The following is a 115624-nucleotide window of genomic DNA, read 5'->3' on the forward strand; positions in this document are numbered from 1 at the left end:
GTGCCTCTGTAGGACCACGGCACTGGTGTGTGCACACTCCTGACTACAAAGGCTCCTGCTCTGGTGGCTGATGGAGTTCTAGCACGACTTTTGCTGCTGTTGCTGCCCTGTGACCTGGGCTGGGCTCTGGTGCTGTGCTGGGCCCTGCAGGGCGAGTGAGCAGCTCCAGCCCAGAGGTTCCCAGCTGAGCCTGTCCTCCAGCAGCAGCAGCACAAGCCAGGCTTTCTGCACTGCTGTTTCCAGGGATTAACCGCAAAAGGTTTCTGCACAAAGGGCCCCCAGGCTCCTCTTTCAGTCAGCCTCCAGAGCCTCACGTTTTTAGCCAAAAAAGGAAATGACCCAGCTGCACGTAGCACTGGAACATCTGGATTTTATCCCTGTCATGAATGGGTCATGGCTGTACATGGCCCAGTGCCTGATTTACAGGAGGGGGAGGGTGATGTCATGCACAAACATCCCCTGAGACTCTGGAGTGTGGGTCTGAAACAGTCATGGAAATTTTATTAAGCACCAGAGGCAGTGTGAGGGGGGTCAGGCCGGGGCTGGTGAGGTGGGAGTGGGGAAGCTGCTGTGGAAATGAGGCAGCACTGCAGGGGTAGAAAGAGACCCTGGCATTGACCAAATCTGCCCAAGCTGTGCCCTCCTGCACCACTGTAAATCAGGGACAGCGTTTGCAGCCCCAATGGGCAGAGTCAGGTTGAAGCCACTGCCTGGGGAGTCCTGTGCAGGGCCAGGAGCTGGACTTAGATGATCCTCATGGGTCCCTTCCAGTTCAGGATATTCTGTGATTCTATGCATTTCAGCTCCCAGCGCCTGAAATGAAATGGCATCTCTTGGGCCAGCTCCCTCCCACCTCCTCCCGTGTGCACTGCCATCTGTAGGGTGAGAAGGAAGGGCTGGTCTTGTCCCACCTCGATCCTCCTGATGCCAGCAGCCCAAAATAAGGAGGCCGTGTGGCTGAATGGGACATTGCTGGATTTCAACTCCTTCCCTTTCCAGAGATGAAGTTTCATGCAGAGAGAAATGGAAGAACACTAAGTTCAGAATGTTATCTCTGTTTTTATTTTTAGACAGGCATTCATCAAGAAAAGTGATGTACTTTGGGACAGCCTATAATGCAAGGGAGTAATTAAAGACAATATTCTTATCTGCAGCATCATCCTCTCCTCAGTGAAGAATCATCTTTGTGTGCCATTAAGACTTTTTTTTTCTTGCTTTTGGCTTAGGGCAATTTCTTGTGCATGGCAGAAAAATACGAATAATTAATTCATATACAGTGAGTTAAAATGTAATTACAGCTTTCATTTGGCAGTGTGGGGGCAAGGCACGGGTGTGATCCGTCCTTGGATTTAGGGTGGATCTGAAGCAGGCAGTTGAAAGCCAAGTGGAGTGCCGCAGCCGGGGTGTCTGTGGGAGGACGTGCACCGCCATCGTGTCGCTGAGAGCAAAGCCTGCGCCGCCGGGCACGGGGGCAGCGGCCCCGGGGAGCTGCGGCCCCCGTGCTCGGCCGGGCTGGGCACCCCCTGGAGGCCGCCAGGGCCTGGCCCCAAATCCAAACCGGCACCTCGGGCCACTCCGGGCCACCAAACACCGCGCTCGGACACGAGCCTGGGCCCGGGCACTGAGCTCGGGCTCGGCCCCGCTCTCGAGTTCGGCCCCGCTCTCGATCCCGCTCTCGGGCTCGGCCCCGCCGCGGCGCCGCTGAGGGGCACGGCCGGGCCGCAGCCGCTGAGGGGCACGGCCGGGCCGCAGCCGCTGAGGGGCACGGCCGGGCCGCGGCGCCGCTGAGGGGCACGGCGGGCCGCAGCCGCTGAGGGGCACGGCCGGGCCGCAGCCGCTGAGGGGCACGGCCGGGCCGCGGCGCCGCTGAGGGGCACGGCCGGGCCGCGGCGCCGCTGAGGGGCACGGCCGGGCCGCGGCGCCGCTGAGGGGCACGGCCGGGCCGCGGCGCCGCTGAGGGGCACGGCCGGGCCGCAGCCGCTGAGGGGCACGGCCGGGCCGCAGCCGCCTCCTGCCGGCCGCCCCGGAGCGCCGCGCAGCGCCCCGGAACCGGAACCTTCCCGCACACACGGCCGGGCCTTGCCGGGTCTTCCGGCGGTAGTGGGAGTCGTGCGCGGGATGGAGACGATCCTGGAGCAGCAGCGGCGGTACCATGAGGAGCGGGAGCGGCTCATGGACGTGATGGTGAAGGAGATGCTCACCAAGAAGTCCACGGTACGCCCGGGGCCTTGGGGAGTGCGGGAGGCCGCGTCCCGGGCCCGCGCTCACTGCCTCGGCTCTCCCCGCAGCTCCGCGACCAGATCAACTCGGACCATCGCACCCGGGCCATGCAGGACGTGAGTGCTCCGGGGCCGGGGAGGGAGCGGGCTGGGGCCGGGCCGGGCTGCCCGGAGCGAGCGGGGCCCGTCCCGGTAACGGGCTCTGCGGCGCTCGGGCCTCTCCTTTGTTCCGCAGAGGTACATGGAGGTGAGCGGCAACCTGCGCGACCTGTACGACGACAAGGACGGGTGAGTGTGCCCGGGGCCCTCGTATGGCCTGAGCGTGCCCCGAGGTTTGAATGTAAATATCTAAAGAATAACACGCGAATCGAGATGCTGTGACTAAATGCAGGGCAGGAGCCGAGTGCACCCGGGAAGCGGCCGTGTTGGATGGACACGTTTTGTTATGTTGTGTTATGTTATGTCGTGGGGAGGCTCTGGCTGCTCTGGGGGTTTGTCTGGATGTGCGGAGGATGTGGCTCCGAGCCTGGTGGGCTGGGAGGTCCCCTGTGACTCGGAGGTTTGCAGTCAGACACTGCAGCATAGACCGGGACTAAGGTTGTGTCAGTGTCACACTTGTTCTCCCTTCCCTTCCCTTCCCTTCCCTTCCCTTCCCTTCCCTTCCCTTCCCTTCCCTTCCCTTCCCTTCCCTTCCCTTCCCTTCCCTTCCCTTCCCTTCTCTCTGTTGCTGCCCATGAACTCGTAGCCTACGTAAGGAAGAACTAAGTGCCATTTCCGGGCCAAATGAATTTGCGGAGTTTTACAACAGACTGAAGCAAATTAAGGAATTTCACCGGAAGCACCCAAATGAGGTGAGTACTTCCATAGGAACAGGTGAGGTGTGCTCAGTTGGGTCCCATCCCTAAAGGAAACAGAGCTTTTGTTTCCCCGGTTTTATTGCATTAAATACAAGTACTGAGGACACGCAGCACAGCTGCTGAGGGTCAGGCAGCATGTGAGGGAGCAGTGCAGACACTCACCCTGTTCCCTGCTACAACAGGGATGTTCAGCTGAGCTGGGGTCTCACCTTTCTTGTGTTGGCTAAAACCACGCTTTTGCCTTTGTGGAAGGTGACAAAGCTCTGAATCTCTTTTCTGTTTGCAGTTTCATTATTTGCCACCTTGTGTCATTTTGTATTAATTATTCTGTGACAGGAGCAGAAGTAAATCACTGTGTGGCTTTTATCTGCCCATAGATCTGTGTTCCTATGTCAGTGGAGTTTGAGGAGCTGCTGAAGGCCAGAGACAACCCGAGTGAAGAAGCTCAGAGTAAGTTTGTAGTTTGCTCCAGCTTTGGCATTATTTAATAGGTTGTTTGATCTGGTTTTAATGTTTCAGGGCCTGACCTCCCTTTTACTAAATGAATTCTGAAAATTCTCCTGTCATCTAAATGCTCCTGAACTGCAGTCCTTGGAATGTTTGCCAGTGAGGATGCATTCCTGAGGAATGTTCTGGTGCTTGCACAGAGCAGCAGTTGGGGCTGCTCAAGGAGTGTCAGAGCATCACAGCACCTTCCTTAAGTATAAATGAGGCTTCTAGGAAAAGGCTAATTCTTTTCCAGTTCAAAACCAGTTATATAATAAGTAGGGAATATTAAGCTCATAATAAAACTTTTCATGATTTTTCCTACAGATCTGGTGGAGTTCACAGATGAGGAAGGGTACGGACGATACTTGGATTTGCATGATTGTTACCTCAAATACATTAACCTGAAATCATCAGAGGTGAATGGCTGCAGTGTGTGGGCCCAGGGATCTCCAGGCCCTGCACAGGCTGGGGCTTCTCTTTTCTGGGAACTGGATGTCAATTTGGCTGTGTATGAACTCTGACTCAAACTTTCTGTTCTTAGAAATTGGATTATATCACTTACTTATCCACATTTGACCAACTCTTTGATATTCCCAAGGAGAGAAAAAACGCTGAATATAAGAGGTGAGCCTGTCTGCCTGCCTGCTCTCTTTATGGCATTTGGTGAGAAGGAATTTGCTTCTGAAGTCTTCAGCTGCAGAGATTATAATTAACAGCCAAACTTATCTCACATAAATTGGCTCCCTGAGCTCAGTCATGTGTCTGAGCCCCAAGCAAACTTGCAATGCAGCAGAGATTCAGCTCAGAGGATGAGCATTAATGTAGCCTTGGAACTACCGTGTGAAGAAAATCCTGTGTGGAAAACTCACCTGACCGTGGTCACGTCCCTGTGCAGCATGGGAGGGAAGTGACTGTCCAAGGATGTGGTTAGAGAGTGATAATGAATTACCTGTGCTTATGATTCCCCTGCCAGGTATCTTGAAATGCTCCTTGAGTACCTGCAGGATTACACGGATCGAGTGAAACCGTTACTGGACCAGAATGAACTTTTTGGGAAAATTCAGACGGAGTTTGAGAAGAAGTGGGAGAACGGCACATTCCCGGGCTGGCCGGTGAGCAGCCTGAGCCTGGGTGATGCTCCTGTGTTTGTGAGGGGGTTGTGTGGGTCACCTGGGGGTGACCATGGCAGTGAGGGCTGCAGCTCTGTGTCACCACGGTGCAGGGTGACACTGACCTGAATTTAAAACCCAGCATAACTGATTTAAAACGAGCATTGTTTCAGGTTGGCTTATTTTGTATCTTTACTATTGCACTGTTTTCAGTTTAGTAAGAGGATTTTTCTCTGTGAAATGAACTGTTTTTCTTGAAGTTAAAATATTCTGTGGCCAGAAGTGTTGTAGTATGTCATGCAGCTCTTGCATGTGGTTTTTTTTTTGGCAGAAAGAGACCAGCAGTGCCCTCACCCATGCTGGTGCCCACCTGGACCTCTCGGCCTTCTCCTCCTGGGAGGTATGTTCCCAGTGCTCTGCACTTACTGCCACATTTTGAGCAGGTGGAAGTTCAGTCATTTGGGGCTTTTGTGTAATTTTAGTGCTCTGGTTTTGTCCCTGGCTCTGTGCTTTCTGGGAAAAACTTTGATGGTGCTGATAATTTCATTTCTCCCATTGGGGGATGTAACTTGGAAGACCTGGTTAGATTTGTCACATTCCTCATTTTCCCAGGAGGAGGGGTACAGTGTTGACAGTCCTTTCTTGAATACTGTTCATCAGAGTTTTTTTTTCATTAATAAGCTAAAGTGGACTTTATCCACATTGTATGTGTTGAACAGCTTGTCTCTTACAGTGATTTGTTTAATTGAACAGGAATTGGCCTCCCTGGGGCTGGACAGGTTAAAATCAGCTTTGCTGGCTCTGGGGCTGAAGTGTGGCGGGTAAGGTGCAGTCTTTGTAGAGTTCCTTTCAGTTTCTGAGGTGTTCCTGTATCACATTTCTTTCTGGGATACTTGTGTGGTTATCTCTGTTGTACTAGAATCACCTTAATGATGTTTGAAAGATAAAACATTAAGAGCCAAGCAGTGAGATCTGCTGCTGTAAACTGGTCCTGTATGGGAGTCTCTGGTACAGCAGACTTTGACTTGAGGAGTGGGGACAAAGATAAAAGGAATCTCATGGTTTCTTAAAAGCTACATTTAGAATTTTATTGCATGAATTCACATAGTTCTCAGGAATAGTAAAACTGCAGTCAAGACTAATCCCTTCCCTGCCTCTGCAGGACTCTGGAGGAACGTGCTCAGAGGCTTTTTAGCACTAAAGGCAAATCCCTGGAAGCTCTTGATCCTTCCTTGTTTGCTAAGAATCCAAAGACAAAAGGAAGCAAAAGGTGAGTTCTTAGAGGCCATTCTGAGGCTGGCAATGTTCTGTCCTCTTGGATGAGGAGTATTCTATAGTCACCACTCTTGTGTAGCTAGGACAGAGATCCTGGAGTATTAGAAGCGTTTCATGTTGGACCAAAAAGTGCTGAACCAAACAGAAGGTATCAGAGCTGGGCATGTGCATTTTTTAATGAAGATTCCTCCTCTGTTTCAGAGACACTGAGAGAAATAAAGATCTTGCATTCCTGGAAGCTCAGATATATGAGTACGTGGAAGTTCTTGGGGTAAGAATTTTGTTTTTAAGCTTTTTATTTCAGAGCTGTCAAACAGTGACTGGAATGTTGTACTCATCTTTATGTAGTGCTTTTATAAACAGCATCACATAAGTGTGCTGCACCACATTGTTTTGTGCAAAAGTCACACAGTATTGCAAACCTTTACTTGATCTGCCTTGCCCCTTGCCTTCAGTTTTGGGGGATTGTTTTCAGGAGGATGGCTGCTGCTTATTGAAAGTGGTAGTAGGTGATACAAGGTTTCATTCTTTGCAAGGAGGAAATGTCAGGGTACTAAAAACTGAAATTATATGGCTGAGTAAGGTGGGAGTTCTCTGCTTCACACTGGTCTTCTGTTTTCTCCCTCTACACTGAGGAAATTTTTTGCTACAAGAGTTTGCCTTGACATTTTTGCTGTCATGGTGTGTGGACAATCCCTTCCTTTCTCTCACTCCAGGAACAAAGACACCTCACCCACGAGAATGTGCAGCGTAAGCAGGCACGGACAGGGGAGGAGAGAGAGGAGGAGGAGGAAGAGCAGATCAGTGAGAGCGAGAGTGAAGATGAAGAAAATGAAATCATTTATAACCCCAAAAATCTGCCTCTTGGTTGGGATGGGAAGGTAACCCAGACTATCAGGCCTCGAGAAGTGGGAGAGGTCACTGACTCCATGCTGCTTCTCTCTTTGAGTTTCTTTGCCACACAGCCTAATTTCATGTCTCCTTGCCTGCAGCCCATCCCTTACTGGTTGTATAAACTCCATGGTTTGAACATCAACTACAACTGTGAGATTTGTGGTAACTACACCTACCGAGGGCCCAAGGCGTTCCAGCGGCACTTTGCAGTAAGTGGCATTCACTGCAGGAACAGCCCTACTGCATTCATTCAGCACCTCTGCCATGTGGGCCTGAGCTTGTGCTGCAGGGCCATGCAGCAGGACCCAGAGATCGTTTTAGCATACAGAGATCTCTGTTGCTCATGCTGTACCATCCCTGCCCATTTGAACACCCATTCCCATGCTCAGGTCTGATGGGTGCAGTGTGGCTGTTGATGGCTGCTGGTGTTACTGTCTGCAGGACAAGAAAATAATGTTTTTGTAGAGGCCTGTGTATTTTGTACCCTGTTCAGATGTCACTTGTCTTTTGTGCTCCTTGTGGAGGATGCGGTGTTCCCTCTCACACTGATCTCATCTCTCCCCCAGGAGTGGAGACATGCCCACGGAATGCGGTGCCTGGGCATTCCCAACACAGCACACTTTGCCAATGTCACACAGATTGAGGATGCAGTCTCGTGTAAGTAGTGATGGCACAACAGGGAGCATGTGAAAGAGCACCACCTTTTCTGAAGGAGTGGCTTTGGACCTTGGTCTCGTGTCCCATCCTGAACAATCCATATAAAGACTTGTTTGCTGCAGTTCAGTGCCTTTCAGTAACCACACAATGAAATGATAACTTTGTAATGGATGTTAGATCCATTCCTGGACTGCTAAAGTGACCCTGTTTTAATGGAGAGGGGGAAAAAAGCTCATGTGTATATTTTACTGGATTAAAAGACAGTATCTCGAGGAAAGTGGCATAGATCCTGTTTGGCTTTGTGTTTGCAGTGTGGGCAAAGCTGAAACAGCAGAAGGCTTCAGAGAGGTGGCAGCCTGATACAGAGGTGAGCAGTAAGAGGCATTCAGTGTCTCCACTCCTGTGTCGATGGGAACCCCTTGCTCCTGGGTGTGAGCAGTGTCCTCACTTACACTGGTGCCTTTTCCTAAACTTCTGTTCCAAAGCCATTTTTCAGCAGTGTGCAGGGCAAGAGTGGGAAGTAAAATCTCCCAGGACCTGCTGGCAGATCCACTGCCTGCCTTCCTGGCAGAGGTTCTGGCTGGGTGCTCATGTTCAGTGGCTGCTCTTGGAGCTAACATTTGAGTGTTGTTTCTAAACTGTTGGTTCTGTTCCAGGAGGAATATGAGGATTCCAGTGGGAACGTGGTGAATAAAAAGACTTATGAAGACCTGAAGCGCCAAGGGCTGCTGTAGCTGTCCCCAGATGAAGGATCTCACAATTGCAGAGAGTGGATCTGGCAGCAGCTCTGACTTCTTCATTGTCTGGATTTTGTATGTGCATGGATATAGATTTCAAGAATACTTTATAGAGTCACTTTCTAGTAAGCCCCTTAGACTTGTGACATTGTTTTATATTAAAAAATACCTTGAAAAATAAAGTCATTGTAATTTAGGAAGTGCCAAGAGCCTTGTCTTCTTTTGTATGGTGTAAGAGTTTTGATTACAGTGTGTTTAAAATACTTTTCACACAGCTGTCAGAAACCATTCCTTCTCTCATTTCCACTCTGCTGGAAATGTTTATGGTGAGGGTTTTTTATCCTCTGAAGCACATGGACACTGACAGGTACTGGTCTTGTTTCTAGATCTGGGTGTGAACTTGTGGTTTTCTTCACAAAATGAGCTCACCTGACTTACAGAACTGTTTTTACCTTGGGTCTGTCTCCCTAGGGAGTTTTGGCCATTGTTTTTTTCAGGGAATTACCAAATGAGCTCCAGGTTCAGCTCTGGGGTGATTTCTGTGGCACTGCTGTTGGCTTGAATGACCTGGTAGGTGGTTCATGTGCAGATCCTTCTGAGGTGCAGGAGGATGGAAATGGGAACACTTGCTGTGTTTAGAGGTGCCTGGTGTGGCACCAGGAGCACCCTTGGCACCTGGACAGCTCAGAGGTCTGTACCTACCCCATGGATTCATGATACCTCAAGAATTGCAGGTCCGTTGTGCAGAGGCCACTCACATCACACATGGCAGTGGCAGTTGTGCCCCCCAGTCCCCTGAGTGCACTGGTGGTTTGTGTGATGTGTCCATCCTCACATGCCCTTTCTCCATTGCTGCTCAGGACCGTTTGTGTCTCTGCTGCTGTGGAGCCGCTTGTGACGCTTCCCCGGGGCTTGGCTGGCAGGGGTGGGGCTGGGCTGTGGGGCAGGTGCCACAGCAGCTGCTCAGAGGAGCTCCTGCAGTCACTCCCGCAGTGCTGGCAGTGACTGCAGGAGCGCTGGGGCTTCAGGGATAGGCAGACAGGTGAGTCAGTGCTGTGGGCTCTTACCCTGCCTGGGGGGGAAGGTTGTTCTGGGATGAGGCCATGTCAGGCAGATGTTGGTTCCTTGCCTGCCCTGGGGCTGGACTGGCACTGGGCTCAGTAAGGATGTCCAGAGCTGTTCTGGGTGCTGGCTGGGCTGGTTGGCAGGGTGAGGTGCCAGCTGGCTCCGTCTTTACAGTCACTGAGGGAACAGCCTTGGAGGTCTCTGAATGAGCTTCAGCCCCTCCAGGTCCTGGGGGAATGGTGACTCAGCCTAAATCATAAAACAGGAGGGGAGCATTACCATTCTCCTTGGAGAATTTGGCTTTGGAGCCTGTTTGGAGTCACATCTCCACCATTTCCTTAGTAAAACAGGTAAACATTTGGAATGCAAATAGAGGATGGAGAGCCAGATCACATCTTCATTTGCAGCAGCAGCAGCAGCATGGTGGCACTTTTCACTGTGTCACCCTGGCTCCTGCTCGTGGCAGGGCTGTGCTGTCTCTGGGCTCCAGGGAGGGTTGTTGCCACACCAACAGCACACACAGCTCCCCAGGGCTCCTGCTCCCCATCAGCAGCCGCAGCAGCCTCGGTGCATTTGGGGAGTCTCTCAGGAGGGGCTGACAGGTTGTCCTGGGGCTGAGCACTGGAGTAGAGCACAGAGCTGCACAGGGGTGTCCACCCTTGGGGGAGCAGCTCTGACAGTCCCTCCTTCTGCCAGGTCTGGCTGCAGCTGCTGGTGGATGAGGATGGCTGGACACTGGTGGCTCGTCCCCCCAACTCGAGGTAACGGGGCTCTGGTGCAGCACAGAGAGCAGTGTCTGTCTGTCTGTCTGTCTGTCTGTCTGTCTGTCTGACCCCATCCTACATCCATCTCTGCTCCAGCTGTTGGGGGCTGTGCCAGAGGCCTCCCTGGGGTGAGGGGTGGCTGCTGGTCACCGGGGGCTTTGGGAAGGTGGAGGAGTGTCCCTGCTTACCTGTTTCAAGGATGAGATGCCTGTGCTGCTGGAGGCTCTCTGGGCTGTGGGTAAAGCAGACAGCAGGTGTGGTGCTCTCAGCCATTCCCACTCCATTCCAGGCTTGCTGCTCTGCATCTTGGCTCTTCAACTCTGTCTTCAGGACTCTCTTGCCACAGCAGGTGAGTTCTGTATCCAAAAGGGAAATCTGGAGGCCTGTGGGGAGAGGGGCAAAGGCAGTGTGGTGCACCGGGAACTTTGTGTCTGTCCTCTCCAGGCTGTGCTCTGTAGGACAGAGCTGCAGAACACGTGAGGAACCTTTCCTCATGGTGTGGCCCCCATAAAAACCTGTTTTTCCCAGGCAATATGGCTGGAAGTGGGAGGGAGAGGCCGCTGCTGTGCTGGGCTGTTGGCTCTGCCCTGATCTGGGTGCCCAAATGGTGGCTGCAAGTGGACCCTGTTGGACACATCCTGTCACTGACTGCCATTTCACCTCCCAGCCACAGTGTGACAGATGCTTCCCACAGGTCCCTCTGGACTGTGCCATGGCTCAGGAAGGGACACAGAGCTCACTGAGCAAGTTTTTCCTTGGTGTTTTCTTCACCAAGCAGGAGCTTTTTGTTTTTCAGTGCACAACACAGCTGCCAGTACCACGGTGACGGCCACCAAGAACACCTCAGCAGCCACCAAGAACACCTTGGTAGGGGTGGTGACCACCAAGAAAGCCTCATTGGTGGCTGTGACCACCAAGAACACTTCAGTGGTCACGCAGAATGCTGCAGTGGTGGCGGTCACCAAGAACACCTCGGTGATAGCCATGGCCACCAAGAACACCTCAGCGGCCACCAAGAACACCTCAGTGATGGCCATGGCCACTAAGAACATCTCAGTGGCCACCAATAACACCTCAGTGTTAGTCAAGGCCACCAAGAATGCATTGGCAGCTACCAAGAACACCCCGGTGATGGCCATGACCACCAAGAATGCCTCAGCAGCCACCAAGAATGGCTTGGTGGTGGTGGCATCTACCAAGGAAGCCTCGGCAGCCACCAAGAACACCTCAGAGGTGATGGTCACCAACAATGCCTCTCTGGTGGCCACCAACACCTCTGTGAAGGGAGCAGAAGAGACAATGGTAAGGCAAGGAATGGAAAGAGGGTCATTGCTGGGCTGTGGCAGCCCTAGGGACAGTGTGACTTGCCCAGCCGGCCACTCACAAGATCCAAGAATGCCATGGGAACATCTCCTGTGGTGGAAGGGAGCACAGTGGGTGGCCAGATGAGGCTGTGGTTGGGTCAGCTAGGAGGCTTTGCTGCAAGGTGACACCCTGGTGTCTCTGCAGCAAACGTGCCAGAGCTTCCAGTGCTCCGGAGAGAGGTGTTACCAGGACGCAGCCCATACCAACAGAACAACCACCTGCCATAATGAGACCTACTGCGAGGTATGGAGATGCAAGGGGGCTCCAACAGGGGAAGCCTTCTCTTTTTCTCAGGAACCCACAGTGCTCTAACAAGTCTGTGTCCATCTCCCTTTCCAATCTGACAGTCCCTCAGTTATTTTTGCTCCTTTATGACAGCACCTCTTCACACTCCTTTTATCCTTTGCCCGTTGCAGCTTTATCGTTTCTCCAGCACAAACTACACAGCCAGGTGCAGCGGTGGGTGCAGCGTGGAGCCGTGCAGCACCAACAGCAGTGTGAGCAGGCAGCAGTGTGCCCTGGAGTGCTGTGCTGGCCCTCTCTGCCTGCAGCTCAACGCCAGCGCCTATGGTATCGCCCAGCTTCGTTCTGCGGTAGAGATGGGAGATGGGTGGGGAGAATCGTGGAGGGGCTGTGGCTGCACCTCTGCTGCTCTGTCCTTGGAGCTGGGCGAGGGGCAGGGTGGCAGCTCTGACTGCTGTGTGAGCAGTGCTGGTGAATCTGGCCCTGTGTGGCTGTGGAGGATCCCGTGTGGGCTGTGGCCAGCCTCACAGGGCTCCTCGTGTGTCTGCAGGTGACCTGCCACCCACCACCACCAGCACTGTGCCACTGACAACCACCACCACCACCACCACCCCCCGGCCTCCCCCCCAGAACGTAGGTACTGCAGGAGCATCCGTGGGTTCTGGGATGGATGAGCTCCCACCTGAGCACGGGACAGGGAAAAGTCCCTCCTCCACTTCCCTTATGGGGTAAAAAGCTGACTCTAGAAGGGCAACAAGTCCTGAAGGAGCACTGGAAATCCATACTGAGCCCCATCCAGTGGGCCTTATCCCTGTTCCTCAGGCCTGTTCCCCAGAGCAGTGCTTGCATCAGCTCACACAGTTCCACCTGACCATGGGATGAGCCTTCCTGCAGCTGCACGGAGGGTGCAGGACCCACCAGGCTCTGCAGCCCTTTCCTGAGTCTAGTGGAGGGGAAGGTGCTTGTCTTTGCAGAGCCCTCTTAAGAGGAAGGAAAAAGAGGCTTGAAACTTGCTTGCTCTGCTGGTCTTTCAGTAGTTTCTTGCAGTTTCAGAATACTCCTTTATCTCTGGATCTAAAAAGCCTGAGAGCACAAATGCCAGCAGAGCAGAGGGGGGTGGAGAGGAGCCCTCGGGACTGAAGGGCTGTCTGAAATGCAGTTTTTGTCCAATGAGTCTGATGGACAGATGGTGTCTCCCCGGTCCTTTCTCTCACAGGGCAAAGTGTGTGCAGCATTTTCCTGTCATGGGGACGAGTGTTTCAAAGACAAGAAGACCTTCACTAGGTGCATTTTGGGGCAGGACTTCTGTGAGGTATGGCCTGGGGCTGCAGAGCATTGTGTTCCTGTAATGCCAATACTAAAGGCTCGGCATGACCCTCAGGCTAATGTCTCTCTCCTTCCAGATGAAGAAGATGGGCTTGAATTACATGGCAGGATGTAGCAAAGCCTGCAAGGCTGCCAAACCAGTCTGTGCTGGTGGGATGAAGGCTGCCTGCTACCTGGAGTGCTGCCCAGCCACCCCAAAAGCCAGCTGTCTGAGACTGGATGGCAAAGTTCACGTCAATAGTGCTGGGCAGGTGACACTGGCCCCGATCCTGGAGATCATGGCATGTGGGGTGGTCCTTCTCCTGAATTACTGGGTCTCCACTTCCCTCTGGGGTTAGATGATCAGGTGGCTTCACAGCCTCTCCTGTAGCATCAGTAGGATCCCGCCGCTCTCTGACTTCAGCCAAGGTTGCTAGCAAATGCCCTCTGTGCTGTCTCTGTCCCTCCAACAGCACGTCTGGGGCCCTTTGCATCTGCTCATGGGCAGCTGCCCACCCTTGGGGGTCACTCTGCTTGCCCTACACAGGACCCTGCTGTTGATCCTAAAGCCCCCTTAAGCTGCACTCTGAATCCCACACCATCCCAGGATGGGTGAGTCCTGGCATGTCAATAAATTTTAAGTACTTGAAAACAAGATTCCCCTGTTTCCCAGAGGAAACACATTTAATCTGTGCACTTAGAAATCTACATCAAGGGATTTTACTGTACTCTGCCCAAACCCTGTAGATCTGAGAGACCTACAAGCTATTTGTGGATCCTGGGAGTGGTGCACTCTTGGCCTCTGGGCTGCTGGAATGGGGGACCTCAGGAGTTGGAACAAGAGGGTATTAGGGCTCCTTAAAACCCAGAAAATTCTGCATTGACTGAGGCACAGGGGCTGCTCTAATCAATGACCTGCTTGTGGCACCGTCTCCCTGCACCCCCTCTGACCTGTTAGTTCCAAAGTGCTCTGGCAGTGAAATGTTTCTTGCCTGTGTACTAACATAGTAACTTTATGTTTCATCTCCCAGTCTTAGGCAGGGAAGTGGGATTAATCCAAAAGCATGTCACATTTCAGATGATTCTGTTTCACATCTGTGGTTCTCTGCTGCTACAGGCAGAGTCCAGAGGTGAGCACACAGAGCATGGAGCTGGCCAGGCACAATTACCTGCAGTCCATGCACTGCCACTCACACATGCCCGGAGCTGTTCCCTGCCTCCACTGTCCTCTGCTGCCATCGGCTCCTTAGAGAAAAGACCACAAAATATTAAAACCTTTGTGTCAGCCCCCTTTGGTGCTGGTGCTTTGAGTGTGGCTGAACACAGTGTGACCTGTGGGAGGACGAGAGAGCTGGGCTGGGTAGATTTGAGCCCTTGGATCCTCGAGTACTTTCCCAGCAAGAAGGTGGAGCTGGGCCTCATGGAGCACTGCCAGCCCTGACGGGGTGGATGTGGGGCTGCATGAAAAACACATCATTCTACCCCAGCCGGCCCTTGCCACGCTGCAGTGCCTGTTCTGCTACAGCCAAACCGCAGCTCAGCCTTTGGGGGGTGTGTTTACTTCGTCTCAGGCCAGTGTCAGTGTATTCATGTCAAGGGTTCTTCTGTCTCAAGAACACAGCTCAGCAGCACAATTCTTGTAAGGTTTGGTGCTTAGAGTAGCGTTTTCAGACTGTTCCCTTGCCCTGTGCACCTTGTTGGTGAGCAGAGAGGAACTGGGAAGTGTTTCAGAGCTGTCCCTGACCGAGGGGACACTCGAGTTTTCCCTGTCTTTCGACCTACATCTCGTATATCTGTGCAAGTAGCTGATTTAGCCCAAACCCCGTCTCTACAGTGCAGAAGGCTCTGGTGATATTTTACAGCATTCAGTCCCACACTTCGCATTAATTTATTTGAAGAATAGCCCGGCTCCTGCGTTGGGTCATCTTGAAATTCAACCAAGAAATAATTCAAGGCGCTGCTGAAAATAAGAGCATCTCGCGATTTTCCATGGAAATGATCCTTTCCCACATCTGCCGACCCGAGAGGTTCCCCCTCTCAGTCTCCCCTTCCTTCCGGGAGGGGCCAGCCGGGGGCGCGGGGCTCTGGCAGGGCCGGGCCGGGCCGTGCCTCCCCCGTCCTTCTCATCCCTGCGTGCATCATCGGCTGGGCCGTGCCGAGCCGCAGCGCTCCCACCGCCGCTTCCCGGAGCAGCCCCGTTATTTCCGGCGGCTCCCGGAGCGGGGCCATAACGGAGCGGCCCCGGTGGGGGGAGCCGCGCTGAGAGCTCCCGGGAGAGCTCCGGGTCCCGGGCAGCGGGGCGGAGATGGACCAGTCTGTCGCCATCCAGGAGAGCCTAGCGGCGGGGGCGACCTGCCGGATCGTATCCTTTGATCGGTGTCGCTGTGCCGCCGCGTTCCCAGCTCCGGGCTGTCCCCGTGGCTCCCGGCTCCGGGCTGTCCCCGTCATTCCCAGCTCCGGGCTGTCCCCGTGGCTCCCAGCTCCGGGCTGTCCCCGTCATTCCCAGCTCCGGGCTGTCCCCGTCATTCCCAGCTCCGGGCTGTCCCCGTGGCTCCCGGCTCCGGGCTGTCCCCGTCACTCCCGGCTCCGGGCTGTCCCCGTGGCTCCCGGCTCCGAGCTGTCCCCGTGGCTCCCAGCTCCGGGCTGTCCCCGTGGCTCCCAGCTCCGGGTGTCCCCGTCATTCCCAGCTCCGGGCTGTCCCCGTCATTCCCAGCTCCGGGCTGTCCCCGTGGCTCCCAGCTCCGGGCTGTCCCCGTCACTCCCAGCTCCGGGCTGTCCCCGTGGCTCCCAGCTCCGGGCTGTCCCCGTGGCTCCCAGCTCCGGGTGTCCCCGTCATTCCCAGCTCCGGGCTGTCCCCGTCATTCCCAGCTCCGGGCTGTCCCCGTGGCTCCCAGCTCCGGGCTGTCCCCGTGGCTCCCAGCTCCGGGCTGTCCCCGTGGCTCCCGGCTCCGGGCTGTCCCCGTCATTCCCGGCTCCGGGCTGTCCCCGTCACTCCCAGCTCCGGGCTGTCCCCGTCACTCCCAGCTCCGGGATGTCCCCGTCATTCCCGGCTCCGGGCTGTCCCCGTGGCTCCCGGCTCCGGGCTGTCCCCGTGGCTCCCAGCTCCGGGATGTCCCCGTCACTCCCAGCTCCGGGCTGTCCCCGTCATTCCCAGCTCCGGGTGTCCCCGTCATTCCCAGCTCCGGGCTGTCCCCGTCACTCCCGGCTGCGGGATGTCCCCGTCCCCTGCGGTTTGTTCCCGCTGCTCCCTCCCGCCGATCCCCACACTGATCCTGTCCCCTGTCCCCTCCTTGTGGCGCTCCTTGACGGCGGCTGCAGGCGGTGCAGGGCCTCCTGCCGTCGGGGGACACTGTGGAGAGCCGGCTGCTGGGCCTGGTGGAGAGCCGCGGGCAGCACGCGTGGGTACCGGACCGCGCCTCGGGGCGGGCGGGGAGAGCCCGAGAGAACTCTGCGGGTGCCCCACGGGCCTCCACAGCCACCCGGGAACCCCCTCCCACGGCAAGGGCTTTCCCCCGGGGTGCCGTAGGGCCGTGGTGTTACGGGTGGTCCGTGAGCAGCCCCAGGCCCGTGAGCTGCTCTGCTCTGGCAGTGCTGCCAACGCGTTCTTTAGGTGATGGGGCGAGCACGTGGGTGGGCACTCGCTTGAGGAGTTACTTTGGGATTTGCACGAGGTGCTGCTGGCTGGGATGGGGTCTGTGTGCCAGAACTGAGGAGCTGCCTTCGTGTCTGCTCTGTGCTTGCAGGATCTATGTGTACACTCACCGGCGGATGGCCATCACAGCGGAGGACGTCTGGCTGGAGAGAGTCATCCCCATCACAGATGGGTTTGCAGTGGAAGAAGGTACTGACACACTGTGGTGGCTCAGTGGCCAGTTCCAAAGAACGGGATGAAGGGGTTTGGAGTCCATATTCTGCTCTTCTGCTTCCTGAAATTTGCAATCTATTCTGCCTTCACATTTTTTCAACTGTTTGTTATTCTTGGTGAAACTTGTGCATCACATGGCATCTCTGGCGGGGCCATGTGAGGAGCAAAGTACCCATGTCCCACCAGGCCCCAGCCACTGCCCCTGCCCAGCAGCTTTGTTCTGCCTGCCTCTGTTCCTGCAGGGAATGTTTGGAGGATGGAGAGGTTGCCGAGCTCACTAATCTCAAAATATCAGTGTGATCTGCAAATGCATTGCTTAACTTTCAGCTGAACTTTGTCTTACCTTTGCAGTTGTGCTCGACAGTGACCTTCACGTCATTGGTGAGTTCTGAGGTTGCTTCGGTGCTTGCATTAGAGATGCTCTGGGCCCTGGGCCAGCTGCACGCAGTGGGGCAGGACTGGGGGGTTCTTTGTCCCGGGGGAGCTGGCTGGGGAGGGGTTGTGCCCTGCGGCTCCTGGGGAAGTTGTCATGCTGCTGTCCATTGTTAGCTGCTGCTAATGAGCATCGCCAGCCCCACTCAAGCGAGGGAACTAATTTTCTGTATGTTTTTAAACTGCTACTGGAAGATTAATTATTGTCCCTAACCAGAATAATTTTTTTTTTTATAAAAGATGATTTTTATATCTTAAGCGGCATTCTCATGTAAAATTTTGGAAAGAAACATGGCAAGAAGGCATGGGGAGATGTCGCCAAAGGCTGCGTGCATGTGTACACCCGCCTCTGTAGAGCGGAGAAACGCTCAGTTTGTGACGGCTTGTCAGCACAACCCACAGGAGCTCTTTCTTAGCTCTTTCTCCCGATGTCCTCAGGCTCGGACGTGACCGTCCAGATCAGCTCAGCAGGCGATCGACTGACAGTGCAGCTGCCCTTCGGCTCCCACACGCGCACGTTCCTGCAGGAGGTCGGCAGGTGCAGCCCAGGTAGGAGCTCCACGGTGCGGATGTGGCGGTGCCTTCGGCTCCGGCGCTGCGTCTGTCCCGCCTTGGCGTCTCCTGCCCGAGCTCGCTCGGCGCTGTGGCGGGTCGCGATTCCCCACCGCAGGCAGCTCGGCAGCGACCGTCCGCGTTCCGGGGGGCAGAGGCGGCTGCTCCGTGCCGCAGGCGGCGGCGGCTCCGCGGGCCCGAGGCCGGCCGGGCGCGGGTGCGGCTCCCGGGGGCGGGCCGGGGCGGGCCGGGGCGGGCGCTGGGGCCGGCCCGGGGCCGGGGTGGCCGTGGCGCCGAGCTGCGGCGATGTCCCGCCGAGGTGAGCGCGGGGACCCGCCGGGGTGGGCGGGGGGGCCGCGCTGCCCGGCCGGAGCCCGTCCGGGGAGGCTCGGCCGGGGCAGGGCTGAGCGGCCGCCCGGAGCCCCGCGGCTCGGCCGGGGCCGGGAGGCGGAGGGGCAGCTCCGTCGCGGCTTCCGCTGCTCCCGCGGCGCTCCGGGGCCGCTCCGGGGCGGGCGGCGGGCGCGGAGCCGCTGCCGGGCTCTGCTCGCCGCCGCTCCGGTGCCGCTGCCCGTCCCGAGTGGCCGGGTCGGCTCCGCCGGGCGGGCCGCGCTCTCCCGGTGCCTCCTCCGCTGGCTCCGCCGCTGCCGGTGCTCGGTGGCGTTCCCCGCTTGGCAGAGTGCAGAAGTGTGAGAAGATTCAGAGCTAAAGCGTTTCCTGGAAGTCAGTGTGGGGTTCAAAACCCGACTGTTGGCATTTTGCTGTATCCTTTAGGCCGGATATCGTGCTCTCGTTGCATGAAGCCTAATTTAATTCTCCCCATTGGACGCTAAGCATGAATCCTGTTTTATCCGGGAGATATGATACATTTTCCTGCTGTGCTACAATGTCACTGCACATTTTTAACATTGATGCCTTTATTACTGCTTGAATCTCATTTAACTGGAAATCCTGTGCAATTGAGATCTCCTGTAATCTCTGCATGTTGCTCTGTATTTCTGTGCTCAGTTCAATTATCAGACGGGGTCATTATTCCACTTCACAGTGCTACCATATAGATCCCTCTGACTACAGAAATCTGTGGCTAGACATAAATTTAGCTAAAGGAAACAGCCCTTTGCCAAAGCTAATCTCTTTCTTAGGAGAATCCTACCTAAAACTGATTTCTGCCCATGAGGTTAGAATGCAGGGAGTGATGGATAACTCTGATCTGTGGATCAGGTAGTAGTTGTGCCAGCAACAGGCTCACACGTCTTTCCATTCTGCAATAACGCCTTCTGCATACTGCTGAGTGGTATGGGCCCATGTTGCTAATAAAGCCTGGAAATCTGCTTTCTTCTTGGCACAAAAGTAACCATTGTCCATTGAGGCGAAGGTTCAGTTTGGTTCCCATCACTCACTCTCAAGGGATGTTGCATGGTTGTTATTGGGAGACCTTGCAGAGATCCAAGGAGTAGTAATTAAGTTCTCAATGGAGAAACTGCTGTGTCCCAGGTCCCTAGGCCCACACTTCCCATTGCATCTCTGTGTGCTCCTGGTCAATTCTGCTTCATTTGAGCTGTGTGATCTGCAGTGTGTTTGCAGTCATGTGCTCTTCTGCGTCCAAGCTCTGATAAATCCTCTTACACTGTCTATTCTCAGAAGGCTCTTGGGCAGAGGAGGTTTTCCAGGCTGAGAATCTGGCCACTTCTTGCTATCTGGTTTGTATCCTGAGGGCCTGGGTGAAGCACTGCAAGTTCTATTTCTGTTTTGTGCTCTTGTTCTGCAGAATGTTCTGTGACAGCAATAACATCTTAATTTTTTCTGGGTTGTGTTCACTGGAGGAGAAGCTCAGCTGAATGCCTAGAACCCAACAGTCTTAATATTTCTACATCATCATCATTAGATTTGTGAGCTAAGGAGCATGATTTTAAAATTTCTGGTTTTGCGTCTTAAACACAGAAACCTCTCCCAGAATCCTCTTTTTTAACTGTTATTTTGCAACTTGTAGGAGCAGAATATTGTAAATGAAACAAAATGCTGAAAGACTGGTCAAATTTTGCTAAGGTAGTGTGATGTGTTTAGTGTCAGTCCCGTGGTTAGTTTGATTTGTAGCAGCCCTATTAGTGTTTTAGGAATGTGCAGCTTGCATTGAGGCAGATGTTTCTGCTGAGGTTCAGTGGGTCTGTGAGTCTTTATGGCCCTCCAGGTGCCTTGCTGGGTATTTGCAGATAGGTAGAAACCCTTTAAATGGTACTGTGGGGTTTGTTTGTTTTCCCCTTCCCCCCCACCCCCCCTTCTTTGTACTTCCTGTCTTGCTTCAGAAAGGAAAAATCTGCTATTAACATAAGTGTTTCAGATTCCTGGGGTAAAGCCCTGGATTTTGTGCTGCTAAGTCCTGCTTCAGCTTAGCTGTAAAGGACAGCCAGCAGCAGGTGCTCCCACAGAGGACAGAGTTCTGCTGCTCTCTGTGGCTCCTGTCGTTTCTTCTTCTGCAGGGGAAGCTGCAGCATCACAGAACAGCTGGGTCAGAGTAAGCTGAATCTGTCAGATAGCTGAAAGAGAGACTGTGGGGTACTTTGTTTTTCCACACAAATCTAAATTATTTTCTGCCCACAGATTTTTGCCAGTGTTTACATAAGCATGTTGATAAATTGAAGAACACTTTGTGTTTAAAATGAAACTTTCTGTTGTTGGTTTGTTGTTTTTCTTTTTTCCAGAAGCGGTTGGCTCTGAAGGGGTCAAACAAAATGGAAAAAAAGCTGCAGTCAGTCAGAGCTGTAGCCATGACAGCACTGATAGAAGCATTCCCAGGTCAGTGCACGCAGGTGGGGGGGTCTAGAGCAGAAGCTGGCAATTTTTTGAGATGAGAATCTGGAGGTTCTAATTAAGAGAAAACAAAGTACAGCATAAGCATGCTGTCAAAACATTAGCAGAAATTTCATCCCACTCCCTCAGAGACAATCCTTCCAGTCCCCTGTTTGGGCATATTTTGGCTGTTTAGCGGGACAAGACTTGCTAACATTGTTTATTTTGAATTCAGAGAGTTTTGGCTTAGAGCCACTGTGTCTCTCATAGATACTCTCTGAAAATGTTGCAGTTTCATTTTCCAGTTCCCAGGACTTTGTGGACTCTGATGCAAAGCATTCCGAGTCTGTCCGTGTGCTGTCCTTGGCACTGGTATGCAGGTTGCTGACCGTAAATTTATACCATCCAATTGCTGGTGGGAATTCCAAGCTGTGGCATTGTTCCTTTGCAAAAGGAGTCTGCAGAGCCAGGAGACACAAAGTAAAGCCACCTTTACCTCCACCCACTGTGGGCAGAGCTGGAAGATTTCCACCAGAAGGTTTTATAAACAAACACAGTTCTTCATTCTCTGGCTGAGGTCAGAAGGGCTGAGCAGAGGCAGAGGGAGATGAGATTTCCCTCTCCTTGCTCCAGTAAGCAGGGAAGATGTACAGGTTTTTGTCATTTTCCAGGTGTGAGTAAGGCCTGCTCTGCATCAACAGGCTGCACCAGGATGGTGAAAACCATTTGCTATTTTAGTTACTTAAACTGGTTTTATCTGGAGATCTCAACCCTGCTAAGAAATGCTCTTTTCAGTCTTCTTGGCTTATCCCAAATGTTACCTGACTTTAGTGAACAGACAGAAAAATGCGAATTAAGGCCTCGGTGGCAGAAATATCCTAGTTAGGGTGTGGGGATAGCCTGGGCTTCATCTGCGGTTTTGCTTTCATTTGCAGGCAAAACAAACTCAAGCCTGAAATAAGAACTGAACAGGTTCGGGCCTCTCGTGTCATGGCTTCGAACAAGGCCGCAATCTTATCAGAACCAAAGTTTGGACTCAGAGATACTATTGTTAAATCTCAGCTTGTACAAAGGGAGGACTCCTACACACACATCCAGAACTACAGGTAATGATCACTCCTGAGAAGAACTTTCTGTTATGGGTTGTAACTTGGCACGGGTTGTCAGAATAACTCATCTATTATTTCATCCCTCGTCCCCACAAACAGCAAATTCTATAGAAAAGTATGATCCATACTTTCCAGAACAATTTTCTTTCCATGTTTAGGCACAAGCAAAGCAGAATTTTCATTCATGTCTCTAACAAGACTTACCTCATGGTTCTTGTGGAGGAAATGGCCTTTCTGAAATCACTTTTTTCTGTGCTTATTTTAGACAGTGTCTGGAAATGCACCAGCTCTGTGCACTCCAGTCCTCTCCCTCTCCATTTCTGTCCACTGCTTATCCATATAGTTGTTCCAATAAGCTCATAAGAAAGAGCTTGAGTAAAATATATAATTAGAACCAAAACTGTTTGAAACAGTTTTATGTGTCTCATTCTGTGAACTTATCATTTCAACCTGCTACTGCACAGCAACAGCCTTATTTTTGTTTTATAACACTTTGTATCTGTCCTTCCGTAAAAATGTGTCTGTAAAGGTGCAGCTGTAGTTAAATCATTTTAGGGATTTAAACTTTGTTTTCCCGGGCAACATGTCAGTTGTATGGACCATTATTTCCCTGGTTAATAGCAGTGCTATTTCCTGGGCTCTGCAGCTGGCAGCTCAGGGATTCTGTCACTGTCTTTGCAGGGTTTTTGTCGGGACATACAACGTGAACGGTCAGTCTCCCACAGAGAGCCTCCAGCCTTGGCTGAGGTGTGATGCTGAGCCTCCAGACATTTACTGCGTGGGGTGAGTGCCTGTCCCTGCCCATCCTCACAAACCTGGGCTGTGCTGGCAGATCTGTCACCGGAGGAGTTCAGCCAGGACACCACAGGAATGTTGGCACTGGTGCAGTGCATTGCACAGCTCCAGGGTGGGTGTGTCCACAGCCGGTAAGGGTTGTTGGTCTGGTAGGGTTTGGCCTCTCAGTCTGACAAAATCCTTAATGCCATTTGATATAATAATGACAGTAATTTAGCTTTACATTTAACATACATCTATGAACACTGAATTTGAGTTTTCAGTTATAAATTTCAGCTATTAATTTCAGTTATTAATTTAATGAGTATTAGCTGATTTAGTTCTTTCCCAGAGAGGGGGCTGGACAGTTATAAACAAGTGCATGGGTTCCTTCCTCTAACACAGTTTCCAGGAGCTCGATCTGACTAAAGAAGCCTTCTTTTTCAATGACACACCGAAGGAAGAAGAATGGTTTAAAGCTGTAACTGATAGTCTTCACCCAGATGCCAAATATGCAAAGGTAAATGTGGCTTTTGAGGAGGTTTGAGTGTGGAATCATTTTCCACTTGGCTCTTTTCCCTTTGCTTTCTCTTGTTCTCAATAGCTGTGTCTTCAGAAGCTGTGCAGGTTCTGTAGGCAGTGTGCTGAGGCAGGGGCAGGATGGAAACAGAGCCAGGCTTCCCCATTTAAAGGGAGCTCCTGCTGTCTTGGGGAAGGAGAATAGGAAGTTTTGTACCTTCTTCCCTGTCTGCCTACAATGTATGGTGGAATTAATTATGACGGCATTTTGGTAGGAATACTGCTTATGTTTTAGTTCTTGCTCCATAGGTCTGCTTCTTCTCTTTTCTCTGTTGTTGAAGGGAATCTCCTTTCATGAGCTTGTGTCTGTGCTGTAGCTCTTGCTTTGGGCTTCAGCTTCCTTTACTGATGTTGCTCCCAGCTTCTTCCTGGGCTGTGCTGCTGGGGGCCTGTGCACTGTGAGTCCTGCTGGTGCACTGAATGATCCTGAAACTTTCTTTTTGGTGACTCATATTATAGATGGATGTGCCTTCTCTCAGCAAACCTCCTCCATTACAGCATTGAATGGACCAGGGTCTGTTTTTCAGGTGAAACTTGTGCGCCTCGTGGGGATCATGCTCCTGTTGTATGTGAAGGCAGAACTTGCTTTGAACATCTCTGAGGTGGAAGTTGAGACTGTGGGAACTGGAATCATGGGGAGGATGGTAAGAATGGCAACCATGCATGAGAAGGGGTGAGATTTGGAAGAGCTACCCTCCTTGGATGCAATGGTTATTCCTCCAGCTAAGGGCTGTGGCTGCCTCTAGAAGCAGATAGTCCTGTCCCCGTGCCAGCTCAGGGCACAGCAAGAGGGAACTGCCAGGTGCTCACCAATGTTCAAAGCAGAAATCATTAATTAGGATGTTTTTTCTCTGGAATGAAACAATCTGTCTCAAAGTCTTCTGGCTTGTCCACTGCTAGTAACTCATCTGCAGTGTAGAAGCTTCTGACCAATGTCTTTGCCTTTCTCTTTCAGGGTAACAAAGGTGGTGTTGCCATCAGGTTTAAATTCCACAACACCAGCATGTGCATTGTGAATTCTCACCTCGCAGCTCACACGGAGGAATACGAGCGGAGGAACCAGGACTTCAAAGACATCTGCTCTCGGATGCAGTTCTGCCAGTCGGATCCAAATTTGCCCCCTCTCACTATTGGCAAACACGAGTACGCTTCCCATCTGGCTGTGGGAATCATGGCATGTGCAAAGGAGAGCTCTGTGGATGTGCTGGGGGGTGAGGAGGGGGGCTCAGCGGCATAAACGTCAGCTGAGGGGCCAGAAAAGCTTTCCCTGGTTTGCACAGGGCTCATCCACACTGTTCTGTCACTTTGTGCTCTCCCAAGCCTTGTTTTATTCTCAAGCCTGGAGTGTGGATGGGGCAGGAATAAGCACTGAGTTCCCCAGCTGTGGAATAGAAACAGCACTAGCCATTAAGGGACAGTGACAAGCATGCAGAACAGTGATTAATAATGGCAAAAATTGTAAAGGTAGCTGCTCTTTTAAGTTTTCACTGTTGTTATTCTTGATGAGAGCAGCTCATCAGAGGGGTTGTGATGGGGAGAGTCCAGAGCTGCAGAATGGAGCTGCTGTCCATGGCTGGCTGCGCTCTGGGCAGCTCCAGGCCTCTGCACATTGTGGTGTTCTCTTTCAGTGTGATCCTATGGTTGGGGGACCTCAACTATCGTTTGGAGGAACTGGATGTGGCAAAAGTGAAGCAGCTTGTAGAGGAGAAAGCATTTCTAGAGCTTTGCCAGTATGACCAGGTACTGATGTCTCACCTACCTGCATGTGGTGCTGAGGGTGCTGGGTACAAACCACACGACTCCTTGACCTTTTCTGTGCTCAATGTCTCCCTCTTACTCCACATGGAAATTGTGCTTGGGATTATCCAAAATTAAAGTTTTCATCTTTTCTTCTTTTGTAGCTGAAGAGACAAATGAAGGCAAATGCAGCCTTTGAAGGCTTCACAGAAGGAGAGATCTCTTTCCAGCCAACATACAAGTATGATACTGGCTGTGATGACTGGGACACAAGGTACAGTGATTGTCTCAGATGTAATGCTACAAATGGTTGATGGAAATAAAAACAAGGCTAAAAAATATTGCAGATCTAATGTCTGTAAATAGGAACAGTTCTGAGATTATTTCTGCTTCTCTCCCTTCTCTCCAAAATTCGTCTCCTGTTTACATCTATTTGCATTGTTTTTCTTCCACAGCTATTTGTCAGATACTCCTGCTATTTTCTTCCCCAGTAATAATCCTATCAGGTTTCCTCTTAGAGGTGTACAAAGTTAATGAATCCTTTTAGCTAGTTTAATTCTTTTTTGTCTGGTTCATTGTTTTTTTTCCCCAAGCAAAATTTTTAGGATCTCATTTTTGCTGATCTCTCCTGTACCTACTCAGGTGAGACCAGCCAGGGTTGACATGGAGTCAACTATGCTGTTCTTCAAAAGCCTGCAAGAACCATCCTTCTTGTAATGCTCTATACACAGAGCAACTCCTCTAGTCTTAGCAAACCAGGAATTTCAGCTGCAAGTGCAGAAATTAAATCTGTGCAGCTGCCAGTGAAAACAATAAATGCAAACTTTAAATGTAGAGCCTGACTTTTTATTTTTATGGCTCTCATAGTCAAAAATACCTGAGAATTGCTTTGGATGTTAATTGTTTCTTGCACCTTTGAAGAACCAGGAAGTAAAGCATGAGCCACAGATACCTTATAGTAGACACTCAAACATTTCATATCTATGCAAAGAAACTGTTAAAATTACCACTTTGATAGACAGTGAGCTCCAGGCCATGGCAGGAAACCCTGATCTCTGGGTGAGCGATGTTCTGCACTGTGTTGTTACTGCATCTGCAGTGTGCCTGGAAATGGTGATTTTCCCCTCTGTTTTAGTGAGAAGTGTCGCGTTCCAGCGTGGTGTGATCGGATACTCTGGAAAGGACAGAACATTGCCCAGCTGAGCTATCGCAGCCACATGGCTCTGAAGCTCAGTGACCACAAGCCAGTGAGCTCTGTGTTTGATATTGGGGTAGGTATGTCAGTGCTGGATGAAGTAACTCTGCTGACCTCATCCCCTGGGTGCTGATTTCTCTTTCCTGCTTTTGTGGCATCCAGAGAACAATGGTTTGAAAGGTGGGCTGGTCAGATATGGAGATTGGATTGTTGATCATAGTAGGCAAGGGCTGTGTAAATGATACTGCAGTTAACCTGAGTATCTGTCGGTGTTCTTTTGCATAGTGTGCTGTCAAACTTCTTATTTTTTTCTGAGGGGAAAAAAAATGGTTGATCTAGTACTGACTGACTTTTGTTATTTATGGCAAGGTCTTTTACTGTTGGATCATGAGAAGACCTTGGAGATGAGTAATCCAAGCAGCTCTGCCCATTCCCTGTGTTGTATACTCTAGTGTGCTGCTAAAATCAAATTCCTTCCCATGTTTCCAGCTGTGTTCCAGCTGTCCTGCAGAGGCACAGTCAATGCTAGCTGGTCCAGTGTGTGTCTTTTTCAGGTGAAGGTTGTGAATGAAGAGCTCTATCGAAAAGCCTTTGAGGAAATAGTCCGCTCCCTGGATAAGCTGGAGAATGCCAACATTCCCTCGGTCACCCTGTCCCGCAGAGAGGTAGGGCATGGTCATGTGCCAGCATTCCCTGAAGGAACTGAGCAGCCCTAGACCCCAGCAGTAGAAGATTCATCCTAGACCCTTGGGTCTGGTTCCAAAAAGTAGAGTATTTTGACTTCCAGCTGCTCTCTGTTTACAAGCCCTAGGAATCTCTGTTCCTATTTAGATGCTGGTGATTTCCATTCACAGTCCAAGGCTGAAACACAGGGTGTGTCATTCCCTGAGGTGGGAGGAGAGAAAGTAAAACGGTGGTTTGTGACCCTTGATCTGATTTGTGCTTTCAAACATAAAATGTAAAATTGCAAGGATCTGGAGAAGGTCACAAACCAGCATTTGCTTTGTGTGTTGGGACTATAAAGATAAGCCCAGGGGACATTTGAGGCTACAGCTATCTCATTCTTAATTTTATTGTAGTTATTTGAGGGCAGCATTTGTTTTAAAGGGCCCCCGACACAAAGGATTTTGACATTCAGAGTAAGCAAGTGTGATCCTGTGCAATCCTGGAAGAGATGGGAGTGGGAGCAAGAGGTTAATCTAGTTGTCTTGCAGCTTAATAATTAAACCATAGGACAGGAATTGCTGCTCAGCAAGGTGGAATTGGCTGATGATGTTGACTGTCATTTGTTTCTAGATCTGTTTTGAGGACGTTAAATACATGCAGCTGCAGGTAGAGAGGTTTACAATCCGCAATGGCCAAGTGCCCTGCCAGTTCGAATTTATCAGCAAACCAGATGAGGAAACCTACTGCAAGGAGTGGCTGACTGCTAATCCCAGTAAGGGCTTCTTGCTCTCAGGTGAGCTCCTCCTTGTTTGTCTCATATTAATGAGCTGATATTGTCCCCTTCTTGCTTAGCTCCCTCTACACTTCTGAGAGTGCTGTGCCTGTTTGCAGGCTTAATGCTGGTTGTAACTGAGTCTGGGTTTTTTATCATCTTCTGGCAGATGCTGAGATCACAGTTGAGCTGGAGGTGTTTGTTAATAAATCAACAGCTACTCGCTTAAACTCTGGAGAGGAAAAACTTGAAGATATCTTAGTCTTGCATCTTGTCAGAGGGAAGGATTATTTTCTATCCGTAACAGGCAACTATTTGCCAAGTTGCTTTGGGTCTCCCATCCATACACTGTGTTACATGAGGGAACCAATCCAGGACATGTCAGCAGAATCCATTCGGAGACTTGTGAGTTAAAGACAAGATTCCCTTCCAAACACACAAGAGCATTAAAACTAGATGCTAAGGCCTGTCTGTTTTTATTAAGAAGTCTCAATTCTCAGGTATAGCCCTTGTGAAGTATTTTTGCTGAGCTGAATAAGAACTACCTTTTGTTTGTCTCCCTCCTGCCCACACTGCCGTCCCTCAGACCTTGATGCCAGTAGACATGAGTGATGACTCTGCCCAAGCTGAAAAGCCCATGGACATCCCAAAAGAGCTGTGGATGATGGTGGATCACTTGAATCGCAACGCTTCCCAGCAGGTTGGCACTGGAAATACAAAATGAGATGTTTGCATTAGGTTAAGTTTTGAAGAAGATACTGGTAATGGCAATCACCACAAGCTGGTGTTTGGCCAAAGGCCATGGGAGATAAGTGGTCCTGATACCCCAGGTTGTACTGTTTGGTGCTAGTGACCCTGTCTACATGTTCAGGCATCAGCAAGTGCCCTCCACACTGCTCTTACTGCAGTGCCACAGCCTTCCTAGAGCTGTTTGTGCTGATATTTGGGTGATAACCACCAATTTGGAGAGACTTTCCAGGCAGATTATAAGGACATTGTTCCATTTACCCAAAGTTCTTCTATTTTCCTTGGACTGATAAAGGGTTGTCTTTGCAGGAGGACCTGTTTCAGCAGCCAGGCCTCAGATCTGAATTTGAGCAAATCCGAGATTGTTTGGACAAGGGAATGTATGATACTTTCCGTATCCTTTTAGACTGATGCCCGGGAAGGCTCACTATGCCAGAGTGCCAAAACTGGAAGAGGTTTTTATGCTGCTGTCTCTCCTCCTGGTGTAACTGAGCTCTGCATTTCCTCGTGGCTCTGTGTCTTCCTCTGCTGAGTCCTGGTGATGCCAATGAATTAAACAAGTGCCCAAATGCTACCAGCAGCAGCTTGTGTGGAGACCAGGGGATTAACCCAAAGCTGCGAGCTGTAGGCAGAGTTCTGGGACAGCTAACCAAAAGTTCATTCAGAAATAGGACTGTTCCTTAACCATGTTTGGATCAGTGGGCAGCAACCACTCAGTGGCAGAGGCACTGCTGCTTTTCCTGGAGAGTCTGCCCGAGCCTGTCATCTGCTGCAGGTTCTACAGCTCCTGTCTGGAGAGTGCCAGCAACTACGGGCTGAGCTGCCAGGTACTGCTGGATTCCCTGAGGGACCAGCTCTGATTCCAGAGGTGGGGAGGCAAACTGCTCTCTGGTACACCACTCACCAGGTTTTGCTCTCAGTAACTTAATCCTCTGTTAATGGAAATGATCTGGAGCTGGTGCTTCTGGGTTATAAAGAGCTGTTGGCACTTGCAGACAGGGGGATTTTGCGGGTGGATGCAGCTGGAAGGCATTGCTGTGTCTGCAATATAAATGTTGGTGTTTTTCCCTCCTCAGATTATCTCCAATCTACCAGTGTGCCACAAAAATGTGTTTAAATGTCTGATGGCATTTCTACGAGAGCTACTGAAGAATTCAGGGAAAAACCATTTGGATGTGAATATTCTTGGTAAGGCAAGCAAAATAACCCTCTGTTCAGAGAAGCTGCACGGTTAGGGCAACAAAACACTTCATACCTGAGTGCAGTCATGGCTTGTACTGCTTTGAACCTTTTATTGTAAGTGAATATTCCATAGAAGAGCAGGAGATGTGGGGATCACCAGCTTTATCCTGTCCCATTCCCAAGCCGGGCACTCTTCCCTGGGGCTGGTGGCATGGCCCTCGGTGTTGTGCTCTCACTGTATGTCTGTGTGGCTTTTCCCTGCAGCCAGCGTGTTTGGTGGCTTGTTGCTCCGACCTCCTCCTGGACATCCCACGCCTGACATAGCTGAGAAGAGGAAAGCTCAGCAATTTATCCACCAGTTCCTCGTCAGAGAAGATGGTTTACCATGAATATCAGATGCAGTTAATCTGACTTTTAGACATTGAATTAATGTAAAAATATTTTTTGTACATTATACCGGCGCTTTTTTTTTGATATCACAGTATTTTATACAATCTGTTGCTTCTGAAGCCAGAGCTCAGGCAATTTCACACCTGATTATGCTGTAAAGTCCGTAAAGTTTCCCAATTAGCTGTATGTAGGCAAGTTAAAAGAGAGCTGATATTTACACTGTATTTTATTTAACTTGTTAAAACAACGAGAGTTTTTAAGTCCCTGCTATTTAAATAAAAAGATCTTTCCGCGGCCTGTGCCCGGTGTCGCTGAGGGCCGTGAGGCGCGCGCGGCCGCGCGGGGGCGCTGTGCTCCGGCCGCCCTGCCCGTCCCGTCAGCCCCCGCGGCGGGCGCGGCGCTCCCGGCGTGCCCCGCGCGGCCGGAAGCGGAAGCGGGGTCGCGGCGATCATGGTGCCTGTGGGGCGGGGAAGGAGCCGCCGCCGGCACCCGGTGAGCGGGCGGGGGGGAACGGGACAGGGGAAGGGAGGAAAGACGGGCCGAGCCGCCGCGGCGCGGCTCGCGCAGGCACCCGTAGTGGCTCTTCGCGGGACCGGGCCGGGTGGGGGTAGCGCCGCGCTCGGGGCGGGACCGCGGCGCTCGGCCCGCCGCCACCGGCCCTGGGGCTGTGTCTGCGAGCGGAACGGGGCCCGGGCCGGCCGAACCGCCTGACCCCCCGCCCGTCCTTGTGTTGCAGATGAGCCGGAGCTCCCGGTAGCGCGGTGAGAGGCGCGGAGCCATGGGCGAGAACAGTCCCGAGGACAACGCCATCTACTATGAAGGGGAGGAAGACGACTTAGCCCAAGATGAAAATATGACGAAGTTTGCTGACAAAAATGGGCTGGTGTCCTCCTCGTCCGGGACGGTGTATGACAGGACAACTGTGCTCATAGAGCAGGACCACAGTGTGCTGGAAGATGAGGAGGATGAAGGACAGTGTGGTGATCACTTGCCTTTTTTACCCGAGGGTCACGAAGAAGGATTTCATTTATTAGCAGATCATGAAGGGATGTCACAGGGTTATGTGCAACATATTATTTCTCCAGATCAGATTCATCTAACAATAAATCCTGGTTCAACTCCCATGCCAAGAAACATCGAAGGAGCAACACTCACTTTGCAGTCTGAGTGCCCAGAAACCAAGCGTAAAGAAGTGAGTAGCTAAACGTGATTCTGGGTTTCGTGCACCTTAAAGGCTTTGAAAATGGGCTTTCCCAAGGCTGTTTTTCAGGAGAGGGGCAGGAGTTCTGTTCGTTTTTGAGGGGTTTTGTATAATGGAGTGAATTGCCCTCCACTAAATTTGCTCTCATTGTCACCCCCAGCTTTGCAGTGATCTGGGGAGATCCCAGCAGAGCTGCCAGCGCCATCCCTCTTCCCTGTGACACCACCTGCTGCCCTAGGAACCTGCCAGAAGGCACTTTGTCACACTGGTTGGCAGGAGGGTGTGGCACTGACACGTTTGTGTCAGTGTTGTGTGCAATTTTAGTGATCTTCAGGTTTTCTTGTGGTTAGTCATTACTCTGTGAGTTCAGAAGTAGCTGAAACGACCTGAGCTGTTACTCTGGGACTGGCCACATTCTCAAGAAAAGCACATTCAGGTCACAGTTAAGAGCCAGGCCATTGCTGGGAGCTGGAGTACCAAATGTGAGATGCCATATTTTAAATTATTTCTAGTTTTACTGTGTCACAGGGAGACTGTGACAAGAAGAGGGAAGCTTCAAACTGCCATCTGATGTGTTTTGAAAGCACAGGTCAGCCTGCATGGTTAAAATGGAGTTTACTCTTAATTTTGTTTCCCTAATGAATTCCATCTCGATGCATAGTGGGGAGGGCTTGTCCTGGCACTCTTCTTTTTGGGTGCAAGATCAGAGGGAAGTTGACTGGAACACCAGCTCAGGGACAGTTTAGCGCTCCTTTTTTTGGCCTGCCTGAGTTATGTGAGGGGTGAGGAGTCCAGGTGGCAGTGGCAGTCCTGGCTGTGACACTGAGTCCTGGCCATCAGCACAGAGCTGTCACCATCGTGGCTTAGTGCTGGGGAAGTGGGGCTGGGGGGGGTCAGCTCTGCAGCTGGGGAACTTTCTGGACTGAGGTGTGTTCAGTGAGCCTGTTTGAGTCTCCTTCTGTCAGTTACTCAAGGTAGCAGCTGCTGCAGCCCGGAGCTGCTCAAGTATTTCACTTTCTCTTTATGGGGCCCTGAGCTGCTCCCAGATCAGGGGGTAGAAGCTAAACAGGGTCAATGGCTGCATGTGCAATTAAACTGACTTAATTTTTTCACTCTTGCATTTTAGAGAAAGCTTGTAAGGCATGGAATTTCCTAGTCAAATGCTTTATGTGAATTTATTTTACGTTTCTGGAATTAATTTCCCAGAACAGAGAGCAGTGATACCATAATGTGAAAGCAGTGGCACTGAGCCCTGAGCACGTGTGAAAGGCCTTTTTTCCTGCAGTTTCAAAGGTCTTATAAGTTGTCTGGAGGTAAGGAAAGGAAACCTCTAAAGCTCCCAAGTGTCTGGGTCATCTCTGAAAATCAGCAGCTCTATTCTTTGGTACTTCAAAAATGCCCACAACATTTTTAACACTTGGGATAATTGTTTTAGATTTTCAGGTCAGCCTTAGACATTTAGGAAGGTAAAAAGGGGGTTTTACACTTTAGTTACCTTTGGCTTTTCTTTATTTTGTTATACATCTCTCACTGTAATTGTGTTGGTAAGAACAAACATGATTACAGTTTTGTATTTCAAATTCAGTTATTCTCTGTTCAGCGATGACACAGAAAATGTAGCCATTTAGGGGGAATATGGCAAGCTCAGGAAGAGTTAAAGGCAAACAGAGCAGTTACTGTAGACTTTGAACCAGGGTGTGAGGCTCTGCTTCCTCCAGCCCTGTTGGCTATTGCACAACGAGTTCCCATCTCTGAGGTAAGTGCTGGATCACGTCTCTTCCAGTGTCCCCTGGTAGAGGCAGCAGCTCACTGTCCCTGGCCAAAAGCCACAGCCTTTGGCCTCAAAGTCCCTGGGCCCTGTCCTGCCTGTCCAGGGCTTGGCCTCTGCTGCCTTGTTTGTTTCCTGTTGTGCTTGGGTGCTGTCGCAGCCTGGAGCTCTTGCTGCTGTCTCTGTGAAGCTTTCAATCCAGTCTCCGATGATTTTGTGTGTATAAGCAGTGTGCAGTGTGTTAATGTGCTAATGTGAAAGATTTAAATACTGTGGTGCTTCACAGAAAGGTTGATTTTGCTCAGAATGTGGTGGTGATATTGCTGCTGCCTGTGGTGTGCTCTAAAGGTTTTGTGAAATAAAGATTTGGCCTTTGAGGGAGGGGGAGCTCTGCAAGACCATTGTCAGAGTTCAGGCCATTGAACTGATGTTGCTGCTGCCACCTTCCCTTACACACTGGCAGTGACAGCTGGGAACCAAACAGCTTAATCTGTAATTAGTACTGTCCTTTTTCTTCTAGACCTAAATGAAAACACCTAGAAAGCTTAACAGAATCCTCTCTTGATTTTCAGGTAGTTCCTGCCTGTGTCAGATCCCTTGTGTACCATGGGAAGTACTGTGGGGAATGTTCTATAAAGTGTTCATTTCCAGCTGCCTTAAAACCGTAACAGGGAGCATGTACTTCAGCACTGATACACAAATTGTACTGGATCTGGTGATCCTGAGGAAGGATGATGTGCCCTCCTCAAGTAATAAAATTTGTGTTCTGATGTTGGTGTGTTACTGCTCTGTGCTCACGTGTTGTGGCTGCCTCAGCACAACCAGACTTCCTAACTGCATTGTTACCATGCTGCAGTTCTTGGGCATTTAGTGGTGACTTCTGCCTGATGTGAGCTGTAAGCTAAGGGCAAATTGCTTAGGGTGAAATTACTGTTTCCTTCTCTGAGAATGCTGAGCGACTAGTTGAGAATGTGAATTCCTTGCTTCCCCTGGCAGGTGAGAGCTCAGCCATGCCCGGGAAAGCTGGGCTCCAGCTGCTTCACAGAGGCTGGGGAACACTAAATCTTTCCCCTTCCTCCTCCCACAGCTTTCTATATTGAGCATGACATCACATGGTCTGGGATATTCCTGGATCTGTCCTGGCTGCATCCCTTCCCCACTCCCTGTGTACCCCCAGCCCCTAGCTGGCAGGGTGGGATGAGAAGCACTAAGAACAAGCCATCTCTATACCATCAGCTCTGTGTCGAGCACAAATCCAGAATATGCTCCATACAAGTGAAGAAAATGAACTCTATCACAGCCAAACCCAGCAGTTATGGTATTTCTGTGCTCCGTGTAAAGGTCTCTTGTGTTTCTCACAGGAGGGTTTAACATTCTCCAAATACAAAGGTGTTATTGAGGTAAGGTGAGGGTGAATGCCAACCTGTTGTGGGAGCAACAAGAGACCATGGATTGAGATACACAAAAGATCACTCAGCTTTATAAAATTTTCTTAAAGGAGTCTTGCTGGCAGTTTTGTCCCCTACAAAACAGGTCGGAAGTAATCAAGAAGCTACTTCTCTTTTGTTATGGAGAATGTGATTTATAGCTGGCGGGACTTGCCAAGTTCTCTCCTGGGTTCCTCAGTCACCTTTAGGTGTTGAGGTTTCTGAACTTTAACAGTCAAATGAAAGCCATCAGTCTGGTAGTTAATGGTGGAAGATAACTTTATTCAGGCAGATCGGGGCTGCATTCCTTCTGCTTCACAAGAGAGGATGAGATTTCATTAGGTGTTACCACTTGCTCACTGTAAGATTCTAAACGATCCCTTGTGCCTGTTGCAGAAGTGGGGAAGGTACCAAATCTAGTTCCATGTGAAATTGTCCTAGGGATCTCCATAGCTTACTGAGAAATCTGTGACACCTGTATCTGAGTGTCCTTGTGACCTGATGTGATCCATTCCCCTTCAGGCACCGACTGTTCCAGTAGCCACAGAAGGAAAGAACAAGGCTCAATGAAGGCTGTTTTGGGATAAAGTGAAGTAATGAATGGACTGGTGGTTAGACCATGGGAGATGTTAAAGACTGTTATGCTCAGGCTCAGTGCCAACTGAATTTGATGGGAATTCAGCCCCCAGGGCAGTGGGTTTGAGATTGTGACAGTGCATTTTCCTTTGTCTCCCTGTCTCTGCTGGAAGCATCAGACCAAAATGCAGGTGCTGCACTTGCAGGTGGTGGGCAGATTTGATGGCTCCTCAATGTTCTTTCCAACTGTTCTATCAGATTTTTAGCTAGGAAAATTTTGGATTATGTTTTTCCTTTTCCTCCTTCTGTTAGATTCCTTTTCTGCAAGGCCAGCTGCTTTCCCATGTGCCACTCCTTCCTCACAGAGCACAGCAGAAATGTTGTTGTCAGAGAACAAAGCAGCAGTAAATTTTTGGTGGGGGCATTGGGATCCAAATCTGTTGCATTTTCTTTGATGTCTGACTGCATCAAAGGACTACATCCATGTCTGCATTCCAGAAATTATTAAAAATGATTAAGCATGTAGCATTTTGTCCTTCAGGTTAAGCGCTACCAGTGCACCTTTGAGGGCTGTCCCCGCACCTACAGCACCGCTGGCAACCTGCGCACGCACCAGAAAACCCACCGGGGAGAGTACACCTTCGTCTGCAACCAGGAGGGCTGTGGCAAGGCCTTCCTCACCTCCTACAGCCTCAAAATCCACGTCAGGGTGCACACCAAGGAGAAACCGTTTGAGTGCGACGTGCAGGGCTGTGAGAAAGCATTCAACACACTGTACAGGTGAGAGGGGGTTCAACACTGTGTACAGGTGAGAGGGGGTTCAGCACTGTACAGGTGAGAGGGGGTTCAGCACTGTACAGGTGAGAGGGGGTTCAGCACTGTACAGGTGAGAAGGAGTTCAGCACTGTACAGGTGAGAGGGGGTTCAGCACTGTACAGGTGAGAGGGAGTTCAGCACTGTGTACAGGTGAGAGGGGGTTCAGCACTGTACAGGTGAGAAGGAGTTCAGCACTGTACAGGTGAGAGGGGGTTCAGCACTGTACAGGTGAGAGTAGGTCAGCACTGTGTACAGGTGAGAGGGGGTTCAGCACTGTACAGGTGAGAGGGGGTTCAGCACTGTACAGGTGAGAGGGAGTTCAGAACTGTACAGGTGAGAGGGGGTTCAGCACTGTACAGGTGAGAGGGGGTTCAGCACTGTGTACAGGTGAGAGGGGGTTCAGCACTGTACAGGTGAGAAGGAGTTCAGCACTGTACAGGTGAGAGGGGGTTCAGCACTGTACAGGTGAGAGGGGGTTCAGCACTGTACAGGTGAGAGAAGGTTCAGAACTGTACAGGTGAGAAGGAGTTCAGCACTGTACAGGTGAGAAGGAGTTCAGCACTGTGTACAGGTGAGCAGGGGTTCAGCACTGTGTACAGGTGAGAAGGTATTCAACAATACAGGTGGAAGGTTCTGGCAAGTTTTCTTGTAGTTATGGCTACTGATGCTCTGCAAGTTGCATCTACTTTTTGTTTGTGTTTGAATGCAATTGTTCTGCTTCTCCCATGTACAGGTATGAATATAAACCCCTCAAGTGTGGCAATATTGTCCAAAGGGTAGGATGACAGAACTGTGGTGACTTCTTAATAATCCAATAGCTTTGGAGGTGGTGCATGAACACAAGCGTCTCTCAGATTTATTGGATGACTTTGGAACTGATAGCAGTCACTTCCATGAGCTCTTTGCCTTCTGCTTAGGATATGTTAAGCCTTTGATCCTGTCCTGCACATTTGAAAGAATGGCTTGCTTGCCTCAGGCCATAGCTGTCTTATCCTACCAGTCCTAAGAGGGTTTTTTTTGACATGTTTTTTAGGTTGAAAGCACATCAAAGGCTTCACACAGGGAAAACATTTAACTGTGAATCAGAAGGGTGCAGCAAATACTTCACAACGCACAGTGACCTGAGGAAGCACATTCGAACACACACAGGAGAAAAGCCATTTCGGTGAGTAGCTGGATGGCACTTCTGGCTTCTGTTGCTCAGGCAATGAGGCACCTGTGCCAAAAAGCAGCTGTTACTGCTCTCAATGGAATGGTGTTCTCCTGAGAAATAAGTGAAGGTGGCAGGCTGGCACTGGAGCATGTTTGTTCTCCAGCTCCCACAGCTGCCTTCAACAGTGGGTGCAGTGATTGTCCTAAAAGACTAGAATAGTTAAGGTAGTTTTTTAAACATAAACCTATGCCATGATGAGCATCTTTTAAAGCACGTTGCTGTTCTCTGTGGGGATGCAATGTATATTCCATGAAGGAGACCCCCCAAATACTGCATTCATGCTTGGGTTTTAAAGTCCTACTCAGAGCCCTGCTATAATGTGTGTAGCATGTACAGCAGGTGCTGGGAGATACCTGGTTGCTGACAGAGCTTAGATTTGGGCCTGTTTTTTAGAGTCCTGGGACTATAGCAAAGTATGATTTAAGGCTGTAGTTAATGCATTGAAGGGAGCTGATGCTGACTCCCCTGTGATGCCTCATTCAGGTGTGAGCATGATGGCTGTGGGAAGGCTTTTGCTGCAAGCCACCACCTCAAAACACACGTTAGAACACATACTGGTAAGTTCTGGGTTTTGGTTTTTTTTTAATTTTCTTTAATTGAGCTTATTCAGTTTATACTAATTCTCAGAATCCTAATATGAATTAATGGTTACATATAACATAGGAGTGACACTGAGCTGAGTGGCTCAGGTGACATGTGTGAGGGAGGGGATGGCATCCAGAGAGACCTTTGCAGGCTGGAGGAGTGTGCCCATGTGAACCTCACGAGTTAAAAAAGGCCAAATGCAAACTCCTGCACCTGAGTCAGGCCAATTCAGATTTTCAGTTATGCTTGACAGGTCTTGAATTCTATTAATATGTTTTCACAAATGTATCAGTAATGATGCATAACAATTAAATACTGTGTTGTGTGTCAGTTCCCATGGTGAAATGGAAGCACTCACCTGCAGGACTCCCAGGAATACTGAATGTGTAAAGGAGCAGTAAACATCTTGTTTGTATGAAATACTGCTCTCCCAGATGCTTTATAAGTGTGTGTCTGATATGATGTTTTTAAGTCTGTTAAACGTGTTCTGTGATGCCTCTAGGGGAGAAACCCTTCTTCTGTCCCAGTAATGGTTGTGAGAAGACTTTCAGTACCCAGTACAGTCTCAAGAGTCACATGAAAGGTCATGAGAAGGGCCATACCTATAATGCACTTCCCAATAACAATGTGTCTGAGGTTAGTAGCACTTTTGCTTAATGTTTTTGTGTTAGGTGGGTATAAACCGTACCTTGGAGAAGAAATCATTTGGTCTGCAGCTTGTTCCTAAGGTGTAACATTTAAGACTGGAATTTTCAAAGAGAGTTTTAAGTGCTCCCTTTGCCACATGTGCATGTGGGCAGTTGTATCCATCAGGCTGCTTTCCAACTGTGCTTCAGTTGGAATCAATACTGTGGGGTAAACATGTCAAGTAAAAGAGATACTAACTAAAAATACTCACTGGATTAATTTTTTTATTTTCTAAAAGTTGATTTGTTCCTCTGCTAATTTAGAATTCTGGGTTATATGACTTTTTGGAAGTACTTTGACAGGGATGTTAACAATCCTTGATAGCTGCTAAATATCCTTTGCTTAAAAGTCTTTCTCCTTTGATTTTAAAACTGAGACCTGGGTCCCATATAAGCAGAGTATGGACTCTCAGAAGTAATTTAAAACATTTCTGACATAATTACTTTAATATAATTCAGATTGTTTTTCTTTTTCACAGGATACAAGTCACTCACTTTGTCTGAGTGATTTAAGCCTCATATCAACAGATTCAGAATTGCGGGAGAACTCTAATCAAGTGAGTTATTCTCATTTGAGTTTTGATTTTGTCCTCCAAAATGTGCAGTACTTAGTTTAGTTTAGTGCTGTATGGAGCTCTGCATCTGATTTTACCATAACAGTATTCTTGCTTCTTGATAAGTGTTGACTGAGCTTAGGTTTTGCATAGAGGAAAATGAGATGCCGAGGAGACTGTGTTGTTCTCTGTGCTGTGGTGTGGGAGGAGGGTGCAGCTCTTGTGTATATTCTGCTCCTTGAGCAGTGTGGGTGACTAGAATTGCATAATCCAGGATACAATCTAAATGGAGCTATTTTTTTCTGCTCCAGAAAAGGTTCTGCAAGCAGCCAATTAATGTCTGTTTCTGATGGAGTACTGCAAGAAATAAGGGTTAAACAAAGTGCCGAGGAATATATTTTACTTTTGAAGAAGTTACTTATTTTTGTAGGGGTTTGCTCATTATATCAGTAAATTTGATTACAGGTAATAAAACCTAGGTGTAAATTTACAGCATGTAAGATTTATATATGTTGCCTTTCCTGAGAGTGGCTGGTTCATTGGCAGAATGTTTCTGACATGCACATGGGATTTGTGGAGACCTGAGATACTGCATTGTGTAATGTCTTCCTCTTTGTTTTCTATTTGTCAGACACAGGGACAGGACCTCAGCACAATCTCACCAGCAAGCATCTTTGAGTCTATGTTTCAGAGCCCAGACCACACTGCAAATCAGGATGACTCTCGGCAGACAGGTACCAGTTGTATCTGCACTGCTGTTAAAGAGAACTTTTTGACAGCTCTGCATGCATGTACTGAATTCAGCATTTCAGACTGAAGCTTAATGCCCAGCTCTATGAAGCAAAAAGAACTTCAGTGTTGAAATTCACTTGTGTTGGGATGCATGGTGTACACAGATGGTGTGACACTCGGTGACAGGGGAGGTGACCCAGAACATGTCTTGCACTTCTGGCACTGGAGCTCTCAAGCACTTGACGTCATCCTGTTTTCAAGGTTCCCTCTTGAAGTTGCTACACAACCTGGCTGATAAAAGGCTTATTAGTGAGAGCTGATGAGCCTGATCAGGCTCAGTGTAGGCCCAAAAGTACCAACTTCCTGAATTTGCAACTACTTTTAGATTTCAGTGTCTAGGATTGTTTCTGAGCACTAGTGTGAAGTTAGGAACGTGGTAATGCTTTACTTGGAAAAAATCCATCAGCTAGCTGATAAGTTCATTAAAAAAGCATGTCATTCAGATGTAACGAGGAGGGATGTATTTATACTTTTTCTGTTTCTCTTTCAGCAGCGTCCTTGATTGAAAGGTTTAACGGTGACTCAGAGTCAGCCGCTGCGGTCCCGCCCCCAGCAGGAGACGCAGCCTCGTTGTCCCTCCCGCTGGTCCTGCAGCTCGGCCTCCCTGAGCCCGCACAGGCAGCGCTGCAAGCCTCGGCAGCACCCTCTGCTCCCTCCTCCATAGCAGCCAGCTCACAGCCAGCTGCGTTTGCGAATCCTGCAACTGTTTTACAATCCCCAGAAGTGCCTGTTCCTCACAGCACACCGTTTGCAGCCAGTCACCAAGACTTCCTGCAGCGCACCCAGCCTCCGCCACAGCCCATGGTACAGGGACTGTCAGTGGTTGCTGGGGCTCCTGCCCCTACAGCCCCGAGTGCCACTGAGCCCCTGCCAGCTGTAGTTCAGACTGTGCCTGTTGGTGCAAACCCTGTTTTGACCAGTAACCCCACTATAACCATTACTCCTTCTCCAAGCACCGCCATTCTGCAGTCCAGTATTGTCATGGGAGAGCAGAACTTACAATGGATCTTAAATGGTGCCACTGGTTCCTCACAAAGCCAAGAACAAATGGTCAGTACATCCATCAGGGCTTTGGAACAGCTTCAACCATTCCTACCAGAGCCTTTACTTTTGAAAAGGGAGAGGGTCAAACCTGTAAGATAAACCCTAGGATGCAGTGTATAATGCTTGTCATGTTAATGTGTATACATGTCACCAATGCAACCCCTAGAATAGACAGAGAAATAAGTAGAGCACAGAAAAACCCATGGTTCAGAAAGGTCTTGTTTTCCTCTTTCTCCTCGTGGTGGACTTCTTCCAGCAGGTATCAGTGTGTTTATCCAGGACATGGCACCACCAGGCCTGAGGATATACATGGGCCTTAATGTATTACTTTTAATGCATAGAAGCACAAAAGGCTCTGTAAAGGTTGTGTTTAGGCATTTTGTAATCTCTGTCTCTGCCTAATTTTGATTGACAATGAAAAGAGTTTTTCTGAAAAGTGTTTGTGGTTTTCCAGTAAATCTGGATAGCTGAGACTTCAAGAGTTTTCTCTCTGACAATATCAGTGCCACTTTGGGCTCTCACCTGTAGGTGGACATGAGTGAGTGGCTGCAAGTACAGGCAGTGGGAACACACAGAGCAGTGTTTAAGAATTCAGTCATTAAATTCTCAAAACCCTAAAGCTGAGTTTGCCAGCAAATAATGGGGGGGGATGTTATGCCCAGTCTTTAGGACCACTGAAACAAGACTTGGAGCCCAGTTTTCCTGTGTGTCTCTTTGGAATATGTATATAGCTGTTTAGAATTTGAACAACAGAAATTTGATTTGAGTCAATTAACATTTTTTTCTTGTTTTTTTTTTTTCTTTAAAGCCACAAGTTCCAAAAGTAGAAAAGGTGTTTTTTACCACTGCATTACCAGTAGCTGGTAACACAGGTAAGCGTGACACTGAGCTAATTTATAACAAAGCTGATTTCTCTCTCCCTGCTGTGAAATTTTGTAGTTCCATTGTGTTTTGTCTTTGTTTCACCTTCAGGAAACCCCGTTCAGCAGATTGGTCTCAGCGTTCCTGTTATTATCATAAAGCAGGAGGAGGCCTGCCAGTGCCAGTGTGCCTGCCGAGACTCTGCCAAGGACAAAGCCACCTCCACCGTTAAGAAGGAATGTTCCTCACCAGATTCAAAAGCTTTGGAGCAGCCAGCTTCCCAGCTGCAGCCTAAGACCTTTCCTTCCTCCTCTGCTCCTCCTTCTTGTGGGCAGAGCAGTCAGATAGTTAACCCTTCAGACTCCCAGACTGAAACGTTAAGTGCCATGGATGTATCGGACTTCCTGTCCCTCCAAAGCCCTGAAACCCCATCTAATATAATTCCAATTGAAGCACTACTGCAGGGTGAGGAAGAAATTGGTATGAATAGCAACTTCTCTAAGTGAAGATGTTCCAGATTTTCCTTTGCACCTGGAGGGTAAAACCCTTCTCCTTAGAAGCAGAAACTGAAGGATCGATTCCTATTCCTTCCTCTTTGGAAGTTTTGTGGCTTATTTCTGCTTCACGGATGTCATCTTAGTCACGTCCCAGGTACATCCACCTTTGAGATTCTATCTAAAAAAAAAGAAAAGGTAAAAAAAAAGAAATAGCTAAGTTATATATGAACTGTTTTGGCTGCACTGTCTGTCACTTTTGCTTGTCATATGTGAACACAGAAGTTAAGGTTACTCGTGTGCAAAAAGATTTCTAAAAGGAAAAGGGGGGTTACTTTGTCTCCAGTTGCACATCACTTAGGTTTGGGATTAAGGTACTGGCAGCAAGTGGGTCTTTGTTACAACTTCTTGGGTTTCTAATTTTCTCCTGTCTCTCTTGTCTCTACTAACCATGCACTAAAAGGGAGCCCAGGAAAGGAGGCTGTGGGGGGAGGAAATGGCATAGCTGGGGGAGAGGATTTATCTGCAGTGTGATTTGAATGTGATTGTCACATACCTGATGAGGAGCTGGTGCCTGGTTTTGCTCTTACTAAAGCCTCCAGGAGCTTTGGGGAAGTTTATTTCATCGGGGCACAAGTATCTTGTGCCCCTAAGAGATCTGTTCATTTAATTCCACTAGGACTCAAGTGTGTTGCAGACACTGTGTCACAACATGGAAGCACAGTCGGAGCCGCTGCTGGCTCTGGCTCCTGAGTCTGTTTTCTTGGCCTCTCCGAAGGGTAGAGTGAGTCCCAGGTGTGCTCAGGTTGGTGCCTGCTGCTCTTTTGATTTCTTAGGCTCTGTTCAGCAACAAATCATCATCCTAACCCTGGGGCAGTTGAATCAGGAGCACAGTGCCTTTGCTGGTTACTCTCATCTTTTGTGAAGAACAACCCTTAAGAAAATTTTGAGAGAGATTCAACATAAATTCAGTTTCAGTTCAGTGAGTCTGTTCTTCAGTTGTCCATACATGCTTCTTTTTTTTTCCAGTGAGCTATATAATTTCTGCCTGACTCTGCCTCCAGCCTACTGCAATGCCAGCTTTTTGTGCACGGGGCTATTTCTTGACTAAAAGAAGTTACACAACAGAATAGTTTTTCATATCAAACTGAGAGTCTATATTCTAACCTACTCAGGGTAAATCAAATCCAAACCCCCTTCCACCAAAAAGCCTGTAATGTTGCAATAAATGCAGTCTCATTCTAAATGGTTTATTTATGCTGCATTATTTTAAAATATGTAATTTTATAGTTTTAATCCATCTTTCTGGCTTTGGCTGTCAGTCTTCTTGTGTTAAAAGAAAAGAATATTAAATAGTCTTTATTCAGTTTACAGTGTTGTCATTAGTGAGATACAAAGATAATGACTGTAAGCCAATTAGTGGGGAGTGTCCCTGCACTCAATTTAGGAATGCAAACTGTAGTGGATAGAGATCTTTCACTCTTTGTGTTTGATCAGAGCTGCTCTCTGTACCTCCAGGGAGGGGAGAACCCTGTGAATGCTGCCTGGTGATCAGCAGGTGTTCAACCCTCCTGTGACATGCCCAGTGTGGCCTGACCCATGCTGGGACTGCCTTCAGCAGCCTCTTGTGCTGTTCCCCTGGGAATGCACTGCCCAGCTTGGGTGGAAAGGGACTGAAGGGAGCTGGCCTTCCCCTCCTGGACAGCTTGTTTCTGGTGAGGTGAGAAGGGAAAGCGCCGTGTCCGTGAGGGCAGACACGTGTGCCTGGGGCGCGCTGTGTGCCTGCACCAGGGCACAGAGCTCGGTGTTGGCAGTTGCAGGGATGAGCTCCAGGGCATCACACATCATGCTGCTGGTGTTTCCTCTGGGGGTGTGGCAGGACTGTTGCAGTGGGGCTACGAGTCCTGCAGCGACAAGGTTTGGCATCCACAAAAGGGGTTAACAAAGCATTTCTTGTTTTGTTCCTGTAATGGCAATCCTTGGAGGGCAGCGAGGTGGTGGCCCCTGTACTTTTCCCCTACAGCTTCATTTTGTGCTGCAGTTGGGTTGCATGGAAGCAAGAACTGCTTTGAACACAAAAAACCCAAAAAATTCCCAAGCCTGCATGGTTGGGACTGTCCTTGCAGAGGAGTCTCCTGCCAGCTACTCTGCACAGAGCTCCACTTAGGGAAGGGGGAGAGTGCTGCCTGGCGGTGCCTCTGGTGCCTATCACTGTGGCCTCAGGTATTTCCTTTGGCCAAGTGCAGCTGTGGTGTTTGAGGGTGAGTGGGTGTGGATGTGTGCCTGTGGGAGACTGCTGATGCAGGAGTGTGAAGATTCCCCTGGAGTTGTGGGGATTACCTCTGATGAGGGACAGGGGTCCCAGAAGTGGCCTGCACTGTGACAGCTGGGCAATTTAGCAACTGCTTCTGAGCCTTTGCAGCCTTCAGGGAGGATTTTTTTTACTTTTATTACTTATGAGTTAGTCAACCTAAAACATGCTTCTGGTTGGACCAGAGAGCATCTTCAGAAACTCTTCTGTGACTGAAATGAGTAGAAGAAACTACCAAAGTCTTTGAACTAGGAAGCTCAATGTGGAGCTGCAGTGATGGGCAGCAGTGCCCAGGGTCAATCTCTGCTGTTTCTCTTCACAGCTTCTGGGTTTTTTTGTTGTGTTCCAGGAAAAGCACTATGTCCTGCTGATTCTTTGGTGCATTGTGTTTGCCATTGCCCTCTTATATGTGCATTAGGCAGGCTGCAATTCAGGTGGAACTGGTTAAGAGCTTGTAGTGAGGCAGGAACATGTGATTCTGTGAGCACAGGAACTGTGCATCCACTGCGTTTTACAGGTGTGTGCTTTTGTTGTTTGCTGTCCATCTGCTTTCCAGAGTGTTTGTGCTGCGTGTATCTGAGATGTTTTCTCATTTGCATCATCCCCAGTACTGTGTGATCAGACTGTGCTCCAGGGCAGTCTGTGCCATGCTGGGGTGGGAGGAGATCCAAGGGCAGCTGCAGCAAAGCCCTGAGATTCTGCAAGGCCAGAGATTTTTCCTGTCCTCTCCTTTTCTGCCCCAGCATTTAGCATATTCACTATTACATGGTTAATGAAAGGGAGAGTTTCTGCCCTTATAGATGAGACATTGGATTCCCAGAAAAGGGTTGATGTACTGGAGCTTCTGGGAACAGTGTGCCTGCCTCTACAAAGCCTGCATGAACCCCTTTAATTATCACAGAGCAAAACTGCACTGCTCTAGGTCTCCTGTTTTGTGATAGTGGGGGTTTCCTTGGTCACTCATAGTTTCTAGATGGGTGCAGAAGCTTAAATATGTAGAGGGGGTCAAGTTACTGACTTTGGTAGCTTTGGTCACCAAGCAAGGAGCCAAGTGAGCAGACTTGGCGTGCAGCTAAAGGTTGGAGAAATTGCTTTTTGTGCTTGTAGGTGGGGGTTGGGGGGGTGGGGTGGAAAATCAGCACTGATTGAATGCTGGTACTGAATTAAATGGAATAAAGTACGAATTGGACACTTGTGTAATGCTGCGTGTGCCCAGGAAGACAAGTTCGCAGAACCTCATACTGGTATCTAAAATGCACTTTAGGTTCTTTTATCTTTAACCCAATTGCTGCAATTTCTTTTGTATATACTTTCACAAAGTTTATTTTTGCTCTGAGTAAAAGTTAACAGGGGTGTGCAAAGATGAGCACTTAACTTGGTGCAATACCTGTAGCTAAAGATCCTTGTCCCGTGTGGTCTGTGTGTGTCTGTCTGACAGAACAAGTGTGGTGGGTGCTGTGCTGCCCTTCCCCCGTGCCCCAGACAAATTATGCATCATTAGCAAACGTCCAATCTATGCAAATAACCCTCTGAGAGCACTGTGCTTCAGCAGCCTTTTCTCTCTTGCTTTCTGGGGGCTGCTTGTCGCTCCTGTTGGACCTGCTGTGTCCCTTGATGTGTGTCCTTCTTCCCCTGTCCTCATCCTGTCACCCACGTGGGAACACAAGTGACAAGCTGCTTTCAAACAGGCATGTTGCACCTTTGAGATTTGTTTTCAAGATGGTTTCTAATGTCCTGTTACTGCCTTATTTCTTGGGGGTGGCATGGCCGTAGCCATCCACAAGGTTGTCCTTGATGTGCATCAACGCTGTGAACTGTTTACAGCACTCCTACTCTGAGATAGGCTGGGCTCAGAGCTGGAGCCAGCCTTGGCATGGAGCTGCAGGGGCAGCTGAGCCCAGGGTAGCTGTCCTTGGAGGGGACTGGAGATGAGCAGCTGTTGCTGGGTTGTTCCTGAGGTGAGGCAGCCGGGGCAGTGGGACAGAGCAGGCGAGCTCTGGTGTCAGGTCCTCGCTTCCACCGCTGGCCGGGAGACACCGGGCAAGACACAGAACCTCGTGCTGCCTCGGATCCTCCCCGCAGAACGAGGACGGGGTGTTGGCTGTGAAATGATTTGAGATCTGTGCGTGAAAAGTTCTTGGCAGGAGTTAGCTGAGCTAGCTGGGCAGAGCTGTTGGAGTCAGTTTGGACTGTAAGGCAAAAAAAGAAGAGCACGTCTTTAATAAACCCTCTGAATTTCTGACTGCAGAGTTTTTAATTGTATACTATTTTTTTCCGTAACATATTTTGGAAGCAATGTCAAGTTTTTATAAATGTTACCTGTAGTCGATTCTCATGGACAGGGCTGAACTTTTAACTTTTTTGTGTCTTGTCTTGATACCTATCACATGTTCTAGAAGTTGGATTCTGTGTCTGCACTGAGAAATGCAAATTAAACTGGATATTTATGTAGTAGTGTACATAGTCTAAGTGTGTGTTTTTGGGACTAGGTGAAACCCCACACCATGCTGCAGTGGTGTGCAAGCTGGCCAAAATTTGGTTCGTTATGCAGCGTACACTTTCTCAAATAAATGCAGTTTCTACTTTTTCTTAAAAAAAGATTTTTTTCACATGACCTTTTCCAGCAGACTGGAGGGTGTGTTTGCAGTGCTGTAGTTGCAGTCGCTGGTGTTCCTGGTTTGTGACTCTTGTCCTCCCGCTGCTCGGGCTGACCCTGCTCTGTTCTGCCTCACCCAGCCCAAACCCCAGCCTGGCTCCACACCGGGGGCAGCTCCAGCTGAGCTGTTGGGGCTGGGGGCTGCACTGCCTGGGGCTTTGGAGACAGCTGAACTAAACCCCAGTTTCTCAAGAATGTGTGTATGGTAATAAAGGAATTTATTTAACTCTGAAACATGGGAACAAATGTGCTTACATTGAGCAATGTGAAGATGTTAGTTACAGGTACAGTACTTCCAAAGGAAGAGCATCTCCAAAACCCAAAAGAGTAAATATGAATTTGTATTTTTTGAAGAATGTGAAATAATGGTGTTTGCTTAATTGCTCATTTTGTATGAAGTTAATATTGTACTTTGAAATATCTGCAAAGAAGTGGAAATTTACCTTTTTGGAATTGAAAGCAATATTAATACTAATGGAATCCTAATTAAATGCTTATTTAAACATTGTGTTATAATAGTTTTTCCTGAGAGTGTTCTGTGGGAGAGGAGAGGGCAGGATGCTCACAATCTCCTTAGGAAGAGGAATTCCAACCCTGAAAAAGGCAGCGTTTGCCTTTTCACCCTTCTCCTTGTCCCAGCACTGGCCCAACTTGGCCACTCTGGTGCCTGAGGTGCGGGTGAGAGTTGGAAGGCAGAGCTGGAGGATCTCGTATGGCAGAGCTCCATCCCTGGCGGCAGCTGCTGCTGCCCGGCTGCTGCTCTCGGCCCCGGGATCGCGGCTGTGCAGCCTCTCCAGCGCCCATGGCAGAGCAGCCGGGGAACACACGGGGGCTGGGGAGATACGGACCGAGCGCGTCTCGCTTTATTGTGAAGTCAATTTAATGCGATAAGGCACGAGCGCGGCGAGACCGAGCGAGCTCCAAGGCCACGGCGGGGGAGCCCGGCGGGCCCCGCTCCCCGTGTTCCCCCGGAGCCCCAAAGCCCTCGCTCCGATCCGCGGCTCCGATCCCCTCCCCCGGGGCTCCTCAGGGCCCCGCGCCGCCCGCCGGGCCGGGGCTCAGCGCCGCCCGCAGCGCCACCATCGCCGCCTTCAGCTCCTCACAGGCGGCGATGCGGGACCGCAGCTGCCGCTGCCGGAGCTCCAGCAGCTCCCGCAGCCTCCGCGGGTCCTCCGGAACCTGTGGGGAGACGGCGGGGACAGCGGTCACGGCCGGCACCGGGGGCACCCCCGGAGGCCCCGATGTCCCTGCACCCTCCCGTTCCCCCGTGCCCTGTCCGTTCCCCCCGATGCCCCTCCCGTTCCCCCGTGCCCTGTCCGTTCCCCCCGATGCCCCTCCCGTTCCCCCGTGCCCTCTCCGCACCCGCCGCTCTCCCGCCGGCTCCGTCCGGCCCACGCGCGGCTCCTGCGCGCCCCCGGTCGCCATGGCAACGGCGTCGGCGGCCCGGCCCCGGATGTTGCGTCACTTCTCCGCGCCGGAAGTGGCGCCGCATGGCGCGGGCGGCGCGGGTGCTGGCGCTGGCGCGGGCGGCGGAGGGAGCGGCGGGCCCGGGCCCGGGGCTGGGCCGCGGCCGCCTGGTGCTGCTGCCGCCCGGCAGCGGGGCCCGGCCCGGCCCTCCATGTGCGCGCGGGGAGCCAGCGGAGAGGGGGTGCTGGGCCGGCGGCGGGAGCGCCCCGGTCGAGCTGGGCTGGGCCGCACCGGAGGTTGGAGGCCCCGGCCGGTGGCGGCAGGAGCCGGGCCGCCCCGCTGACGCTTGGTGTGGCGCAGGCTGGAGGGAGGCGGTGGCGGCCGCGGCCGGCGCTCTGCAAGCGGGCGGGTTGGTGGCGGTGCCCACGGACACGGTGTACGGCGTGGCCTGCCTGGCCCAGGACTCGGCCGCCGTGCGCAGCATCTACAGCCTGAAGGGGCGGAACGGCGCCAAGCCGCTCGCCATCTGCCTCGGGGACGTGGAGAGGCTCTACAGGTGCGCGCGGATCCCGGCGGGAGCGGCTCCTCCCCCGGCGGACGCGGAGCCCCACGGAAGGGCCGGGTGGGCCGTGCCGGAGCTGCCCGAGGTCCCGTGGCCCCGGCGACACCGTGTGCACCCCCTGATCCAGCTGTCTCCGGCCCTGCAGGTACTGCCACGTCAATGTTCCCGACGAGCTGCTGCGGGACTTGCTCCCGGGACCGGTGACCCTGGTCTTACAGCGATCAGAAGAGCTGAATAAAGACTTGAATCCGTTCACATCGGTAGGTCATGGCTACAGGATTGATCTCAGGGCTTCAAGGGCAGGGGCTGCTGTAACATTTGTCCTTACCTGTCCCCAGAAGTGGTCCCTGTGTTGTCCTGCTCCCTGTGACTGACCTGGACATGGCATAAACCAGCGTTAGGGCTTAAGGCTTGTGTTATTGCTGGTTCAGCAGATGTAGATCTGACAGCTCTTTCAGAGCTTTAGACAACACAAGATTAAAACCAATTCCTGTGTGTAAAGCCCTCCTTTCCTTCCCTGCAGCTGGTTGGTGTTCGCATTCCAAACCACCCCTTCATGAGGGACCTGGCTCGCGCCTGCTCGGGACCGCTGGCTTTGACAAGCGCCAACATCAGCTCCCAGGGCAGCACCCTGACTGTGCTGGTGAGGTTCTTCCATCCCTCAGGGATGTCACTTTGGCAGAGCCCCAGGCTCTCTCAGTTGAGCTCAGCTTTAGCAATAAACCAAGGGCTGCTCTGCTGATATATTTTTACTTTATTTAAATGATGCTCACAAGCGGCTGTCAGGACTGTTACCAACAACTCTCTTGCAGGAATTCCAGGATTTGTGGCCTCAGTTGTCCTTGGTCATTGATGGAGGTCCCATAGGAGACATCCAGAGCCCAGAGTGTCGCTTGGGATCAACTGTGGTTGACTTATCTGTGTCAGGGAAATTCTCCATCATCCGGCCTGGCTGGTGAGTGTAGCTGGGGCTTTTCCTTTGCTTTAAATGAAACAAAGCTTTTGGGTAGGGGTGGCTCATGTATTACTTTGCTTTGTTTTGCTCTGCTTCGCTTCCCACAGCACTTCCACCTTCCCATTAATGTTGACCTCATTATGAGCACTCGCAGAAATCCTCAGGAGCTCTCAGATTCCCCTTTCTCACAGCTTCTGTGTGAAGCTGTAGTGTCTGGAGTTCATGCTGTCCTTGGCTCTAAGTGCAATCCTGTGTCTCACTGATTGCTCTTCCCCAGAAAACGCAGTTTTAATGCTCCAAACCCTTTGTTCTGATGGCTCTGTTTCTCCCTGCAGTGCACTGATGCCCACAGTTGAAATCCTGAAGGAGAAGTATGGCTTGGTACCAGAACCTTCCTAATGCTTGGGACTGGGAGCTGTTGGAGCTGGGCACTGTGTGCCTGTGCACTCAGGAGTGGGTGATCATGGCCTTGTTTAATAAGGTCGATGGGTTATGTCAAGGTAAATAAAAAAAGATTTAAAAAAGAAAGACTGGAAAACCCTTTCTGACCTCTCTGTGCTGCTGTACTGTTCCCAAATGTCTGTTCTGTTATCCTGATCAGGCTTTGTGATTATGAAAGTTAAACTGTTGTCAGGATGGTGTGGGGAAGGCCCTGTGTGCCTCACCCACTTCTGGGTGCTCATCCTGTGCCATCTGCACTGGAAGGAAAGTGGACATGGAGTAGAGGGACTTTGAGGGTGTTACAGCTGTGCTGCTCTCCAGCTGCTCTTTGTTCTAAATGTGATCAAAGCCTCTTACTAAGCTGAAAGAGCCCATGCTTCTGAAAATTCAGTATTCAGATAACCCAGGCTAGAGCTGCTCAGAGCAACCTGCTTCCTCCTAATGCAGAGAATGAAATAAGCTTTTGGTGTGATGATCTTCCTTCATTTAAATGTAGAATTCAGCCTGCACTGGCAGGGTTTTTCCCAATGTCTTGAGGGAGCTGTTTTCTGTTGTTACTGCTCACAAGCAGCTGTCTCAGGCACTGCTGATGGATTGCACTGCACACACAGCTGACCCCAGAGTCATTGCCTGCCTGGAGCTGCTGCTATAAAATTCCCAAAGCACCAGGCTGGGTGAGTTACTGTCATTTGCAGAGTGGGTGTGTGATCTCTGCTCTTGCCTTTCTCAGTCAGGTATCCTGGGGGATGGAGGGGCTGAGGGAAATCAGAGCGGTCCCTTCCCTTTGCCTGCACAGGACCCCTTGTCCTGCCTGCCTGTCCCCAGTGCTGGCAGGAACTGCTCTGAGCAGAGGCTCTGCTGTATTAGAGGGGGCAGAGTGGGACACTGGGGGTCCCCTTGCAATGAAACCATTAATTTGTATTGATGCTGCTGCTACTGCCCTGGTTCTGTTTCCCGATACAATGAAAACTAGACTCAGGCTAATTAAGCTGGAAACACAAAATTGCAATTTGCAGCTGATTAAGTCTTTCAAACAATATTTATGTGATTCTCCTCATCCCCCAGCTCACAGCAGAGCCAGAACTGGTGCCCCATACCTGTGGGTGTCAGGGCTGTTTGGGGCCTCACTGTAACCTCCCAGTACAGGGAGCAATTTCCCTGCTGGATTTGCACAGTGAGCAGCCCCTGCCTCTCTCCTCAGCTCATCAGCTATTCATCGATCCTTGCTGGGCTTCTCCAGTGCTCATCTGTCACTCACACCTGCCATCCACTTTCCAAACATTTCCTGTTTTCCCAGTGATGTATTTCCCTGCTCAGACAAGCTGATCTTGCACCATGGTGCAGCAGGTGCAGCTGTGGCCCTGCCCTGTGCTGGCAGAGGCACGTGGCTGTGCCCTGAACCAGTGGAGCAGCTGAGCCATGGTCACTGATTGAGCCGTGCCCCTGAGGGGCCTCCAGGAGCTGCTTCCCTGGCTGTGGGAGCTCTGCTGCAGCAGCTCTTCCTCCTCCTTCCCTTGGGGCCTCTGAAACATGCAGGTGGAGCAGGTGGGGGCTCCTTTCCTGCATCTGCGTGGGGAGTGATGTCCCCCAGGTGAGGCACAGCCCTAAGGAGGAGCTGCCTTGCCTGAATGGGGCTGGCTCTGGAGTGCCCAGAGTCTCATCTTGGCCACAACCTGGAGTGGCATTTGTGAACAGCCCAGGTGGGCAGAAAACTGGAGAAATGTGTCACCATCTCAGCTGGTGCCTCTGCTCATGGCTCATTCCCTGCTGGCAGCATTCAGTGTCCCTGCAAGTGACAGATTTGTACCAGCAGCACCAAGAGGATGAGCCATGCATCAGGCAGGGGTGCAAGGGTAGTGCAGAGACTGCAGGCACTATAAATTCCCTGTTCCTCTGGCTCCTGGCTGGCTGTGGGGCACTGTGCTGTCAGCATGATGTGCTTGGCACCAGCTGAGGTGACAGGGCTGTGTATCAGTGTCAGGGCGCTGTCAGCGCCTCTGGGATGCAGCACGGAGCAAAGCCGGGATTTGCTGCTTGTTCAGGTGTCCTTGGTGCCTCCCAAAGCGGGACCCTGCTGCTCCACCGAGTGACTGCAGAGTCCTGTGAGCAGGGATGGGACCTGCAGGGAGCCACCAGGACATGGTGACCTGTCTGCTGGGACATGGTGAAAATACACCCCCAGCCCAGTGGGATCAGACACAGCTTCTGCTGGGGAGGTGCCCCTGGAAATATGGGAGGCAGGTGTTCTAATTACGATTTTAAATTTATTATCTAAATATATATAAAATTATTATTCCTTATAATATATATTTATTTATTTATATAATTATTATTGATTATAAAGAGTCCCTGAGCAGGGAGAGTTTTTCCTCCATCACTGCAACCAGAGATCTGTGATGCTGCTGCTCCATAAACACCTTCATAAACCTACTCACAGACCAGGGTGACCCTTGTGTTTGCAGCCCTTGTGGAAACCACTTTGGCATGAGCCCTCAGAGCAGGAGATGTGTGGTTTGCATTTTAATCAGCACTTGCCCTGCAAACAAAAATGCATCTGTAGAACCTCACCAGCAGAGCCAATTCAAACTTGTGGAGCAATGGTTCAACTGAGCAACACCAGGCCAGGCTGCCTGGGTCAGGGTTGGTTTTGGAGGTGAAGCTGCTTGGTGTCTGACCCTTTCCAGCTGTGTTGGAGCTGTTGGGAATGCTGCTGGCTGAGGCTTCTGAGAGCCCTAAGCAGGGAGAAGTTTTCCTCCATCACTGCAACTAGAGATCTGTGATGCTGCTGCTACTGCCCTGGTTCTGCTTCCTGACACAGTGAAAACCAGACTCAGGCTAATTAAGCTGGAAACACAAAATTGCAATTTGCAGCTCATTAAGTCTTTCAAACAATATTTCTCTTAATCTTCTTCTGATTTATTTTCTTGTAATGCCTTGAGTACAAGGTAGTGCACTGCTTGGGGAGATGCTTCCAGATGAAGCCCAGCCTGCCCTGCCAGATGCTGGGAGCTCAGAGTGAGGGTTTTTCACAGGATCCTGATTTAAGGAATTAGTCTGTAGAAGTGTAGATGATATAGACAGAAGGGACCTTGAGGTCATCTAGAGAATCTGTTTCCTCAGACAGCATTCCCTCTTCCAGGTCACCCCAGGTACATTTGTCAGATTTGCTCTCAGCTCCCTTTTCTGGAGGATTTTCTGTCTGGCTGCTCTTCTTCCCAGTTCCTTAAAAAAATATTTATTTGTGCTGGAATTTTTCAGGGGCTTACATGTAACATAGTCTGTGTTCATCCACCTCTTGTCCATGTTTTCCCTTTTTCAGAATGTTGTGGTTTATCCACCCTGGTGTTGAGACCCCGGGGATGGCTGCAGGGAGTCCCTGGGGAGGAGGCTCTGAGGTGGGGAAGTGCTGGGGTGCCATGGGGTGTTACCACTGCAGGAGCCAGGAGCAATCCCTGCCTGCAGGGAGGAAAAGGTCAAGGGCTTTTCGCCGTGGATTTGTTAAATTAACTATTAATTTAATTTTGATTAAATTAGAACTTTTTCTGGTTTTTTTTTCTTACCAGTAAACGATTCTCTGCATAATTAATGCTGGCTGAGACTGCTGATTCACTTGCTGCTGTGGGCCAGAGCATTCCATTGCAGCCCAAGATGTGCTGGATTCCGGGGTCATTCCTGTAGGAAAGCCATGCATAGCCCTGGGAAGGAGCACTTTGGTCCCCAGGAAAGGGAAAGCACAGGATCAGACCCCCCTTGCAATGAAACCATTCATTTTTATTGATAAGCCCACTCTCCCTGGGCTCTGGGGTGAGGCTCCACATTAACTCTGCCCACAGGGGCTGGGAGTGGCCTGGCTGCAGCTCTGTCAGGTGCAAGTTGTCCTCAGCCACAGCTTGATTGGATGAGATTTCTGGGGAACAAGGAGCTCCCAAGCTTGTGGCAATTACCTGCCCAATGTGGGCAGAGGGGAATTTTCAGGTTTTGCTCCTTGTATCCAGTTGTATCCTCTAAACACCCTTCAAACACTGACAGGCTTCCCCAGGTATGGAGAGAGCCCTCCCTGCCTCCAGGTGTCTGAAAGTAAAAGAAATGGTGAGTTCACAGGGATTTGGGGTTTTATTAAAACCTGCAGTGAGGGAGACAGTTGGTTTCATTATTCGGAACATGTCTGGCCAAAATCCTCTGCTGGTTACCAGACAGCTGCTGTCCTCTGCTGTGTGCCTGCAGCTGTGGTGAGAGGAGTGCTGGGGCAGGGACAGAGATGGGACAGGGATGGAGATGGGACAGGGATCTGTGGTGGGGCAGGGACAGAGATGGGACAGGGATCTGTGGTGGGGCAGGGACAGAGATGGGACAGGGATCTGTGGTGGGGCAGGGATGGAGATGGGACAGGGATCTGTGGTGGGGCAGGGATGGAGATGGGACAGGGATCTGTGGTGGGGCAGGGATGGAGATGGGACAGGGATCTGTGGTGGGGCAGGGATGGAGATGGGACAGGGATCTGTGGTGGGACAGGGATGGAGGTGGGACAGGGATCAGAGGTGGGGCAGGGATGGATGGAGGGTCAGGGACAGTGGTGGGACAGGGATCAGTGGTGGGACAGGGATCTGTAGTGGGACAGGGATTGCTGGCAGGGCAGGAACCACCACACCTGGCTGATGTGGGAGCCCCAGAACTGGCAGAGGGAGCGGCCAGTGGGGCTCAGCCGTGGCTGAGGATGGCTGGGATTGCAGTGAAACTAAACTCAGCATCCAGGATGTTCCTGAGAGACACCATCAAGGTGCTGCTTGTGTTGGGACCAGGCTGGTCCTGCAGCCAGTTGGGAATGCTGGTGGGATGAGCACCCAGTGCAGAGACCATGTTTGCTCTACTTGTGCCCTCCGTGGTTAACTCTGCAAATAACTTCTTGGCAATGACTCCAATTAGGGCAGGACATCTCCCTGTAATCTCGATCCCTGTTGTGCTGTCAGACTCAATTCAAATTTAATTTGCTAAAGGTGTATATCAGGCAGCTTTTTTCCTTAAAACAAAACAGAGGGGAAGATATCGTTGATGGAAAAAATAATACAAGTTCATATTCTTCTTACCTTAAGGAAGGAAAAGAGATGCCAGAAAACATGGTTAAATTTACATTTTAATGGGAAATGTTCTGACTGCCTGCTCTGAGAAACACAAATTGCTTTCTGGATGGGACCCTCACTTATCCCAAAGTGCAGGGAATTAAATCCAGCAGCCTCTGATGAGATAAAAGGGATATCTGGAGCCACAATCCCCACTACCAGCCAGTGGCAAGGACAAGCCAGGTGCTGGTGCTGAGGCCAGGCTGTTGTGCCTGTGAGACCAGGCACAGGCCAGGTGGCTGCTGTGACTAAGGGCCCTGGCTCCTGGCTCAGCAGCTGGAGGGGTCATGCCAGGGAGCTGAGGGCTGTTTGCTGTGTGTTTTAAACCCTGGCTGACTGTGGCCCTGCCCCTGCTGGTGTACCCCAGCCCATTTTGGGAATGCTGACAGAGGGAGGGCTGGCTCAGAGGGGTCTGTCCTCATTTCTGTGAGGTGGGCTCTCAGCAGCAGAACTGCGCTGGCACAAGCACCACTTCAGCCATTCCTGCTGGCAGCTGCAGTGGGAGCCCGTGCCCAAGGCAGCTGTGCCCTGTGGGGTGTCTCTGTCCTCTCGTCTGCTCCTCATCAGAACATCAGAACAGCTCAAGCTTGCAGGCAGGCTTCAGCAATCTCTCTGTGGTGTCTCAGACCCCCGTGCAGTCTGAGCCGTGCCCAGGAGAAGCTGCTGTTAATTTCTCTGCATCTTAAAGCATCTTTGAAGATGAAAGAACGGCACAGTGCTGCATAGTCTTATCTCTGGCAGGGCCTGTCACCTGCAGACATCTCTGGCATCTTCATGAGCATGGCAAAGATTCGTCCCTGCTGGGACTGAGTTCCTGGAGTGTGTCCCCACCCCATATGGTGCTTTTCCAGCTGTCAGAGCAGTTGTGTGCAGTGGATGGGATGTAAATTCAGTGTCATATGGCAAAGGCATCACTCAGACAAGGAGACAAGATGCTTATTGGGGATGCTTCCAATCCAATAAAATAAGCAAAATCATCCCTGTTAGAGGCTCAATCAGAGCAGATGTGCTGGCACCCACAAGGCTGCTTCCCTGGGGGAAACAGTACCACTGTCTGGAAACCAAGGCAGTGATAAATCAGAGGTGACACTCAGTAATTTGTAACTGCCTTGTGCACAACACTGCTGCTCCTCTGGGCCAGTCCTGGGCATCTGCCTGGGATCACAACGATTCCGATCTTGACTATCATAATGGGTTTGTCATGGGGTAGGTAATGACAAAAGGAGAACGCAGATGTGGAGCTGCTGGAAGCAGAGCAGAGCATGAACACGGAGGGGGTTTTCTGCTGTGGGAAGAGCAGTCCCCAGCTGCTGGGTCTGCAGGGCTGCTCAGAGGTCCTGGTGTGCTGGGACAGAGAGAGGTGCTTTCTCAGGCTTGCAGATTGCAGGCTCAGTCCTGCCACTCTCCATTGGTGGCAGCAGGGCCGATGCTGTGGTGGCAGCAGGACTGATGCTGTGGGTGCTGTGGTGGCAGCAGGACTGATGCTGTGGGTGCTGTGGTGGCAGCAGGGCTGATGCTGTGGTGGCAGCAGGACTGATGCTGTGGGTGCTGTGGTGGCAGCAGGACTGATGCTGTGGGTGCTGTGGTGGCAGCAGGACTGATGCTGTGGGTGCTGTGGTGGCAGCAGGACTGATGCTGTGGTAGCAGTGGCAGGAGAAGCACAGAGGGCTCACAGATATTCTGGTAGAGAGATGGAGCAGCTTAAGGCAAGTGCTGGGGATTTGGGTTTCACTGTGATGTGCTGAGCTCCTGCCTCGAAGTGGAGCCAAGTTAGAAGGTGTTGGGAGCTGTGGGTTGGAACTGCATATGGGGCTGTGGTGGAAGAGAGGCTGTTGGGCCCTCCAAAAGCATCAGTGGGCACCTTGTTGGTCCAAATGACAGCTCTCAGTGCTTCTCCTTGGGCAGGCAGTCCTGCACTGTTCTCCCAGGCAGCAGGAGATACTGATGCACTGAAATACACCGAAATACTGGGACCTCTCCTGCCACGCTGGTGTGAATGGCCAGTGGTGCTCATGGGGTTGACTCAGGAGCCAAACCAGCACTGAAGAGAATTCTGAGGGCTCCCTGCAATGATCCAGGCCAGACCCAGAAGCAGGTGCCTGAGTTTAACCAGGAAGTTTGTGTCACAAGGACTCCGTGGGTTTGGCTGGAGTGAATGTTATTTCCCCCCTAAAAATCACAGGGAGACAAAACACCTGCTAAAAACAAAACTTCCCATGATACTTCAATTGTGAAGCAAAATTTATGTTTTTATTTTGGAAATCAATGGCAATTCACAAATTATTCTCCTGTGCTGCTACAGGTGATTCATCAGCACAGGTCTCTGCCTGACAGGAGCCATTACGGGTTTTGTTTGATTGTTTGTTCCATATTAGTGGTTTGTTCAGCTGCTCTCCAGGTCGGTATGGTAATGACAAATTACAGACTCATGGGCTTTTTTACCAAACAGTTTTAGAAAATGCAGCTGGATGACATCATCACAGTGCCACTGAGCATACCAGTAGCAACACCTGGGATGAAGCAGGGTTGAGGAGGCCATGTCCCCATGCAGGTGGGCACCAGGTGAGTCTGGTGTGGGGCAGCAGGCTGGAGCTCCAGAGATGTGGCTCAGACACACTGCTGCCCTTGTGGGCCTTCATCTTCTCCAGATTGTTTATCCTTGTGCCCACTGACAGTCTGGAGGGACCAGAACATTCCAGGATCACTGAGGCCTCCCTTACTCTGTCCTGCCTGTTGCCTGCTGTGCTGGGATCCTGGCTGTGCTGGGATCACCTCGCTGGTGATTCTTTAAGTGACCTCAGAACAATCCTTCATGACACCTGAAGGTGTCACATGAAGGAGGTCCTGGGTGGTGGTGGGATGCACTGAGTGCTCTTGTGTGGCAATTTTGAGGGATGGAGCAGCAGTTCACAGCCTGTGGGGACACAATGGGGGTCCCAAGCTGGGGTGGGTGTCCCTCAGGAAGGGGCTCTGATGCTGGATCCATCCCAGACCTGCTGGGCTCTGCAGGTGTGGGGCTCTTTGCCAGCACCAGGCCTGTGCTATTATGGGCAAATTACCTGCAGAATGCTTTTTTAATCTTGAGAGAAATAACTTGATTAGTAATTATTGGTGCAGAACACTTTGGGAGTCTCTGCAGAGGGTGAGGACAGGCTGTTTCACTGGAGCTGCCTGTCAGTTTTGTCACCTAATTATAAGACTGTTCCGTGCCAAGACTCTGGACAGACAGAGGAAAAAATCCTCAGTGTAATTGTATTGGTCATATTTTATAGCCACTAATTACTTGCTTTGCAATTAGCATTTCTCTGGCTGGCTGGGGAGCTGTCACAGCCCTGGCTGTGACACAAAGCTCCTGTGGCACAGCTTCCTGGGGCTGGCAGGGAAGGGGATCAGGCCCCACAGCACGGGAGGGAAAGGGGAGCTGGCCATCACCAGGGTGCAGGTGAGGGATATGATGATGTCTAAATCTGGGACAAGATGCTGGGTCTGACCTTGATGGCTCCACCTGAGCTCAAATTCTCACATGAACTTCAGCTGCATCCATAAATTCTTCATTCATCATTATTAAAGATATGTCAGCATTCAAACTCTGGTTTATAGCTGGAAATCTACATTGTTTTTTTGTCTCTGATACAGTAAATAATCTTGTCCAAAGCCCATCAGACAGTTTTCTACTTATTAGGAATTAATGACTCATAGAACAGAGGCAGAACAGGCTGTTGGTGTGAATGAAGGGAAGGCTGTGGCTATTGGGGTTTCCCTCCTGAGGAATTAAGAAGGATCCCCAATAAGCAGGTCATTGGGTCAGTCCACCTCCAGGCAGTCTCCTCTTACATCTTACAATACATATGTTAAGTCTCTGGTTCTCTCTGCACTGGCAAATCCTCAAAATCCTTCACCTCCAGGAAAGACCATTTGCAGCTTTCGGCATGCAAAAACTTCAGTTCATCATTTTAATTCAGCCCAGTGCCAAAAGTTCAGTAATTTATTGTGCCTTTTGCAAGGTTTTTCTCTAAGTCTCTGTCTGGCTGATGTTTATTTGGGAAGCTTTAGGGATTTTGCATTTGTGTGAGTGTCTCAGAGTTGTTATAATATGGTGAGAGAACTTGTCTGGTCGGAAACCACCCTGGGCTGATGTGCTGTGCAGAAACTTTTTCATAAATACATCAAATCCTAAACTGAAACTCTTCTAACAACTAAATTAAATGGAATCAAAGATAAATCAGCAGTTAAGTGCATTTGAGGTGCTACTGGTGGACTTGGAATGGTGCAGGACCTGCAGCCTGGCATGTCCTCCTGGGGCTCAGAGAAGGAACAGCTCTAAGAGGGGTTGTACTGAATCATTTGTGCATTTGTTGCTTCCTTTTGGCTTTGCAGAGGAATTTTTGCATCCCAGTGCCTGATTTGTAGGACCTTTGCTCACTCACTGGGACCAGCTTGTATTTTGGTTAAAGCATTACAGTGTGATAGAACGTGTTACGTTATCTTTAAGAAGCAACTGTACTTCATAATATGAATTAATTAACACCTTACACTTAAACCAAGTAGCTAATTACAGACTTTTAGCTTAACAGAGTGTGGGAAGGGATAATCTAAATTGTAATTATTGAGTCAAGCAGAATGTAATGTGCATCCAGGGCTCACCTGGGACATCTCAGTCAATACTCAATTACTTCACTGCTCTCTGAAGTCTGCATGGCACCTGAAGGCTCATGCTTCCCTCCAGTGACATCATGAGTACTGTGATGGTCCACAGAACAGTCTCACCAGGCTGCTGTGCTGTGCCTGCCCTGCCCACCTTGGCCCAGCCACAGCCTGTGGAACGTGCTGGTGGCCCAGCTCTGCCCAGCTCCTTCCTGTGGCCTCTGCACAGTACTGGGCTCCAGCTTTGGACCTCGCTGCTTCCCAGCCCGCAGAACTCGTTGAGGTTTCTGCCGTGGCTCTATTCTGCAGGAAGGCAGAAGTATAAGGTGGTGTGGATCTGTGCTGCTGGCAGTCTCCAGTCCTGTGCAGCTGTGCCCTGCTGAGACCCCGTGCTCCTCCAGCACGCCTGGATTGAGCATCATTCCTGGCATTGCACAGCCCTTAGAGTAACACAGAGGGGAAATTCATTTAGCAAGGCTTAAGGTCGGATTCTGAGAGTTAACAGTTGCGAGGTCAGGAACAGAGAGTTACAGGAGGAAAAAAACACAGACCACAGCCCTAGAGGGAGTGCAGGGGTCAGGCTGCTTCCTCAGCTCTGGTCATGGTGCTACAGGGCTCCACGTGGCCCATGTTAGTTATGTCTGTGCCAGTAAAAACAGAGGCAATGCTCCTTATGCCTTCCTATCAGATGGGAATGGATGGGAAACCATCGCAGACTGACTGGCACATTCCCTTCTGGAGATGTAAACCTTTCTGCAGGCAGGGAGTAACCCTGGGGAGCTGTCAGCACTGCCCACAGCCATCCTGGCACTGCAACAATGGCCTGACAGCTGATGTGAGCTTAATAACTGGATGTGAATGTACTGACTGCCAGGCACTGGGACTTGCTGGCTGGGGAACTGGAACTTGACACAAAGCCAGAGGTGTCTGGCTGGAAAATTCTGGCTTGTTTGGGAAAGGTCACTGTGATGCTTCAACACTTGAGCTAGCTGGATGATGAACAGCTCCAAAAAGCCAGCAGTAAATGGGAAGTGGGATAAAATGTCCCACAGGTTTCTTAGCAGGTGATCCAGACAGGCCAGCTCTGAGAGGATTGATCTGAACTGCACCTGTGGCAGGCAGAGATGAGACAAGCTGGCCGAAACAAAACACAGTGAGCTGAGCTGAGAGTGAGGATGGCAGCTCAAGGGCCTTCAGGCTTCCTGTGGCGAGGGCTCAGTCCTGTTCCCTGGCACAGCCATGGCTGAGAGAGGTGCTGGGAGGGATTGTGGCAGGAGAGACCATCTGCTGATGTGGTGGGGACAGGTCCTGCTGGCTCCCAGCCCTGCAGCACAAGGTAGCACTGCCTCCTCCCTTCAAAGGCAAAATGCTAATTTCTGTCTGAGCAAGAAGAGTTACAAATTGTACATCAGCTCCTTTGTGTGTGCTCCATGCAGCACCTCTGCAAAGGGCTTGAACAGGGATGAAAAACCCCTGTTAAGAAGAGAGGCTGCTTAAGTGCCTGAGTGTGGTGCTGGCTGGCAGCTGTTCCAGGCCTGTGGTATCTCAAAGCCTGGGGGGGGCATCAAGGGTCCCCAGCCATCTGCAAGGGAAGAGCTTCTTTAGAATTACTAACAGTGGCATCCTGTGTCCTCTTTGGTCCAAGCTGATGTTTGCTGAAGGATACTGGAAGAATTAGTAGGGTTATTTCTCTTTAATCCTGTCCCAAGTGACAGCAAAATCAAACTAACAGGCAGGAGATCAAGGGCTGTTGTTTTAGGCAAGAACCCAGCGGTGTTAATGAAGGGTTTTATCATTATGGGGGCTGTTTGATTTAGAGAATAAAACAACCCAAGGTAACAAAGCTGGATGAATTGAAATCTTAACAGCATGAAAAGGTATTATAGCCCCACAGATTCTTCAAGGAACTTGTCCCACTTGTCCTCCTTGAGACAGTGGCACTGCCAGCCCGTCCTGTCCTTCCCTCTGGGGCTGCTCAGCACTTGATTGCTGGATTTACCCTTTCTAGGAAAGGCGTTTTAGGGGCAAGCAGATGGTGGCTTTTGGCAGGGATGCAGCATTGTGTGGCTGCTGGGGGGCTCAAAGAGCCAGGATACCATTTCTCACTGTTTGTGGTTTGACTTTTATTTGATGAGTCAAGGGATATAAATAAATGGGCTGTGTTTGCAAGGGTGATGCTTCTGCATCTCTGATTGGCATGAGCAAGGGCTGGGGTGGGGGGGACAGTGGGTAGGAATGTTTCTGAGAATCTTCTCCAGTCTTTGCTCTCCTTTCCTGGCAATATCAGCAAGCACTCCAGCACCGCTGCTCCCTAATCTAATCAGACCCAGGGAAACAGGATTTGCCGCAGTGTCTGACCACTTAGATACCCACCAGCAGAGTAAATACCAGACATGTTCTGTGAGAATGGCCAAAAGCTATTCCAGCCCCTTTCAATGCAGAGACAAGATCTCTGGAACTTGGACCTCTCCCTGCTTTGGGCTGCTGCTCCAAATTCCACCACTGCTGGCCTTTAGCAAGACGCTGCAGGTGGGTTCATCAATACAGAGGAGGAGCGGTACATGGGGAACTCAGACCAGGGGGTGTGCAGCCCCTTCCTTCTCATGAGCATTTATGGGTATCTTCCAAAGTGTTTTCCTTTATGATTCTTGATTAGTAGATGAAAGGCCATTTCTTCTTTTAATGGAGTCTCTGATGTTAATGGTCTCCCTCCAATCAGATTAAGGTGTTTTGGCCTATTTTACTCTAATGGAGGATGATTGAGAAATATCTGGTTCACAGCTGGCTCCTTGCACTCTCATTGTGCTGTGCTGCTGCCACTGAGACACTGCCAGGAAATAAAAAATAAAGGCTGGAGGAGTTCACCCCCTCCCTTCACAGGGGCTTCAGCACTCCCTGGTACCAGCCCCTTTTGGGCTCTGGGCACATCCTGGGACCATCCCAAGAAGCACACAGAGAGTAGGGGGAAGGCTGTGCTGGGGCTGTGCTCATCCCACTGAGCTCCTGGGGCAGCTGGACCTGCAGTGACTGCCCTCCCCTCATGCAGTGGGAGCTGTCCTGCCCTCCCTGCCTGGTCCTGCCCTCCCTGCCAGCCTCTGCCATGTGCTGTGAACAAGGGCAAAGCAAAGTGCTGGAGTCTGCTGGGTAATCAGAGCTATTAGATGCACTGGTGTGTGCAAGAGGGTGTGAAATGCAGATGGCTGGAGGACTCTGGGGAGCAGGAGAGAACAAGTGGGGACGTGCCCATGTCTCTGCTGAGGCCAGGATGAAGCACTGGCTGTGGTTGCTGGTCTGGGGGTCCTGGTGTCCCTGACCCTACTCAGCCATGGGCATCTCTGACTTGCACAGAGCAACTCCCCAGGTTGGTCTCATTGTATTAACAAAGCACCACTTCTGCATTTTAAGTGTGTGCTCCTTGATATTGCCCTGCCTCTAAATGATCCTGGAAATGCATTGTCTACTTAACTACTTTTTAATTAAAAGTCAGGAATATTAGAAAAGAGAAATCAATTCTTGTCACAATTAAGACTTGGTTTGAACAATTGCAGCATGTTTCAGTGAAGGATCCTCTCTGGGCTTATTGATCTGTATTGTCATAATGTCTAGGTTATTGCCATGGCTCAGACAGTCTTAAATGAATATTTCACCTGAATTATGTATGTTATCTGGCAGGCAGAGGAGGCTGCCTGCTGCCACTCAGAGCCTGCAGGGCCCCCACACCTCCTGAATGAGGCCTGGGCTGGGATGAGCACCTTGTGTCCTTCAGTGTCAGGCTCCTCTGTGAGCCTGGTGATTGTGCTAAGGGCCTGGCTACTGGTTGGGCAAGTCAGGTAGTCTCAGGGTTTGCAGCCCCAGGAAATGTCTCAAAGCTTGGAGGCAGCCACAGGGCAGCCAGTGGCACCAACTGAGCAGGAACTGGCAACAGGCAGTGCCCAGGGAGGGTCCAGCACCCGGCACAGTGCTGCATCTCCCTGCTAACGGAGCTGGAGCAGAAGGGCAACTGAGCACAGGGACTGAGCCTTCCCCACAGGTGGCTGTGGAAGTCTCTGTCTTCCTCTCCTTCTCCCTTTCCCTCTCTTTGTCTTCCTCCCTCTCCCTCTGCAGAGAGGGGCTGGTGGGAGGTCTCCAGTGCTCTCCACTGTGAAAGTGACAGGAGAGTAGGAGGCTGATTAATCAGAATCTAATATGATGAAGGACCTTCTTAAAGGTAGAAGATGTCCCAGTTATAGTTTATCTGCCCTTTAAAAGTTCTTGAAAACTAGGGGGTCTTGGAGGAAAGAAAATTGATTTCTCATGGTTCCTCTTGTACCTTGGGGCAGAAAGTAAATTCAAAGGGGCCCTGCCATGAAAGGTCAGAGTCTGCTGCTGTGGCTGATAATGAGATCTCTCAGAGATAAATCAAAACACCTGGACTTCACCACGGAGCAGCTGCTTGGGTTTAACCCAAGATTTGGACTCAGGAAGAACAGAGGGCACATACTAAACCCTGCCTGCTGTGGAAGCAGAGGTGGCAGCAGCAACAATGCTGTAGCCCCTGCTATGTTGGTGCCAGAGCTGTTCTTTCCTGCCTGTGCCTGGCACAACCAGCACCTGCCCACAGTTTGTGCAGAGCCTCTGGCCCCCACCAATGTACTATTCACATCATCACTGCTCCCTTTCCTGCAGTGGCACATCAGCAGCAGCTCCCACAGCTCTATTCCCTTCTCCCTGTGCTCCCCCCAGTCCTGTGAGCCACATCCTCCAAACTTGGGGGCTGGGGAAAGAAAATCCTGAAGGCCTTGACAACACTCCTTGTTAACCAATAGCTGTGGCTTCCAGGGCTGCAGCCCACTAGATCCCATTTACTTGGTGATAAGTAGGATTCACATAATAACTTCTGGCTCATATTAATGCTTTTAATCTGCAGACCTCAGAAAGAGATGAGCCAGAGAAAACTAGGAGAGAGATGCTCAGAAAAAAAGAAAAGAAGCAGAGAAAAGTGAGTAGGATGAACTCTTTACCTCTCTATCCCATTAGCATGTTCGCCATGGATTGCAAAATCCTGTTAGGCACAGGCAGCCTGCAGATCTCGAGGCAGTGCAGAGCCTGTGGTATTAGTGGTGGCTTTGGCTCTGCAGCGGTGCCAGGGCTCTCCTCGAATGCTGGCTGCCCTCAGGGTTTCGGGGAGGGCTCCAGCATAGCCCGCCCCTGGCTCTAAGTGCCTCCACTGGGACTCCCCAGCTCCTGTATTTGTTGCTCTTCATTTTGGGTTCAGTGACCCTCAGGCTCGGTGTCCGTGCCTTTGCTGTGTGACTAATTGGAGAAGTGTCTAATCCTCTTCTCCACCCATGTCACTGTTATGCAGCCTGTGATTAAACATGCTGTCAGCTGCTGCTGTTTACAGATAACAATGCTGCTTTCTCTCATTCCTACACTATCAGACTCATTAGGAAGGTTTATGGATAAATTAGTCAGTCTGGGATTGAATAATGTCCGAAATGCATGCACTGAGAAGAGCACCTTCCTGCTCTGGGTAGCCAAATGTGACAGTGACCTGAGCCACTGCATGGGACAGAGGCCCAGCCTCACACCAGGATGACCCCCAGATCTGGAGCCTAATTGTTGACCCCATATGGGCTCTCTTCAAAGAGACTCTTCCAGGGGTGAGCCCCACACTTCTGGTACCAGGCTGGAGACAGCAGTGTCTGGTCGACAAAATCCTCTCTGATGCTTCATTGCAGCAGATTCTGCAGTACACATAAAAAGAGGCTCTTTTCCCATTCTTATTGCATGAAACACTCATACATTTCCAGAGAAGGTTCCTGGTAGGCTTGGTGCCTGCCTGTTCAATACAGCAGGAACAAACTGCAGCTGCAGATGGGAACAGGTTGTTTCTGCCATTTGTTATTTTTTTCCCTAATTATGATGCAGATTGGATGCTCTCTCCAGCATTCCCTCCCTTTCTGTTTATTCAAGCAGGATTTTTGTGAACCTATATGCCAATTTCTTTTCTGGGCCCGGAGTGTCCCATTAGAATGCAGCAGAATTTATTGCTTCCCTGAGCTGCAGCCCTTTCCCCAGACCCCTTCTACCACTGAGCCGGGATGGGAGCAGGGCTGGGATGTGAGGATCCCTCTCTCCATCCTCAGGCTGGGGCTGGCAGGATCTCTGTGGCAGGTATCTTGGGGGATGGTGTGTCTGGCAGCTGGCTGGCAGTCTCTCTTCTCTCTCTCTCTCTCTCTTCTCTCTCTCTCCAGGGCTGCTTCTCACCCTGGCAGGGTGGCAGGAGGAGCAGAGGCACCTGCAGGCATGGAAGGCTGTCCTGCTCTCCGCTGAGCAGTGAGCAATCAGTAATTACTGGAGAGCTTTCAGGGAGCTGGACACACTATGGTGGTGCCTTATTTAGAGTCTGCCCAAGTGCTGAGTCCTGGAGTGTAAAATGCAGCTATGAATTAGCCACAGCTGGATTAAATTGCTAATTATAATTTGCAAAGTGTATTCCCTTCTTCTGTCACGGACAAATGAAAAAGACTCACTCGGCATGACCTCCCTGCCACCCTCACCCCGTGACGGGGAGATAATTGATGAATGTCTTGTGGTGATTGAGTTACCAAGTGAGTCCTGAAGTGTCTTTCCTCATCTGTGTGTCATACAAGTTGCACTTCTGATTTGCCTGATGAGAAAGAGCCAGACCAGCATCACTCCATGGAAATCCACAGCAATTCAGTGCCCTTGTTGTTGTTGAGGGGCATTTACTGACACGTTATTGAGGGGCCAGGAAAATTAGAAATCTTGGGAATGCATTTTAAATGGTGATCAGCACATAGATATAAACATGAAAAAGCTCTTAATAGAGGAAACACCATAAAACTGGGGAATCCAGGCCCAAGGTGCACTGGCACTTTGTGGTCCCCCTTTAGGCTGAACAGGGATGCTCTCCTTAGGAGCAGTGTGAACCAGACTGGCACACACTTCAAATTTACCAAGATTTGGGTTGCAGATTCAGTGCAGTGCAGCTTGGGAGCTGCTGAGGGAGGCCTGGGAGGTGCTCAAGCTGTGGAGGAAACCTGGCACCAGGGCAGGCACTGGCCCTTGCTGTGGCCACTCTGGAGCTTCTTCCCTGGCACTCAGTGCTGGACACTCACATCAGAAGCCACACGACCAGCAGGACCAGCCTGTCTAAAACACCTCTGACAGTGAGTGATGGCCACATGTTACAGATCCTTTTGTGAAACATAACCAGCCTGCTGTAAGACCATTTCTGATGTGACTGAAAATAAAAATCCTGACGACAGCACTTCAAACAGGACTGCTGCAAATCTCTATAAATGGCTTTAATGAAACCAGCCAGGAGGAGAAGGAGAGCAAATCAAAGGTAGGACAACTCCTTTGTTCAAATTACTGTGATTGGTATCAAAATCATGTTAGTGGTTGTTTGCACCATTATACTTGAGGTACATCCTCATTTCTCCCTCAGTTCTGAGAGGTTCACCCACTTGAGCTATCACTCTGCACCTCAGCCTTTCAAGCAGAGCAAGTGAAGCCACAGGGGCAGACTGAGGGGCAAGAAGCCTGTGGGGTGCTGGCATCCTGCCCTCTGCTCAGCACCACCAGCAAAGCATCTCTCAGGGGCAGGACCTGCCTCCTCCACGAGCCTTCCCACTGCTCCCAGGGGCAGCAGATCCCACACACAACTCCTGAGCTCAGTGCTCAGAGCCTCCATGTGCCCTTCAGTCTCTGTCACCAGACTCTGACACTTGGATCCCTCCTGTCTAGCTCTAATTAACAGCGTGTGGTAATTTGTCTCTGGTTGAATTGGAACTTGACACCGAGTGGATTTGTGCCCCAGCCAAAGGTGGGGTTCATGCTGATGATGACAGAACGGGGGATGACTTACATAAGTGTGATGGTATTATGCTGCCTGGAGCTCTGGATTTTCTCAGTATATGATGAATGTGAGGCATTTAAAAAATTAGACACTCTATTTTACATTATTTTCTAGAGCGTGGATATCTGTGGGTTGTCTGGAAATCCATTAGCAAGAAATGTAAAGATGCTTAAAGGCATTTACCCAGATTAGCTGTGTTTATGGAGTCAAGGGTCTTTTATGTGATTACCTTAAAAGCTAAAGAACTGCTGCAAAACACTTACAGTGCAGACATCGTGAGGCAAAGAATACAGATCTGACAGAAAGACAGAGCTGTTAAAACAAGTGCACAGCTCTGGTTTCTTTGTATTTGCAGACAAACAACCCAGAAGGCAGAAGGGTTTTCCCCTTGCAACCCAGATGCTGGGCTGTGCAGCTTTGAGCATGAGATTTATGGGGGAGCTTTACGTTAACTTTCATTTTCACTGTGATTTCTGCCAGCTAGCAGGAGGGGATGAGTAGGGATGGGCCAGCACTGGCTGTGATGGAGCGTTGTGCCCCTGGGAAGCAGTGTCTGAGGCCTGGGATCAGCTGGGCGTGGCAGACTGGTGAGGTGCCCTTGGGACCGGATTGTCTGAGCCACTTTCCTCTGTGGGATATTCCCTAATGCCAGGAATACTTGTGCTGTATTGCTGCTGCTTCCTCTGCTCTGACTCTGCTCTTGTCACAGCAGAAGACATAGAAATCCTGGAGCATTTGTGTAACATGCCAAAACCAGTACAAAATTGCAGAAATCCTTTGTTTTTCATTGTACAAAAGTACTTGCAAGTGTGGAAGAGAAAGGAGAAGTGCAAAAGCTTCCATGAAGTTTTTGCCTGCTCCATCTTTTGTCAAGGATTGCTCTTTCAGTTGTACATCGAGGCCCGCATCCCCTTGGCTCCTTTGTCCTTTAGCATAAAAAGTAATTTGTCAGCAAAAGAAGTAAAGTTTTGTTTTTCAGTACAGATCTGGCTGTCCTCCCACTGAGACTTTCAACTCTTTATCTCAGGAATTGATGGTCTCAGTTTCTGATTCTCTTTCCTTGGTGTTTGTATTGATTTTTTTTTTTTTTCCAGGAGGGTTATTTTCACTGTGGTGTCAAAACTATCTTTCTGTCTCCACTTACAGCAGGTAATAGCTCAGCTCGGCCAATTACATGTTTTTCTGGGCTAGCCCCGCTCTTTGCACAAGTTCCCCTGACAATGTGGAGCCTGGCTGACCCGATGTCTTTGCTTTCCCTTTGATCTTGTCTCTGCAGGTTCCAGACAGGAGTTGGGAAGGGCAACAGCCCCAGAGCTGGATGTGAGCAGCAGAGGTGACCAGACAGCCTGCATACTCCTCTTCCTCTGCCTGCAGATACTGGCCCCTTGTTGTGCCACTCAAGGAGCTGGTGGGCAGTGCCATCCCGGGGATAGTATCCCTCCATCCTGTCCCTGGTGTGGCTTTGGGCTCCTGAAGAAATCCTAGTGTCCATTAAAGGCTGCTCTGTTTCTATTTTCTTCACACCAGCAGTAACTTTTCATCTGCTGTTGCTGAAACAAAATTCATGAGATCATTTTCCCAAAGCATGATACTTAAAATCTTAATCAAAATACCTCTGGCTGTTCTAATACCAAGATTTTATAAGTGCTTGGAATAATATTTCAGATAAATGGAAAAGCTGTGTGCTTTTAACATGACAGACTTTTCTTCTAGTAAAACATATCTAACATCAAATTCTCCACATACTTCCAAAGTCCTCTTCCCTGCTTGGCTCCTCTGTGACAGGAAGTGCACATGCCTGTGGAGCTTGGTGGTGAATGGAGCTGTCCCAGGGGTCTGGATTGATTTGCTTCATGACATTGATACCTTCCACTGTCCCAGCAGTGAGACCCAGTGCATGAGTATGAAAAGGAGGCTGCTGTGCCTGGAGGCAGGCAAGCGAGATCCCATATATTACACTGTGAGAGTTGTGTGTCATGTTAGAGCAATCTGGCTTTAAAGGGCATCTTTCAAGCACAAACTAGCTTTTTCCCACACCTGACTGATCACACAAATAACTGTGATTAAAGGTCAAGTGCCTGGGTTTTTCTATTTTGCTCCTTAAAAATTTATATGCGAAAGAAAACGTGGAAGTTAACATAGCATGAAATTGTTATGCAGTTCTGAGCCTTTAACGACAACTAAATATCACTTTTCTTCCTGGGTGGCTTGAGAAATCTTAAGTAATAACGGGTCACTTCTTTTGGTTTCCACTTGAGGAAGATTATAAATAAACCCTGTCTTTTGCTTCCCTGCTCTGTAACACAATGGGAGGAGGGTTTTGACTGTATGAACTCATGCCCCCAGTCAGCATGGCTGTTCCTGGTCTCACTGGGAGCTCCTGCGCTGCAGGTGCATGGCAGGAGGGGCTCCAGTGCTGATGCAGCAGCATATGAAGCACTGATCCACGCTGAGCTTTCCTAGGTGGGAAGAACATTAATAAATGGATTGGAGCTTCCTCACCAGTTAACACAGAGAGGAAAGGAAATGACCATGTTTGCAAAAGAATTGAGAAATGGAGAACTGGAAACATTTTCTCGTTCCAAATGTCCAGCTGGGCTCAGCCTGAGGTCCGAGCACCAGCTCCTGTGAGCAGGGGTTTGGCATGGGCTACCCTAGCCTGGCCAGATGGAGGCTCAGTGCTTTTACTTCACACCTGCAATATTTGACATTTGACACATAATCACAGCAAAAGGAACATCCCACAGGAACAAATGTTTGCTTTGGTATCACAGTATCTGCCATCGGGGGGAAAACCGGCGGGCATTCAGCCTGACTAAACTTTGCAGCAACCTGCAACACCTACAATTAGTAATAATCAAACCTCGTTGAGTTCCTCCCCCGATGCAGAAGGCTGTGGGCCTGGTGGCAAATACCTCGGCTTTGGTGAGCCAAGAATTGAAGAATTGCCTCCTCCAGCGCCGGCAGCCCCCACAGCCACAACACTGTCCTGGGTGCGGGCCTGGCAGGACTCACCCTGCCTGCGGCTGCCTTTGCCTGCCCTTTCTGTCTGGGCATTTTTGCTTTCACAGCAGCTGCTGGGCTTGAAGGACCTCGACATGAAGCCGGGAGTAAAATTTCAACCCAGAAAGGCAGGACATAGGGCTCGACAAAACCGACATTCCTGGGCATCGCTGCTAGGCCAGGGCAGGGACGAGACCTGCCCCGCTAAGGAGGCTCTAACCGCTCCAACCCAACACTGCTATCAGCAGCAAACATCAGCTGGGCACGGCGGTGGCAAAGCACTGCTCATTACGGCCGCAGCATCTCGGCATCAGCGAGGGTTGTCCGTGCCCAGAGCAGAAGTTCCAGCGGCCCTCATATCGCTGCCCGCTGCCCTCAGCGAGGCCGCCCTCCCTCAGCCGGCTGGGGAGTGACCGCCCGCGCCCCCTGGCCCCGCCCCCTTTCCCCGCCCCTGCCGCCCATTGGCCGCGCTGGCCGAGGCCCCGCCCCGCTGGCGGCGGTTGGCGCGCGCTGGCGGGGGCGGGGCGCGGCGCGGGAGCGCGGCGGCGGCGCGGGGCGCGGAGTCGCGGCGCCATGGAGACGGCGCTGCCGCTGCTGCTGCTGCTGCCGGTGCTGCTGCTGCTGCCGCCGCTGCCGCCGCCGCTGCCGGTGCTGCTGCCGGTGCTGCCCCGCGCCGCCGCCGAGCAGGGTGAGCCGGCCGGGGCGGCGGCGCCTCCCGGTTCTTCGGTGCTCCCGCGCCCCCGGCCGCGCCGTGTCCCCGGTGCTCCGGCACCGCCGTGTCCCCCGTGCCCGGCTGCCTCGGCGCGCGGTGTCGCCGCATCGACCCCGACTTTGGTTGCCCGCGTTGCGGTACCGGGAGCGGCCGGCTCGGCTCGGCGGTGGGGTCGCTCCGCGGCTGGCCGGACGGGTTGTGGGGCGGGTGTGCCGCCGCTCTCCGGGGCGCGGAGACCTGCCGGAGGAGCGGGAGAAGACGGACGGGTCCCCGCGGAGTGCCCGGGTCAGCCCGGGGTGTCCCGGTCCCCGCGATCAGCGGAGGCACAGGGCAGCGCGCTGCCGGTACCGTGACCGGGAGCGGTTCCAGCGCTGGGGTCCGTGGTCGCGGAGGTTTCGCTGGCACGGACGGACCCCACTGATCCCGGAGCACAGCGACCGTCAGGGCTGTGCCCGCCGGGGATGCGCCGCCGCGCCCCTTGCTCCCGGTGTCTGAGCCCGAGGCTCAACCTGCCGGCCGGGGCTGTGGCTGTTTGCTGGCTGTGGAAGGATCGTGAAGCTGTGGACTGAGGGAAATAGCTCTTCCTGTCAAAGATAGAATTGGCTGTTTGTGGGAAAACGCTGTCGTTTGCCAGGGAAAATCCCTCTTTCAAAGCAGCTGCTGGTACCTTTCCGTTCCAGCATCCGCACGCTGTGGGCATGGTTCAGTGGCAGTGTTGTGAGTGGTGTCCGAGGAATCGTCCCTGGGATGACACAGTCGTTAGGGCATTGATCAGGTATCTGTGAGGTTGTTCTGGGTGTGCAGCGAGAGCGTGGTGGCTCTTGGTGCTCACACGGTGATGCCATGGCTGGTGGAGCCGGGCTGGGAGCTGCTCCCGCACCCTGGCACCTGGCACAGCATGGCACTAAGCTTCCCAGAGCATGGGCTGGGTGGGTTTTACCAGCATTTCCTGTGCCAGTGGTTTTCCTAACGTGCTGTCTTCCCTGCAGTTGTCCTGCTGGACTCAAAGGAATCGCAGGCAGAGCTGGGCTGGACCTCACACCCATCGAACGGGGTAAGCATGGGGTGGGACTGTCCCTCTGCACCACCGGAGAGGGTGAAAGGCTCCACCAGCCTCTCGGTGCTCAGCAGAGTCTGACATCCTGTGGTATGTGTGCTTTGCTCACCACAGAGCGGGGCTGGGGGCTGGCAGCCACAGGAACCTCCTCGTTCAAGGTCAATGGAGCTTGGCATGATCAGTTCCAGGAGCCCCTGGGAGCAGAGCGAGGGGTGAGGTTGTGTGAGCGCCACGACTGGCCCTCCTCAAAATGGATTTTACACTACCAAAACAAGCCAATAAACATTGGCTAGTTAAGGCTTTGTGTTGTGGTTTGCACACCAGCACCAAGGGTCAGTCAAGCCCTTAGAATCCGAGGGTTGTGGCTGGGGAAGTCACTGGGAGCTGTGTCATGTAACTTTTGTTCCATCAGCCCCTCGCTTTGCTGCTGGTATCCATCTAAAGCCACTTTCAGTAAGCTTGGAGCTGTGCTCCTTGCAGCTTTGGGTTCATTTTCCCGAGTGGAAACAAAGTGCTCAGAGGGAAGAGCAGTAGGTCCTGGAGTCACCTGTGTGACACAACTGTTTGTTTGCAGAACAAACTCTGTTCTGTGTATGTTTTGACTTTTTTGCATAAGTTTATCCCCAGAAGGAATTGCTTTGGGAAATTGCCAGGTTGTCACTCAGGCTGTGAGGGTTGAATCATCATTTCACTGATCAGAATCTCTGCTGATAGCTTTGGGGAAACACTGTTTCACTTGCAGTTGGAGGATTCGTCCTGCTGCAGCTAAAACTTCTCCTGGCAGAGAAGCTGCTGCTGTTCATGAAGGTGTTTGATGTCCTTGTGTGATGGTGTGTCTGGTGTCACATCTCCTTAGACATCTTGGATTTCTCTGGGTGGCCCAACCCCATCCATGTTACCATGTGGTAACACTGTGTGCATGCACCTTCCCAGGGACAGAAAATCTGAGGAGCGTGTGGGAGATGAAGGCTCTGGCTCCTCAGCAGAGGATGTGTCCAGAATCAGCGCTCGTTTTCTGAGATCTGCTGCAGGTGCTGCCTTACTGGTTGCATCTTCACATTTGCACCTCTGCAGAGAGCTCAGGTGTTGGGTGCTCCAGGAGCAGGGTTACTGCAGCTGGTGGGTTTGGTGGGCTGAGGACTTCCAGTACCTAGAACACAATGGCCTGTGGTGGGGAGGCTTGTGCTAGTGACATTTATACTGGTTGGTGTGTTACAGCCCTTTGTGTTCTGTCCCCAGTGGGAAGAGATCAGTGGCGTGGATGAGACCTACAAGCCAATACGCACGTACCAGGTGTGCAATGTCATGGAGCCGAACCAGAACAACTGGCTGCAGACGGGCTGGATCGCCAGGCGTGACGGCCAGAGGATCTTCATTGAGCTAAAGTTCACCCTGCGGGACTGCAACAGCATCCCTGGTGTGACGAGCACTTGCAAGGAGACTTTCAACTTGTACTATGTCGAGTCTGACTCTGACCTGGGCCGGAGTGTCCATGAGAGCAAGCACACCAAGATTGACACCATTGCTGCTGATGAGAGCTTCACACAGGGAGACCTGGGCGAGCGCAAGATGAAGCTGAACACCGAGCTGAGGGAGATTGGGCACCTGAGCAAGAGAGGCTTCCACCTGGGCTTCCAGGACGTGGGCGCCTGTGTGGCGCTGGTCTCTGTGCGGGTCTATTACAAGAAGTGTCTCACCACCGTGCAGAACTTGGCCATGTTCCCAGACACGGTGGCAGAGACGGCCTTTGTGACCTTGGTGGAAGTTAAGGGCACTTGTGTGTCCCATGCTGAATTGGATGTGGACAATCCCCCTCGGATGCACTGCAGCGCAGAGGGCGAGTGGCTGGTCCCTGTAGGGAAGTGCATGTGCAGCCCTGGCTTTGAGGAGAAGGATGGGGGATGCAGAGGTAAAAGTTGGTGTCCTGGCAGTGTCTGTGTCAGTCCATGCTGCTGCCAGACCTGTCTGGTGCCTGAGCACAGTTTGGACAAGTGGAATTGTCTTTTGTCAGCAATGTTTCTTTAGATCATGGCAGCTTCCTAGTGAACGCCCAGATGTTTGTTTGGAGGGTGGCATTTGGAGGGCATGGGGGTCCTCTGCTGCTCATGGTTGGGCAGATGTGCCAGAGCTCTGGATGCTGACAGGCATTTCCCACAGCTTTATCTGTAATGTTAAAATTACTCTAGAACATCAATATCCCTATTTATATGCTTTGGACACGGTTTAATAATTTGGTGGCTTTACAGCTCACAAGGTTATGGTTAAGGACAGCTGCAAAAATGGACGTACCCTCTGCCTTAACAAGGCATCCCACTAACGAACCTGGGGCTGTGACCACTTCATCTCACTTTCAAAGGCAGCTGAGAGCCAGGTGTGGGATGCTGGCTGTCATGCTTGTCATGGGGTGACTTCCTCACAGTGTGTGAGCCTCTGAACGGAGAGAGTTGCTGGGCTAATGCCACCCCAGCACCTTCTTGCCAGGGTGGCAATCCCTCAAGGGGGTGCATTCTTCGTCTGAAAAGACCCTTTGCTACCCATGCCTGGTGTCATCATCCAAGATGATACCTTGGATGTCTTCATTTTCCCCTCAAAACCAGACTGAGAGGAGCACAGCTAAATAGTCCCAGGCAGGGAGAGTTCCCCCACGCTGGAGGCAGGTGGTGCAGTAGGAGATTCCGTGGAATTGGATCTGCCCTTCAGGAGCACCTCCAGGCTTTTCAGTGTGCTGATGGTGCCGCCTGCCTCCAGGTGGTGGGATGCCCTTCCCGGTGCTCTGGGCAGTGGCTTCTCCTTAAGAGGACCTTATTAAAGCTATCAAATTGAAATCTCAGTGCAGTTGATTGCTTCAGTGGCTGTGTGGCAGCTTGCCATGCTTTCCACATCTGTTTGGAGTGGGGATTTACATAGTGAGTCCCAGAAGGCTTTTGCTAATGTTTCAGGTTTCTCTGTGTTGAGTTTAAATAATTCATATTCTCTGAGGAAAAATATTTGAAGTAATTTAATGGACATAATTAAGTTTCTCTCCCCTCTCACAGAAAGCAGGTCATTAGTCATTCTCTGTGGAGCAGTGTCTGATGTCTGGTCAAATATCAGAAAATAGTTTTTAAGGGTTGAAAGTTTTGGGTTTGTTTGCAGCCCTGCATTAGCATAGTGCTAAATGAATAGCTTTAAAAGATTTCTGATGAAAGTAGCCAAGGCTGTGGAAATTCTTCAATGCAGACAAAATCCCTTGAGCTGGAGGCAGATGGACACTTTGGGAGTTTGGGGGTGCTAAACCAGCCAGGGGATGGCACAATACACCTGGCTCCACCACTGTGAGCCTGTGGTGGTGGCTTTGGAGGGCTCAGAGGGTGTGAAACCTGCTGGCCTACAAAACTTGTTTGCCACAGGTTCTGTTGCAGCTCTTGTGGGACTGAAAGGACTGGGGGTGGTGGGAGCTTTGCTGGTGCCTGCAGGGTGGCATGGTGGCCAGGGTGGTGCTTGAGGGGGGTGGTGGCAGCAGGACTGTGGTGCTGGTGACAGTGGAGGATGCAGGAGATGAGCTGGTGAAGGTGTTTAAAACTTGGTGGCAGAGCTGGTGTCCCTGTAACCCTGATTTAACTACTGAAAGCATCCTGTACCAAGAGAAGCTTTGTGTCCTCGCTCAGAAATTAGGAGAGATGAAAAAGAGGCCAATAGGACTTATGACTCTCCTAATTCTGGCTGCAGCAGAGCTGAGTCTTTCCATGTCCATCCTTCTGTCCTGCACCACTGCTCCAGAGGCACCCCAGCACTCCTGACAAGTTTGCATGTTTCTGATGAATCATTTTGGCATTTGGTGGAGTGCAGCCGTCTCTGGGGTGGGACTGCACAACTTTAGTGTCTGTTTAACATCCACCCACGAAGGAGAGGAGAGTTTGTCACTGAAAATGCATTCAGACTGCTTGTCTTGTCTGATGTATCTCTGTAGCCAGATGCTGCTCTGTGCTTACTCTGGCCATAAAACCCATTCCCAGATGATGCACGGCAGGCAAGTGGGCAGTCCTGTGCTCTGTGGATGATCCCTGTTTTGTTTTCACGTTGTTTCTCAGCTTTGATATCTTTTTGCCATTAATTTTGTCAGGCGTGAGCTGCAGCCCTTTGTGTCGTTTGTTTTGTGGTGTGTAGCAATAGCTTTTGTGTAAATGAAGCCATGATGTGGGGGATCTGCCTGACATTTTCATTCGAAGTTGTCTCCTGCTTCATCTTTCCTATCCAATCCCTAGTAATATCTGCAAGGAGAATTTCAACAAAGCTCAAGGTTAATATTTACCAGCCAGATTTGCTGCAAATGAGACAACTTAAACCAGACATTGAATTAATATGATGGAGACCAGTTACCAAAAATAGCTACTCTTCTTTGACAGAAACGTAAATTTGTGCCTTGGCGAAGTTTCCTCCTCAATTCATTTTCCTCCACTTCTGACAGCACTGGCAGGAGCCAGCTCTGCACTGCTGTTGTGTCCCATGCTCTGCTCCCCCTCACCAGCACCTGGAGCCCTGCTCAGTCTGCTCAGTGATGCTCTGATTAGTGGCTGTGTCCCTTGTCTACATGGGAATGACATCACAGGAAAGAGTTTTAGAGTTGAAAGAGTTACTAGTGCTTTGTCAGGATTTTTAAATGATCTTTTAAAGAGATGAGTGTTGCTGCTTTTCTGGGGAGGGAAACCTTGCACAGGAGGTGGCTTCAGTGACAGCCTTGTCCACAGGTGCTGTTTGGAATGGGGAATAACAGAAATTCCCCTTCTCTGTCTGCATTTCTGGATGGATTTTTGAGCAGCTTGTTGAATTCATCCTGCTATGGCCAAGACACAAGGAAGATTTATTGTATCTCTCTTAGGGAGAAAGCAAAGGTTTAGGGTGGGAGTGGGATGTGGGGTGAGTAAGATGCTCTTCTGTCCATTGGATATGTCCCACCACAGCATTGTGTCACTGCAGGGTCCTTAGCTGGAAAAGAAACAGTTCAGTTGAAAGTTAGAGGAATTTAAAATAATAAGTTACAATATTTTGTCATTTACTGCAAAGATACCTTCTTAAGCTTGAGGTCTGCTTTTCTGTTAAAATACAAAAAAGATGGATCCAAATGTACAGCACTTAGAGTTTTTGATTTGTTTCATCTTTTATACATTAGCTTACAAACCTGTAAGTGCTCCTGGAGTGTATTTTATCTGCTGACTGATGCTGGAGGATTATGCATACGTTTATTTTTCCTCCTGGGGCTCTGTAAGTTGCACAAAGCACCAGGTTTTGCTTTCATCACCGATGCAGCCACAGGCTTCCCACAGCCAGGCCCTGTGCCTGTGGAATTGGAGGGAACCCCACAGGAATTCTGGAGGTGGGATCAGCCGGGTGGTGGATGCTGCTGCCCACCAGCCACATGCATGGAACAGCCGTGTAAAACGAGCTCTCATTTCAGCCTCTCTGGAGTAATGACCAGGCTTGGAGGCATTCATCATTCGGGATTGCACATTACATTGCTGGTTCACAGTGTGTCTGAAATAATTACAGCTATGGAAGTCGTGACAGATTCAGACACAAATCGCTCCGTGACCTTTAATTTCAGAGCAAACTACTCTGACAATTACAAGCACCACAAGTTGTTTGCAGAATTCCTGTGAGGTTAAGGTCACGGATATCTGGCTGCTGGATGAACATGTTGGATGGGCTGTTGAAATACAGAGGGGGATGTGTCTTGCCCACAGCTGAGGGGGCTTGTGTGAGCTGAGGTGCTCTGCAGGGCGCTGGAGAGGCCGGTCAGCCAGTCCTTCACCAGGAGCCCTTGGGTGGATCCATCAGGAGCTGAGAGAGACAAGAGTGAATTGCAGTTGGCTCAGCGGATGTGCCTGCTTCAGTGTGTCCTTGAGGAACATTCTGGCATAAATAGCAATGAGGTTCTGTCAGTCCTGGCTGGATTCATCAAATGCACTCTGTTAGATATTTCAAGACCGTCTTTCTTCTGTAAATCAGTAAATTTAATTTCAGCTGTTAAGAGCTCATTGTTGGGGATGAACAAAGATCTTGCCCTTGGACACAAGTTTTTGTCTTAGTACTCCACAAATTATTTAACAAGGACAAAAATTACAGAGTAGCACTGTCGAGAAATGTCAGAATTGCTGGCAATGTGTTGGATCATAGGCTGCTTTTTGAAAACCAGTTGTTTAAAATCTCTGAACTGTGTGGAAGGCAAAGTGTTTTTGGATTTTCTGGGGTGCTGCAGCCCAAAGTTCCCATCCTGGCAGACATGGAACCGAGGTGAGAGGAGCCTGACTCAGTGCTTGCATTGATTGCTCCTCGTGCTGACTTTGTCCCTCTCACACTGGCACAGGGACTGGACACGGCTGCTGTCCCTTCCCTCTGCCTGCACTATTGATCACAGCTGGTGTGGAAAGACAAGGTGAGATCTCAAACTCAGCATGGAGGGGGCAGGAGCCTCTCTGCTGCCCGAGAACGTTTGTCAGCAAGGCTCTTTGGCCACCTCAGTGCACCACTGAAACTCTTGTGTCAGTGATTTACACAAGGTGCCCTGTCTGGTTTGGGCTGCATGTCCTTGTCCATGAGCACAGCCGGCAGCGTCTGTCCGTCCTTGGGGCTGCTGCCCCCTCCTTCCCACTGGCCTGAGGCACTTGGCCTCTGAAGCACTGGTGAAATGTTTGGAGCATAATAAACAGTGACTTGCTCAGCTCAATAATGGGATTAAGATAGCTGGAGTACAGCTGTGCCAGCCTGGTCCAGAGAGGGACAAGCAGGAGCTCTGCAAAGGATGCGTCGTTAACAGCCTGGATGATTGTGAACAGTGGTGAGATTGCAGGTTGGAGTGTTGCTCAGGGAGGGCTGGATGCAAGTCTGAGGGCTGGGGGGGCCAGTGCTTCCAGCCTGTCCTTTGCTGGGGGGGGGGGACTGTCAGGCTGCTGGGGTGCCTCAACCTGTGGTGCTCTCCCGGTTCTTGCTGTGGCACCCCCAGTGCTGGCTGCCTGTTTTCCCAGCTGTGGCTTTCCTAAAGAGCATTTTCATGAATGTCTGCTTCAACAGAGAAAATTAACACACATTAAAGCAGAGGAACTTTGTCAAATACAATTCCATGACCAAAACTGGAAAGGAATTGATTTTGGAAGCCAGCTGAGTTGTAGTGTTAATTATAAATGCCTGTATAGGCATTCTGAGGGAGGCTGCAGCTGTTATTAATTCACGCTGGCACACACGGCACTGCTGCTGGTAGGACTTCACTGGGGAGGGAAATTGAAAGCTGTCCTGTGCCACTGGAGTAGGAAACCATGCATTTTCTAGTTCTGCATCCTCAATTGCCCCTGCTTTCCCTGTGGCACAGGCTGGGAATGAGAGAGGACATTGCTCTCTGAGCAGAGGCACCGGCTCCTGTCTGAGGAGCTGTGTCAGATGAGGTGGCAAGAGAAGCCTTTCCCGTGGTTATTCATGCTGGGTAATGGGCCAGCCTGCTGCACAAATCAGTGTAGCTGGTTCTGCTGCTGGTTTGGCAGTGTGCAGACAGTGTTACATTGAGGGGGGAACGTGCTCTCTCTGTCAGTGACATGGATCAGACCCGCTTGAGGAGCTTCTGTGGTCAGCAGTGCTGGAGCTGGAGAGAGGCAGTTGATCCATCTGACCCATCTGGCTGCTTTTCTTTGGCTCTGGGGCAATGAATTATTTAATTTCATTGTTTAATAATTTAGTTGTGGTAACACCAGAAGACCAGGAACAGGATAGAAAGCAATGGACAAAAAAGAGAATTTCATTCTATAAATTGAAGACCTGATCTCCTGAGAGCTGTCACATACCCACTGCAGAAATAAGCACTGTGAAATCACAGGGACACCTAAACCAGCTGGAAACCAAGAAAAACACTCGTAGGATGAGGTAGAAGAAGGTGGGAGTTTCTCTGAAAAAAGAAACAGAGACACACATATGATGCATCATATGTACTGGGCACTTTTGTTCTTCTCAAGGGCAAGTTTGGGACAGCTAAGGGAAAAAATTAGCAAGTAAAGCCCATGGCTCCTTATGAGACCACACAGGGTTGTGGTGCCTGCTCCTGGGATGTGCAGATTGGGGCATTTTGTGCCATTATTAATGACAGGCACGTCTGTAAGCTTACTTCTGGCTGTTAGAAAACAGGGTGGACTAGTCTGAAAGACACCTCTAATTGGAAATGTTCAGTTTCCTACTATGAGATGTCAGATTTGTGTGACAGGCACATCCAGGGGATGGGGGCTCTGGGCTTAGTGCTTGGATCCCTTCATGTTTGTAAACAGGAATGATTTTCCCATCCTGCCTGATGCAGTGATATTTCTGCCCTGTATGGTGGTCAGTGCTGCCTAACTAAAGGAAAAAGCAAACTGTGTCTCCATTCTATGAATATTCTGCTAGTTTTGATTTGGTTCCTCAGCTCTAAAGAGGGAACTGGAAGTTTTGGGAGTAATTTTAACATTTGCTATTTTTTCCTGGTTTATCTAGCACCCTAGATAGGGAATGGCATTTACAATGAAAGTCAGTGCAGAGCTGCAGAACCCACATGTCTCTTCTGGGTAAAACCAAGGGACATCTCTCTTGGTGCCAGGATCATGCAGGTGCTCAGGAAAGGCAGCTTAGAGGGTGGTGTCTGCTGGCCAGTGGCAGCAAAGGAGATCCAAGGAAACAGGGAAATGCAGTCATCAGGCATGTCCCCATTTGTCCTATGTTGCTTTCCCCTTAACACCATCTCTTCTCTCTTTCAGCTTGCCTTCCAGGGTTTTACAAGCTCTCCCTCCGTCTCCCTCTCTGTTCTCCATGCCCTGAGCACAGCTTCACACATGAGGAAGCCTCCACATTCTGTTTGTGCCAGACCAATTACTCCAGGTCTCCTTCAGACCCACCATCTGCCTCCTGCACACGTACGTCTCGCTGGAACGGCTGCTCCTTGCACTTTGTCCTGCAGCTCAGAGCCACGGCTGTCCCAGGCTCCCCCTGCCACTGTGTGCTCACCTCACGGTCCCGAGGGTGATGCTGCAGTGGGGAGGGCATGGAGGGGCTGTCCCTACAAGCCAGAGTTCACAGGCTGCAGGCTGATGAGACAGATGTGCAGTCAGGCTTGCAGACTCCCTCGTAAAACTGGGGCACAGTCGTTTAGTCACTAGAGTTCACAGGTTTTAATTAAATGGCCTCTTGTTAATTGTACTGGACTCCAGCTGCTCTGCTGATGGATGCTGTCCAGCTGCCAGCACAGCCATGAGGAACCCTCCGTCTCTGCTAAGCACGGCTGGGCAGGGTGCTAACCCTAACCCTAACCCTAACCCTAACCCTAACCCTAACCCTAACCCTAACCCTAACCCTAACCCTAACCCTAACCCTAACCCTTACCCTAACCCTAACCCTAACCCTAACCCTAACCCTAACCCTAACCCTTACCCTAACCCTAACCCTTACCCTTACCCTAACCCTAACCATAACCCTAACCCTAACCCTAACCCTAACCCTAACCCTAACCCTAACCCTAACCCTAACCCTAACCCTAACCCTAACCCTAACCCTTACCCTTACCCTAACCCTAACCATAACCCTAACCCTAACCCTAACCCTTACCCTAACCCTAACCCTAACCCTAACCCTAACCCTAACCCTAACCCTAACCCCTAACCCTAACCCTAACCCTAACCCTAACCCTAACCCTAACCTAACCCTAACCCTAACCCTAACCCGGTCCCCACTGGTGCTCAGGGGTGTCACCCCGTCACCCCACAGGTGCTTCTCGTGCACACTGTGAGCTGTGCCTTGTGGTGCACACGCATCCCTCCAGCTGGGATCCCCTGTCCCACATCCCCCCGTGCTGCACCAATGCCTTCGTGTCCCCCTGTGCCACCCCTGGCTCTGGCTGCCCAGGACCGTGCTCTTGTGCTCCGTGCCGCTGCTCCCAGACCTTTCTCTTTGTCCCACCACCTGCTCACAGACCCTCTTTTGCTTCCAGGTCCACCCTCTGCCCCGAGGAACCTGGTGTACAGCCTGCGGCAGTCATCCCTGGTGCTGGAGTGGAGTGCCCCTGCGGACGCGGGTGGCCGCAGCGACCTGACCTACAGCCTGTGGTGTGGCCGCTGTCCCGCGGTGTCCCCGGGCCGCTGCGAGCAGTGCGGCAGCAGCGTGGGCTTCGTGCCGCAGCAGACGGGGCTGGTGGAGCGCACGGTCACCCTGGTGAACCTGCTGCCCCACGTCAACTACACCATCCGTGTGGTGGCCCTCAACGGCGTCTCGGCCGTGAGCCCGCTGGCCGGCCAGCAGTACGCCGAGGTGACCGTGTCCACCGGCCGCGCAGGTGGGTCAGCTCTGCTCTGCTGCCAGGGTTCTGGTGGCTTTGCTGCTGGCAGGACACAGCGTGTGGGTGGTGTGGTCACGGCCGTGCTGTGGCAGCGCCCCGTTCCTGCTGGGTTTGTGCTGGTGGCACAGATGTGGTGCTTAGGTGTGGCAGAGGGGCTGATGAAGACTGGCCCGTGGCACTCTCAGGGGGTTGCAGTTGATTCAGGAGTGAGCGTGGTGACAGCCTGGGCTGTGAAGGGACAAGTCTGCTCTGTGATCTGGCTGCAGTTTGAATTTACAAATCATAAAAGAAAACCCCTTTGATGAAGCAACATTTTCGGCTCATTCATCAAAAAGCTCTTTAAAACAGATAATTCAAATGTTGGCTGTCCTTCAGAACCAAAAAAATTGATTTCCTCTCTCTATCCTGCGCTGGTCTGTGACACAATTCTTACTGTAATTGTCCCCTTCCATTTCCAGTTTGGCATTTCTGTTCCCTCAGGTAAGGGGAAGTGAGTGCCCATGCCTGTGGACAGGTTCCTGACCAGTGGGGCTGGCTGAGGAGTCTCTCCTCGGCTGTTGCCTGTGCCAAAGGACAGTCAGGTCCCTCCTCTGTTGTCTGCTGTGCTGAAGGACAGTCGGCTCTGGCTTGTTGTGTCCTTGTCCGTTCCTCTGCGGTTACATTATTAATTTGCATGAAAACCCTTTCCCAAGCCACAGTTAATGGAGACAGATGATCCTCAGGTACCTCTTGGCAGGAATTGGCCAACAATTTCATCTGAAGAGATTAAACTTTGATCTTGTTATAAATAATTTTCCCACTGCTTGATCAAATGGTTTTGTGCAGGTTGTTGCTTTCTCTTGCCTCATGCCATAATCCCTGTGGCTCCATTGGGGGATGCTGTGCTGCAGACTGCTCCTCAGCAGAGGTGTCATTCCTCGTTAGGATCTTTGCTGTTCAAGGATGGATTTAGCTCTGGGAAGATCTTCTGCCTCCTGAGCTCAGGCCAGGGGACAGAGAACAGGCTGGGATGTGGTGAGCTCGGAGAGGTCAGACAGACGGACTGGTGCTCTGGAGCTCCCACCAGGGCAAAAGAGGCCGGCTGTGGGCAGTGAGTGCCCTGTTCTCTTAGAGAGCAAAGCAGCAAGCAGTGATGCCAGCCCATGCCTTGGCTGCTGAAAACAGCCTTTCCCCTGGAAAAGGAGGAAATCTCAGCCCTTTACTCGATACCGTGCGCTTCTGAAACGCACCTAAAGAATGTGGATAATTAATCCTGTAATCTGTTCAAAATCAATGTCTCTTGCTGAGCTGTCAAGTCTCCAGATGCAGATGGTGGCTCAGAATTACCCAAGCAGCTGAGGCTTGGAAGTTTCCTGGAACAATGACAGTTTTTATTGCTGAGGGTGTCCCTTCCTGGGCAGTGCCAGGCTGGGGCTGCCCTGTCAGAAGGCACCAGTGCCCTGGTTCCTCTTGCCTTTGCACCACTGGCTAACAGGGTTAACATGGTTAACCCATGCCTATCAGCTAAGAAGGGGAGAAGGTGGTCACAAACTCACAGCTGAATTTGTCTGTAAGACCCCACTGTGAAGAGGGGACCCTGCATGGGCAGGACACAGAGCCACAGCTGGCAGGGGCAGCTTGGGGAGCTGCTCCTCTGAACACGTCGCTTCTTGGAGTCCTGACTCTGCAGCCCCCTGTCACTAGAGCCCACCAGAGAAGGGCTGGATGGGGCCAGAGGTCAGGAGGAAGGAGACTCCAGGGATGCCTGGGCAGTGGTGACTTCTGTGGTGGCTGTCATGCTGTGGTCTCAGAAGTAGTTTGCAGCAGCAGGGGAACTCTGTCTGCTGATAAGCAGGTTCAGAGGAAGAATTAAACAAGAAATAAGACCCTATTTAGCTGTCAGATCCTGCTCCTCTAATCCAGCTCCAAGTGCAGCTCCATGCTGTCCTTCCCCTCCAGCAGTCACCAGAGGGAATTGTCCGTCGTTCCTTGTAATTGCAGTGAAGAGATGCAGTTTAGTCTGCAGGTGGCAAAATTAATACTGTGTTTTTTCTAATCTGTCCCCAGCATGGGACTAAATAAAAGTGTTTGAGGAGCGAGCAGAACTGTTCACCTGCAGGAGTGGAGTTGCATTAGCCATGTAAATGTGCAGTCCAGGCCCATGTCATTTGTATTCCCGGCAGGAATACAAGGCTCCTGCCTTAAAGAGCTTTTAAATCTGCTGCTGATTAATAATGCAACCAGTGCCAGAATGCATCCTCCTTTCTGAGGCTGGAGAAGGGGTTGGAGCTGGATTTGGTCCTCCAAAGTAGATTTGCTTGTGTATGCCCAGGGCTGATTCAGTGACCACGGGGCAGAGGGGCCACAGGATGAGCTGGCTCTGGGGCACATATCTGAGCTCCTGGGGTCTTTGCCCTGAACAGGCTGCCTGCCACATGTAGCATTTCCACATTCTGTTGACAACGCTTTTCTTAGGCTCCCATTTCCTTCTTCAAGTATGAACAAGGACTCTGCACCTTGAACTTCTTTCTGAGGTAGAAATCCAATGTGTTTTGACTGGTGAGGCAGCTTCTCTGCTTCGGATTGGAGATCTTTGAGGCAGGAGCTGCCTGGGATGGTGGCCAGGGCATGTTCTGTGTTGGGATGTGAGGGAAGGGAGAGCTGGCTCAGGCAGGGCAGGGTGCAGGGGCATCTCTCGCCGAGTACAGCTGCTGGATGCAGCAAGATGTTCTGGGGAGGGACCAGGTGCCACATGTAGTTTTATGCCTGTTCTGCTGCTACGCTGGTTAATCAAGAGGAGAAAACCCACGTACAGGGGAATGGAGTTTATAAAATCAGGCAGAGTGGTGAATAATTTAATGTTTGCTTTTTCGAATGGAGGCAATGATAGGAGAGCTTAAAATATTGATGGGAAACACATTTTTTTTCACAGTGTGAAATGCTTTATAGCCTGTGTGATTTTCTTTAATGTTTTTTAAACATGTTTGAGGCTGGCACCTACTTTTCTGTCGTGTACCATGGGCTCTGTTCTAAAGCACATCTGTGAGTGAGCAGGATTTTTCCTGGTGACTTGGTTAACAGTCAAGACCATGTGTTCAGGTCTCTCCAGTCCATTTCCTGGATTCAGAGATACAGAAGGGCAGCTGTGTGATATTTTATTGATGGGAATACACAGTAAGGAGCACTTAGCCTATCTTACAGGAGCAAGACCCAAGGCAAGTGCTGGGGGATGATGTTTGACTGTGTCCCACACCATGGGGTGGGTCACAGCAGAGGGAGCTGTGTGTGGGCAATGGGAGCTGCTCAGGAGCCCCTCTGACTCCTCTCACAGGAAGGGACTTGGAATCAAGGAGCAAATCCCCATGAATAAAACATCATGAGGGCCTTTTATTTCAGCAAAGATTAATGAGCTAAGTAATAAATACAAAATTTCACAGATACTTAAGTTTACTTTCTAGGGACTTGTTCCTCTCCACAGGAGTCTTGGTGGGACAGAGGTGGGTCCAGGGAATGTCCTGATTTCATGGGAAGTAGGGCAAGCTGTAAATAATGTCCCCATGTAGCTTTTGCTGTGCCTGAGGGCTCTGAACTGCTGCCTGCGTAGGCTGGAGACTTGTTTGGAGCCACACCTGGTTAAAATGGGAATACTGGCAAGTGCATCTTGCAGTGGATGAACTAAATGGATGCACTCATGTCAGGGAAGGAGTTTGTGCTGACCAGAAACACACAGGCAGTTCCTGAGGCACAGACTGCTCTCAGAGCAGGGTGCATCCTCCCAGCACTCCAGTAACATGGGGGAGACCTGGTGTGAGGTGCTTCTGGAGGCCTTGGTATGTCCCACCAGCCCTCCTGATCAAACACTGTGTTTTGCCTTTCCCAGACATCCTCAGCAGGGGTTCAGAGCCCAGGGCCCATCTCCAGAGCCCCCAGCAGCACTAAGGGTGAGGGTGCCCCTAGGATTTTTGCCAGTTTTCCATTGGTGTGTTCCAGGCTGCCCACGGATTACAAAGCTGTTTCACTGCTATCTTCTCCCGTTGGATGCTCCCCAGCTGGGAGCTCTTCCAGTCCTGATTCAGAGAGAGGGGACTGGTGTCTGCAGAAGCCACACACTCTGCAGCTGTTTGAAGTTTTCCTGAAGCAGCACCCTTCATTGCCCATTTCCTCTGCATTTTCAGCGCCAACTCCTGTCACTGACATCCGCACGGATAAGGTGGAGCAGAAGAGAGTCTCCTTGTCCTGGCAGGAGCCAGGCTTCCTGACTGCCAATGGCACCGAGTACGAGGTCAAGTACTTTGAGAAGGTAGGCTCTGGGCACCTCCATGAGCTCTGCTTGTGCCCCAGCTGACTGCTGTCCTTCCCTGGCTCCCCTCAGGGGCAGTGCCAGGTGCTGTGTGTGCCCAACCCCTGTGTGACTCCAGCTGGCCAGGGGCCGAGACACCACAGTGGGTTCCTACATCCTGGAGGAGATGGTCTCTGCTCTCTAGGAGAGTGTTGGACCTTGTGCTGGTTTAGGACTGAGAGCCACAAACCTGTGACTGTGGTGAGCTGTGAGTGGCCCTTCTACCTGGCAGGGGACCCAGCAAATATTTTTAGTTTCTTGATTTTAAAAATTCTTGCTGTTTGACAGGTGCAGTAGGTTGGGAATTTTAGGAGAAATACCAGTGGGCAGAGCAGGGACAAGGCTCTAAATCAAAATAAATGCAGTTTATGACACAGTTCTGCAAATTACCTTATCTGCGTGTGCTCAGGCTCGTTATGGAGCTGACGGCATGTCAGGCACACTGTGCAGGTGACATGTCAGCGTTCTGTATTTAGAAACAAGCCACCGTGAAGCTGATTCATATTAATGTGATTTTCAGCAACCGATAGATTTGAGAGGAGGGATCTGTGGGGGAGGGCAAATGCGGGAGCCCAAGATGTTAATTCCTGTGCAAATGGGCTGCACCAACCTGATACTTGGGGTATGAAATGAGGAACCTTCCTCCTTGGCTAGAAAATTTAAATTCAGTTTAGCAGTTATTCACTGAAATGAGGCACTTGATGCTGACATGAGTATCAGCTGAGTTCCTAATCTTTGCTTTTAAAGCTTTTGTTTTAACCGTGAAATTCAAAGGGGAAAAGGTGTTGAATGGAAACACATTGGGTAGTGATGTGAGCAGGGCAGCGAGAGCCCATGCTGGACTGTGGGGCTGGGACAGTGCCTGTGCCAGACTGTGGGGCTGGGACAGTGCCAGCCTGTGGGGCTGGGACAGTGCCAGACTGTGGGGCTGGGCCAGTGACAGACTGTGGGGCTGGGACAGTGCCAGTCTGTGGGGCTGGGACAGTGCCAGCCTGTGGGGCTGGGACAGTGCCTGTGCCAGCCTGTGGGGCTGGGACAGTGCCAGACTGTGGGGCTGGGACAGTGCCAGACTGTGGGGCTGGGCCAGTGTCAGACTGTGGGGCTGGGCCAGTGCCAGACTTTGGGGCTGGGGTGCCCCTTGGGGCTCCACCTGCTGTTTCCCAATCCCCATGGATTTGCTCCGGTACTCCACAGTTCAGGAAAGGGCTGGCTGGTGCCACAGCTGAGCCCGGCACAGGGGAACATTGCACAGCTGCTCCCCACCACCCCATCTTCTGCCTTCATGTCTTCATAGCACAATCCGGCCCAATCTGCCATTCCCTGTGACCTTCCCGTGTCATTTCTGCTCGTGAGACATCCAGTGACTGTTTTGTTTCTTTTGGAGGCTGGCTCTTTGGGCAGGCTGTCCTGATGGGGCCCAGAGCTCAGGGTACGACTGTTCCATGCCGGCTCCGTGGCGCAGCTGTCAGTCCAGCTCCATCTCAGCTATCTCATTATTTCACAGGATCAGAGAGATCAGAGTTACTCGACTGTGAAAACCACATCAACGGCCGTGACGGTCAATAACCTGAAGCCTGGTACCCTCTATATTTTCCAAATCCGAACATCTTCCTCTCCAGACTACGGGAACTACAACCCTGGCATTGAAGTGGAGACATTGGCAGAGTGTAAGTGCAGCAGGGCTCGTGTCCCTGCCAGGGCTCTGAGCTGAGCCCTGGGGATGCTGTGCTCACAGCTCGTGCCCCAGCTGCTCCTGGTTTCATGGAGCAGCACCTGTTCCTCTGGTTCTGCTTCTCCAGGTCTAAGGGAGGGACCCACTCTGTCCCACTACTGTCCGGGAATTTGCTTTTCCTTGCGTTTTCCCATTAGATTTTGATGGGGTTGGTGCTGCTGCCCTGCCTGTCCTGGGGGAGCCTGTCCTGTCTCTTCTCAGTGAAGAGTCAGTGAGGGCAGTTGCTCTCTGGCTGCTTTCTCCTGAGGAGGCTGGGACAGACTCTGCTCTTTGGCCGAGATTGCCCAAAAACGTGCTTAGCTCATGACTGCTCCCTGCCTCGCTTGCTGTCCTGGCTCAGGAGCCACTTGGCTTGTCTACTCCTTGGCTGGCTCAGGGCAGCCAGCATCAGTGCTATCTGCTGAGACTTCTCCTTTTAAATTCCCATTCATAACTGTGGTCCAAAAGCATCTTATTTCACTAAAAGAGGGCTGGAGGGATGCTGGGCTCCGGCACAATCCCCCACGCTGGCTGGAAGTGCAAGGCTGAGCTGGCTGGCTCAGAACAGCTCCCACAGATTGTGTTTAACAGGGCTTTAAATTGCCTTCATTTGCCACACAGAAGACATTTCAGAATTAATTGAAGCCAATAAAAATTTTATAGAGAATGTAGCTATCTAATACCCTTCTTTGCAAAAGCAGGAGGAAAAGGGATTAATGTGATGAAAGAAAACTATTTGTAAGGCCATAAATTTTGATATGCTCCTCTGATAAACAGGATTCTTCCTCAGCTCAGATTAACAAAACCAGGAGCTGGTGCAGCAGTGCTGGGTTGTTCTGTCTGTGCTGCCTGCAGCACATTGGACTGATCCCACCAGCTTGGGCTCTTAAAGCTGAACCAGAACATGAATTCTTGTGAGGATGGTGAAGAGCCGGGTGGTTGCTCCCACAGCTCTTCTGGAGGACACAGGCTGGCCATGGGAGCAGTGACCAAGGCAGCTCCTCTCCTCAAAGCTGCCCCAGAGCACGTTGATGACCGGCTCTGCTTCCTCCCTCAGTGACAGTGGCCTCCAGCGAGCAGAGCCCCGTCCTCATCATCGCAGTGGGGGCCATCGTGGGGCTGACAGTGCTGGTGTCCATGGTGGTCGGCTTGATAGTCTGGAGGAGGTGAGCAGGGCCAGACACGCTCCAGGGGGGTTTGAGCTGGGGTAAGGGGTACTGCTCGAGTGCTGGTGTGCATCTTCATTCTCTTTGCAGGCAGTGTGGGTACAGCAAAGCCAGCCAGGACGGGGACGAGGAGCTGTACTTCCACTGTAAGTGGTGCCCAGCCCACGCCATGACTGTGGGGATCCCCAGATTTATCATTGTTAACCAAGGCAGCCCTGAGCCCTCACTTTTGAGGTGTTATCCCAGAGCAGGGGCTGACACAGCAGGGTTCTCTGAGGACCATGGGCTTGACAGCTCCATGTGCCAATGTCTGTGTGGGTCACTGCCTGCCCGAGGAAATGGGGGTACTTGCAGCTTACAGGGGGTGTATAAATTATTCTGCCAGCTTTTCATGAGCGTAAGCAAACAGCCTTGTTTTCCAGGGGTACTCTGGATTATTGAGCAGCGATAGTTTTAGAGACAACAGTTGTCAGAGGGAATTCAGATGTTGGGACTGATAAGTTTATTTGATTCCTGGCACATGCCCATGGAGTGCACACATGCTGGTCTGTTTCTGTTCCCCAAAGCACCTCAGAAGTAGAAGAGCCTGCCTTGACCATTTCACTTGGCTTTGGAGGGTGGGAGCTTCACTGGAGCAAAGGGGCTGCTCTCCTTTATCCAGGGGTTGTGGCAGTGGAACAGAGCAGTTGTATTCACTTAATCCTAAAAAAGAACTTCTTAAAAACCTTAGAACTGAGTCTTCTGCTTTGCTTATAGAAAGGTGGCACGTAGGTTCTGCCCACAGACCAGGAGAGGGATAAACTGGCATAGTGCTTCCCAGGAAGGTGGAAGTTCTGTCCTCTCACCTGCCCTTTCTGCCTTTCCTGTAGTTAAAATACCAACCAGGAGGACATACATTGACCCCAGCACCTGTGAAGACCCCATGCAGGCTGTGCACCTCTTTGCCAAGGAACTGGATAATGCCAGCATCAAAATTGAGAGGATTATCAGGACAGGTGAGTTCCAGGGGCTGGTGGGCTGTGTTGGTGTGCTCCCCTTTGGCTGGGCCATGGCAGTGCCATGACATTGCTCCAGTCTTGGGGGTACCTGCCTGCAGCAGAGGATGGCAGCAGGATCTTATCCAGAAGCTTTGTTCCACATTCCTGGTGTTTTCCTGAGGCACTGAGCACAGCCAAGGAAACGCCATGCGGACCAGAAAGCATCAGCAATTATCTGCATCTGGGCAGTTTGACAGCAGCATGAAAACTATTTATAAATACGTGAACCTAATGATTTATTGATTTTCATCAACTTCACTGCCTAAAACTTAAAAGCAAATTAAAATCCCCTGACTGGACCCTACAGCCTTAATGGCTACTGTGTGCCAGAACATGGGAAACGTGATCATTCTTTGTCATTTCTTTTCCTAAAGATAAATTCAGCTGTAGCAGCATCAGGAGGAAGGGAGGAGGGAAGGGCTTTGCCTGCAGCTGAAGGACAGTGTTGAAAGGGAGAGGACACTGAGGAGGGGATGAGGTTGTCTCTGAACTGCAGTGTGGAGCAGCTCAGAGGAGCCCCATGTACCTTTCATAAGCAAACTGGTGTTTGAAAAATCAAGAAAGAAATTACTAAGGAAGACATTTAAATCTAAGGAATTTGGGAGTGTGATTGTCTCACTAATAACCTAACAAGAACCTGATTTTCAAATCAATAAAGCTGTTCATAGCTACACACTTTTTGCTGTAAAGCCAATATTATTTTTTTATGTTGGGAATTTCGTAGGTCGTGTTGCGGAGCGCATGGCTGTGTGGTGGGATGTTCTTACTCAAGGATTGCAGGAAACCTCCAGTCCTGCTCTGTCCAGCTCTGTGGAAAGTAGACCAAGAGGCAGAACTAGCCAGGCCCAGAGCACAACCTTGGTGACAGGGGGTTAATCCTCCTCTCACGGGATAAAACACAATATGCACTGGAGCAGAGCAGGGAGAGAGCAGCTGAGAGACTCTGGAGATGGCTGAGGGTCAGAGGAGTGGCATGATACTCAGGATGGCCTGGTGTGAGTGGCAGCCAGGGATGTGTTTCACCCATTTCTCTGCTGTGCAGGAGAGTTTGGGGAGATGTGCCGGGGGTGCCTGAAGCTGCCCAGCAAGCGCGAGCTGCCCGTGGCCATCCAGACGCTGCGGGCTGGCTGCTCAGAGAAGCAGCAGCGCTCCTTCCTGGCCGAGGCCTGCACCATGGGCCAGTTCGACCACTCCAATGTCATCCGCCTCGAGGGGGTCATCACCAGGGGTATGTGTGTTCCTCCTGTGCAGGAATGGGCTTGGGCTGCTGCATTGGTGCTAGAGGTGCAGCTGGCTCCCTGAGAGCAGCTGTTCCCACATGCATCGGCTGGGTTTGAATGCTGGTGATTAATAAAAAGCTTCCAGCTAGATTAATAAATGCAGGTAGTGGGACTGGCTTAGCAGCCAAGCACGTGTGCTCTTAATAAAAGTAAATTGAAGCAAGATTCTGTCAGTAAAACAGATGAGACTGACTGCTCCAGCTCTCCCCCATGAGCGCGTGTGTGGAACCAGGCTATGGATGCAATGGTTAAATGGATATTCATGTAAATCCAAAGAAACCAGAGTATGTGAGCTGATTCTAGCTAGGCTTTTTATTAGGAAAGGAAGTATTCTGCCTGAGCTGGTTGCTTTTGCTTTCACTGGGCTGTGCTGTCCTTTGTGATGTGCTTCAGGGCTCTGATGAAAGGAACTTCTGATACTGGAATCCATTCCTAGCTAGGAATGAGAGAGAAGCCTTGGACCTAGTGCTCATTACAGCCTGGCTGAGATAATGTCCTTATCTCCCCCAAAAGCCAGGCAGTGCAGGGCTTGGCACCTGGATTTTTAACCCCTGCAGAGTCTGAACTGCCTGAGTGATGGTGGCACTCACACCGTGCTGCTTGTCTGTCTGTGCAGGGAGCACCATGATGATCGTGATGGAGTACATGGGGAACGGTCTACTGGACTCCTTTCTCAGAGTGAGTACTGGGGTGTCTGCCTAGCTTGGGCACTCCTGGCCATGTTCCATTGCTGACCTTTGGCTTTTCCTGCTCTGCCTTCACAGAAACATGAGGGGCAATTCACAGGCATCCAGCTCATCTGCATGCTGCAGGGCATCGCCTCTGGCATGGTGTACTTGGCAGAGATGGGCTACGTACACAAAAGCCTTGCTGCCCACAAGGTCCTGGTGAGCAGCAGCCTGGCATGCAAGATCACGGGCTTCAGGCAGCCACAGGAAGACAAGATGGAAACCATCTTCTCCACCATGGTGAGCTGCATTTCCACATGCTGTTGTCAACACTTTTGCTAGGCTCCCGTTTCCGTCTTCAAGTATGAACAAGGACTCTGCACCTTGAACTTCTTTCTCAGGTAGAAATCCAATGTGTTTGGTCAGGGAGCTGCAGAGCAGGGCCTGGCACCATGCCTGCTCCAGCCACCATGCCTGCTCCAGCCACAACCCCTCTGCACAAATCGGGGCAAAGGGACTTGTGTTTGTACAGCTGTGAGGTGGTTTTCATTAAATATTGATGTACAAAATGCCATCAGCTTTTCCTGGGGACATTCTCCTCTCCCATTAATATTTCAGGACTCACACTCCCATGTAGCATACAGTTGCAGTGACATTTTAAACAAATTGAGGAAAAAGTTTTCTCTTAGTACTAAATGTGCTCATGGCACATGGGTTTGCTCAGTGTCCACCCCAAGATGCCAGGCAGGGCATGATGAATGGTGAATGGCTGCCCAGGAATTGCCAGCACTGGCCACATCCTGCTGGGCAAATAACTCATTCCTGCCCTTCTGCCTGTGCAGCGTGGGAAGAGCCTGGTGCTGTGGTCAGCCCCTGAGGCCATCCAGTATCACCACTTCAGTCCTGCCAGCGACGTGTGGAGCTTCGGGATCGTCATGTGGGAAGTCATGTCCTACGGCGAGAGACCCTACTGGGACATGTCCCACCAGGATGTGAGTGCCCTGCAGCTGCTCCCAGGCCGGGTGTGAGGAGGGAGGCTCGCCCCAGGGGTTTGCCCCAGGGTTTGCCTTGCCTGACCCCAGCCCCTCATGTCGTGCAGGTGATGAAGGCTGTGGAGGATGGGTTCCGCCTGCCTGCCCCGGCCAACTGCCAGCCACCCCTCCACCAGCTGATGCTCAACTGCTGGCAGAAGGACCGCAGCCAGAGGCCCAAGTTCTCACAGATCCACAACACCTTGAGCAAGTTGGTGCAGAGCCTGGAGCCCCCCAAGTGTCCCAGCTCTACGTGCCCCAGGTGACCACCCTCTTGCCACACCTGCCCATCCCCCTTCTCATGCTGTGCCCCACTCCCTCCTCCTCACCCTCTCTCTTGGCAGGTCCCATGGCACGTCCATCCCCCTCTCCAAGAGAACCTTCTCAGCCTTCCCATCTTTCAGCTCTGTGGGTGAGTGGCTGGAAGCTATAGAAATGGGCAGATACAAGGACAACTTCACTGCTGCTGGCTACTGCTACCTGGAGTCGGTGGCCAGGATGACGGCCCAGTAAGTGACCCGTTCTCCTGGCTTGTGTCGTGGGTGCAGTGAGAGCAACGTTTGCTGTCCCTGCTGGAGAGCAGAGCCAAACCCAATGGGATTTCCTGCTAATCTGTTGTGCTGCAGCACAGGGCAGCAGGGTCACAGCTGCCCCACGCCTGGTGTGCTGCAGGCACTGCCTGGTCAGTGTCACTATTGCTTTGGCTGGGATAAAAGGCTGGGGATTTTTCACTCGTGCGTGTATGGCCTGAGAGCAGTGGGTGTTGGGGCTGCTCGGGGCTGGTTTGTCCTGGCTGACGTGGGGCTCACTTTGCAGAGACATCCTCAGCCTGGGGATCACGCTGGCAGAGCACCAGAAGACCATCCTGAGCGGGATCCAGACGCTCCGGGCCCAGGTCATCCAGATGCACGGCCGAGGCGTGCAGGTGTGAAGCCGTGTCCTGCAGAGGTGCAGAGCACCTGCCCTGCGCTCCTGGGGAGGAGCTGGCCCCAGCCACCTCTGAAACCTGGGGGTCTCAGGTGGGCTGTGGAAATCACTGGGTGCTGCCAAACACCTGGCAAGAGAGCAGGGCTTCTGTCCCCTGTGCCGGGGCAGCCCAGCGTTCCCGGGATGGTGCAGCGTGCCTGGGTGGACGGGGCTCTCCCCAGCACTGTTTTGTAAGATGAGTCAAACTGTATTGATGCCATTTCATGTGGTAGTTGAGTTCACAGGGTGGGATGGACCTTTTTGCACTGTCTTAATCCAGAGACAACACTTCTGTACCTAGTATCCTGCTGGTGAATCCATGGGTACTTTTATACAACCTGACAGATCACAGCAACCCCACAAGGAGTTTTTATTGCTTTTATATTTAGAGAGCAGCTCTCACCCAATGCCCAACGCCTGGAAGGTGACTTTCCCCATCTGTACTGAAGGAAACTCTTTCCCAGTTGCATCCCTTCTGCTCCATGAGCTACTTCACCGAGTTTTGACACCTCAGGTGGTGAACAAAACAAAATATTCTCCAGTAAAGCACAGAGGAAATGGTGCTGGCTGAATCCATGCAATCCAGGGCACGCCCACACTTTGTTTTGTGAGCATGGTGCTTGCCTGCCTGGCATGCTGGCAGCTCCCATAGCTGCAGCCTGATCCCTGAGAAGATATAAATAGCATCTTAATAATACAACTTTCCTTGAAGTTAGTTAATTAAATGGGTATTTGCAGCTCTGTACGGAGTTTTGTAAGGCTTTATTATGATCTTTAAGTATCACAAGTGAATTATTAATGCTGAAAGGCAAAGATTTACATAGGGGATGGAGGCTGTGGGAGGTGCTCAGAGACTGGTTGGAAATCTGCTCCAGTTATCCAGTTATCAGACCCTCCTGTTATCCTGCTCTGAGAGGATGAGGATCTGAATGAGGATTGAGAGAAGCTGCATATGCTTTGGGCAGTTTGTTGTTCTCTGTGGAAAACAAGATCTTTCCTTCCTGCCCCCTCTGCAGTTCAAAATGCTCCCTCTCCAGTGTCTTTTGGATAGTGTTTTTTAACAGAAATAATTTCTGTAAGTCTGGCCCACGCCCAGTGGGGTTGGCCACTTGCCATCCCGCTGTTTCCCACCCTGAAGAGGAATAGCAGTGAACCCAGCCCTGCATTTAGTGAAATGCCTGGTCCCAAGGATCAAATGCAATTTGTGTGCTCTCTGTGTTTACATTTTATCTCTAGAGAAAGTGTATTACAGGTCTGTAGGCAGGGGGTTGGTTCTGGGTCCCCCCTCCCTGCTCAAACACTGTTGGGATGCAGGAGCCATGCTGGGAAGTTGCCCCTGGAGGAGCTGGCTCTAGGCTGGTTCACCTGCTCTCAAGGAGGTCTGGAGACATCCAGGGCTTGCTGGTGAGGTGACAGTGTGCCTCACCTTGGAGAACAGAGCTGGACATGAGCAGGCAGCAATGTGTTGCTTCGAGTCCCCCAGAACAGGCTCTGAATATGAATATGAGAAGGGATAAGGAATATGAGAAGGGGCTGGCTCTGGGTGCCACTCGTGGCCACTGGAATCCTGCTTTTCTGTCCCTCTGGATGTTTCCCAGCTGCAAAGGGATAAACCTCAGCACAGCTATCTGTGGTCATGACTGTTTCCCTGGGCTGCAGGGGCTGGCCAGGACCTGTGGCTCCCGTGGGAAGTGGCTGTGGCTGTGTGGAGGGAGCTCTGGGATGGGCTCTCACTCAGCAGAAACGGAAGTCATCAGCTTTCCTGGTCTCTCCTTCAAGAAAGGAAAGGAAAGCCCCCATGGAAGCAGCCTTGTAGCCCAGCTCTTTGCAAGAATAAACACTTTTAATTGAGCTCCTCACCAACACCAGATAACAAAATTCGTAGATTAAGCTATAGATTGTTGTTATGATATTAAAATTAACTTGCATCCTCTCAGCTTCTCTCCTTGGGGAAGTAGGATAATTAAATTAATCAGCAATGCTGTTTTGGAGCTGCAAGGGAAATGCCTCAAAAGGACCCTGGTCTCTTCCCATCCAGCCTCTGGCATGCCATGAGGCTCTTGCCCCTCCACGGGCTGGGAGAGCCCCAGTCCTGTTGGAGCAGCATCTGCAACACTCCCCTCACAAGAAACCAAATGGGAATCAAGTTGGTTCATCTCCAGATGCTTTTATATTCATTAGCCACATATTAAGTACTGTAAATACACACTTGAGAAATCAATATATATTTTTATAAGCTTGAGACAAATGTAATATAATATTATAAGGGACTCTGTGTGCATCTCATGTTTGAACTATAGTCAGACATCTCCAGGGAATCTCAGTTGGTTTGGAATATTTAATAATAAAGACAATAATAATAGTTATTATAAATGCTAATAAAAATCTATTGACTTTTTTTTTTTAATTTTGTATTTATTGAACCACAGTTGAAGCTGGCAATAAAGAGATATTTAAACACCTGAGTAAAACCAACCAGTAATCCTGCCCTGGTTTGTCTGCAGGTCATTTCAAGGTTCTGGGGGAAAATTTATCAAGGGTAACATGTGGTGAGTAAGGGACAGTTTAATAGCATCAGGGTGTGAAGTGATGCCTTGTTTTGTTCAATAACATCTATGCTAAGGTGGGAGCCTGTGCTCTGGCTGTAGAGTGGCTGGAGGGGGTGGTTTCTTGTTACTGACACTTTGCAGGGAGGACAAATGCACCTGCTTTGCTTTGCTGGTGCATGTTGTGTGGTCAGAAAGGTGCATGGGCTGACCAGGGGCTGCTCAGGCAGGTGGGAATCCCTCCCATCACCCCTGGGACCAGATAACCTTGGACATGCTCTCAGTGAGGAGCTGTCAGTGCAGTGGTCAGTCTGACACAGGTTGTGAGTGTAAAGATGTTGCTGAGCAGAGGGAAAATGCTGCACTCAAGGCATGTCATTAATTGTTTTATTGAGTGAATATGGCCAGCATATTAAATGCAAACTCAGCAGAAACAATGATGTTTTAAAATGATTTGATGTGACTCTCACCTGTTCACATCTCTTTTTCCTGGGCTGCTCACTGCCCAGGAACAGGCACAGGAGCCCTGGCTGGTGTGGAGACAGCAGTGACAGCTGCTGGGAAAGGACTGCACGGCTGCTTAGAATGGATGAAGTCTATTTGCCTTCTGTTGATCAATTAATTCAGGCAGCCTTTGCTCAGAGCCTGGCTGGGGCTGTACTGGCTCTATGAAGAAATAACCAGAGCTCTGGAGCAGGGTGATGAACAGTGGATTCCCATTCACAGCCAACCAGAGGCAGATTTTGCCCAGTTTTTGGCAGTTGTGCCTCCTTGTGAGGCACGGAGGTGGCTTTGTCTCTCTTCTGTGACCTTCCTGGCACTGTCTGTGCTGGAAGCTGTGGGACACCTCCTGTCCTGGTGTCAAGGGGGGCTGGCACCCCCTGTGCCAGCCCTGCACCCTGCCCAGCCCCACGCTATAGCAGAGGTGAAAGGGGGGGTGATATGGCTCAGGCAGGGAACCCCAACGTGCAGCAGCGCTGTCAAGGCCTGGCTCAGCATTGGCAGGTGCTGATCATAGGGGGGATTTTTAAAATAAAATGTTCATTGCATGGTGCTGGGGAAAGCAGCTGGCACCACCAGCATATCCTGGGGAGAGCAAGGGAGGAGCCAGGGCCCCTCACTCCCACACAGCAGCCTCAGACATGAAACCCACCACCCCTTCCCCCTCCTCTTATGGTCTTTCACTGCAGAGAGGCTGAGCAGACCCGTCTGGGCTGTGATGGCTGGTGAGGCCTGGACGACCAGAGCACTGCAGGCACATCATCCTGACCCTGCTGCCACTGTCCCCATCCTGGCCCTGCTGCCATTGTCCCCATCCTGGCCCTGCTGCCACTGTCTCCATCCTGACCCTGCTGCCACTGTCCCCATCCTGGCCCTGCTGCCACTGTCTCCATCCTGGCCCTGCTGCCATTGTCCCCATCCTGGCCCTGCTGCCACTGTCTCCATCCTGACCCTGCTGCCACTGTCCCCATCCTGGCCCTGCTGCCACTGTCTCCATCCTGGCCCTGCTGCCATTGTCCCCATCCTGGCCCTGCTGCCACTGTCCCCATCCTGGCCCTGCTGCCACTGTCTCCATCCTGACCCTGCTGCCACTGTCTCCATCCTGGCCCTGCTGCCACTGTCTCCATCCTGGCCCTGCTGCCACTGTCCCCATCCTGACCCTGCTGCCACTGTCTCCATCCTGGCCCGGCTGCCACTGTCCCCATCCTGGCCCTGCTGCCACTGTCCCCATCCTGACCCTGCTGCCACTGTCCCCATCCTGGCCCTGCTGCCACTGTCCCCATCCTGGCCCTGCTGCCATTGTCCCCATCCTGGCCCTGCTGCCACTGTCCCCATCCTGGCCCTGCTGCCACTGTCCCCATCCTGGCCCTGCTGCCACTGTTCCCATCCTGGCCCTGCTGCCACTGTCCCCATCCTGGCCCTGCTGCCACTGTCCCCAGCCTACCCACACAGGGAGGATGCGGCGAGAGGAGGGCAGCACATTGGGAATGTTAAAAAGAACCTGAGTCTGGAGGAAGAGCGAGGTTTGAATATGAATAATTGCTAATTATCAGGAAGAGCAAGTGCCATTTGTCAGGGTAATCAGCAATCTGTCAGTTCAAGTGTCAGTAGGACGGATGCCTCTTTTCTCCTCCTGTTCGTCTCCCACGGTCTCGCTGTGCCTGAAGAGCCCTGCATGGGCTGGGCCATGGCCAGACCCCCACAGCTCCTCCTGCCCCAGCAGTGATGGGCTCCCAGAGCCACACTGGGCTGTCCCCAGTGCCCTGCACCACCCACCTGGCTGGCCAAGGGGTGGCTGGCCCATGGTGAGACACACTGGGGTTTGTGGCCCTGCTGAGGCAGCCTTGGCACATCCTGGGTGACACTGGCATGTCCTGGGTGACCTTGGCACAGAGCTGGCACAGGGCTGCGTGACCTTGGCACATCCTGGGTGACATTGGCACGTCCTGGTTGACACTGGCACAGAGCTGGGTGACATTGGCACATCCTGGGTGACATTGGCACATCCTGGGTGACATTTTCCACAGGGCTGGGTGACACTGGCACAGAGCTGGGTGCCAGCCAGCAGCACCCACCAACCCCACCATGGGTGACCTCAGTTGTCTCTGCACTTGTGGCTTGCCACTTAGAGCGGGGCCATCTGCACAGCAGCCAGAGCTGCCTGGAAGGCACAGGAGCCATTTAATTACACAATTATAAATAACTTCAGCCTTTTTATCTTCCTGAGGCTGACAAGCACCTTCAGCATCAGACAAAGAACAGCTGTTATCGCTCGGTGCAGCATCTACTCCTGGGCAGCTGCCACCCCTGAAGGAGCATGGACAAAAGCAGAGGAGCTGTGCTCTCTCAGCAGGTCCAGATCAGTCCCAGAGCCATTCCCATGGCCACTGCTCAGGGAGCCTGAGCTTCCTCTTTTCTACCACCTCAGAGTCCCAAAAGCAGGAGCAAAGGAGGAGAGATGTGAGGCTGTTCAGAGGTTTCTGGAGTTTCTGTAAAAATGAAGAGCACTTACAAGGTGTTCTCCCCAGGTACCTGCTCCCACACCCCTGTTTTTAAGGATGATGTCTGACTTAGAGGATGTTAGTAATTAAAAAGTCATTTTAATGAGCTCTGGTTTATTGATAGAGCAGACTTTCAGGAGCTGGTCATGCCAGGAGTGTCGCATCACTGCTCACAGAACTCTCTGAAAAAGTCACTTTTGGTGGTGTTGCACAGCTGTCAGGGTTGTCCCCACCAGGGTGGCAGTGCCCCTGCCTGCTCTGCTGCTGGGCACCTCCTCAGGTGCTGTGACAAATCCCTGGCACCTGCAGCACGTGGGTGGCTCTGCCCTGCGTGGTGGGAGCCCAGCACGGTGTGTGTGCAGCCATAAATGTTTCCATTACCTCCCACAGCATTTAAATTCCACAATGGGGCTGAAATAAAGTAGCAGCATCACATCCCTGTGGGAACCCTCAATCATCTGTTCCAGAGGCACCCTGGGGAAACGCTTGGAAAAGAACTTAGAACTGGGCAATTCAGGTTTTTCTTGCGAGTCCCTTCTGTATAATGAAGCCTGTTCCTGCTGACATGTTCCCAGGGGAATATTGTGTCTCAGTTTGCTGGAATGCAGCTCAGGTGTGATGGGGCAGCAGCCAGTGCTACCAGGCTTGTCTGACTCATAAAACCCTGTGGCTGCAGGGCCAGGGACTCCTGGAATCCTGAGCACAGAGATGGTGGGGCTGTCCCTCCAGGCAGCCCTAGGGATGGCACTCAGCCCTGGGGGTCTGTGCTGTTCAATATTTTTAAGTGAATTCTACTGAGCAGTAGGAGGCAAAAAGGTTAAGAGGGCAATGAAGAAGCTTTTTTGTGAGATTTAGGTGCTCCTGGGTGATGGCAGTTTTGTGTTGGATAAATGGCTGTTTGTGATTGTAAATACAGCCTCTCAAGGTAATGGTATGTTCCATTATCCATACATCAGGAATGCTGTACACCCCCAGGGAAAAACAGGCTCAGGGACCCCCAAAATGATGAGAGTTTCCCTGAGGTAGTTAAAATCATCGTTAGCAGTGTTGTCTCTCCTGAGGAGAGCTGGGTGGATCTGTGAGGCACACGCTGTCTCACAGCAATGCACAAATCCCTGCTTTGCCTTGCAGGAAAAAAGATGTGTTAGGTATCACATCACACTGCATCAAAATGCAAAGTGGCACACAGAATCAAATTCCCCAAAATATAACTTTCTTCCAGAAATAAGCATGTCACTGTCAATTTGCCAAAGAAGCGTGATTTAAGTTCTTCTTGCCAGTGATTTACAATAGTGGGTGTGTTTAATCACTATTTCTGATAACAAGAGTCTAAAGAGAGAGCAGAATGTGTTTCTATTCAAAGGTCCAACATGAAACCCAGATCCTAAATGCAGCTCTGATCCAGCAGAGCTGGGAGGAGAGAGCACAAAGCACAATGCACTCGGGGCACTGAAGGAAAATGAGTGTTTCCTCCATTTCCACTTTCCCAACACCACGGTGGTGATGCAGGGGGGCTCTGGGCAGGACTACTGCCCACCCAGCCAGAGCACTGGATCCTGCACCTCACCACCCTGAAGGGGTTTAAGGGGTAATTTAGAGAAAAAATCTTACAAAACTCTGCAGGGAGGGAAGGGATCCTGCCTGGTTAACAAACTCTGAGAAAGGTTTCAGAGTGCCAGCCTCGGGAAGGGCGTTTGTCTGGAGAAAGCCCTGATGTGCCATACATGGGAACTGATCCCAGTGGCTCCCTTATCCCATCACCAGGGGATGGGGTGGTGACATGCTCCTGGGCTGTTTTGCTGCAAACACCAAACCCTGCCATGCCCCCAGTGCACCACAGGCAGGTGCCACCAGCCCTGCCCAGGGAACCCCAGGGTTGTGGATGGGGGGACCCTTCAAGGCTGAGTGTGTTTGTGAGGAATGTTTCCAACAGATCATTTATTTTCATTAGACTTGTACCAATATCTCTGTCCCAGTGTTCCTGATGCAGGTCGACAGCTGTCCTCAGGAATGCTTTAATTGTGTTTTCCTCGCTTTTCACAGCCCTTAGCTAATGCGTTCTGGCTTCATTAGATTAGACACCTCTTGTCCCGAGGATGTTGTCATGTTTTCAAATGGCTTCAATCAGCACCTCCCAGGCTCTGGCTATTTCAGGATACAATAAAGCTAAACCTCATCCAGGCTGGTGAGTAATGGAGGTGCACGTCCCACCCTGTCCAGCCTGGCTTTAAATTTGCCTGGCTGACATCCTGTGGCTGCTGGCAGAACACAATTAAACCTCTTGTCTTGCAGGCATTGTCCACGGTTACACACAGCTCGGGAGGAAGAGCTCAGCAACAGCAACCGGGTTTCTAATGATCTTGTCATTGAGAACAGCAGAGAGAGATAAATGAGTGAGGAAACAGCCAAGATCAAAACTCAGCTCTCCAGATGTCCGGGGCATGGCAGGTTGCAGGCTGGCCATGCTCATCTCCTCAGACCCACACTGGCAAGCACTGGGGATACAGGGACATGTGTCCTCTTAATGCTACAGAATGAAGTGCAGAGGGACACAGCCCCAGCCCACCCAGCACCAGCACTGAGGGCTTCTCTCCTGAGCATCTCCAGCCATGGCTGCTCATAAACCTCATTCTGCAGAAGCGTTCTTCCTCTTGGGATCCCAGGATCCTTCACCAGCTTGTGTCCCCACCACCCAGCTGCAAAGTGGCCACAGGCTCAGGAAGGAAACCCAGTGGGAAGGGACCAGCCAGACCCCAGACCCCTCTGTCCCTCTGGGGACAGAGACCTGCTGCTCCCTCTGGGGGAGGGCTGGCAGCTCCAGGACAGTCCCTGCACTGTGTCCCTCCTGGGGCCCAGCAAACCAGTCTCAGGCAAGGGCTCTCCTTCCCCTGGCAGGAGAATTCCTCAGCCCTGTCTTCTTATCATGAGCCACCACAATATCGGCATCGATCCCTGTCACCCCACAGGCAGTATTTTGACTTCTGGAATTCATTTTACCTAGCAAGGGACTCTAAATATATCCCAGACAATTTCCTCTCCTCATTTTTAATAATCTCTTTCAGCCTTAAATTAGTTTTTGAAAATATGTATTGGGATGATAGGCTTTTTATCACAGCTGATGGACAATATTCATCACACCTGTGTCCTGCTCCTCACAACAGACACACATTCTTTACAGCAGTCCCGCAGCAATTTGAACAGCACTTAATTCATTACAACCCCATCACTGCGTGTGCCTGCTCCCCTCAACAATGTCCCTGGTGATTTGTCACTTGGGTCCCTGTAGGCGGCTCTGGTCCCACCTTGCAGAGCCACTGTCGCTCCTTGAGCCATGGGACAGGACGGAATGGTCCTGCTCAAGCACGGCAGGTGTAAAGGGTGCTTCACTCTCCTCCACCCTGGGAACCTCCAGAAGGCGGCAGGTGGAAGAACAGAAGCAAAAACTCCTTCTGTGTCCAGGATCTCTGTGCTCACTGGACACAGCAAGGCTGAGGCAATGTGCAGGGGCTGTGCTGCCACATCCTCCCAACCCTGAGCCCTGGTGATATCAGAGGGGATGGGGACAGGAACAATGATGCCTCTCTGGGCCCCCAGCTCAGTCAGGGTCCCCAGGACAGCAGCTCTGTTAGAAAAACATCTCCAGCAAATTCCCATTTTGCTAGACACTGCTATCAGGCTCTCCCCTGGACCCTGTTTGGGTGCTCACACCCAGCCTGGGGATTCAGGTACAAGGGAATTGGGCACTCATGCACAAATTAACCCAGTGCTCAGGGCTGAGCTGCAGCCCCTGATCAATGCTCAGCTCTCCTAACCTCCCCTCACGCTGCCAAGGGCTGAATATGCTGGCCTGGGGAACCAGCCTGGAGGTCCCCATTGTGCCAAGGCAAAACAAGGCACAGAAAGGCATAGAAAGGCATAGAAAGGCACAGAAGGTCCTGGTCAGGATTCCCTGAGACCTGGCAGTTGTGCTCTGCTCCTCACTGTTCTTCCACATGCTCTTGTCTCTGTACCCTGGCCTGTTACTCTGAAGCCATTGTGCTCTGGATCTTTGTCCTGCTCTGGCACATTTTGATCTGCAGGAGCTGCTTGGCCAGACAGAGCTTAGTGCTGGCAGCTCTTGGCAGGGTTTCTTTGTCCAGCAGATTCCCACAGAGCTGCGTCCTGTCACCTTTCTGAGCACTAATGAAGGAACAGAAAGACAAAGCAGGAGTGTCTGAGTGGGCCTGAGCTGTGCCCCTCTGCCCACGCTCCAGACAGAGGCATTTCCAGCTGCACCTTCCATTTGGCATCGATTACTGCCCGGGTTCTTGTGCCTTCATTTGCAGTCAGCAGAGGAGGCTGACTGACATTGAGAGAGAACGGCTCCTCAGATCCCATCAATCAAGTGCCATCAGGATCCAGCTTCCTGGGCTTGCAGGCCACAAGGTCACCCTCTGTGGGAAATCAGCTTTGCAGCTGAAGCAGAGCCCTGCTCCTACCCCTCTCCCAGCACAGCCCCAGCCCTGCTGCAGGGTGCACAGGGAGAAACCTGCATCTGCAAACTGCCACTGGTCACTGACCTCTCCCTCCCACCTCAGGGCTCTCAGACTATTTCAGGGACAAGTGGGAAGAAAATTCACAAATTTTTTATTTCAGGAAAGAGTGAAATACACAGGAACATCTGACAGCATCAGATGCAGAGCTTTCCCCCAGGGTACTGTGTTCAGTTTGGGGCTGTAATCAGGTCCCAGTCCTGCTCAGGACTCAGCAACAGCAAACTGAGACCTTATTGACATTTCCAGTTACTTTCCCCACAGCAAAGGAATTCAATTCAAATTGTGTATGAAGCCCATTGGCTGCCCTGCTCAGCACAGCCCTGAGCTCTGCACCAGCAGCAGGGTTTGTACTTTATTTATTGAGCCATAACTATTGACCTTTCCCTGGAAAGCTGCTCTGGGCTGGTGGCTGCGTGACCCTGACGGAGCAGCCACGGCAGAGCACAGGAGCCCTGACAGCTGCAGAATTTCCCCTGGAAAAGGGAAGGATGCCTGGGATTTTGGTGTCTGTGTGCAATGTGAAAATTAGCAATTCTGTCTAATCCTGCTCTTCAGTGTAATAACACTTCTCGGTGAGTGTAAAGCTCCGTGGCTTGTGGGCAGTAATTTTCTGATAGACAATATATTTCCTATTCTCATCAGAGACAAGGCTGAAACTGCTCTGAAGCTGCACCCTGTAGGCTCTGCTTTCTCCTGCTGGATTTTAAAAGGACATTTCTGCTTTCTCCAGCTCTGGTGACAGCCAAGCAGTGCCCCCTCCCCCCTCAGTTCCACAGCCAGGCCCAGCCACAACAGTATGCGTATTATCTCACTGCAAATGACGTTCACAGCCAACATGGATTGCAGGTGCAGCCCAGCTGAGAGAGAAAACCTGCCTTTAGCAAGCTCCCCGTCTATGAATAAATTGGATACAGTGATTTTGGTCTCCTGAGAGGCTCAGACTCTCAGTTGTGGGGCTGTGAAAGCCAAGACCCAGCCTGGCACCTGGACACAAGGAAATCCTTGATGTACACTGGGAAGTGTGGATGCACCTTCCAGAGATGCATTTTGTTTCACCTTTGGAGGTACAGCTCCCCAGACACCACTTTAGAAAAGGGAGAAGTCTCATGAATTCAGTGATGCTAAGGAATATTGTCCCTCCTTATGCTTTCAAACTGACTGAGGAAATATGTATTTTTGGTGGAATTATACAGGTCAGGGGGAAGAGCTGCATGTGCAGTCCTGCACCTTCAAATCAAGAACTGCTACATGAAAAAAAATTGCCTGGAGACAGCTCTAATTTGTTCCAACCCATCATCCCTTCCATCAGCAAGCAGGGAATTATTATTTATTTATGTCTTACCCTGCCATTGAATCAATGGCCACCTGGAAAATGTTGAGGATGACAAACTTGGCAGCGCATCGCTGCCAGGCTGCCGAGAGCTGCTGGTCAGGAGCTCAGAACCCAGCCCAGGGCAGGGGCCTCACTGGCTCCCTGCTTGGCTCATTATTTCCCCAGATCAATAGTTTCACATTTCCATGATGAATCTGGGCAGAAGTTTTGAGTTCTCACACCACAGCTCAGCTCCCAGGTCACAGGAAGCCCTGGCTAAAGTTCTTCCTTCCTGGAAGCAGGAATGCTTTTCCCCTGCCAGGCTTGCAGTTACCCTGCTGAAACAGCCACATGCTTCTTCACTGTGTTGCTGGCAGTTCTTCTTCTGCAGCCTCCTCTCTCCTAAGCAAAACTTCATTTGGAAGAGCTTTGGTTCAGGGCAGGAGCTCTGATGTTAAAGATTGTAACTAGAGCTTTGAAATCAGTGTTGATTTAAAAGAATTCTCTAGGCTAAAAATTCTAGTTAATTTAGTTTTCCTGGTAAATACATGTTTAAAGCAGAATCTCAACTTACATATCCATAAACATATACATTTTTTAATTTACAGCTCAACTAATTGATGCTTTTAACTCATATGTGCACAGAATAGCAAGGCAGGTGTATGTGTAGCTGAGTGGGATATATTATTGCCACCTGCAGTTAGGACTTAGAACCTACCAAAACTTCTCAAAGAGCTTTCCAGATCCATGGTGTATACGTGAGGTCTACCATATAGTAAAATGTTTGCTCTCCAAAGGAAATATATGTATGAATGCTGCTCTACAAACTTTCTCCCATGCCACACCCTGCACCAAAGAGCTCTGCAGTTTGTCTCCCTTTTAACCATGCTGCAGGCCTGGTTTTGCCAAAAGTAGAACTTTTCAAATATAGAAAAGGTTTCAAAGTCTCAACATCCTTCTTTATAGCCTCATAAAGAGGCTTAAACCAAGGACAAAGAGGTATTTTTGGAAACGACAGTGTACCAGCTAACAAAGAAACAGGCTTATTTCTAGGAAAATAAAATTCTAAACAAAATTAGAGAAGTAGAGTTCTTTACTCTGAACATAACTCTTAACATGCCAGTTATCAGGCTTCCTGCCCACTTGTTAATCTGCAAGCCCAAGAGAACAGTGTCATGGTTTAAACCTTAAAGGAAATAAAAAATAAGGAATGTTTTTTCTCCCCATATTAAAAAAAAAGTTCCATTTATTTTGATCCCATTACATATTATAGGTAGAATAACTAGTTCTTAGCTTCCATTCTGTAGGTCAATGAAAGGAAGATACAAATTAGAGCAAGAACTAAATGAAGGTAGCAGTCCTAAATGTAAAATGTATTTGTAGAGGGATGTCATTGCTCACTGACTTCCATCTAGAGGTATTTTTGCCTCGTTGCAAGCCTGTGCGAGACAAACCTGAAAGGAAAGAGAAATTAATCAGTACTCAGAGACACTGGTACAGCCCAATCCACCTGCAGCTCCAGCCTAAAGGACAACTTTGTTTTTCAGAGCAGTGACAAGAGCTCTTTTCCCCACTGTTTATTCAGCCAGATGTGATGTAAAGCTCCTGCTTCTCCATCCCTGCTTTGTGCTGCTTTTTTACCTCTGACATCAGCCAAAATTCAAGACAAGGAGCCAGGGGGAAATAAGGAGTTTCTATTGCAGCTCAATAGTCCCCTGACTGATGCCAGAGGGACAGCACTGCCTTACAGCTTCAGGTCATGGCTGAGAATAACACCCAGACTTACTGACAGCTTCTTCATGAGCCCTCGGGCCTTGGGGTTCAGCTGAAGAAAATTCTTCTTGGTCAAATCCTTTGCTGTCAAACGTATGCTCTGTGGAAACAAACTCAAATCTCAGGTTTTCTGTCTGGTCAGCTGCAGCAGCTGAAGGCAGTAAAAAAAGCTAAATTAAAAAATAAAAGAGATTAAGACCTAAGTATAGACAGGCAGAGAACTACATTCAGCTGGAACAGAAGTTCATCTCCCACATTTCCTGCAGTGCATAACCCTAAGTGCAGTAACCCTAAGGGTTACTGGCTGTGGTAGTTTTAAATAGCTTGATTTTTGGTGAGGGGGGAAAAAATCCAGTGAGTGAATGATTTTTTTTTGTGGGTGCACTGGTGTTTGGCCAGCATCAAACCCACTATACTGGCACTACTGCTGCTTTAAGTATTTTAAAGTGAATACACAGTGAAACATCCTCCTGTTCTGTTTCAACCAGCTTGAGCAGGTCTCACTTCTGGCTAAGAGTCTCTTAAGGTTCTTTTTAAGCTCAATCAACTCCTTGATAAACTGCAGCGGCACAGCTAAAGAGACAAGAGTGGATGAACCAAAGCTGGTGAGGCACCAAGAGGTGCCTGTGCACGCCTCCAGCCCTGCCTGAGCAGGTGGTGGGTCAGCAATTACCTCTCCCCCGCCGAGGGGCAGGGTGAGGACGGCGTCCCCGGTGTCAGCGAGGGGGCTGCCGTTGGCAGAGATGGTGTAAACGCGCTCATTGAGGGCAGGCGTGCGCAGACCTGGCGTCTTGAACACCCTGAAACGACAAGGCAGGAGGGAGTTATATTTGCTCACAGCGCTTCTAGTCCAAGTCTTTCACAAGCTAAAGGTTGTATTGCAAACCTAAAGCAGATTGTAGCAGAGATGAAAGGAAAATGTATTTCTTTTCTCTGTTAACAAACCTGGAATCAAATCTGGGTGTAACCATGGAGGTGCCTCCCCGAGCACAGATATCAACCATTCTGCCAGTAGCTGGAGTGATAAAGCTGTTTTTGCTTGTTCTGTTAAAGGGAAATAAACATCTGCTCACAAGATGACCTTTAACAAATATACAGGCACTTATCAAAGGCTTGAAGAAGGTGACCACTAAACCCAGGGGTTATTACTAACCAGTGACCCCAAAACTGGGGACAGCTTGTTCTCACAAGAGAGGTATCTTTCATTCACATCAATTTTTCCCTGTAGCATGGAACAACTCTACTCCCTGCCACTACTGAGCCAAAGTCCATCCCATCAAAGAGAGATATTTATATTTATACTCTCATTCTCCATTTCTAGAGATGAGACAGAGACATCCCCGTTACCTTTTGCTCATGCGCTTCACTCTTGCTGAGGGAGGTCTTCTGGCCACGGGTGGCTTTTTGGTGGATGCCTTCACCTGAAGAACACATCACTCACTAGATCAGTTATTTCCCTCTTTTGGACAGCTGAGTCCACACAAAATGTTTGGTTCAGTCCCTTTCCATGGCACAAGAGCCCACAACAAATACAATTCAAGCCTTTGGGAACTTTCCCCATAACTAGATTTCTCTGGGAAGCAGTAACTGTTTCAAGTCCCCCTCAGAGCATCCTGGACAGCCCTAGTCATCAGCTCAGTCAGGAATCTGAGAATAATGTCACCCCAGAGAATAGCTATTCACCTTGGCAGTTGTTGGATTGACATTCTTAGCCTCTGACTCTGAAGGACACTGGCTGTCAACTCTGGATTTCTTTGGCAGAGGAAGCGATGGAGGCTCTGTTTCCTCAATGGCTTCAACACTTCTTTTGGATTTATCCACTAGAAAGAGAAAGTATTATCTAAGTAAATTAAACTTTAAATTATTATTTAGCAGGGGAGAAAAACAGCTACAAGCAGTTTCAGCAAAAATGTGCTTCAGAAATCCAAATTCCAATACAATCTTAATGGTTGACAGAGCACTACTTTCGGACTATTTTGAATGTTTTAAAGAAATTAAATGTACTGCAGGCACTAGGGATAAAAGTATTTTATAAATATAAAATAAAAGGATTATTTTCCTGATTTAAACATACTGAGGGATGTGAGCAAGAACTGAATCATTATTTACATTAAGTCACCACAACATGCTTCCACCTCACCAATCACACCACAGTGCTTAAACTCACCTTTTTTGACAATGTCAAACGGGACATTGATAACTCCTGCTGTCAGCTTGTCTATTTCTGCTATTTCCAAGTCTGCCTAAAATTAAAAACATTTACGGCATCACTGGGATTGTTGGCAGCCCAAAGTTCTTGTAAGTCAAAGTTGTAAAGCAAACCCCCAATAATTTTCCAACCAGATGAGCTCCACGTTTGCTGTTGTGCTCAAACCAGGCCCTTTCATGCATCTCTACATAGCCAGCTTGGAATTGCTTTCCTCAACTGCAAATTGCATGTGCTCTCAAGGATTTAGCAGTGCAATCTAGCAGACAAGGAAAGATCAACAGGGAGAGCAGGACCTCATAAATCCCACGTCTGATAAAACAGGCATCTGGTATTGTTAAATTTTAAAGAAACATTTGTGAAAATATTGATGTAACTGTTTCTCTTGTAATGCTCCAGCGAGATATTCCAGGGTGAGGAGCAGGGTGTGATGGTTCTAGAGAGCTTTATGTTAGTGCTGGAAACCTACCATAGCCACCTTCTCCAGCGCCTTCCCACTTCCTTCTTTAGCTAGAAAGAAAATATTTCAGACAAATCAGGACACGTCCGAGACAGCTAACAGCGCAGCAGGGCTGTCACCACCAGCGTGCAAAACCCAGCACAAAGCAGTTTCCAGCGCTAGGGAACAGGAGCGGCACCCCGAACGGCCCGTGGGATGCTTCCCTGGGGCTTCCAGGCACGGCAGATCCCTTATTGGGGTTTATTATGCAAGGGGGAACGCGCGCCCCCGGCCCAGCACCTCCCGACCCCGCTCCGCACCGTAGTACTCGAGCCAGTTCATCTGGCGGAGCTCCACCGGCAGCCGCAGGATCGCCATATCGTACAGGTTCTCGATCTCCTTCACCAGGCACTCCCCGTCCGCCTGCAGCCGCTCCAGCCTCCGGTTCACTGGGAGGACACGCGCCGTTAGCCCGGGGCCGCTCTCCTTCCCGCTCCCGTTGTGCTTTCCCCTCCTTTTCCTTCTCCCGCTCCTACCTTCGCGGTCGAAGTCCTTGAGGAAGGCCGCCAGTTTCCTGCTGCGGGAGCTCGAGCCGCCCTTCTTCCTGGCGGGCGCCATGGCGGGCTCCGTGAGGGCCGGGCCGCGTTCGAACCAACCGCCACCCCAGCCCGCCAATGGCGGCGCGGCGCGTCCCGATGACGCCACAGCTGGCGCGGACCGATGACGCGGCTGGAGCGCCGCCGGGCGGGGGGACCATGATGGCGGCAGCGGTAGCCGCGCTGCGGGCCTGGGTGGAGGAGGTGGCGCGGGCGGAGGAGGCGGCGCGGGCGACTCTGGCAGCCTCGACCTCGCTGCTGGGCGCGCTGGCCGCGCTGGCGGCGCAGATGCGGGCGGCGCGGCGGCTGCCGTGGGACGCGACGCCGCTCGGCGCCTTCCCGGAGCTGCGGGCGCGGCTGTGGCAGAAGCAGCGCGGCGCGGCCGAGGCGCTGCTGGAGCAGCTTGGCGAGCGGCGGTGAGGAGGCGGCCGGGGCCGGGCGGGCAGGGAGCGAGGGCCTGGCTGACCCCGCTGTGCCGGCAGGGAGGAGCTCCGGGCCGTGCGGGACGCCGTGGGGGCCGCCGGCACCGCCGTGCTGCGGCTGTACGAGGAGCGGGGCCCGACCGAGCTGGGGCTGCCGGGGGTTCTGCGGCGTGGTCCGCGCTGCCCCTCGCTGGCCGACGTGTTGGAGGGGCTGCAGGACGTGGAACGCTACTACCGGCACCTGTATCCTGCTGGGCGTGTCAGGGCAGCGCTGGGGGGTTGTTTTCTCCTTGTTGTCCTTATCGGCCACGAAGGTATTTGGAGAGCAAACTGCTCCTGCAGCGCCTCAGCTTGAACAGCCTGGCACACGTGGAAGCTCTCCCGCAGTCCTGGGAGAGGATTTTGGAGCGCTACAAAGAAGATGACGTGGTTCAAGGTAGCTCTGTGTAGAAAGGGCCGAGCGGTGTTTGCCAGGGCTCCGTGCTGCTGTCCCCTGGGGCCAGGCTCCGCCGTGCTGGCTGTGCCGGTCCCAGCAGCACGGGGTGACCCTGCTCAGGTGATCTTTGTGACCTGCTCTGAGATCTTGGTCAGCTTCGGTTGAAAGTACCATCACACCTGGGCACAGCTGGAAGCAACATCCTCCCACAAAGTGTAGTGAGGGCTCGGTGACCTGTTCCATTGCTCAGTCAGTTTTACCCATACTTGATTTTATTGCCTTTAAAATAAGTTTTTGGGAGTACAGAACATAAAGCACGTTGAGCTGACGGGGTTGTTGTTTTCTCTGTGTCTCAGACACGCGCCTGAAGGTCTCGCTGTTTGTGGAGAACCATTGCGAGGTGAGCTGCTCACCTGGCTCCTGACAGGGACTGCTGCTTCTGGCGTGTTCTGCGATGCTGCAAGGGGCATGGAGGAATTGAGGGAGCTCTCCTGGTGCTTTTTGGAAGCTGAACAATTTGAGTCTTGGCCTCAACATAAAATACTTGAACTGTGCCATTTTCAAGTGGAAATGGCCTTGGTCTCTGAAGAAGAGGCTGAGCTGAAAAAGCCATGAGGATAGAAGGGAGTCATCTCCAGCTGTGGAACTTTCTTTCTCCTGACATAGATGTTTTGTATCATGGAAAAAATGTTGATACTTACCTACATGAGGTGCTGCAGATGTGTGAGTGTAACAGTCCTTCAGGCTGGTGCCATGAAAGATACATGGGCTCTGTCCTTAGAAATAAAGAAAATATGTCAGATTAGTGCTTAGAAACAGCAGTCACCTCATGTCCTTGAGCAGCATTTGCATTCATCCCATCTGGGCGTGGAGGAGGAAGGAAGCAAATCTGGCTTGAAAATGTAATTATGCACAGATGCCTGAGTTCTGACACAGGCAGTTTTCAAGGGTGTTGCAATACACTGCTCTGATACCACTGAAATCAGTCTTAAAAGTCTCAGTGACACCTTTTGACAGTGACAGTTCAGTGACACCTTTTGTGGGCCATGGCACTGATACTCTGAACGTTCCTGGGAAGCAGTGGCGTGTTTGTCTCTAAATTAAATTATGTATTTGGTAAGGAGCTGCAGTTTCTCGGAGAAAGCCAATAAAGAATTGCACCGGACACGTTGTGGGTGTGTTTGTGCTCGCATTTGTGTCTTCAACCCGGGGTGTCCCTGCGGCCACCTGAGGGCACTGCATGACCCACCAGCAGCACTGCTGGGGGGTGCCAAATGTGGGAAAGTGCTGCCTCGGGGCCAGGGCTGCCGGTGCTCCCATCAGGGACAGGGAGTTCTAATTGCAGCTCTTCACACACAGTTCTAATTGCAGAGAAAACCCTGTTGGTCTGGTGGGGACTCACGGGACTGTACAGCCTTGTGCTCCTTACACAGGGTTTGGTTACACAGGTTACTCCAGGGTTTGGAGCGTGGGTGATGGCTCAGGGTAAATCGGGGGTGTCACCCTTGCTCTGGCCTTGGTGTATCATTGTCACAATCCAGTAGATCATGGTGAGCTTGGATGCAGAATTGTCTTTGTGTGCACTCTGTACAACACTTCAGCACCCCTCTTCTGTCAGCTTCTCTTCAGGACAGCTGCACAATGAACAAATGGATTTAAATTCTGGAAGATGTTCAGCACAGTTCAGTGGTGGCCCTTCTGCTTCTCCCAGATGCTTGGCCCCTGATGTCTGTCTTTGTGCAAACAAGAGCCCTGCTAAAAGTGCTGAGGGAGCTATCTGCATTGAAAGTGGCCATGCCCTGACTCTGACTGAAATGGGGTGAAGGAGGTGCTCATTGAAGTTTTGGTGTGATTAATTGCTCTGTGCTGTTCCTGGTGGATGGGCCATGTCATCAGCTGCATTTGTCTGCAGCGGGGTGTGGGTGAGTCTGTGCCTCAGAGCGCTCTAATTGGGATCAGCTGTGGGTTTGTTCCATCGCAGAGCTGGGTGTCCTGTCAGGATGGCTGCCAGGGACTGCACGGTTCCTCATGTGTTCAGGACTCCCTTCAGCTGGCATTTGCCTGGGAGTCACTGGGGGCTCGAGGCATGAGCAGAGCCAGGGTTGCCATTTAGCCTGGCAGTGTCACACGTGCCAGCAGGCAGGTGGAAAGGCCACTCCTGCTCCTCCTTGCCTGGCAGCCTGCACAGCTGAGTCAGACACCTGCTCACAGCACAGGGATGTCTGTGGTGCCAGATCTCAGCACCTTCCTGAGGACCAGGACAGGAGGGAGGTGTGTGAGAGCAGCAGCTGCTGCTCCAGCTGCCTGGGGAGCCAAATGCAGGGTCAAGGTAATGCCTTTTCCTTGGTCCTAAAATTAAGAGCCAGACACAGTTAAGGGATAAAGGGTTTTTTCCTCTTGGTATTTAATAAGAATCCTTATGGTGCACCAGTTCATCATGGTGGAGTATGCTGAAATGTACACCCAGTAAACTGCATATACAATTTTACAGATTTTGCAAATTAGTATATCTAATAAAGATGCTTTAATGAGAGGCTTGAATTAGCAGTGTGTTTTTTTCTCACCTTGAGGTATTCCATCGTGAATGGGCTTAATCCTAATTTACAGGATTTATTTTAGAGGGCCTTTGGTTTTTCAAGATAGCATAGGGCTTTCCGGCTTTCAGCTGCAAGGCCTTTAGTATGTTTGGTTTTCTGGCTTAGCAGAATACCAGGACTATGCTAAATTATCAGACTTAAGGAATTACACATATGTGTACTAAGAGCACTGAGAATTCATAAAAGGCATATAAAAGAAAGGCAAAAAATCATCATGGCATCAAGGGACTCCTGTGCCCTATCTTAGTGGAGCTGTGGGTAAGACAATACTAAGGGCTCTGAGCCCAAGTGGTAAATTACATGTAACCATAAAAATAAACCCAAGTACCTTAATTTTTGGAGTAGAGCTCTTAAAGTATTCTTGCATGGAGATCTGTCTTTGAGGAATGCAATAAATTGCAGTTGGCAGCTGGAGCTACCTTGTTAAAGGAAATTTGTCAGGAAACACAAAGCTCACGCTTTGATTTTCAGCTTTACCTCCTGCTAACTCCATTGAAAAACAGTCATTCTTCACTTACAGGAAAAGCACAAACTAAATTCAGTTACTAAATTCGAATGCCCACAAACATTTATAAGGAGCACCTGACTCGTATGTGGCTGCTTTGTTTCCTCCCACAGGCGTGAGCACTGGCTCCTGCTGCAGCGGGGCCTTTGCAGTTCTGCTTAGAAATGGGGACCTGCTGTTGGCAACACCAGACTTCCAAAACAAACTCAAAAGCTTTGCTTCAGCATAAGCTCATGGATTTGAAACAGATT

The 115624-nt window shown here is 50.8% G+C and overlaps 9 protein-coding genes and 4 long non-coding RNA genes across 19 annotated transcripts; 8 read left to right on the forward strand and 5 right to left on the reverse strand.

Annotated features, from left to right (window-relative positions):
* The first annotated feature begins 1954 nt into the window (after positions 1-1954).
* Positions 1955-8437, forward strand: SF3A3 (splicing factor 3a subunit 3). The gene is made up of 17 exons (XM_086863493.1): positions 1955-2214; positions 2289-2336; positions 2455-2507; positions 2965-3070; positions 3454-3526; positions 3890-3981; positions 4107-4189; positions 4539-4677; positions 5006-5074; positions 5428-5495; positions 5837-5944; positions 6151-6220; positions 6666-6830; positions 6942-7052; positions 7410-7500; positions 7812-7867; positions 8157-8437. Exons 1-17 carry the CDS (start codon positions 2119-2121, stop codon positions 8232-8234), a joined length of 1506 nt encoding a protein of 501 aa, XP_086719619.1. The 5' UTR covers positions 1955-2118; the 3' UTR covers positions 8235-8437.
* LOC147649258 (uncharacterized) lies at positions 5737-18046 on the reverse strand. Its single transcript, XR_015279362.1, has 3 exons — positions 17188-18046; positions 10255-10449; positions 5737-9551 (listed from the first exon to the last, which is right to left on the reverse strand). It is a non-coding gene; the product is annotated as an uncharacterized LOC147649258 (long non-coding RNA).
* Positions 9588-13431, forward strand: LOC111939011 (uncharacterized). Its single transcript, XM_086863496.1, has 8 exons — positions 9588-10063; positions 10356-10415; positions 10863-11368; positions 11576-11674; positions 11848-12001; positions 12225-12307; positions 12891-12986; positions 13078-13431. The coding sequence occupies exons 1-8, from the start codon at positions 9679-9681 to the stop codon at positions 13336-13338; spliced, it is 1644 nt and encodes a 547-aa protein (XP_086719622.1). The 5' UTR covers positions 9588-9678; the 3' UTR covers positions 13339-13431.
* On the forward strand, positions 14379-30057 carry INPP5B (inositol polyphosphate-5-phosphatase B). Of its 2 annotated transcripts, XM_086863489.1 has the most exons (22): positions 14379-15341; positions 16298-16377; positions 16723-16820; positions 17196-17225; positions 17715-17825; positions 20525-20618; positions 21548-21718; positions 22403-22504; positions 22901-23015; positions 23602-23718; positions 24030-24217; positions 24703-24814; positions 24976-25085; positions 25947-26082; positions 26561-26671; positions 27303-27465; positions 27614-27849; positions 28031-28144; positions 28501-28585; positions 28891-29018; positions 29268-29379; positions 29638-30057. In XM_086863489.1, the coding sequence occupies exons 1-22, from the start codon at positions 15285-15287 to the stop codon at positions 29760-29762; spliced, it is 2595 nt and encodes an 864-aa protein (XP_086719615.1). In that variant the 5' UTR covers positions 14379-15284; the 3' UTR covers positions 29763-30057. The 2 variants fall into 2 exon arrangements, with proteins under 2 accessions (XP_086719615.1, XP_086719616.1); XM_086863490.1 differs by lacking the exons at positions 14379-15341; positions 16298-16377; positions 16723-16820; positions 17196-17225; positions 17715-17825 and adding an exon at positions 18074-18147.
* On the reverse strand, positions 20425-24767 carry LOC147649259 (uncharacterized). The gene is made up of 2 exons (XR_015279361.1): positions 21926-24767; positions 20425-20687 (listed from the first exon to the last, which is right to left on the reverse strand). It is a non-coding gene; the product is annotated as an uncharacterized LOC147649259 (long non-coding RNA).
* Positions 30058-30113: 56 nt separating the features above from the next.
* Positions 30114-42012, forward strand: MTF1 (metal regulatory transcription factor 1). Of its 2 annotated transcripts, none has more exons than XM_086863492.1 (11): positions 30114-30255; positions 30500-30955; positions 35277-35515; positions 36585-36716; positions 37248-37321; positions 37852-37985; positions 38515-38592; positions 39221-39323; positions 39875-40431; positions 41234-41297; positions 41398-42012. In XM_086863492.1, exons 2-11 carry the CDS (start codon positions 30542-30544, stop codon positions 41790-41792), a joined length of 2190 nt encoding a protein of 729 aa, XP_086719618.1. In that variant the 5' UTR covers positions 30114-30255; positions 30500-30541; the 3' UTR covers positions 41793-42012. The 2 variants fall into 2 exon arrangements, with proteins under 2 accessions (XP_086719618.1, XP_086719617.1); XM_086863491.1 differs by having other exon boundaries at positions 30125-30255; positions 39872-40431.
* A 997-nt stretch (positions 42013-43009) lies between these two features.
* Positions 43010-48192, reverse strand: LOC147649260 (uncharacterized). The gene is made up of 3 exons (XM_086863495.1): positions 48110-48192; positions 47851-47926; positions 43010-46280 (listed from the first exon to the last, which is right to left on the reverse strand). Exons 1-3 carry the CDS (start codon positions 48170-48172, stop codon positions 45910-45912), a joined length of 510 nt encoding a protein of 169 aa, XP_086719621.1. The 5' UTR covers positions 48173-48192; the 3' UTR covers positions 43010-45909.
* A 30-nt stretch (positions 48193-48222) lies between these two features.
* YRDC (yrdC N6-threonylcarbamoyltransferase domain containing) lies at positions 48223-50199 on the forward strand. The gene is made up of 5 exons (XM_023940910.2): positions 48223-48710; positions 48862-48976; positions 49240-49359; positions 49529-49671; positions 50007-50199. The coding sequence occupies exons 1-5, from the start codon at positions 48238-48240 to the stop codon at positions 50068-50070; spliced, it is 915 nt and encodes a 304-aa protein (XP_023796678.2). The 5' UTR covers positions 48223-48237; the 3' UTR covers positions 50071-50199.
* Positions 50200-53950: 3751 nt separating this feature from the next.
* Positions 53951-70591, forward strand: LOC111939009 (uncharacterized). Of its 3 annotated transcripts, none has more exons than XR_015279365.1 (5): positions 53951-54201; positions 64780-64851; positions 66110-67227; positions 68835-68889; positions 69017-70591. It is a non-coding gene; the product is annotated as an uncharacterized LOC111939009 (long non-coding RNA). The 3 variants fall into 3 exon arrangements; XR_015279363.1 differs by lacking the exon at positions 53951-54201 and adding an exon at positions 62846-63234; XR_015279364.1 differs by lacking the exon at positions 53951-54201 and adding an exon at positions 64332-64502.
* LOC147649261 (uncharacterized) lies at positions 69253-70812 on the reverse strand. Of its 2 annotated transcripts, none has more exons than XR_015279366.1 (2): positions 70756-70812; positions 69253-69290 (listed from the first exon to the last, which is right to left on the reverse strand). It is a non-coding gene; the product is annotated as an uncharacterized LOC147649261 (long non-coding RNA). The 2 variants fall into 2 exon arrangements; XR_015279367.1 differs by lacking the exon at positions 70756-70812 and adding an exon at positions 70656-70730.
* Positions 70813-71247: 435 nt separating this feature from the next.
* EPHA10 (EPH receptor A10) lies at positions 71248-97479 on the forward strand. Of its 2 annotated transcripts, none has more exons than XM_086863497.1 (17): positions 71248-71431; positions 72445-72509; positions 73752-74421; positions 81257-81412; positions 82483-82824; positions 86982-87106; positions 88650-88812; positions 89914-90022; positions 90113-90168; positions 90892-91017; positions 92102-92287; positions 92956-93017; positions 93104-93307; positions 93850-93999; positions 94107-94300; positions 94383-94547; positions 94855-97479. In XM_086863497.1, the coding sequence occupies exons 1-17, from the start codon at positions 71317-71319 to the stop codon at positions 94967-94969; spliced, it is 3003 nt and encodes a 1000-aa protein (XP_086719623.1). In that variant the 5' UTR covers positions 71248-71316; the 3' UTR covers positions 94970-97479. The 2 variants fall into 2 exon arrangements, with proteins under 2 accessions (XP_086719623.1, XP_086719625.1); XM_086863499.1 differs by having other exon boundaries at positions 71270-72230.
* Positions 97480-107627: 10148 nt separating this feature from the next.
* On the reverse strand, positions 107628-111569 carry CDCA8 (cell division cycle associated 8). Its single transcript, XM_023940989.2, has 10 exons — positions 111354-111569; positions 111138-111266; positions 110848-110888; positions 110340-110415; positions 109856-109992; positions 109520-109593; positions 109118-109216; positions 108846-108972; positions 108186-108272; positions 107628-107853 (listed from the first exon to the last, which is right to left on the reverse strand). Exons 1-10 carry the CDS (start codon positions 111433-111435, stop codon positions 107797-107799), a joined length of 909 nt encoding a protein of 302 aa, XP_023796757.1. The 5' UTR covers positions 111436-111569; the 3' UTR covers positions 107628-107796.
* Positions 111570-111572: 3 nt separating this feature from the next.
* Positions 111573-113436, forward strand: AIRIM (AFG2 interacting ribosome maturation factor). The gene is made up of 4 exons (XM_086863210.1): positions 111573-111829; positions 111896-112078; positions 112150-112271; positions 112628-113436. Exons 1-4 carry the CDS (start codon positions 111573-111575, stop codon positions 112693-112695), a joined length of 630 nt encoding a protein of 209 aa, XP_086719336.1. The 3' UTR covers positions 112696-113436.
* The last annotated feature ends 2188 nt before the right edge of the window (positions 113437-115624 follow it).

The sequence above is a fragment of the Cyanistes caeruleus genome, chromosome 26 (genome assembly GCF_971803275.1).
Source record: "Cyanistes caeruleus chromosome 26, bCyaCae1.hap1.1, whole genome shotgun sequence".
Classification (NCBI taxonomy): domain Eukaryota; kingdom Metazoa; phylum Chordata; class Aves; order Passeriformes; family Paridae; genus Cyanistes; species Cyanistes caeruleus.

What these genes read in the sequence shown, in the direction of transcription:
- SF3A3 (XM_086863493.1), top strand. Translation starts at nt 2,119, where the DNA reads ATGGAGACGATCCTGGAGCAGCAGCGGCGGTACCATGAGGAGCGGGAG. An exon ending in CCCGAGTGAAGAAGCTCAGA is followed by an intron (nt 3,527 to 3,889) that starts GTAAGTTTGTAG and finishes TTTTTCCTACAG; the next exon opens with ATCTGGTGGAGTTCACAGAT. An exon ending in GATTGAGGATGCAGTCTCGT is followed by an intron (nt 7,501 to 7,811) that starts GTAAGTAGTGAT and finishes TTGTGTTTGCAG; the next exon opens with TGTGGGCAAAGCTGAAACAG.
- LOC111939011 (XM_086863496.1), top strand. Translation starts at nt 9,679, where the DNA reads ATGGAGAGCCAGATCACATCTTCATTTGCAGCAGCAGCAGCAGCATGG. An exon ending in GCTCGTCCCCCCAACTCGAG is followed by an intron (nt 10,064 to 10,355) that starts GTAACGGGGCTC and finishes ACTCCATTCCAG; the next exon opens with GCTTGCTGCTCTGCATCTTG. An exon ending in TGGGGCAGGACTTCTGTGAG is followed by an intron (nt 12,987 to 13,077) that starts GTATGGCCTGGG and finishes CTCTCCTTCCAG; the next exon opens with ATGAAGAAGATGGGCTTGAA.
- INPP5B (XM_086863489.1), top strand. Translation starts at nt 15,285, where the DNA reads ATGGACCAGTCTGTCGCCATCCAGGAGAGCCTAGCGGCGGGGGCGACC. An exon ending in CAGAATCCATTCGGAGACTT is followed by an intron (nt 27,850 to 28,030) that starts GTGAGTTAAAGA and finishes GCCGTCCCTCAG; the next exon opens with ACCTTGATGCCAGTAGACAT. An exon ending in TTTGGATGTGAATATTCTTG is followed by an intron (nt 29,380 to 29,637) that starts GTAAGGCAAGCA and finishes TTTTCCCTGCAG; the next exon opens with CCAGCGTGTTTGGTGGCTTG.
- MTF1 (XM_086863491.1), top strand. Translation starts at nt 30,542, where the DNA reads ATGGGCGAGAACAGTCCCGAGGACAACGCCATCTACTATGAAGGGGAG. An exon ending in ACACGTTAGAACACATACTG is followed by an intron (nt 37,322 to 37,851) that starts GTAAGTTCTGGG and finishes TGATGCCTCTAG; the next exon opens with GGGAGAAACCCTTCTTCTGT. An exon ending in ACCAGTAGCTGGTAACACAG is followed by an intron (nt 41,298 to 41,397) that starts GTAAGCGTGACA and finishes TTTCACCTTCAG; the next exon opens with GAAACCCCGTTCAGCAGATT.
- LOC147649260 (XM_086863495.1), bottom strand. Translation starts at nt 48,172, where the DNA reads ATGGCGACCGGGGGCGCGCAGGAGCCGCGCGTGGGCCGGACGGAGCCG. An exon ending in AGCCGGCGGGAGAGCGGCGG is followed by an intron (nt 47,927 to 48,109) that starts GTGCGGAGAGGG and finishes GTCTCCCCACAG; the next exon opens with GTTCCGGAGGACCCGCGGAG. An exon ending in GCGGTCCCGCATCGCCGCCT is followed by an intron (nt 46,281 to 47,850) that starts GTGAGGAGCTGA and finishes TTTGCCTTACAG; the next exon opens with TCCAAACTGACTCCAACAGC.
- YRDC (XM_023940910.2), top strand. Translation starts at nt 48,238, where the DNA reads ATGGCGCGGGCGGCGCGGGTGCTGGCGCTGGCGCGGGCGGCGGAGGGA. An exon ending in GACGTGGAGAGGCTCTACAG is followed by an intron (nt 48,711 to 48,861) that starts GTGCGCGCGGAT and finishes CCGGCCCTGCAG; the next exon opens with GTACTGCCACGTCAATGTTC. An exon ending in GCAGCACCCTGACTGTGCTG is followed by an intron (nt 49,360 to 49,528) that starts GTGAGGTTCTTC and finishes ACTCTCTTGCAG; the next exon opens with GAATTCCAGGATTTGTGGCC.
- EPHA10 (XM_086863497.1), top strand. Translation starts at nt 71,317, where the DNA reads ATGGAGACGGCGCTGCCGCTGCTGCTGCTGCTGCCGGTGCTGCTGCTG. An exon ending in ACCATCTGCCTCCTGCACAC is followed by an intron (nt 81,413 to 82,482) that starts GTACGTCTCGCT and finishes TTTTGCTTCCAG; the next exon opens with GTCCACCCTCTGCCCCGAGG. An exon ending in CGAGGGGGTCATCACCAGGG is followed by an intron (nt 92,288 to 92,955) that starts GTATGTGTGTTC and finishes CTGTCTGTGCAG; the next exon opens with GGAGCACCATGATGATCGTG.
- CDCA8 (XM_023940989.2), bottom strand. Translation starts at nt 111,435, where the DNA reads ATGGCGCCCGCCAGGAAGAAGGGCGGCTCGAGCTCCCGCAGCAGGAAA. An exon ending in CGCTGGAGAAGGTGGCTATG is followed by an intron (nt 110,416 to 110,847) that starts GTAGGTTTCCAG and finishes TTTTAATTTTAG; the next exon opens with GCAGACTTGGAAATAGCAGA. An exon ending in GTGAAGCGCATGAGCAAAAG is followed by an intron (nt 109,217 to 109,519) that starts GTAACGGGGATG and finishes TCCCTTTAACAG; the next exon opens with AACAAGCAAAAACAGCTTTA.
- AIRIM (XM_086863210.1), top strand. Translation starts at nt 111,573, where the DNA reads ATGATGGCGGCAGCGGTAGCCGCGCTGCGGGCCTGGGTGGAGGAGGTG. An exon ending in GAACGCTACTACCGGCACCT is followed by an intron (nt 112,079 to 112,149) that starts GTATCCTGCTGG and finishes TCGGCCACGAAG; the next exon opens with GTATTTGGAGAGCAAACTGC. An exon ending in AGAAGATGACGTGGTTCAAG is followed by an intron (nt 112,272 to 112,627) that starts GTAGCTCTGTGT and finishes TCTGTGTCTCAG; the next exon opens with ACACGCGCCTGAAGGTCTCG.